Consider the following 144,179-nt stretch of genomic DNA (forward strand, 5'->3'; position numbering starts at 1 on the left):
CTTTTCTCCTATTGTTCACAGTAGTTGAGTTTGTACTGTGCAGCATAACTGGCATTGAAATTGAACTATACAGTACAGTGGGAGTTGAGTTTGAAATGTATAGTAGCTGAATTAACCGGAGAGTAGGTGAGACGAGGTAGGAAAAAATAAGTGTATATTTCCTCCTACTCCTTTTCCAACATGTAATAAATAATCTGATGCATATGAAGATTTGTTTGCTGAGTTTGATGCATGGATTTGTTGATCACTTCAGATTATTGGCAGTGGCTTATCAGTATGTCATATCCTGCTTATTTACATGTTTGAAATACATCATTATTCATTCATTCAAATATGTCACCACCAGCCTGACTCAAACTGAACTGGACTTATTGAATTGGCTCTACTTATATAGATCATAAAAGAGAATTTACAGCCGTTTGAGCATAGAAGACAAAATACTACTACTACTACTACTACTACTGCTACTACTGCTACTATACTGCTGCCGCTGCTGCTACTGCTACTGAAAAAATGGTCAATTAAAGCTAATTACAACAAATAAATAATATTGGTTAACCAGTATGACCCCTTTCATGGGCGAACCCATGGGCTAATTTATAAAATCATGTTTTCTATATCAGTATGAAAAAGAAACGGAAGGGAAGTAGATGCAGCCTGCATTCATAGTACAGTATTGTATTGTAGCCCGTGTGAGTTGTCTGAAGAGAAAGTATGTCTGCCTTCCTGTAGTATTTAATCTGATTTTCACATTTCGCAGTGAAAATGGACAGGGAGATGAGGTAAGAGAAACCAGATAGTCTGATTCAAACACATTCAGCCTTAGCACATGGGAAGATTTATGGACGAGTAGATCAGCACAGCGCATTCAGATAGCCACCCATTTTAATAGCACATATTGTTTAATGTATGTAATGTAGCTACACTTGTGTTATTCCCTGTCAACAAGTCTGATTCCTTAATGCTATCTGCAACACCACTATAGCTGTAGGTTAGTGCAGGACTGTGACTATGCCAGAGCCACAGAGATGTTTTTCTTTTGCTGTGAAATGAAACGGCTATTTTTCAAGCAAAGCATATAAGAATCTGTATTGGTAGACCGTGCAAAGTTATTCAGAGAGTTTCAGGTAGTGTGTAACACCCCCCCCCCATTCCTAAAAAAATGCATTTCATTTGTGTATGGTATCAACTATATTTCTTGGCTGACCTATATATGGACATTGGTAAACCCCACACTGAGAGACTGCAGACCAGTCTGACCCAAACTGCCCTCATTTGGTTAGCTCTTAAGTTACACAAACCGGGCAGGGTACAAAGGCGTCACTGGGCCTGCTTAAGGGCACGGCTGCCCAGAAATGACTCAAGTCGTCTGAATGGAAGAAGAAGCTGCTGGTCGCTCCAGCTCAGTCGGTTCTTGGCGCTACACGGGAACAGTTTTTTATCAACTGGATCCAAACAGGATGACGTCTAACCAGGGATGCATCCACACCTGCACTTTCCCCGGAGAGGTCTACCAGGTACAGCTCGGTTCACTCCAGGTGTAAGAGACTTTGATCAGCCTTATTCTGTCATGTGAAGGGCCAGTTGAGCCCCACTCGGATGTACCTTCAAGTTTGTGAGCAGGTCTTGTTGTAAAAATTGGTTGACCTGATTCTGTCGTTTTCGGTGGCTATTCGATTTATCAGGTGTATCGTGCTTCCAGTGGGTCCAACTAGGTCAACCTGATTCCATCACGTGCAGCATTGTTAGAGGGGCATAGTGGGGGTGATAAATATCTTTGCACATGCATACAGTATTGTTTATCTGCCTATACCATGCATATTTAAGAGTGGGATCTCTGGATGTTAATGCATGTAGAGGTTTAGCAGAATCTGATGCTGTGTTTTGTGTGTTGATTTACTGATAGGTTGTATGTTGACTGAAAGTTGCTGCACCAATGTTTCCTTTGTAAAGGATAAGAAGTATAATTTTTTTTTGGTGGGGGGGCAATGTAGATATTTAGTTAATCAAAATACCAAAAAGGCTTTTGGACCAAAAGGGTGGAAGTTAATGTAAAAGACCAGATCTATGGTTTAGTTACCATAGTGCTAAATCCTTAAGACAATGGTTTAATTGTAATAATCAACATCATTGTTTTTTCCCTTTTCTTAAAGGAGTGTTTTATGTATCAGCCAGTCTTTTGCATATCGGCAGTGTTTGATAAACACCAATTTCCTGTGTATAATCAATCACACACCACTTTTCAGATGTTTTAAGGGCTTTTTATCACCTCTCATTTGGAGGACACAGGGAGTTACAGCGCTGTGGCAGAACTAATTCGGCCTCATACATGCTGTGCTGCATGTACTCCAGTGGTGAAACGTTACAAACACACGATCCCGGTGCAACCAACCCTTATATTGGCGAAAAATTTGTTATTTGTGCAACAAGTCTCCAATTTCCCCTCCTTGTTTTCCATAGATGTCGGAAGGAAGATTGTGTCAGGTGCATCTGCTGGATGACAGGAAGTTGGAGCTGCTGGTTCAGGTATGATAGCATCTCATGCCGTAATTATCATCTGACAACAGCACCAAACCAGTCATTTACACAACGTTATATATAATGAATTGCTTGTTTTCACCAGGTTTTTTTTTTTGGGTGAGTGAATTTATAGAGAGTCACGGTGGAAGGATAATCTCTTATAATCTAATCTAAATCAGCAGGTTGTTGTGTTGAGGTCAGCGGACATTGCTTAAAGAAAAACTTAAAAAGAGGGCATCCGAGTGGCGTGGCAGTCTATTCCGTTGCCTACCAACATGGGGATCGCCGGTTCGAATCCCCGCGTTACCTCCGCCTTGTTCGGGCGTCCCTACAGACACAACTGGTCGTGTCTGCAGGTGGGAAGCCGGATGTGGGTATGTGTCCTGGTCGCTGCACTAGCGCCTCCTCTGGTCGGTCAGGGCGCCTGTTCAGAGGGAAGGGGAAACTGGGGGGAATAGCGCGATCCACCCATGCGCTACATCCCCCTGGTGAAACTCCTCACTGTCAGGTGAAAAGAAGCGGCTGGCGACTCCACATGTATCAGAGGAGGCATGTGGTAGTCTCCCCGGATCGGCAGAGGGGGCGGAGCAGCGACCGGGACGGCTCGGAAGAGTGAGGTAGTTGGCCAGATACAATTTGGGGGGAAAGGGGGAAAAATAAAAAAAAAAGTTGCTATTTTTTTAAACTCAGCCATATTTAGCTAACATCAGGAGTCAAGCCGAGCGATAATCACTCCAAGATGATAGGTAAATTCTGAACGTTTTGAGAAGTGTCTGAAAACACCTTCCGTTATGAGAAGACAAGCCCGGTACACCCAGCCAGCACAGTTATAGACGTTTTCCTCGCACTTCCGCTGTCGTCTTCCTGCACCTATTCCTTCTTTTGTGGGATTACAGAGCGAGACTTCTGCTTCGGGTTAGAAATGGATTGATATCTACATAATTCGCTGACTGATGTCACGGCTAAATCTCTTTACACTCCTCTCATATCACTCTGAGCCTGTTGGTGCCACATAAAAGTGCTGTTTTATTGGATGTTATCTGACCAAAACATTACCTAGCAGCTTGGTGTGCAGCAGGCTGTCCATCGCTCAGTTCGACTCCTAACAACAGGAAAATAGAGCTTAGGTTGAAAAATACCGGAGTTTCCCTTTAAGCATGCCGCGGGACAAGTACCAGTTCCAGGTACATCTGTAGCAGACCTCGAACTCTGACCTCCTCGTGAAGAAAGTATAAAAGGAATCTCCCTTGGGGGGGAGGCAATAAAACATCAATCAGGGAAATTGACTTGATTTGCCTCATCTATTGTAATGGTGTACAATAGGCCCGCTAATGAATAGCTGCCATTTAATCTGCATCCTCCTCCACAGCCCAAGCTGCTGTCACGTGAGCTACTGGACTTGGTGTCGTCCCATTTCAACCTCAAGGAAAAGGAATTCTTTGGACTAACGTTTATCGACGACAAGTATGTAAACAGTGGATCTGTTTTTGCAGGGTTGTTGTTTTATGTAGTGTGTATTTATGTAGTTGTGCATATGTGCAAGTGTTTATGTGCGTATCTATTTGCACGTGTGCACAAGGGGGTTATCTGACACCTCTGTGTATTTACTCTCACAGTGGTCAGTGTAAGTGGTTGCAGCTGGACCGCCGAGTTCTCGAGCACGACTTTTCCAAGAAGACTGGACCCATTGCCCTCAACTTTCTGGTCAGGTAAGGGTTTACCTCCCCATGCAATTCTCATACCCCCCCACCAGAGAGCAGTCATGTATGCAACACCGCATCGGGGCGTGAACGTCAATCTGTTTTATCTTGTCTTGTGCATCATACACAGTATGCCGAGTGTTTTAGTAAATAATGAGAGCATATTGCCACAAAATGACAAGAAATATTGTATTTTCCCCCTCTCTTTGTTAATTGTAAACCACCCTGCTTCAAGGTTTTACGTGGAAAACATCACTCAGCTGAAGGACATCATAACAGTGGAGCTGTTCTTCCTGAATGCAAAATCTGCCGTCCACAATGTAAGTGATTGGGTCTCATTACTCAGGTGTTTCAAGGGGAAGGAGGAAGAATTACTCCTTCTAATGTTTGTCTCTCGGAGGGTCAGAGAGCGTCCTGATGAGTCATTGTCTCCGGCTCCTCGAAGCAATCTCTCAATTCCCAATCCAGTCAGACAATGGCTGCAGGGTGCTCCTTTTCTGTAGACAGGCAGTTCAACACAGGCTCATTTCAAGGTTATATGTTGGCTGCTGTAGTTTAGTCACCACAGCAGATTAGTCCGTCGAACCAGAAAATCTTGCTCATTACACAGCAGCCTGGCTAATGTATTAGATCATCTGCATTCTGCGCGGAAAAAAACAATTTGTCTGCACAAGTCTGACTCATTAAGAAAGGACTGAAAGATTAATTGATGTGTTTTTAAGAATATTCATCTTGTCCTATCTTATCTAATTTTACACATATTTACCCTTAAAAAAAGGGGGGGGCATTTTTAGAAAACAAGATAGCCTCTTGTGGAGAACTGCTTTGAGTGGTTTGGTCCAATAATTGCAGGGTTAAATTTAATAAGTGGTGCTTCAGACTGGAGAGAACATTCTAAAGTCAGTTTAACTCGTCTCAATGGAAATTTCACTTTTTTATATTCACGCGATTTCATCTCGTTTTAAAAAAATCTCACACGGTGGAAATATTTTACCGCACTGGCAGATTATTCTACTTGTTTTGTGGGTTTTTTTTTAGCAGAAATTGCTAAATTTTGGCTTCAGTTTCTGATGAGTCATTTTTGCCAAGTGCTAAACTTCTGTTTAATCTCTTTTATTCCTCTCAGGGGATTATAGAGGTGGAAAGTGAAAACGTCTTCAAATTAGCTGCAAACGCTCTGCAGGTTGGTGCCTGGCACACGAGTACATTAGCTCCAGTGAAAACAGGCCTGTCGTAATCTAATAACAGGCTTTCTTTCTGTGTTGCTAGGAGGCTAAAGGAGACTACACAAGGTAAGAGCACATCATCGTCTAAGTAACAGGTATTTCGCATCCTCAGGACACGTGAATAATGAGCTCTTAGCAGAGGTCTTCAATAGTCCATTTGTGTCTCTGCCGGCCGCAGAGATCGGTAGCAGTTTTGTGCGAGGGCACCGGGGTTTCTTCTCTGACCTTCCACAGAGCGCTGAGAAGCTTGCACCAGCTAGCTAATGAACGTCAGAATGCAGACGGAGGCCCGTGTGTTCAAAGCGAGGATCTACTCTGGTGTCTGGGACTTTGTTCAACGCAGCTGTTCTCGTCGTTATTTTTGAACACAGTTATGAAGACGCTCTTTGTGCACATTGCCACCTGGCTCACACTCCAGCTGCACTCCCCGTGGGATGGTTTGAGGCTAGATTCATCACCTCTCATTTCACCAAATCCTTTCCCAGCTCATGTTTAGGCATCTCTAGAGCTGATGATTAATATTCAGAAGATACGCCATACAACTATAGACCTTGAGAGCTCAATAATTAAATCAGGAGTCACTTGTGGAAAGACTGGAGCTCCCCTGAAAACACCATCTGGGAAATGTTCGGGGATGTCTCTAAAAGATTAACTACCAAACATTTTTTGGCGCTATTTTGCCATCTGCATTTCTTTATTGTTTTTGTTTTATAGCAATACAGTATGCTGTACATGCAGTCTTCAGTTAAAAATCCATCCATCTGTTATCTGAACCACTTATCCTGTTCTCAGGGTCGTGGAGATGCTGGAGCCTATTCCAGTAGTCACTGGGCGGCAGGTGGGGAGACACCCTGGACAAGCCGCCAGGTCGTCACAGGCCCCCCCTCCTCCCCCCACACACTGTGTAATTTTAATGGGGGTGAGCCATCAGTCATTCACTATGAAGATGTGTTTCTCCTACCGTCACCATTCAAACATGGTGGAACAAACCGAGCACAAGAGAAGCATTTCCTTATTTCAACATGGCTTTGGGATTAAACCGACCCATTTCTAGTTTGCTAGGAAATGACTGCTCTCTCCTCCGTCTGGCCGTGTCATGTCGTAGATGATGTTTGTTTAGATATTTGACTCTGAGCAGCAGATCTGCTGATACGGAGCCAGTATTCCTATGCTTGCATAACAGATGTTTTATTACCAATAAATCACTGACGCAAACCCCAATGTAAAAAGTGACCCCCCCCCCAAAAGGCCATGGTATAGTTCACAAAATGAACTAAACCAATGCACAACAACAACAACAACAACAACAACAACATGTCTTGATGCATGCTCAATAATCCAGGTAAGAAAATCACAGAAAGTTGAATCAGTTCATCTGGATACAACGTTTGTTTACAGATAGTGTGATGAAACGTATCAGACAATAAACGTTGTATCCAGATGAACTGATTCAACTTTCTTTGAACAACAACAGCAGACTTTATTTATACAGCACTTTCTAAACAAGGCTACACAGTGTTTTCCAAAACACAGTATAAAAACAATAAGAATGGTAAAAATATAAATGATTGAAAATAACAGAATGGAGAAATAATACTACGGTAAAATGTGAAAATACAAATAGATAACGCAGTGGAGAATAGAATAGAGGAGAAATATAAGGAGATGACCACTAAGACGAGGCCTTGATAAAGAGGTCAGTTTTAAGGAAAGATGTGAAAGAGGACGCTGAACTTGCTCGCCTGAGTTCCTGTCCATAACTGCCTTGTTGTACTATTAAACCGGCTGTGTGGTGTGTTTTCTTTATATTTTTCTCTCCCAGTGATGAAAACACCAGAGCTGACCTAAAGAAGCTTCCAACTCTTCCCACCAAAGTGCTCAAGGAGCATCCATCACTTGCATACTGGTATGCATGTTGGAAATATCGAATATGTTACATCTTGTAAATGGCCCGTATACTCAGAATAAAATAGATGACCATCTTTAACAAGATGCCACATGCACATGCAATTAAAAAAAAACTCATGCCGAGGCCCCGTCACCAGAGCGATGGCATGCAGCTCCTTCAGAGTTAAAAAGGTGCCATCTCAAATGTCACATTACAGTGAGGACCGGGTGATTGAACACTACAGACAGCTGAAAGGCGTCTCCCGTGGACAGGCCATCGTGCAGTGAGTATTGGAAAAACAATGAGGGCACCCTCGGTATTTTGTTTACCCCGAGTTATAAGATAAGGGACACAATCTGGCCAGGACTTCATAAATCTTTCCTAACATCTCTCTCTCTCTCTCTCTCTCTCTCTCTCTCTCTCTCTCTCTCTCTCTCTCTCTCTCTCTCTCTCTCTCTCTCTCTCTCTCTCTCTCTCTCTCTCTCTCTCTCTTTCTCTGTCTGTGTATCCATCCACCTTGCTGCTCATTTTCTCGCCCACTGATAGAAATCAATAACCCCTATCATGGTACTGGCTGTCCAGTTGAGTTATTGTGATTCACCATAGTGTGCCGGCATCTTTAAGAGATCACATTCCTTTTTCAGACGGCCAAGATAAACCACATACAGATGTTGTTAAAAACAGATGGTGGATTGAATAATATTAAAGAAAAAAAAACTGTTTTCTGTTTAGGTATTTGACTTTGGTGGAAACCTTGCCCACGTATGGTGTCCATTACTATGAAGTAAAGGTAAGACTCCTGAATTAATTTTACAGGACACGGTGGCCGTTGCGCCTAAGTTTGAATCGGCCGGCCGTCAAATTTCCCTCTCGCTTCACAGGACAAACAAGGGATCCCATGGTGGCTTGGGATCAGCTACAAAGGCATTGGCCAGTACGATCTGCAGGACAAACTGAAACCAAGAAAGGTGAATATGTTAGATTGAAACACCAGGTCCCCCCCCCCCCCCTCTCTAAAACGGCCACCACTTTCTCTCTGCCTCACTTGTCTGTCGATGGAGCGTGGGCATGATTAAACAGGGTGTGAATTAGGATTGTGCTTGCTTCACACAGCGTGGTGATTCAGCATGCAATATGTTCTGATGCATTCATCAGTTATTCCAGTCCTGCATGGGTTGGGCCTGATCAGACTTGAAAAAGCCGAGGAAATATCAGTCTGTAGAAACCCTTATGTAAGTGCAATAGAAGTGATGCCAGAAAGTGAGAGAACATTTGATGCTGTAACTTGGCAGATAATGTCCCCACGTTCATCCATTAATTATGGTAAAAACGCATCTTTGATTATAGTATCTGCACAGCTGACGACTAGAAAGTTGGTCTCGCAGCAGGCATCGATCAAGATGGTATGACACATCAACCTGCTTTTCTTGTTCCATTGGCGTTGTTTCAGGGCGTGAGATGACACCAGTGGGGAAACACCCGTCAACTGTTTGTGATCTGTCAGCTCTGTTGTTAAGTTCACAATTTACAGTATATGCCTGAGTAGGTGAGCACAGAAAAGGCTGCAGGGCTGTAAGCAAACACGTGTTTAAGTTCAGAGCAGTACAGATAAGAAGAAAAAAAAGAAGAGACTTTCTTATTTCCAGTTGTGCTCTTGGTGAAGACTCAAGTTCTTGCATAACTTATTGAATCTGGCCCGCAGTGTTCGACCATGTGTTAAAAGGTTTTCTGGCGAGGAGCAGTTGTGTTGTGCAGAGGCGTGGAAGGAGTGTGAGTCTGTGATGTCAAAGGGAGAGAGGCAGGATCAGGGCGTTTCCTACTGAGAATACCTGAGCAGACGAGTTGGGAGCTGACAGGAGACCTCACAAAATATTTGTCTGTGGTAAAAACAACTGGTCAGGGAGGATTAAAAAACAGCTGCTTGAGAAACGAGGCGTGTGAACATCTTCAGCTTCTGTTGGTAAGACTTGATGCTACATTCCCCAGTGTTACCGGATTTCCACCTCCAAAAGTAAGTTTGCAAATGCCGGAGGCTGTTTTCCCCTTTTTTTTTTAAAGAGGAAAAACAGCCGAAAAATATATCTGTGATGTGTTGAGACGTTCGAACTGTCAGAGTTGGTTTTTTATAGTAACACACAGTGGCCGCGTGTCCGGTCATAGTCATGAAACGTTAAATGAATGTTGAATTTGCAATCGCATTCTTACACAAAATGTTAATTGCAGTGTCCGAATGCAATACCAAAGCATTAACATAAAATCGTGATTTTCTTTTTCTTGGTGCTTGCTGTAAACTCGTAGCTACCTTGACAAAACCACCACATGAAGGCAGGTGCTGGTGGGTCTGCATAGGGTTTCTTTCAGACCACCTCCAGACATACACTGAGTCAAGTACTAAAGCAGATTTCTCATATCTGGCTGCAGTCGGTGGGCACCTGGCGATTTTGGGAGGGCTATGATGAGCCATGCAGCGCAGCGCGTTGTGATGAGTCTTTGTGTAATGTCCCCTTGTGGCATTCCTCTCTGTTCTTCCACCTGCATTATTGCAGACTTGGCGAGACACGCGGCCCTGAAGTATAATGATGGTTCATGTTACAGTCTGGCTTTTTATAATGATTGTGGTTAAGGCACACCACGCTAAACAGCTGTGCTTTTGATTTTTTTTCCCATGATAGTTTATTTCATGCCAGCCAGGCACAATAATCAAAGCTACCAAATTACAAATTACACAGTAGTATTCATAACTGTTCAAGAGGTTTTGAAATGGCTGCATTAAAACCATAGGGAAGATTGCTGGAATTACACCAGCCCCGAAACTAAGCCATGATGGCAGAAGTCATTCTAGTTAACACATTTTATTCCCCACATTGTGCCAATTATGTGTTGTTTATTTATTTATTTGTTTGCTTTTGCTCTCAGCTATACCAGTGGAAGCAGCTTGAAAATCTCTACTTTAGGGAAAAGAAATTTGCTGTAGAGGTTAATGATCCACACAGGTGAGCAAAGTGATCCTTTGTTTGGTGCAGTTTTTATAATCCCCAATTTGTCCATTTGCTCATATTGACAAATTGATGCTTGGCTTACTTTACCTTTGACTTGAATGCTTAAATGATACCACTTTATAGTGAGGCATACTTTGTAAAGGGTTTATAGGTGAAGACTAATTACTTTATTAGTGCTAAGAATTCATTTATTGTCACAAATCAGTAATAAGATATTATAACAAATCAATAAAAGGACTTTTGGAGTTGCCCAGTTGAGAGCCCACAAGAGTCTTCGTAGACAATTCTTTCAGAAACCATGTGACTGACGAGGCCTGACGACTCGTGCTCTTTCTCAACGAGCGGTGAACAAATAACATGACTTGAAAATGTCTTGGCAAGCATATGCAAAAGCTGATTTTCATGCAGGAGCGATGGCAACTGGGGTTACCATGTTTAAATTTAGGTTTAAGATAAAGTTGTAGTTAAGTTTTGGGTTAATGGTAGTCTAGATTGAGGTTAAGGTCGTGTAGTAATTAAGTTTAGGGTTAGGGTTAGGTAATGGTTAAGTTTAGGTTAAAGATTAGGCAATGGTTAAGTTAAGGGTAAAGGTTATGTAATAGTTAAGTTCAAGTTTACGGTTACGGTTACGGTTAGCTAATGGTTACGTTGAGGTTAAAGGTTAGCTAATGGTTAAGTTTAGGGTAAAGGTTAGCTAATGGTTAAGTTTAGGGTAGAGGTTAGGTAATGGTTAAGTTTAAGGTTAAGGTTAGGTAGCGGTTATGTTTCAGGTTACAATTAAGTAGCAGTTAGTGGTTCGGCTATAGTCGTCTAATCACATGGTTTCTGAGAGAATGTATATTGAGACTTGTTTGTATTGCTAACATGTGAGTTCCAAACCTGGCAACCCAAAATGTATTCTTATTAATGCATTATAACATCTTATGACTGATTTATAACAATTCATAAAGGAGTTATTAACCATTGATAAACTAATTAATAACCAGTCGTGAACCTCTTTTTTTAAAGTATGCCCTTTTGTAGCATGCAATCCATTTAACTGAACATTCATTTTTTAACTATTCATCTCTTACCGCCATTTGGAACGGTGCATCACAATGTGACTCACCCCATGGTTTCCTTTGCTATGTGTCTGTCAAGGAGGGCGGTGACCAAGCGCACCTTTGGGCAGACAGGCCTGCTCATCCACACGTGGTACGCCAGTCATTCTCTGATCAAAATCATATGGGTCATGGCCATTAGTCAACACCAGTTCTACTTGGACAGAAAGCAAAGCAAAGTAAGCGTTTCAGTCGTATTAACTGCTATTTTCCAAACTTAACTGCAGTGTTGCACCTCCGACTCTGAGGTCTTCATCTCCATTTCCTCGTCCCCTTTAGGCCAAATTAGGCACAACAAGAAGTTTAGAGGAACTTGCCATGGATCTCACAGAGCATGCCGGGTCAAAGATAACCAGACTGGGAGACACAGGGCTGAAGAACAACCTCATAATGGCCAGCAATGGAAGCCTGGTGTCTACAGGTTGGTTAGCGTTAAGTATTGTCAAACATTTATTTTTTTCTTTTTCATTAATTTTGAAATACAAGTGTATTCAACAAGGCAATTAGAGTACAAAAATATTTTCAGAAAAATAGACATAAAATATGATCCCCTTTTTTTCTGTAACCACAATAGAACTTGTTCCCACAAAGTCTGGTCTTAAAGGTGTAACAGAATCCATTTTCCCCAATTCTCAACAAATTTGCTTTCTGAGTTCTTAAATTCTCAATATTTTCAAACATTTTTTTTTAACTTTCCCCCCTTATCCTCCCCAATTGTATCTGACCAATTACCCCACTCTTCCGAGCCGTCCCGGTCGCTGCTCCACCCCCTCTGCCGATCCGGGGAGGGCTGCAGACTACCACATGCCTTCTCCGATACATGTGGAGTCGCCAGGTGCTTCTTTTCACCTGACAGGGAGGAGTTTCGTCAGGGGGACATAGCATGTGGGAGGATCACGCTATTGCCCCCAGTTCCCCCTCCTCCCCGAACAGGCGCCCCAACCGACCAGAGGAGGCGCTAGTGCAGCGACCAGGACACATACCCACATCCGGCTTCCGACTAAACCGGGGGTAACACGGGGATTCAAACTGGAGATCCTCATGTTGGTAGACAACAGAATAGACTGCCATGCTACCTGGATGCCCCTTTTCAAACATTTTCACGAATGATGTGAACAGTTATTTGTTCTCACATGTGTTCATCACCTCAACCTCAATATGATAAAGCAATTGTGATATGACAGTGCTGTACACTGTGCTGGTTAATTTAACAGGCCACCATATCTTTTGTACAGGATCTGCAGACTCGGAAGTGAGTGAAGAACAGAAGAAAGAGAAAATTTCTGAGCTGAGGAAAAAAGAACAGGAGATCCAAGAGATTCTGGCAAAGAAAACAAAAGAGCTTAAGAAAATCTGTCTGAGGGAGGCAGTGAGTAATCACTTTTTTTTTTGGAGCACTGGTCTCTGGACAGGGCTGTCTCATCTGACGCAGGCTAACAGCATCCAGCCTTTTTCACTCGGTTAGACAAACTCTTTTTCAGACCAGTCAGTTGAATGACTGCAGTTGAACTGTCACTCCGGCTATTTGCAGTTTGGTTAACTGTCAGGGGATATGTTTTGCTTTTTTTATGTTCTCAGGAGCTTACAGGAAAGCTGCCAAAGGAGTACCCCCTGTCTGCTGGCGAAAGACCCCCTCAGGTCAGACGACGAGTTGGCACCGCTTTCAAGTTAGACGACCTTTTCCCCTACAATGAGGTCTGTATTGAACCATTGCACTTTAAAGCTGAAATCCGTGATTTCGCCAATCTGTCCCTCCCTCTCACAGGGAGAACTACAAACAAAGTGTAGCATCCATTTGTCATGTGTGTGCCATCAGCTCAGCTTTAAACAGTTCCCACCCTTGGACAAATGGCATCCTTGGACTAAAGCTAACGCAGGAAACGTCAAACTGTATGGGGACACTGTTGTATTATGATGCTGATTGTAAAATTGGTAGATTACCAGTCCAACAGGAGCATCGCCACATTGTCATCGCATTTCATTCCTGTTTGAGTAGGAACATGTTTGCCGCTGCACCAGCGTTCCTCCTACCCAGTCAAAAATTTCAACAACAGTATATATAGAGTGTCACCAACCATGGTAAAGATGCCAGTTAGTATTATGTTACCTGACCCCATACTCCAGATGGATGGTATAACTATTTAATAAGGGAGAAAAATCACGGATTTCAGCTTTAATAGAATCCAATAACCCATCTTGTTCTACTTTTTTTCCTGCATGACACAATTCCAAGTGTGCAAATGCATTATTTTTTAATTCATAACTGGATGGACTACATCAGATACATCTGAAATATCTGAAGGTTACATTAATAACATGTCACTGACGTAAAACCATCCTCCACGCAATTGTGAAACTAGTTTTAGAGGTAACGAAATCAGTCAGCAACAATAACTATTACATGTCTAAATAGTGTTTGGTTGAATGCTGTTTGCTCAGTATCGTCTTTGTGGGTGTGCTGCCTCTGTCACACACATAGGACCCCTACCTAAGAAATCTGGAGAGCAGGTTTGCACTGCAGCAGAAGATTGTAGAAGCGGCTAAAAAGTTGGCAAATGAAGCCGAACTGTGTAAAACAGTCAAGAAGAAGAGGAGAAGAAACTGTCTGGATGCCATGCACAAACTCCAGCAGATAGAGGACGAAATGAACCAGTACAGAATCAAGAAGGGGAAGAAGCCGACCCAGAGAGCCTCAGTGATCATCGCAGGTATGAAGCAAGTTGTCAGTTTGAATATTAACAAGACTGACTCTGACCTAAGGGGTCAGCCTCTTTCAGGGAAATAACACAGTCACTTGGATTTTTACTCCTTTCTCCAGATGAACTCATCCGCTCAGACTGCAGTTCCCTCTCTAGTCTACCGTTGGATGATGGTGAGTAAAACATCACACATTCTGGTGTGATGAAACAAGTGGACTGGGATAGCCTGATTATAGGGCCATACCACTGGGATATTTTTTTCATGTTTTAGCCCATTTACTACAAATCACATATACTTTACATCGCTGCCGACCATTTTCCAAAACATACGATAGTGTTTTAGATTTTTGAACAACTACCCGATTTCCCTACTTTCTTTGATATACACATTCAGGCGCTATATCACCTTAAAATTACCTGCTTCTTCAGCTAACATTTCTGTTGTCGTGGACGTTTGATTTTAGTTTGTAAAACCATTTTTTTCCAGGGACTTTTCTCTGGCTGAGACATCCTGCTGTAGCTTCTCAGTTGTAGCTTCTGTTGAGCTGCCATGAATGCACCATGCCGAACAACTTTACAGTCAGTTAACTGTATTACCCAACAACGAGAACGTAACTTCGATGAACAAGTAACAGCGACATAATGTTTGCTGTGATGGATTACTTTTCTCAAGCAAGTTACATGTCACTGCATGTTGATTTTCATACCGCACTGAAATGAATGGGAACCAGTGACTGCCTGGAAGGTTGGAAAAACACATGCAAAAATCTAAAATACTGCGTTCGGGGAGCGCTGTAGCGGTCTATTCTGTTGCCTACCAACACGGGGCTCACCGATTCAAATCCCCGTGTTATCTCTGGCTTGGTTGGGGGTCCCTACAGACACAATTGGCCGTGTCTGCGGGTGCGGAAGCCGAATGTGGGTATGTGTTCTGGTCACTGCATTAGTGCCTCCTTTGGTCGGTCGGGGTGCCTGTTTGGGGGGGGGGGACTGGGGGGAATAGCATGATCCTCCCACATGCTACATCCCCCTAGTGAAACTCCTCACTGACAGGTGAAAAGAAGCAGCTGGCAACTCCGCATGTATCGGAGGAGGCATGTGGTAGTCTGCAGCCCTCCCTGGATCAACAGAAGGGGTGGAGCAGTGACCGGAATGGCTTGTGGTCACAAGTAATGTAAAGTGTACATAATTTGTAGTGACTGGGCTAAAACATACAAAAACACCAGTATGTCCCTTTAATATCCTCCACTCAATGTGCAAGAATATTAAAACCAGTTTTTGTAAGGTTGTCTGTACTCGCTGTAGTGTCACTATCATGGGTTTCCCTTGTTTCCAGATGAATCCGACATTGCCAGCCAAAGGCCGCGGTCACGTTCGGTCCAAGGCTCCCCTCAGCTTAGCCCTCTGCGTTCACTTGCGACGGAGTATGATGTGGAGAGACAGGGATCACCGAGGGAAAACCACCATCACAAGAACCTCAGCAGGTTGGGGGCATTAGTTCACCCTTCTCATTCATTTATCTATCCTGTAACTGCTTTAAAAGCTATGAGTTCCAAGAGCAAGTTGTTTTAAAGCCATTTTGATGTTGTTTTAAGTCACACACATTTTTGCAGTGTTATGTTTGCAGTGCCATTCCTTTTCTGACCTTTCAATCAGGGTTTTGTTTTTCAAACAAGTCTTTCCACTATCACACCCTTTCAGATTAGCTTTTGAAGGCCAGGAGCCCTCCCACTACTGCCAGAGTCCCAGAGACGTCTCCTCCACCCACAGTAGCCCCTATAAAACCCTCCCCAGGCCTCTCAGAGATCCACGCAGCATGCCTCCTACCCCGGTCATGACCCGCAATGCCTACAGCAGCAGCCAGCTCAGGTGTGATCTCTTTCCCAAGCATTACTACCCACCCATGCAGATCCCTCTCATCTAACCTTACTCCAACTGCTTGCATGACCATACCTTCAGCATCCCCACCCTCAACCTAACCTCGCTCCCAAAATGGCATCTTTTTTTTTTTTAAACCAATGAGTTCAGATCAATTTCTTTCATTTTTTTAATTGAAAGCTTAAAGGAAAGTTCTGTTTTTTTAATTCGAGCCTTTTCCCCCCCCTGATGTTGGAGTCATACTGAGCAATGGGTAGCAGAATCATTTAAATTGACTCAGTATTGAGCAAGCTAGCTGCGAGCGCACCAGGTGCAATGTAATCCTTCACCAAATAACGGCTGCTAAAAGAGCCCTTTTTTGGCACTAACAGGCTCATAATGTAATGAGATTAGGGCATCAACTTTTTACGTTATCTCGATACATTTTCAAACAAGATATAGGATGAGACAATACCGTTTATACTGATATAGTTTAATGTTGCGTTAAAATACATAACCCATTTCTTAACACTAGAACAACCGGGATTTCCCTCCTATACCTAAAACGACCATGGGCGGTCAAATTGACGGCCTGTTTTTAACTCTATAGTCTGTCAAGATAAATACCCAATTGAGATATTAATGCATTACATATGTTAGTATATCTGTTAGGAAACGACTGACACCAAAATTAATATCTTAACGACTATAATACTATATTTGAACAATTTAAACTTCAGAGAGACATGGTCGAACTTGAATAGCAAAATTTAACAAGTTAAAATATTACCTGAAAAACGAAACAGAAAACACATATTGCTAATCTAACAAACGTAACAAAGCCTATAAAACGTGAAATGTAAAAAAAGAACTGACAATAAATATCGAAATAGTCCCAAAAAACGACTGGAACGACTGTGGGTGGTCATTTTGACCGCCATGGTTTTTAACCTCTATATTCTGTCAAGATAAATACCCAATTGAGATATTAATGCATTACATATGTCAGTATGTCTGTTAAGAAACTGACACCAAAATGAACATTTTCACAAGTTTTAATACTACTTTCAAACAATTTAAAATGGCCGCTGTCCAACGCCTGTAAATACTGCGACGCTTCGGCGGTAGTCATGGTGCATCTGAAACGGCATCTGTACCCAGATATGTTGGAAACAATCAAAATTCAAGTTTAGACTATTACTCTGCACTGGACAATGCTAGTGTGTTTCTAGGACAGAGGAATGAACTTTGCGCAGGAAATGATGCGACCAACACATGTCATAAAAAGTGACATGACGCGCATGATCATGCGCAAATTATGAGTGGCCATTTTGGCCACCCATAGTCATTTGAGGTAGATCTTATCACAACTTTTTTTGTGCAATTGATCTAAAACTCATTTTAAATGCAAATATATGCAATTTTAGGGGAATTCAGGGCTTGGCAGGTCTGTATCTTTTTTCCTCCTACAAAGTTATTAAACTGAATCCATGCATTCTCAGAGATAGGCCTATTTTTATTTAATATAGACTATTTATTTTAGATCAGTTTTCATTTACATGTTGATATATTGTGCAGCTGTATATTTTAAAACAGGGAAGGAAACCCGGTCTTTGCATTTTATTTTCATCTGTTTCATATTTTAATAAAAGTGCCTGTGACATCTCACATGTGGCTTTGACTTACAATTGAACATTTAGCCCACTTCGTAGACAATACTGAGATATATATCGTGTATCAACATTCAGCCTAAAAATACCGAGATGTAATTTCTGGTCCATATCGCCTAGCCCTAAATGAGGTGAGTCTAAAGAGCCAAGATATCAATCATTGAACGATATAGTAGATATCAACTTCTAACCAGTTGTTTTGCTCTGAAATCCCACAAGAAGTGAGTTCTTGGAGGAAGACAACATTGGAAGTGTGAGAGAGTTGATAAAAAGCGCAAAAACATTTACACTTTTCCTTTAACTTGACTTGTGGTGTTTCACCCTTCCCCTTCCAGGTCAGAGGGTGCTTCTTATTGCTTCAGGCATCGCAGTGGGAGTCTAGAGTCCCAGCCTCAACCAAGAAAGGACACAGACTCAGAAAAGCCCGCGTTTACCATGTCACCGGCCCACCGCAGCAACAGCACAGAAGCCCTAGAGGACTGCTCTTCCTACACCAGTCAGTCCAGTTTGGACTATTGTGGAGCAGCCAACCCCCACTACTGTACACTGGACTCCCGAACCCCAAATCTGCATCATCTACACAGGAGAGTGGAAGTGTACGGGAATACGGGAAGCATGCCCAATTTGGTCCAACACCATTCCGGTTCTAGTTATGGATACGAGTCCCCAGCACACTATGCACCCAGTGCCTACTACGTAGCCGGCTACCCCTGTCCGGATATGGAGCCTTACTCCAATGGTGCCTATGTGTATGAGAATGAAGTCGAGGGCCACTACAATGTCAACCCTTCTTATCAAATGAATGGTTACAATGGACATGACAGATATAGGCAGTACAGCAGCGACCGAGCCGATGGTCTTTCCCAGAACCCCTATGCCACAATGCGGCCGCCAAGGAGCAGGCAAGGCCCCAGGAATGAGCTGCTGGCCAAAAACATGCAGAAGGCACTGGTAGCAGAGCACTTGCGGGGCTGGTACCAACGCAGCGGTGGCCATAAGGAGGCAGGACGAGGGATGTTGGCCGGCTATGACTTCGACAGTGGCTCTCAACTCAGCCTGGGCTATCAGACCATGCCCACTCCCTTCAGTCACTCCAGTCGGGCCACATCCTACTCTTCAGGTAAGCCAAAATCAAGGAGACCTAGCAAAACAGGAAGTTTTACCCAAAAACATTGACTTTAGTCTTCTTTCTCTCAAAAACTGTGTTTCTTTAAGAGTATTTATATACTTTTTTGACAAATTGGTATAACTATTATATGTTTGTGAGATGCATGCACACCAAACATTTTCTTCAGGTGCAGAGTCAAAAAAGTCAAAATGGATCAGAGAAATAGGAGCTGTACAGTAAATCAAATGCTCTAAAACAGATTTATTTGAGCATGTTTGGGTTGACATTTTGACCAAATTTCTGTGGTTTTGATGGAGACTGTTTAGTCAACACATCAGTCAACCTGGAATAAATCTTTTTCGGGGCATTTCATTAAGTATGAGAATCCTATTATCTGATCCATAATGAAAAAACATGTGACATTTAAAAAAAAACAAAAAAGTTGTTTGTTTTCCAGTGCTCCACACCCACCTCTAATGAAACAGGCTGTTTGGGGGGGGGGTCATTTACATAGTAAGTCCATTATTGATGAGTAGCTCGAGCTGCTACTCTGATTGGCTGGCAATAACGTCAGCCCCGCCCCCTCCTTTGACAAAAACAATGGTTGTTCAGCCAGAGGCCTTGCTGTTGACATGAGCAGTTTTATGCAAAATCTGGGCCGATTGTTCCCAGTGTGACATCGCCCTATTTGAGCATATAAAAAAGATGGGGAAACAGACATTATTTGTGCTGTGAAAGCTTCAAAATGGTACTCATTGCTGACAGCAAACATCTTGTTTTCCATAATACCCCACTTTAAAATCGAATTATTTACTGTAAATTTACAATAATGTAATGCAAACATGAACTTTGGGGGTTAAGTTTTGCCAACAACATTACTGCAGTAGCTTTTAGCTATAATATTCTAATCTGACCTATGAGGTGTGATTGTTTGTTTTGCAACACTTGAAGCAAGTGTTGATGTGAAGACGAGCCTCAGAATGTTTCCAACGACAACACAAAACAATTACTACTGAGGCACACCATGCCGTGAACTTACCTTTTTTTTTCTCTTTCCATTTCGTTTGTAGTGTCCTCGGTGGCCAGTACAGGGAACTGGCGTAACCAGCTAGCCGTGGGATTGTCAGACTATGACATGCCAGATGCACCTCAGTACCCACACAATGGAGCACATGCTGCACCTTACAGCCGCAGTCCCACACACAACAGGTAAAATAAGTCGTCTGTTTCAGTACTTCACCCAGTCCTCAATGTAGAGCTTGGCAAGCAATGGCAACACAGAAAATCTCCGGCATGACCACTGAGCTATCCCTCTGAAAAAGAGAGGTCAAATTCATTCAGTCATGTCACAATTTGCAAAACATCTGCAAGTCCTGTCTTCCACTGTGACTGTCCAGCAAATTTTTAAGATGAATTCTGACACTGTCTTTCTCTTTGAATCACCACAACATGTTGCTGATTGCTAAAGACAGTGTGAATTAGTATCTCAGGTTCCCCAACAACACCTTTTTACCACTTCCCTCAGCTTTAAAGCTGCATTATGCAAGATCGACATGGTAGCGGCGCTTGTTGGCTGCGAGCGACACTCACAATGTGACAAAGGCTTGATGCCAAAATGTCTATTTGTGTGTCTACGCCCATGTGTTATCCTATTAAAAACTACCGAAGACACATTAGTGCTTGTCCTTCCTTAGCATGCTTGAGCCAGTTTTGCTTGTTAGTGACAAACCAAGCGTTTGTGAGCAATAATAGCAGGAAAACTATTTGGTATATTGAATCAACAGTGGGTGCAATTTGCTCCGCATAAACTCAAGAAAACCTAATTCATTTGGAATAATTGCATAGTGTAGCTTTAACGCTATCAACTAGTCAATCAATCAGTCAATCAAGTTGCATCCTATATAGTGCTTTTCTAGCTGCAACAGCCACTCAAAGCACTTTACAATTCCAAAGACAATGCTGGTTGCCATCATGCAGATACAGTAAATACTGTTTTTGTTTTTGCTTTTTCCCATGCACCAAAGCTGGCACACATGGGGATGCCATCCCTGTTTTCTTTTTTTATGACGGTTGCTGCAGTGATACTCAAAGCCTGTTTTGTGTCTGTCTTCCTCCTGCTGCTAAATTGCAGCCCTGCTCTCTGTCCTTTGTCTCTCCTCTCCCTATTCTAACACTTAAGCAGCAGCTGTTTTCGAATGCTTAAGTTGAACCATGAGTGATGCTATCATAATATTTGCCTGTATTTGCTAGGAGGTGATTTATATATAGGAATGTTGTTTTACGCTCGCTGTGTGGCCTGAAACTAATGTCCAGCTCATGATGAATGTAGATGTGTTGATGTCCTCCCTCTGACCCTCCACCTTCCCTCCTTCTTTCTCTTTTTATTTTTTCTTTCTCTCATTTCTTTCTTGATTTTTTCTCTCCTTTGTTTTTTTTTCTTTTGTTCATTCTTTTGTTGGGCTGCATGGTGGCCCAGTGGTTAGCACTGTTGCCTCACAGCAAGAAGGTCCTGGGTTCGAACCCCAGGCCGTCCCAGATCCTTTCTGTGTGGAGTTTGCATGTTCTCCCCATGTCTGTGTGGGTTTCCTCCCACCATCAAAAAGACATGCATGTTAGGGTTAATTCTCCTGTCTGTGCCCCTGAGCAAGGCAATGGAAAGAAGAACTGGAGTTGGTCCCCGGGCGCTGCAGCTGCCCACTGCTCAGATACAATAGGATGGGTTAAATGCAGAGAACACATTTCATTGTAACCATGCAATGACAAAATAAAGTGGCTTTCTTTCTTTTTTCCTTTTGTATTTTTCTTTCTTCCCTACTTCCTTCCTTCCTTTCTTATTTCCCCTGTTAACTTGTAATTAATCCTCATGTGTGCAGAGTTTCTCCTGAAAGCAAAGTGTCACGGTCGGACACGATGCCTAACAAATCAGAGTCAGTTGAGGCAGCCGCCCCTGTGGCCGGTAGCACTGATGAGACATCACATAACCATTCTAGCACCTAAGGGTGAGACGAAAAACAGTAGGCTGTTCTCTGTTGTGGTGAAACTCATCTTTCTTTTGGGACTGCGCCTCCATTAGTGCGTCACTTCCATACAACTCATTGTTTGCCATGACGTGCCATATGTGTTGTCAAGTCAACATGCTCTTCTTTTTCTTTTTTTTTTGGTCATTGTTCGGTTTCATGCAGCAACGGTATTAAATAATGTTGCCGCCGTGTCTATCTTTGTCAGCTGAGTCCTCATCTTGATAACATGTTTAGCATCCGAAGTACCCTGAGTAAAGATCATACATACTGTGTGTACTACAGGATTATCCATATGACAACCTGCAGTGTGTCTTTAGAGGGAAGTTTGTCTTTATCATTTCCATTTTTAGTCGCATTAATGATCAAAGAAGGTTGAATCAGTTCATCTGGATAGAAAGGTTTTTGACAGATACGTTTCATCACTCAACTAAGTGACCTCTTCAGTCTAAACTGACTGTAGGTATCCCCAACCCTTATAAATAATACAGTAATATAGTTACCTAACGACTGAAACCAACGACCAGTTTCATATGTAAATATGGGTGTGACCATTAACTAGAGTTTTGATGGCCATGTGTACTATTCACCGAGGATTGGGGAATAGTTGCAATCACAGCTTTCGTTGGTTTTGGTCGTTATACATCTGTCGCCATCTTACAATGCTGTGATTTCAGCTACTCCCCAATCCTCTGTGAATAGGACACATGGCCTTTGAAACTCTAGTTAAAGGTCACACCCATATCTGCATATGAAGCTGGTCGTTGGTTTCTGTTGTTAGGCAACTGTACTGTACTGTATTGTTTATAAGGGTGGGGATACCTGCAGTCAGTTTAGACCGAAGGGGTCACTTAGTTGAGTGATGGAACATATCTGTCAATAAACGTTGTGTCCAGATGAACTGATTCAACCATCTTTGATTTTCTTACCTGGACTACTGAGCATGCATCAAGACAGTCGCATTAATGCTTCACTAGCTGTGTATTGCATCACCGTTTTCATGCCTGAACAGAAATGCCTCTCGACTATTGTGCAAGTCTCAAACTATGTGTGTCTTGATTTCATTGTTCCACCTTTGACTTAGTTGGTTGTTTGTATTCACTTGTGCAGATTTCACCTGAGCAGAGACTACATGGGCATCCACTGAAGGAGATTCAACCTAACATGGGCACAAATGACCCGAGGACCGGCAGCACGTGAAGGGAATGGTGAAGTCGGATCATGGACTGCTGTACAATAATAATCTGTCGCCGCCGTAATGCCGCGTCTTGGGAGAGGCTCCGCCTGTTGCGAGTCAAGACAACCCTCATCTTGAATAACCTCTGAACACAATGACGACACTCTTGAATGACTTTCCCATGTGCCTTTGATTGGATGGATGAAGAATCATCCAGGCAGTGGAGAAAAAAAAAGCGACAAAAGGAAAACAACACTTTACCTAACTCAACCTGCTGTTTTGACAAGAACTGGCTATTACCTAATCTGAAATGATAGGTGATTTCACCTCTTTAAAGTGTGATTAAGAACATCGAACATAACGTCCTTCCAATCTTCACAAATGTGACGTTACAAAAAAATAATTAAGCATTCTTCACAGCAATCTGTATTGCATACGGATTTAAATTTTCACTTTTCTCAACTTTGAATTAGAATGTGTTTGTCAATATTGTTTATAAAACCATTTGTCTTTGTTAGTGCTGTAATGTGTTTTAAAAATGCATGAATATCATCTTTTCCATGAGGATTTCTGCCTTTTTTTATATATATAAACTAGAAGACCACTGCCCTTAAACCTTATTCACTTCATCATGTGTTTCTCCATGTTTTTGTACAGTCTGTGTATAGCTATACATGTATGTTGGTAGGCGTTGTCATCCATAGTAACATATTTTCCATGTGGAACAAGGATATGAATAAATACCTGAGTGATGTTGTGTAAATTCATGTTGTGTGACTTTTATTAGGGGTTTTATGCGGTTGTCATCCATCCATTCCATCCATTAGCCAAACCGCTTATCCTGCTCTCAGGGTCACGGGGATGCTGGAGCCTATCCCAGCAGTCATTGGGCGGCAGCCAGAGAGACACCCTGGACAGGACACCAGGCCATCACAGGGCCGACACACACATGGACACATTCACACCTAGGGACAATTTAGTACGGCTGAGTCACCTGACTTACATGTCTTTGGACCGTGGGAGGAAACCAGAACACCCGGAGGAAACCCATGCAGACACGGGGAGAACATGCAAATTCCACACAGAGGATGACCCGGGACGACCCCCAGGTTGGACTACCCCGGGGCTTGAACCCAGGACCTTCCTGCTGTGAGGCGACCGCGCTAACCACTGTGCCGCCACGGTTATCAATCAAAATATTTTAATTTTTTTGTCCCCCCCTTTTCTCCTTAATTGTACCCGTCCAATGACCCCACTCTTCCGAGCCATCGCGGTCGCTGCTCAACCCCATGTGCCGATCTGAAGAGGGCTGCAGACTACCACATGCTTTCTCCGATAACTGTGGAGTCGCCAGCCGCTTCTTTTCACCTGACAGTGACAAGGTTTCACCAGCGGAACGTTTCACCCTGACCGACTAGAGGAGACGCTAGTGCAGCGACCAGGACACATACCCACATCCGGCTTCCCGCCCCACCCGCAGACACGGCCAATTGTGTCTGTAGAGACACCCGACCAAGCTGGAGGTAACATGGGGATTTGAATCGGCGATCCCCGGTTTTGGTAGGCAATGGAATAGATCGCTTTGCTACCCAAACGCCCCCAATCAAAAATATTTTAGTTAAGGGAGGTGTTTTGGGGGGATACAAACCTTTTTCTGTGTAATTTGAAGTCAAGCATTTAGCTCTGATCCTTTTGGGATATTTAGTAGAGCTAAATATCAAACTTTGTTTCACATTACAATCTATATAAGGTCATACAGAAAAAATTATAATGGCTATTCCCTGTATGACAAATCCCTCTGGTTCTGTATCAGCTGTCTTTTATTGTGTTACACCACAGAGATTACGACTTCCAGGGAAACATGTGAGGTTGGACAGATGTCTATGTGCAATGCAGGCTTGACCCCTCGCCCCCAGCTTGTGGAAACAGCCCACCTGTTGCTGTCAATTTAGACTTCTTCTTTGCCTAACGCAACTGTCATCCAGAAAGATCATGACGGCTGGACCAGCTGAGAGAAGGGGCTGAAAAAAGAATACGTATGAATGTCTTGCCCCTGGCTTGTGCCTTAAATACCCTCCATGCAGTTCTGCGGGGTTTAATTTCAGTGTGTGCATGAGGCAAAAGCAAGCTAGCCGGAGTCAAAGTCAGAAGCTGTTTGCTTTGTTCTCATCTTAACCAGTTAGTCTTGTTGTTTTATAAACTATTTTGCATCACCAGAACCACAAATCACACAAACATGTCAAATAACAGAGATGCAGAAGACATCGTTGAAGAGGACATTGACGAAGATGAGCTCCTGGCCATGCTTTCGCCTGAGGAGCTTAAAGAGCTACAGAGCGAGATGGATATTATAATTGCTCCGGATGAGAGAGTCCCCGTTGGGCAGAGACAAAAGGACCAGACGGAGAAGCCTCCTACCGGCACTTTTGACCACAGATCCCTGGTTGATTATCTCTTCTGGGAGAAGGAGTCCAAACGCATGTTGGAGGAGGAGAGAGTGCCTGCTACTCTGCTGCCCAGCGAGGTAAGCCTTAGAATTTATTATATCACATGCACAGTAACAATACAGCAAGTAGTGGTTGCTATTGACAATGAAATGCTTGGATTTTGAGCTTCCTCAACACTGTAGATAAAGACATTAGTAAAAAAAACAGATATTGTATAAAATATAAAAATTAAAAAGGCATCATGGCTGAATAAACATGTTAAGGGGGTACTACCGATCCGACAGACTTTCCACTTTCAGTACATCGCGCATGCACAAAGAATAGATATGGGCCCTTTTTAGGCCCCCTATCATTTCAACTGATGTTGTTTAAATTTACAATTTCATTTAGCAGACGCTTTTATCCAAGCAACGTACATCTGAGAGATAATACAACACAAGCAAGGATCTAGTCAGTAGGCAACAACGCAAGTAAGTGTAAAAAAAAAGGTTCAAATCCGATAGGACATAGGTGTCAACAGGCAGTTGTAACCAGGTTAAAATTAATGTTTTTATTTTATTTTGTTTGAGTATGAAATATCACCAAATCCTGTCTGTGTGCTGTTATTTGTGTTTACTACATTTTATTTTATGTCATTATTTACTTTTATATATGTTTTCCAACGACCCTCATATACGTGTACTGTCGCTTTAAGAGAGAGGTCTTGTGGGTACACGGAAGAGGGAACGCGGGAGAGGCCATTTTTGTTTTGTGGGAGGAGTCTCAAGCAGCAATCGAGCCGAGCCACACGTGTTTCCTACCGTGGGACAGTTTTGCTGGTTGAGGAGAACGTAACCCTGAGTATCCCTGTAAGAAGATACTGCAATCTGTGGGATAAAATACTTGTTTATCCTTTCTTACATCGGAGTCCCGTGGACGGTTTCTACTTCTAACGCACACGAGTGGAGTCCGGGCAGTGGTTGAACTTCGACCCCCACGTCCGTAAGAAACACCGCTCCCGCTGGAGGACTGGACGGTTGTCGAAGGGTTTGAAACCAAAATAAATGGCAAGGTGGGCCAAATAGAGTCCTGTGTGTCCCCGCTCCTTCCTTGATCATGATGATGATGATGATGAGAGACTGAGGGCCCCCCACAACACCTGGGGCCCCACCCAACTAGAACACAACGCAGAGCTAATGATGAGAGTGACGGGCATGCAGCAGGCTGACCAGCATAGAACAGCATAGGACTGCCCCCGTTACACAGTGCACAAAGGCAAAGGTGCATAGAAACGATTTAAAAAAAAAAACCATCAGGTATGGAGGTTTTCAAGAAAGCTGAGTCTTTAGCTTCTTCTTAAAGATGGAGAGGGACTCAGCGGATCGAATGAAGTTTGGTAACTCGTTCCACCACCGGGGAACTACAGAAGAGAAGAGTCCGGCCAGTGACTAAGGGCCACAGTTTAAATGGCTGTTTAAATGGTGCATATTCCCAAACAAATGTGCATTTAATCAAATTACCACAAACTAACTGACATAGGGTGAACCAGGGGCCTCTGGGGGCCCCTGAGGGTCTGGAGTCTGGCGGCAGCTGCCCACTTTGTCCTGTCAGTAATCCGGCCTTGAACAGCATAAGCAAAAATAGCTATATCAAGACTTAGAAATAGTTATGACAGATTAGAAATAAGTGTGACAAAATTACAGATTAGAAATAAGAATGACAAGAAACTATTTTAACTATGAATAAAATAAATAAGTATTCCAGTGATGTAAATAGTACTGTCAGATTAGATTTGCCCCAGGTATGAGTACATTTAAATTCAGGTTAAAAACATTCATGTTCACCACTGCATTTCACTAAATAATCCCTTTATTTCTGTTTGATTATTACATTTTTATCATACTTCAGTTTCTTTTTTCACGCTTTATCTTGTCTTAATAGTGTTGTCATTATTAATCTTTTATTTTGTTCTGTATCTATTTTTATTTTGTATCTATTTTTTTATGTCACGTCTCCGCCCCTGTCATCGCCATTATCCCCTAATGTCATCCACCTGTGCCTAATTCTCTCTCCTTGTGTATTTGGTCAGTTTGCTCCCTGTTTCCAACGCCAGTTCGTCTTAGTCCGTTGTCGCAAGCGTTCCAGCCTTTTGTACTTCTTGTGATAGCCTTCTAGTGTTTGTTTTTTGGGGGACTCTGGGTCTGAAATTCCGACTTTGCCTCTGCCTTACCCCTTGATGTAGTTTGCCTCCTCTGACCGACTGCCTGTGTACTGAACTTGCCTGCCTGCCTAGTAAAGCCTCTGATTTTTGGAAACCTTAAACTGTCCCAGTCGTGCGTTTGGGACTTCAGTTCCTGCTCCTGTTGTGACGGTACGAACTGGTCACACTACAGACCCAGCCGATTCAGCCTCACTAGAAGCTGCTCTCCGCTCTCAAAGCGTGCTTCTCACTCGGCGTGAGGAACAGCTGAGCTCCATCTTTCACGACCTCCAGCAGATCAACGCCCGTCACGAGGGGCTTCAGACTTCGTTGACTAACCTAATGAGTGCACTTACCGGTCAAATGCAGTAGCTCCTGGTTCGGCTCGGCCCACCGGTCCCGATCTCGGCGACCGCTTCCCAGTCAGCTGGTAATCCCCCGTCTCCTATTCCAACGACTGTGTCCTCCCCAGCAGCTCTCCCACTATCCCGACCAGAGCATTTTTCTGGGGATAGCAATAACTGCCGAGCCTTTTTGGTCCAGCGTGGTCTATACTGAGCTGCAACCTGCGGCTTTTCCCTCTGATCGCGCCAGAGTTGCATACGTCATCTCTCCGGGCGGGCGGAGGCATGGGCTACAGCAGAGTGTGCTCGTGACTCTCCCCTATGTCACTCTCTGGACCTCTTCACCGCCACCCTGTACAACGTTTTAGACCACTCAGTTTGGGGTCCCGATGCCACCCGGGCTTTGATGGCCTTGTGCCAAAGTAAAGGCCGCGTTGCTGACTACGCCATTGAGTTTCGCACTCTGTCGGCCGACAGTGGGTGGAATGTTCCTTCCCTGCTCTACGCTTTCCACCGGGGACTAGCCAAGGCTATTAAGGACCAGCGGGTTTCCCTGGAGCGCCCCGACGATCTAGATTCCTTCATCGCCTTAGCCATCAAGATTGACAACCGCCTGAGATAAGCCGGCGCCCCCCCTTCCTCCCGCTGGGGGCCTCCTCACGAAAACGGACTACTTTCCGCCGCTCCTCTCCTCGTCGGCTCCCTTCTCCCGAGTCATTGGGCGCACTCTGGTGGGCAGAAGGAGCCCACGCAGTTGGGGCGCGCCGGATTATCCACGGAGGAACGACATCGACATCTTCAGGAGGGGCGATGCATCTATTGTGGTCGGCTCGGCCACTTCTTGAGTGCTTGTCCGTTAAAAGACAAGGCTCGCCGGTGAAGAGGGGGGGGGAGCTGGTGAGCCGAACATTATAGACCTCGCTTTGATTTTTGAGGTGATTTTCCCTGTGTTCACAAAATGACTCAGGGGCTGATGAGAGTTCCATGGACTGGAAACTTGCTAAAAGGCTTGGATCAGCGGTGGTTAAACATGTACCATGTGTATGCAGGTTTTCATTCCAACCCCTTCCTCATTGGTTGAAGGGTTTCTAATCAGTGAAATCACCTGGTGTGGAGTCCGGCTGGAATGAAAACCTGCATACACATGGCTCTCCATGGCACATGGTTAGCCACCCCTGGGGCTGTTTCCTCATTCTAAACCCCTAGAAGCCAGCGCGTTGGATGGGAGATTGTTTTATAGAGTCACCCACCGCACTGGGCCCTTCAAATTATCACAGCTAAAGGGCACACCGAACAGCTGAGTTTTTCTCTTTAGCTTTCACCCACTAATTTTGGGTGTTTCTTGGTTAATTCAGCACAACTCCCAAATCCACTGGGGAGATTATGGATTGGGGGAGAGGGGTGCCTCAAACTGTTTACCTTCTCATTGTGCCCTCGAATCTAAGCCCAAACCAATTAATTCAGCACCCCTCCGTGAGCCTCTACTACGCTCTGAGAGCACACGGGTCCTAAAGCCTTTTACTCCTGACTAGTCCTGACTACCCTGATCTATCCAGGGTTCTCTCATGTTATCATGATCTCAAGGAGGTGTTTAACAAGTCCTGCGCCACCTCACTTCCTCCTCAGAGAGTATGACTGTGTCATTGACCTGCTCCCAGGAGCTTCTCCCTCCAAGGGTCGCCTTTATTCCCTGTCGGCACTGGAACGCGAGGCAATGGACACGTATATCTCGGCCCCCCTAGAGGCGGGGATAATTCGACGCTCTTCCCCTCCAGCTGGAACAGGATTCTTTGTGGACAAGAAATTACTCTGGCCTTGATTCGACTATCGTGGACTGAATATCACTATCAAGAATAGGTTCCCCGCCTCCCTCATCACTTCTGCAAGGTGCTAAGGTCTTTACTAAGCTTGACCTTAGGAATGCCTATCATTTGGCGAGGATAAGGGAGGGGGGACGCATGAAAGACGGCATTTAATACTCCTAGTGGGCACTGAGTATTTAGTGATGCCGTTTGGACTAACTAATGCTCCCGCTGTCTTCCAGGACCTGGTTAACGATGTCTTAAGGAACACGTTTAAATGACTTTGTTCTTGTATATTTGGATGGCAAATTGATTTTCGACCCAGAGACTGGTATTCAGCATGTTCGTCGAGTGCTGCAGAGACTCTTGAACAATCGGCTCTTCATAAAGGCAGAAGTGAGAGTTCCATGTCACCTCTACCGCCTTTCTGGGGTTTGGTTTTGCAGGATCACACCCAGATGATCCCTCCAAGGTTAGTGCTGTCGCTGATTGGCCCACTTCCACCTACAGGAAACGGTTGCAACATTTCCTGGGGTTTAATTTTTATAGGATGATTTATCAGAAATTTCGGTTCCATTGCCGCCCCCTTATATGCGCTAATATCAAGTTTCGGTGGACCCCCAGGCTGGATTCTCATTTCAGAGACTAAGGACTAGCTTCACCACGGCTCCCTTCCAGACCCTCACCCTCAGTTCGTGGTAGAGATGGACGCCTCTGATGTGGGAGTGGTCTTGTCCCCAGTGGATAACAAGCTCCACCCTTGTGCCTTCATCTCCCGGAAACTGTCCCCTTCAAAGAAGAACTACGACGTGGGCAATGGGGAGTTGCTGGCAGTTAAGGTGGCCCTGGAGGAGTGGTGGCACTGGTCGGGAGGGCGCGGAGCAGCAGTTGCCTGTCATGTCATCGCCATTATCCCCTAATGTTATCCACTTGTGTCTAATTATCTTCCCCCTCGTCGTGTATTTAGTCATCGTGCTACCTGTGCCAGTTCGTCTCAGCCCGTTGTTTCAGGCGTTCCAGCCTTTTTGACTTCTTGTGATAGCCTTCTAGTGTTTTTTTTTTTTTGGGACTCTGGATCTGAAATTCCGACTTTGCTCTGCCTTACCCCTTGATGTTGTTTGCCTCCTGTGACTGCCTGTGTACTGAACTTTCCTGCCTGCCTAGTAAAGCCTCTGATTTTTGGAAACCTTAAACTGTCCAAGTCGTGCATTTGGGACTTCAGTTCCTGCTCCTGTTGTGACATCTTCTTATGCCTTTATGTAAAGCACTTTGAATTTCATTTGTGCGTGAAATGTGCTTGAAAAAGAAACCTGCCTTGCTGCCAGCAATTACAGACAGTATATCTGCTTTGAGCTGCTCCCGTTAGGGGTCGCCACAGCGGAGCATCCGTTTCCATTTCTTTCTTTCCTGTCACACCAGCCACCTGCATGTCTCCTCTCACCACATCCATAAACTTCATCTTTGGCCTCCCTCCTCCCTGGCGGCTCCATATTCAGCATGCTTCCCCCAATATACCCAGCATCTTTCCTCCACAAATGTCCAAGCCATCTCAATCTTGCCTCTCTTGCTTTGTCTCCAAACCGTCCAACCTGAGCTGTCTCTCTAATATACTCGTCCCTAATCCTGTCCTCCTCCGTCACTCCCAATGAAAATCTTAGCATCTTCAGCTCTGCCTCCTGTCTTTTCGTTAGCGCCACTGTCTCCAAACTATATAACAGCTGGTCTCACAACCATCTTCTAAACCTTCCCTTTAACTCTTGCTGGTACCCATCCATCATCTGAACCGCTTATCCTGCTCTGAGTCGCGGGGATCCTTCTGTCGCAAATCACTCCTGACACTCCACCTTGTCTGCACTCTCTTCTTTTGCACTCCCCGTTACTTGGGACAGTTGATCCCAAGTATTTAAACTCGTATGCTTTTGTCACCTCTACGCCTTGCGCCCTCACCATTTCACTGTCCTCCCTCTCATTCACGCATATGTCTTGCTTCTACTGACTTTCGTTCCTCTTCTCTCAAGTGCATACCTCCACCTCTCCAGGCTCTCCTCAACCTGCACCCTACTCTCGCTACAGATCACAATGTCATCTGCAAACATCATAGTCCACGGAGACTCCTGCCTGATCTCGGCCATCAACTTGTCCATCACCATTGCAAACAAAGGGCTCAGAGCCGATCCTTGTAATCCCACCTCCACCTTGAACCCATGTCATTCCGACCGCACAACCCACCACTGTTACACTGCCCTCATAGTACATATGCACCACTCCTACATACTTTTCTGCAACTCCCGACTTCCTCATACCCTGACCTCCTCATACAATACCACATCACCTCTCTCGGCATCCTGTCATATGCTTTCTCTAAATCCACCAAGACACAATGTAACTCCTTCTGGCCTTCTCTATACTTCTCCATCAACATTCTCAAAGCAAACATCACATCTGTAGTGCTCTTTCGTGGCATGTAACTATACTGCTGCTCGCTGATCATCACCTCTTCTCTTAACCTAGCTTCTGTTACTCTTTCCCATATCTTAATGCTGTGGCTGATCAACTTTATACCACTGTAGTTGCTACATTCATTCATTCATTCATTCATCTTCAGCCGCTTCTCCGGGGTCGGGTCACGGTGGTAGCAAGCAAGCTAAGTAGGGCACTCCAGACATCCCTCTCCCCAGCAACACCCTCCAGCTCCTCCTGGGGGATCCCAAGGCGTTCCCAGGCCAGATTGGACATTTAGTCCCTCCAGCGAGTTCTGGGTTTACCTTGGGGTCTCCTCCCAGTTGGTTGTGCCTTTAAAACTTCCAAAGGAAGGCGTCCATGAGGCATTCTAATCAGATGCCCGAACCACCTCAACTGGCTCCTTTTGATGCGAAGGAGCAGCGGCTCTACTTTGAGCTCCCTCCAGATGTCCAAGCTCCTCACCCTATCTCTAAGGCTGAGTCTAGACACCCTATGGAGGAAACTCATTTCAGCCGCTTGTATTCGCGATCTCACCCTTTCGGTCACTACCCAAAGCTCGTGACCATAGGTGAGGGTTGCTACAGACCATAGGGTGTATTTGCTACAGTTCTTCACATTGCTCTTATTCGTGAAAATCGGTACCAGCATGCGTCTTCTCCACTCCTCAGGCATCCTTACTTTCCAAGATTGTGTTAAACAATCTAGTTAAAAACTCCACTGCCATCTCTCATAAACATCTCCACGCCCCCCCCCCCACACACACAGACAGTATATACAGTATGAAAAATATGAATACTAAAATAATAAGGTGGATCCCGAATAATAAAGTGACCCAATGTGGATAAGTGTGAGAACCACAATCAGAGGTCTAGACATGTTGTCCTCTCAAACATTCAATAAACCTATTGACAATGTATCATATTCATACTTCTGAAATGTTGCATATGCGGATAAAACTTACCATTGTCTTTAAAAAAAACACCCTTAGTCATGTGTTGGTGACAACCTGATGTTAACCTTGATGTCTATCTGATATGCTGTCTCCATTAGAAAATCTTGCGAGAGGAAGCTGAAAAGAGAGAAACGGATGAAAATGCTGAAGATGTGGAATACGTGTATGAAGTGATAGAGGAAGTAATTGAGGAGGAAGCCATCGACGGTGTTGAAGGAGAGGAAATCATTGAAGAGATAATTGAGGAGATAATTGAAGAGGTTGATGAAGAGGAGGGAGAGGAAGAAAAGAGGCAAGGGGTTGGAGTGAAAGATGAAAAGGAGGTCATATTACTTGTTGATAAATGCAAGTGTGAACAACCAGAAGAAAAACCAGATTGTCCAAAAACCTGTGCAGAAAATATACCTTTTAAGACTTCCGACAACAAAATCCAGCCTCCTACTGCAGACATGACAGAGACGGAGAGAATAGAGGAGATAAAAAGCACACTACAAACTCAAGAGAAAGTGGAAACAAAGAATAAAAACTCTTCCCTTCATGAAGAAACAAAGCAATCGCCAGCAGAGCCCAAGGCAGATGAGATCAATGATAATAGGGGTCCTGAAAAGGAAGAGAGGAAAATAAACAAACTGAAAATCCCAAATCTGGCACTTGGTGGGTTGAAAATGACATCTCGGCCCTCAGGAAATGAAACAAACTTGGAGAAAACACTTGACAAAATCCGTAACAACAACCCCTCCGTCACCGAGGTCAACCTCAACAACATAGAGAACATTCCCAAAGAGATGCTCCTGGATTATGTCAATGCCCTTAAGAAGAACAAGTACGTGAAAACGTTCTGCATTGCCAACACTGGCGTTGATGAAAACATCGCCTTTAATCTAGCCAACATGTTACGAGAGAATCGCAGCATCACCACGCTGAACATCGAGTCCAATTTCATAACAGGCAAGGGCATTGTCGCCATCATACGCTGCCTCCAGTTCAATGAGACCCTCACCGAGCTGCGCTTTCACAACCAGCGGCACATGCTGGGTCACCACGCCGAGATGGAGATCTCACGCCTGCTCAAGGCCAACAACACCCTCTTGAAGATGGGCTACCATTTTGAGTTGCCAGGCCCCAGAATGGTGGTGACCAACCTTCTCACCAGAAACCTGGACCGCCAGAGACAGCTGAGGAAGGAAGAGCAGAAACAGCAACAGCTAAAGGAGCAGAGGGAAGTCATGCAGATGTATGAGAACAGTCTAAATCTCCCCCCTGGTTTGTTGGAGATGTTGGGGTATGTACCTCCATTAGAGTTAATGCAGCAGCATGGTCTCAGCCCGGCTTCAGCAGAATCGACCTTTCTACCACAAACACAACATCAGATGCCTGACGCTTCATCCCCACAGCCCCCAAAACAACACAAACACACGGTAAACAACAGCATTCCAAAGGCAGAGCCGGCCAACCTGCTAAAGGAAGTCCAGCTAAAGAGGACACCCAAGAAACGAGACCCATTCCTGGAAATGGACCCAAGGGAGGACTTGAGACCACAGAGGGCCAGCTTTCAGCTGAGGAAGACCTCTATGGTGAAGGACACGAGCAACAGCAAGATGGCAGATGAGAGAGCCAATCTGAAGGATGTGATTAAGACTTTGAAACCGGTACCTCGCAGACGAGAGCCAGCGAAAGTTGATCTCACACCCCGGGATCATCTCCTTAATGAGATCAAACACAGCAATGTGGCCTATCTCAAATCGGTAAGTATTTGAGTGTTGTTAAATTAGTAGAGATGTTGTGTTGTTGTAAAGCCCCTTGAGGCAAACTTGTAATTTGATATATTGGGCTATACAAATAAAACTGACTTGACTATAGAAACAACAGCCATGTTTTTATCTTGCACTTAAGATGCACAATTAGCCAACTGTTATACAGGAGAAGTTACAGTTGGCTATAATGGCAGAGTTGAAATCAAACAAATAGCGATTGCTAGTCTGAATGATCAAGCACGGTATATTTAAAACAGTCTATTGTGTGATTTAGGGGGTATCCTTAATTATTTTTGTTGTGTATGCTGTTGGAGAAATCCATGTTTTCTAATTAATTTTTCCTTTGCTTTTGTGCATGCCCATAGGTGCCGCTTCCCAAAATGCTGGAATCTGCAGAAACCAGTCTACTCTGAGAAATAATTCTACAAACTCATCTGTTTTTATTCAACCTATGTGTAACTTCCTGATCGGACTTGTATATTTTGCTTTAAATCCTACAACAACAAAAAAAGAGACAAAAAAGGTTGTCAGTACTTCTTACCAGGCAGAATGTGTGCTATGAAATATGTTTGGATATTGCCTTGGAAACTCAAGGATTAATTCACACAAAATAGTGTTAAATACTGTAAGATTGCATTTGTGGACTGGTTTTCTGTTTCACCTTATTTGTAATTTAATTTCACAAACTTTTATGTTCTTGAGAAGTTGAAAAAATATGTTTGTATGTTACTCAACATTTATAAAGCAGGCTTCATTTGGTAAAAATGTCAAACTTATTTCTCTACCAAGAACTTAAATTATCTACAATTTCTTTAAAAAAAATCACAATGTGAGAGGAGGTGTTACCTTGGTCAGTGTTTTTTAACATTGTTGTGGTACTCCATCCATCCACTATCCAAACCACTTATCCTGCTCTCAGGGTCTGCGGGGATGCTGGAGCATATCCCAGCAGTCATTGGGCGGCAGGTGGGGAGACACCCTGGACAGGTCACCAGGCCATCACAGCCCCCAGCCCCCCAACACTCACTCACTCACTCACTCACTCACTCACTCACTCACACTCACACACACACACACACACACACACACACACACACACACACACACACACACACACACACACACACACACACACACACACACACACACACACACACACACACACACCTGGGGACAATTTAGTACGGCTGATTCACCTGACCTACATGTCTTTGGACTGTGGGAGGAAACCGGAGCACCCGGAGGAAACCTACGCAAACACAGGGAGAACATGCAAATTCCACACGGGACGACCCGAGACGACCCCCAAGGTTGGACTACCCCGGGACTTGAACCCAGGACATTCTTGCTGTGAGGTGACCACACTAACCACCGTGCTGCCCACCGTCGTGGTACTTACCGTCAGATGTAAACAAATTCAGAAAAAAATCATCATGATCATGTTCACAGATCTTTTTTTCAGTTCTTAGGGATGTATTTCCTTAATGGTTTTCAATAAAGCTGAACAGAATTAGAAACGAGATATACTGTCTTGTAAATTCAAAGGGACACATTTTTGTAGGTCCAGTTGTACAAACTCAAGTTTTCTTTGGGTTTTAGCTCAAAAACAAAACTCTGCTTTACAGCCCAGAGATGTAGATGTACACTGGATTTTGGTTTGTTACTTAAATCACATGCCACTTGCAATTTCAACTTTTAATAGAATGAGCCACATGTCCTCTGTGTGGTTTGCATGTTCTCCCCATGTCTGCGGTGGGTTTTCTGCGGGTGCTCCGGTTTCCTCCCACCACCAAAAAGACGTGCATGTTAGGGTTAATACTCCTGTCTGTGCCCCTGACCAAGGCAATAGAAAGACGAACAGGAATTGGTCCCCGGCGCTGCACGGCGACTGCCCACTGCTCCTAGCTACACAGCTAGGATGGGTTAAATGCAGAGTGTAATTTCCCTACAGGGCATCAATAAAGTATCTCAAAATCAAAAGAACAAAAAAATCATGTTGAAGCAAGTCAGAGCAATGCACCAGTTTAATAATAATAAAAGAATACATCTGTATCTTTACCAACACTGATAACTGATTGGAAATACTTTGCCCCCATAAACCACTTTATTGTCAACTTAATATCATAACGGATAAGAGTGTTTTGCTTCCTATTCTGTGGTTATGCTCAATAATGGATAATAAAAAACAACTCACATTGAAAAAACAAACAAACAAAGAAACCCCAAAATGTATATATAGATATGTAGTATGCCATCCATTTGTGAATTTACCACACATAAATTGCAGTTAATGTGCATGTGTCAAAAGCAAGACAAAAACAATTACACTTAATACCAGGAGTAGCGATACAGAATTTACAACGTCGACATAAATTCATTCGATTTCCCTCTGGATTCCCACGAGGGAAATACTTGACTAGATCCTTAAATAAATAGAAAATGATAAACTGCCACGGTGTTAACAGATAGTTAACAGATAGTAAAAAGGGGGAACTTGCATTAATTTTTTTCGATGCATAAATTGGTCTTGGTGCAACACTTTTCCAAAGTCGCATCCCTCTTTTGCATGCTGTATCATGACAACAAACACATCAAAACTTAAATGTAACAACAAAAAAAACAACAAAACATACACAACCAAGGTACAATAATTCAAACAATAAAGCTGCACTTGCCATTCCTTTTTCGATATTGCATAGCTGTGATCAGAGCATACTCAAGCAGGAACAGTATGGACAAATCTTCTGACCACAGGAGTGCTCCATATCCAGGATCATTGGCAAACTGGTCTCAGAATTGAACTACTAAATATCTTATCCATACAGATCCTGGAGCGACTACAGGTGCTTATTGCTGTTTAATAAGCAGTTCATGGTTTGATAAGTATTGGGGCACCATCTGGATAATCTGGTCCTGTCAAATCAGAGAGAAAATAACATGAGGTAGAAAAGTGAATTAATAATCGTTTTCAGCTGCAGTATGTTTGCATCTAATCGTTTCAACATGCGCTAGCTGGATTTTTGCATTGTGACATGCAGCCTCAATTTGCTGAAACAAACACCGTTTCCCGAAGTCATCACAAAACACAAAGTGCATTCTCAGCAACCGCAGCTAAACAACGGGAATGCGTTTCAAATTTGGTTTCGCAACAAAATATTCTGAACACACAGAAAACATGGGGATGCTGCAGGTTTAACTGTGCTCCGTGCCTCCCAGTGCCCCATTAGGATGAGTCTGCAAATCTTTGTAAACCATTCTTACCTCCTTCAAGAGAAGACAAATTAATACCAAGTGTATAAAAGGGGGCTAAAAAAGAAGAAGAAAGAAGCAAACTCGGGTCTGGCTGATGATGGTGGGGAATGCAAATAGCAGTAACTATAAGCATGAATAAAGCAAAAATTAAATTAAAAAAAAAAGACAGGTGGGATGGTGCTACAAAGACCATGATCCGTATTATATGATGTTGTCGTCCCATAATAATAATAATAATAATAATAATAATGATAAGGATAATTATAATAATAATCATTACATTTATAGTGCTTTTCTAGGCACTCCATGGCACTCCCTCTCCTTTTATTCCTTAAGTTTGCCCTCAATGAAATCCTGTATCTTGTTAATCTTCTCCTCCTGTTGATCCAGGAGGTCCAAGATGACCCCCATGGGGGACCTCTTCAGCCCGACACCCTCAATCTTGTTTTCCAGTCTGTTTTTCACGTTGCGCAGCCTCAGAGAAGCATGGACAAGGATCACTAGAAGACAAAAAAAAAAAAGTTATGTCTTTTTTTTTTCAATAGACAAACATCGTTTTACAGTGAAAATATTACTATGCAGTCAGTGCCTGCCACCAAAACATAATCATAATACAGGCAAAACATATTGTAAAAATGTGAAAGTGAAATGGTACACTGCAACTCACTCAGAGTTGATGGGGTATGGGGTTGGGGGGGGGCATATAATTTTATTCCCCTGTGGGACAGATACTCAGTGCATGACATCAGGCAGCAAAAGTAGTTTTGTCCAAATCAACAGTCCTTAGCAACGCATCAACAGAGGAGGTAGTATTCTCCTGGGCAGGACACCGACTGTGCCACCATTTTATTTTTCCACCACATTGCTACAGCTGTCGCTACACTTGTGTTTTTATTCAAACCTGTCAATCATCTGACTTTGCCCAAGCACAAGGAACAGTCAGACAACAGTCTGCATTAAACCACGGTCACCGAGAATACTCGCTTCCGATTGGCTGGAAGGTGTGCGCTGAAACTGTATAATACACACGTAGTTCAACTCAAGTTTTATCACTGTTCTGAAGTGATACGCTTCTTACGTCCGCTGAGTTGCCATGTAACCATAGCAACATGCTGAATGAGCAGCAAGCCAGGGGAGCTTTAGCTTAGTGGCTAATTTTTGCTTCATAACCTTTTAATTCTGAATGCAAAACATTCAACCAAAAATAAGTGAATCCTTTTTTTTTTGTGAGTGACCATAGTATAAGCTGGATAATCCACTCAAAGGTGTGCATTAGAGAAGTGGGAACATCTACATCTAGTCCTTTAGTATCTCCTCTATGCTATTAGTAGAAGGTTTTTATATACTTAACATGAAGAATGTATTGTACTTGTCTGCAATACAGTGTCAAACTTTTCTTCAACCCACGTGAATTTAAACTGAGCAAGGAACCTCTCACAGCCTCAATGACTCCATGTTTTAACACTCATTAACCTGCTATTTCTCACTCCCTCCACCAGTCTATGATGTATGGATAAACTGATTTCTCATCCATCCATCCAGCCATTATTCAAACCACTTATCCTTACCCAGGGTCGGGGGGGGGGGGGTGCTGGAGCCTATCCCAGCAGTGATTGGGCGGCAGGCCGGGAGACACCCTGGACAGGCCGCAAGGACCATCACAGGGCTACTGATTTCTCAGCTCACAGTCAAATACAAATATTTGTAAGAGAGCACATCAATCTGGAATTGACCTCTTTTTTTTAAAAAAAAAAAGAAGCTTATAAACTGCAATTTTATGAGAGTTATGTTAAGGGTTAATAATAATTTTCATGTAGGAATGGAATTAACTTCTCAAGGAAATGATCAAATGCTGTTAAATAATCAACAGATATCTTTATTCATTTCATATTCCGAGTAGATGGGTCTCATTTCCAAAAGAGACTGTTAGGTGAAGGCATGACGAGTGTATGCACACACAAAAAAAGATGAGTAAATTTCTTTTTTAAGTGATCTCTGTACTGTATGCAGCACCCTGTTAAGGATTACATACAGCAGGACAGACCTGCATCTTTAACAGAGTTATTCAGCATGGTGCATGGCATATTTACCTGAATAAGACATTTCAACCACAAAATTCAACTGTAAGCCCAGTGACATAAATTTGAAACTTACACAGCAAAGGGAAGGTGATTCCAAAGATGAAGACCATCACTCCACCACAAAGCGACAGCAGGAAGTAACTGGTGCCCATGACCCCGATGACAAACAGAGTGGGATTTTTCTTTTTGAAGTTCTTGATCACAGCCTTGTTCTCTCCAGCCCACACCGAACCCATAAAGACCAGAGTAACCACAGCTCCCCCGAGAAACATACCGATAGGGTTCAGAAACCTGATGATGGAACATTAAAAACACGATGGACCACATTTTCATATGTTATTGAGACGTCAACATTTCATAAGTATAGCACAACCTGCTGGTTGTTACAGCCAACAACCGATACCCTGTTCAATTTTGTAAAAACCACGTGAGTTCATAGTTTCCTGCTGTTAGGCCCAGCTACATTATCTCAAATAACAACACAAATATTTTCATCTCTAGAGACATCAGGTCAAACAGGAATCAAGCCCAACAAAATCGTCATTTGACCTGCGGCTTTGGGAAACCTGCAGCACGGTGCACTTGCAACCTGGAATAAGATGCAAAACATTTTAAAATTGATCTAATTTTTATCCTTAGAGCAATTAAAATTTTTAATTTCATGTCATTTCATTTCCAACCGCTCCTGTTGTTACAGCAAACGAGTCAGCTCGTTTGCTGTAACATTTCAAATTGCTTTATCTTTTTTTTAAAGTTTTCATATGTTAGTATTTTACTAATTTGGTTTCTTATTACTTATATTTTTATCACCATTTGATCGCCGGATGATTTAGATTTTTTTAATGGATTGTCATGCTAAGATTTTGCTGCTTCAAGAATATTGTTCATGGGTTAAAATCTTTCCAAATGTCATGAGCTAATTGTTTGGCAAAAGGTAACTAATTTCGAGGGACAAAGAGTGCATTTCTTTGCTTTATGATTGATCAATGTTCAATGTGGGAGGCCACAGAACGCAGGGCAAGCCCAAGGCTAACTCTGGCGACACGTAAACACACAACTCTGAACATCAAGTGTTGGCATGTGAATGACCAGCATCTCTTTAGGTAAAGGTTTACAGACCATACAAAGGCCAACGTTTGAAAAGGAAATGTCTTTAAACTAGCTGCTCAGGGTGTTTAGCTAAGCCCCAAAAACGGGCTCAACAATGCTAGGTACCAAAAATAGCATTGTGTGGTCATGACAAATGGGTGTGGAACAGAATGCAGGCCAATTTAATTAGCCAACAGACCTAGCCACAGTTAGCACGCCTTACCAGGACTCACTTACCCCACAATGAGGAAAACCACGATAGCCACGGCGAAATAATTCGTCTGATAGTAAAGTAAATTGCTAATCACTCTGTTGTTCCATTTTGTTAAATCAGCAAAATCGGGTTTGGCAAAGCGGTCTGCCCCGGGGAAGAAATCATCCCATGGTCTGAATGGTGCAAGCTCCATCTTTGCCATCGCTGAAGTGTGGGACTGCGTGGATGTTTTGACAGATCAGCTGATCAGACGGCCTTGTACGAGAAGATGGATAAGATCTCGTAGTTTCTCGCGAGAGAGACACTTTAGCCCCTTGGACATTATACGTGCGCTGCATTTTCCCAGAAATGCGCAGCCGTTGTTGCGTTGTAGAAGCCGTGGCACGGAAACGCTATTTACGGCGCAGTAGTGACACACTTAAACCACAGAAGCGATCATCGAGGACATGGGACCGTGAAAGTATGGCGGATGCTGAGGAGCCGTAAGTGCCCACCGATGGAAAATGACCTTTTATTTTATCGTAATGCTCACACTTTAAAATAAAACTGGCGTGATTGAATCTCCTTTTACCTCCTACTTCCAGGGAGAAGAAAAGAAGGCGAATCGAGGACCTGACTGATAAGTTAGTGCCGAATACTAAATAGAGGTCTCTTGACTGGCAGCAGGTTTGCGTTGCGCTCCAAGCAGCGACTGCTGGGCCAGACAATGTGAAAATGTTTTTTTGTTTTTTTTTGTTTTGCTCCAGGAACCGACTATTAACCTTTTAATCGTCCGGATGTTTCTTTTTACATTCAAACATATAACAGGTTATGCCATTAAATAGAACGTATATAATAGAGAACGCATATAATATAGAATGTATATATTAAACAGTGGTGCAAAAATTAAACGTTATACATTGACCATGCGTCACTGCCCCTTGCATGAAATAGCGAGACGTTACAAAGGATCATTCTGCAGTTCATTTGAACAGCAGGTGAAATGCAGAATTATAATATGTATGTGGTCATGATTTAGTGGTTGGAAAGTTTATTAGTACGTATTTGATTAATCCACTCAGCTATTAACGATATTTAACAACTGGGCAAACACTGTACCTAATCGTGAACAGTAAAAAGAAATATATGCTGGCTTTGGCTGACCCAACTTTATAGTCATAAGGAGCTGCCCTTTCTTAAGATCTGTCATAAAGAGCTTAAGAAAAGGCATGGATTCTTTTCTTTTGACTGATCACCTATTAGGTGGAGTTGCAGCAATGTTTGCTTTTACTATGGCTTAGCTTTAGCAATGCTTTGCAGATTGATGGGCAACAGAGCATTGTCTGTGTTGTATGCAGAATGGCCGTAGATGGAGGACACACAGAGAGTGCTTGTGACTGGAATGGCCGGTGGAACCATGTAAAGAAGTTCTTAGAGAGACCTGGCCCATTCACTCATCCTGACTTTGAACCAAGCACTGAGGTATCAAAGAATAACTCACGTGGATTAGAAATCTAAACTATTCATATAATATACCACATTAGTCCTCTGTATTGTAGGGTTTTTTTTGTACATGTGAAGCTATACTGACATGTCCAATTGAATGCCATTGATGCCATTTATCTTTCAGTCCCTTCAGTTTTTGTTGGATACATGCAAGATTCTGGTTATAGGAGCTGGAGGACTTGGATGTGAACTGCTCAAAAACCTGGTAAGTAGTTACATCTATCAAGCAGATTTTCTAAGTCTACTTCAATGGCAAAATTCTTCTTTCATTCTTTAACACATTTATTAACACTCACAGTATCAAAGAAAGTTGAATCTGTTCATCTGGACACAACATTTATTGACAGAAACGTTTCATCAATCTAAGTGACCTCTAAAGTCTAAACTGACTGCAGGTATCCCCAACCTTATAAACAATACAGTTGCATAACGACGGAAACTAAGAATCAGTTTCCTAAGCAAATAGGTGTGACCATTAATTTACAGTTACAATAGCCATGTGTACTATTCGCAGAGGATTTGGGAATGTTTGCAATCACAGATTGTAAGATGGCCACAGATTTATGCTTGACTCCCTGTTCAAACAGCTTCCTGTGCCCATCCTCATCTTTGAAAGAGTGGCCTCTGGCCTGTAGATGGGTGTAGACTGGGAGTCCTGGCCTGATGCGTTAGCTCTTCTGTGGTGTGCCATCCTCTTGGCCAGCGTCTGTCTATTTTCCCCAGTGTACAAGTCACGGCAGTCCATGGCTTGAGGATGTGCACATCCTTGATGGGGAGGAACACTGGTTTGAATTGGAAGTCAAAGAGGCCATCTATGTGAAGAGAGAACAACCATCCCTTAACTGAGGGGGGTGGAGCTTAGAGTACATCTGTCGCCATCTTACAATGCTGTGATTGCAAACATTCCCAAATTGTCTGTGAATAGTACACGTGGCCATTGTAACTCTAGTTAATGGTCACGCCTAGTTGCATATGAAACTGATTGTTGGTTTCAGTCATTATGCAACTGTATTGTTTATAAGGGGGGGATACCTGCAGTCAGTTTAAACTAAAGAGGTCACTTGGATGAGTGATGAAACATTTCTGTCAATAACCGTTGTGGCCAGATGAACTGATGCAACTTTCTTTGATTTTCTTACCTGGATTATTAAGCATGCATAAAGGCAACTTTCACAGTAGTTATTACTTGTGTCTTAATTTTATCTGGAGACGATTATAGTTTTAATGTGGTTTTCAAATGTTTTAGGCCCTGTCTGGGTTTCGCCTCATTCATGTGGTTGACATGGACACTATTGATGTGTCTAATCTCAACAGGCAATTCCTTTTCAGGTATGTTTATCTTTTTATGTTGTCATCTTCATGGCTTCATACCAGTTTACCATAATGACAGCTATATGGGGAAAGAAAAGAAAATTACATGAACACACATTTAGTATGTTCTAATGGTAAGAATTTTTATACACATCCATTCAGGCCCAAAGATGTCGGACGACCAAAGGCAGAGGTGGCTGCCGACTTTATCAACGATCGTATCCCAGGATGTAAAGTTGTCCCGTATCCTTGGCAATAATTTTTTTTCTTTTTTTTTTTTCTTACCCTAACCCACTAAATTGCTGCAGAATATTGTTGTATGCAGTGAATAGTGCAGACTGACGGTGGACACATTTTGTAAAGTATGCAAGTCAGTGTGTTTGTTTGTTCTTAACAACATCCATAGACACTTTAACAAGATCCAAGACTTTGATGAGACTTTCTACAGACGTAAGATTTATTTTAAGATTCACGCGCAGTCTTTGCTGACCAAGAAACAACACAAAGATTGCCGTAGTTTAAAATATGTTGTTTTTCCTCCTTAGAATTCCATATCATTGTGTGTGGACTGGATTCCATTATTGCCAGACGCTGGATGAATGGAATGCTGGTAAAGATTTCCTAGAAACAAAATGCGCCTCAGTGTCTTCTCTCTGTACTGTATAAATACCAAGGTGCATGAGGATATGTTTGATTGAAATCAATTCTGTGGTTACTTATGATGGATGTGCCTGGGTCTAGCTATCCCTCCTGAGTTATGAAGATAGGGTTTTGGATCCCAGCTCCATTATCCCCCTCATAGACGGAGGGACAGAGGGCTTCAAAGGCAATGCTCGAGTCATTCTACCTGGCATGACTGCATGCATCGAATGCACACTGGAGTTGTATCCACCGCAGGTACTGCACACATTTCCTAACCTTTGTGCCAGTAATCATTCTTTCAGCCAAATGATAGACCCCCCTCCACCTTGTTTATTCTTTTAATATCAGTTTAACTTGCGTATCAATGGCATTAAGATGTTATTTTCTACTTCTTATGTTTAATCTTAGTTTCTTGCCATATTTACTACACAAGACTCCTTGGTAAAGCAGATGGTTTCTGTCCTTATTGTTAAAATGACATGCATAATATCTCTTTACATCCACAGATTAATTTCCCAATGTGCACCATTGCATCAATGCCAAGGCTACCAGAACATTGTGTGGAGTATGCCAGAATGTTACAGTGGCCCAAAGAAAAGCCTTTTGGAGGTAGGCTATTATACACAGTATTGTTACTATTTTCTACTGCAGGATGTCTGAAGCAGGGCATTTTTTCCATTGCTTTTGTTGATTATCACAATGGTTATAAATACACAAGAAGTGCATTTGTCTTAAAAGTTTGTGTCCATGCTGCTCCCAACCTCTTTACCTAGAAAATGCCTTAGATGGCGACAACCCAGAGCATATCCATTGGGTGTTCCAGAAGGCCCAGGAAAGAGCCGCTGAGTTCAATATCACAGGCGTTACCTACAGACTCACTCAAGGTGAGAAAATAGGGTCGGATTTTATCGACTGTTACAGCAGCTGAAATGTCAGTGTTAGATTTAACGAGATAGATAGAAGATGTCATGTGGAAGATCTCATTTGGGAACTTCACAATTATTTCATGGTGCTGCTGCCAGCATGGGGGTTATGAAATGGGGCATCTACAGAACAATTTAGATCACTGAAGAAAATATTTTTCTTCCCATCATAGTTATTGTTGTTTTACTGTAAAAATGTTACCTTAACTTAAATGTTTTGACATCTGAGGTATTCTCAAACATCTGCAAAGTCATGCTGCTCATTTTTGGAAATAACATTTCTTCATCATCTTTGATAACTCAAATTATCATTGGAAGTACCTGCTTGTTGATATGTGTGGTGGCAAAACACATTTTAAAATAACTAGCTTTGGGCACATGCAACAGGGCAGTACAAAATATGTACTTTTTGCAAATTTAATAGAGAGCTGTCTTAATTACAAGTACCATTCCAGTTTGCCGAAGTTGTGAATTTAAAACGTTTTTTCTTCTTGTGCCATAGGAGTTGTGAAGAGGATCATCCCTGCTGTAGCATCAACTAATGCTGTTATTTCTGGTATGAAACTCAAGTAGCAAAGTGATTAACTACTATGTCAAATGTATCATTGAAAGAGATCGATTTATAATAAAAATATTTGATGTTATGCATAAAAGACAGGTTGAAACAAAATTGGCAGCAATAAACACCATTTTGTTGGTTTTTTCTTTTTTGCATCATTTACAAAAGTTTGAAATACATCTCTTTTATTTTATTTTACTTTTGTTACCCGTAGCTGCCTGCGCCACTGAAGTTTTCAAAATTGCTTCAAGGTTTGTGGCAGATACATAGTCTCAATTCTATACAATATATTCTTAAATAGAAATGATTTCTCCCTGTGACAGCGGGTTTTTTTTGTTTTTTTTTGCAGCGCTTATATTCCTTTAAATAATTACCTGGTCTTTAATGATGTGGATGGATTGTACACTTACACCTTTGAAGCAGAGCGAAAGGTTTGTGGTTCACAGCCTTAATGATAAATGCTCTTGTCAAAAGCATGACGATATTCCTGCAGTTTTGTTGGAACTGCACTGCATATGTGGCTCACTCATAACATTATGGCTCACTCATAAATCTTTATTTTATGCTCTGCATCTTCTGTACATGACAGTTTATCTATATTTTGATTAACAGGACAACTGCCCAGCCTGTAGCCAGGTCCCACAAGACCTACAGTTCCCGCCTTCTGCCAAACTGCAGGAGGTGTTGGAGTATCTGACCGAAAACTCCTCGCTGTGAGTATCAGATCTGACTGACAGACTGACTTGTAATACCAACATGGAAAAAAATGACAATGGTTCAGTATACTTGATTTTTTTTTACAATTGAAATTTTAATGTATTTTATAGACAAATGAAATCTCCAGCTATCACCACAACTCTGGAAGGGAAAAATAAGACACTATATTTACAGGTAATTCATCTGTATTGAAAAATTATGCACGCCATGTGTCTGAATATATTTCATGACTAATTTGCTCTTTGTTTGTTTGTTTTTTTGCAGTCTGTTAAATCCATCGAAGAGAGAACAAGACCAAATCTCTGCAAAACGTTGAAAGGTACTTCGATTTTGACCCCTCAGTTGATTTCAGTCCATGAAACATGACTAAATTCTTAACCTGTTCAAATGTATGACATTGTGCTCTTGTGCTGCAGAACTTGGCTTATCAGATGGACAGGAGCTAGCCGTGGCAGACGTCACCACACCCCAGACAGTTCTCTTCAAGCTAAATTTCACCTCCTAAAACCTCATTAACATGCAGCATTAAGGCCAAGTTCACGGCAAACCACATCTTGCATCTTGGGGTCATTTTGATGTTACATTTATATATTTGACTGGATGATGTAATGTAAATTCATTCTCACTTTATCGGGAGAGACTTGCAGGATAGAAATGTTGATAATTTCAAGCTGGAATCTGTTGAACGGCTTAATTTTTTTTATTAACATTGTTTACTCCATTTGTCATTGTCTTGTGTTGATCCTCATAATATTTTTTTTTGCCGTCAGTGAAATGAATATAATGATGTACACTATGCTGTATTAAAGTTTTATGTAAAATATAATGGCCAGAGCCCAAATGGCTTTATTTGCATTAAACTTTTATCAAAATATAATTTCTATTCCGTGTAGCAATATTCTCTATGCACTGTTCTAGATAACAGATGGTTGTGGTGTGGCCCATTATATATTCCATGAAACGTGAAAAAAAAAGCACCATAAAAGTCTTCGTGTTGGTCAAAATCAAATTAAAATTGCCCATATGTGTAATAGAGAACAAGTCAGCCATGCTACATTTCAATTTATTAAGCCCAAGGAGGGGGCATCCCATTTGGATGCTGTCCATGGAGTTCAATGTACTTCTATCTCCGGTGTAAACAGGGGGAATGAAACCGACTCCAGTGTGATCAACATGCCTTTAAGCTTCTTAAATGGTAATGAAAGTGGCTGCATAGTAGTCAACAGATGGTTTCTCCCTTGATTAAGTTCCCTTTTTTAATGATGGTAACGGCTTACTGGTGTGCCAGCTCAGAGGGGTCCAATGTCTTGACAGGTCATCATCACATGTTTGACCAGTCAATCCCCCCGAAGAAGAAAACTGCTATGGGAAAATCGTTGCATCCCACATGGAGTGCGAGTATCAGTCAGTATAGGCATTGGATTTATTTATTTTTTAACTTCCTTGATCATATGCATGAGAAACTTCTGTCTTCCTGTTGACTCATTACTTCTCTGAAGACCTGAATGCTTCACATTAAACACTAATAACTGGAAAGGAGCGCAGATCTGTGTGAATTATGTCTCATGGGGGAAGACCATCCTGATGGGAGTCTTCTGATAATAAGAATAACGTGTTTTGGACATGGCGCTTTTTCCATTGGTTATTGTGATGACGTCACAAGAGAAGGTACGTGGTTAAATTAATTAAAAATAATGAGTTAAATTAATTTTTGTTCAGGTAAATGGTTCCGCGGCTAAACGTGCAGCTCATTAATATTTCATCCCATCCATGAAAATCTTGGCGGTTTATCTGCAGTTGAGCCTAATAGCATCCATATATCCACATCTACTCCCCCCCCCCCCCACCTGTTCAAATCGTCTTTTTTGAACGATTATTGTAGATGCATTCTGATGTGTTTTCTCGTCCGTGCTCTTATTTCTATTATTTCTATTATTCTGCATCATTATTGTCTATAATAATGGGTTTGCCACAGCAGATTGTCTCTGCTTGGCCCAAATCAAGCATAATAACACCAATGACTGTGTTATTTTGGCCTGGCTGACTGTGATGACTGTGATGATGATAACTAAGGATGTCTAATGGCTGATCATGAAGGAAAACGAGATGATCATTTATATTTATAGCACCATATAGTACTAGCAAACAAGGTTTACAAAGTGCTTTGCAAATCACCAACGCCACAAAGGTTAAAAAGACACAAAAGTAAACAATGAAAGATGATAAAACTTAAATTACAGACCAATGAAGGTAAATGGACAATTAACAAGAACAAATTACACTGAAAACAATACATTATTGTTTTCTGCGCATCTATCTGTGTATGTAGATCCATCTATTATGTATATCTAAAGTGTACACGGCAAAGTGTGCATGGTGTGTTGTTTTCCTATTTATCTTGCTCTTTTTTAATCTGTCCATTTACCTTTATTAATTGTTATTACCTTTTGTTTTATCTCATAGGTACACAAGTACACCCATAGTATTTCATTGCGCTGAAGTGATGTCAAATGAATAAATTTAGCAAGAGAAAACAACCGCAATGATAGGAGATAAAATCACAGTAGACGTTACAAGATGCATTTTGAAAGATTGAACTGACTTTGCACATCTAAAATCTCATCAGGCAGACCACTGCAAAGTAGAAGAGAGGCTGCAGCTTTATCTATGCAGCCTGTCTGGATATCATTTGATTTCCTCTGTTTTACTCTGCAGACACAATGAAGCGGGACTACACATGGGCATGGCTGGTACACTGGTGCCTCCTACTTTTCTGTGTCTTGAGCCTCTGCAGCCAACCGGTGTCCACTGGCAACCAAAGCTCTCAGGGGCGGACAGGTGGGTCGAAGCAATAAGCAGACCACTCACACACCATGAAGGGCTCATTATGGCCCCTGGTCACCCGAATACCCCGGCGCTCTGAGAAGATATGGCTGTACTTATATGAAAACATGGGGTACATAGAGAAAAGTGTTATGTTGACACTGAGAAACGAGGCAAAATAACGATTCAAATCACACCCCAGATGAAATTTAAAAATCAATAAGTCTTTGTGTTAAACATGGCCTCGGTGTGATAAATGGACGGATGATTAAAATCAGACCCCAGAGAAACTGCAAAAAAAGAGAAAAGAAAATGTGTTAAAATGGAAAAGTATTCCTTTTTTTCCTATCTAATAGTCAGTGCTGTTCAGTGTGATCGATGGATAACAAAATAAATTCCTCGATAAGAAGTCATAAGAAGTATTTGACTTGCCAAAAACACATAACTGGCTGAACGAGGCATGATTACATACAGATAAGGCCAGGGACATTGACATTACATACCTGCAGTACTGCATAGAAACAACAGGGGACACTTTCTGCATTAAACAGCAATTACAACAATGTGAATTGGACGAGTTCAACATTTGAATCTGGTGAGCACTCATCACAGAAAAAAAAATATTTTGAATAATTGTAGTAAATCATCATAAATTTGTCAACTCCTGTTTTGACTTGCCTGATTCTAATGGTGATATTAATACTACCACCACCACCACCACTACTAGAACTAGAACTACTAGTACCACTACTATTACCATTACTACTATTACTAAAACTAGTACAGTCACCACCATCACAACTGCTATTACTACTACCACCACCACCACCACCACCATTACTACTTCAACAACTACTAGTACCCCTACTATAACCACCACTACTACTACTACTACTACCACAACTACCACTACAACCACCACTACTACTACTACTACTACTACTAATAATAATAATAATAATAACAATGCCAGTGATCAGCATCATTTGTTAAGGCCTTAATGTGGGAATAGCAGTCACCATGTATTCCATTAATGAAGTTAGATTAGGACCAACAGCAGCAACAAACCAAGGAAAGTATTCTGTAGCCAACCGACCAAGTTACAGATATTGCAGGCAGCCAATGCAAAGCAGCCCAGATAGAGATGACGTGTTCTTGGTTCTTTACACCACAGGTTAAAGCCATATTCTGTAGGCGTGAAACTCCCTTTTCACAAAGGCAGGACCAGAGAGAATTGTGATACACCAGGCGTGATGCGAATGCATGAATGACCTGCTCAAGGTCACCAAACACACAATCTTATTTCTGAAACGCCTCTTTGAATGGAAGAGGTGTGATTGAGGAACTCGACTGCTCCTCAATGGTAAGATTGGCATCGAAATTACACCCAAGCGTCCCATCAGAGTGTTTAACATGCACTGACACAGTACCATGATTATTACTGTTAATTGAATTCAGGCAATTGTGTGGCACGTGTAATGCTAATCTAGATTTGTTATCATTTAGCTCTTGATGGTTTCACTACATCATGTGTTTGATGTCTGAGAGGTGGTCACGCAGACTGACCAGGTTGTCAGGATAACAAGGTGAGATAAGTCCAAAAATAACAGTGACTGCATAACAGTGACCAGAGGTTAGACATTTTGTGATGCAAGGGAAGCACACACACACACACACACACACACACACACACACACACACACACACACACACACACACACACACACACAGCTAGCTAGATAGATAGATAGGATCTTAATTAATTGGGAGCAGTACTTGGACAACCAATCCAGCTTTTAAATCATTTCCATGGTTTACTGAAAGAGCTGAAGCTGAGCACTGTCCTCAATTTGCCGTTGAAGGAGGTCATGATTCAGTTTGACGTCGTGCCGTCTCTGTCCTATATATTTGTTAAAAGCCATCTGGAAACTATTTTTCAAGTGTTTTTTTTCTTTTAATAATCAGAAAGGATTAAAGCTAATAGAAGGTAATAGGGGGCTGTAAATATTATCAAGCTAGCCTTTTCCACCCCCTCCCCCCACACGCACATACCTGCTAACTGCTTCTAATGCACTGCAACACTTTATTCCATGCAATGCATATTACATCTGAAATATAAAATCCCCACAGTGCATTGTATCAATGTTGTCATAACAAGTACCTCATTCATCGTGCAGTCTCTGCTTTACTGCATGGTTATGGTTTCCTTGGCATGCATAAGTGCCTTTATGCATTGTGTACAGATAGAGGACACCACTGTGCCCGCATGTCTCTGTATTGGTTTTAATGAGCTCATTTGTTGTGCAATACCTTTTTACGCTGCACTGTCTGCACTGTCACTTTTTACTTGCCTCATCCACATGCCTTTATTTATTTATCATGCATAGATAAAGCATGCTACCTCGTTATAGTTATCTTGTTTATTTATCTTGTTTTTCTATTGCTGCTGGTCTCTGAGAGTTACCAATCATAATTTTGTCGTATGCCTTCAATGAAAAATAAAGTGTCTTATCTTATCGGGCAGCATGGTGGCACAGCGGTTAGCGCAGTTGCCTCACAGCAAAAAGGTCCTGGGTTTCAGCCTTGGGGTAGTCCAACCTTGGGGGTCGTCCCGGGTCATCCTCTATGTGGAGTTTGCATGTTCTTCCCGTGTCTGTGTGGGTTTCCTTCGGGTGCTCTGGTTTCCTCCTACAGTCCAAAGACATGTAGGTCAGGGGACTCAGCCATACTAAGTTGTCCCTCGGTGTGAATGTGTGTGTGTCGGTCCTGTGATGGCCTGGCGGCCTGTCCAGGGTGTCTCCCCGCCTGCCGCCCAATGACTGCTGGGATAGGCTTCAGCATCCCCGTGAACCTGAGCGCAGGATAAGTGGTTTGGCTAATGAATGGATGGATCTTATCTTATCTTATCTTATCTTATCTTATCTTATCTTATCTTATCTTATCTTATCTTATCTTATCTTATCTTATCTTATCTTATCTTATCTTATCTTATCTTATCTTATCTTATCTTATCTTATCTTATCTTATCTTATCATTGTAATTCTTTGGATAGGGAAGGCAATTTTTTAACTTGTAAGTTTACAGGATGTACTATACTAAAATGCTAATAATAATGACGATGCTAACGTTAATAATTGTTTACAACATATAAGACATTAAATACAGACGCCATAGCCTCTTTGAGGAGACATATAGGAAGAACATTTGTTGGACTGTTGTTGAGGTGGGACTTGTTCAAAACTATCACACTCATTTTTGTGGAGGATTTTGACAAAAATCCCAGTTTGTCTCTGGAGGAGATTAGAGAAAAATACAAACAGCTTCGGCATCTTTAAGTATTTTCTAAACATTTTTCACAAAATGCCTCAGGATCACACAAGAGACGTGTAATTCCTCTACATTTTCATTTGTTCCCATTCAGCACTTACTTCACAAAGACCATGTGCACTCGTTCATCCAAGGACGCTTTTCAGCTTCAAGTTCCTGATTGTAATTTGTGTATTTGAGTTAAAATAAAAAAAAGTGCTGTCCAACATTTGATTGGCAGCTTGTTGTTTTGCAGGTGAGCCACACTGGCTGATGGAGAAGATGTATTGGGGTCGAATAAGATGTGGTATACAAAAAACAAGTTTTATACAGCTATCAGTTCGATCAATAAATTATGGATGGTCTCTAAAAGCAGCCATTTCTTTCAGATTATGACCTTTTTGAGCATAAAGGAAAGCCACTTTATTGTTGTCATTGTACAGTAGTGCAGGTTACAGTGGGCAGCTGCAGCGCCTGGGGACCAACTCCAGTTCTTCTTTCCATTGCCTTGCTCAGGGGCACAGACAGGAGTATTAACCCTAACATGCATGTCTTTTTGATGGTGGGAGGAAACCGGATCACCCGGAGGAAACCCACGCAGACACGGGGAGAACATGCAAACTCCACACAGAAAGGACCTGGGACGGCCTGGGCTTCGAACCCAAAACCTTCTTGCTGTGAGGCAACAGTGCTAACCACTGGGCCACCGTGCCACCATAATATATTGGGTGAGGTCAGATGATCCAAAAATGACCTAAAACTTTAGTGGAACGGGTGGTTTCCATTGATATCAAAGCCCTGAAGTATTACAACTCTGTCTGACTATGTCTTTGGCATAATTAATGACAGGAGTTTAAAAAATTAATTTATAGAATTACAGTTTGGCTTCGTATTCTTCAAAGCATGGCAGAGGAGTTATACATGGCCTCAGATTGGTAATCTCAGAGATTTCATCTGATGAGGTGTCACGTTAAGGGAGCGGCTGAAAATATCTGTATGAATAAATCCAGTGCATAATGGAGATCCCTGCCAGGCTGGGCCGCTGTGACGGGATAACATCCCGACATGATGTGAAGGATCCCAAGTGATGTGTTGAAATAGCCCTTTAATTTTACAGGTTGAGTGAATCATAGTCGATCAATATCACAAGTAAAGTTGAAATATTCCTGTAACATCCAGTCACCTTGCTTTCCTCTTCCCTCAAGTAACAGAGGCTACGCCGTAAATATCTCCATTCCCATACAACCTGTCATGTAAAGTCCTGTGTATGTATGATCACACTGTGAAGTGTCTCTTGTATGTGTTTGTGTCTTAAGAGGAAAATTATGTTTGCATAGCACTGTGTTTTGGATATGTATGGTAAGTACCCCTGCTATTCATCCACATGGTGGTGTTGTAGCTCCAGAAGCATCAGAACTAAATCTGTGCTTGCACCTACGTGGCTTTGCTTAACATACCCAAGTCCTGAACAAATTAAGAAGGCAATTCTATTAATTTAACTTCAACAACTCACAAAGTCACACAATAGCTGCAGTGTGACTCCATCTTCCACTTGATCCCGGTCTTAACCTACTTAAGAGCCTATCTTTTTCCTCCGTCAATAACAACCAATAAAAAAAACCCCCAAAAAAAAAAAAACAATAGAGCCATTATCCCTACTTTAAGCTTGTCTTCCTCAGGGTCGACACTGGAGAAGGACACAGGGACTTGTGAAGTGGTCGCCGCCCATCGCTGCTGCAATAAGAACAAGATCGAGGAACGCTCTCAAACGGTCAAGTGTTCCTGCTTCCCCGGGCAGGTGGCGGGGACAACCAGGGCCCTGCCCTCTTGTGTCGAAGGTAATGTTACTGAGATACTCCCCCGACCACTCGAGGTGCAGATATCTTGACTTGAATGTTTGATTTGTCCGAGTGGGAAAAATGAGAGGTCAGGCTGGTCAGGCATTTTAATGAGAATCCACGGCTACTTGATGGGGGGCGGGGGGCCCGTCAAGGGCCAGGGGTTTTTGATGTGCAGATTGCAACATGCCTCTTTTGTTGCTGATGTTGTAGTAAACAACTGTATTTAAGATCTCTTCATCTGAAGTGACCTTCCTCTGTCATGTTTTCTCTTCTTGTCTTCCCCACCCCTATTCAGCGTCCATTGTGCGTCAGAAGTGGTGGTGCAAAATGGAGCCATGTCTGGTCGGGGAGGAGTGCCGAGTCCTCCCCGACCTCACCGGCTGGTCCTGCATCTACGGGAACAAAGTCAAGACCACCAAGGTGAGAGCGGATCGAGGGCCCCGGTGGCGTTCAATGGTGCTGAATAGCCCAAAATTATATAGCAGACTGGCATCCGGGTTGCGTAGTGGTCTATTCCGTTGCCTACCAACACAGGGATTGCCGGTTCGAATCCCTGTGTTACCTCCGGCTTGGTCGGTGTGCCTACAGACACAATTGGCCGTGTCTGCGGGTGAGAAGCCGGATGTAGGTACGTGTCCTGGTCACTGTACAAGCGCCTGCTCTGGTCAGTCGTGGCGCCTGTTCGGGGGGAGGGGGAACTGGGGGGAATAGCATGATCCTCCCACGCGCTACGTCCCCCTGGCGAAACTCCTCACTGTCAGGTGAAAAGAAGTGGCCAGCGACTCCACATGTATCGGAGGAGGCATGTGGTAGTCTGCAGCCCTCCCCGGATCGGCAGAGGGGGTGGAGCAGCGACCGGGGTAGCTCTGAAGAGTGGGGTAATTGACCAGATACAATTGGGGCGAAAGAGGGGGAAAAAGATCATGTAGCAGACATCCATTTCAGACAGTTATTTAAGTTGGATGCTGAACATATACAGTAGAGCATAGGATAATATGGTGACCATATTAAACCTTTTCATGCTCTTCCTCATAAGCAATGGATGCATGACACACTAGTAAATGCTCATCGTAGAGCTTTCTTTTCTTGTGAGCCCCGCTTTGATGTCGAAAGAGTTCACAATCAGTCATAATCACCGCTCCAATTAGCAATATCAACACCATTGCTCTCCAAACAGGCACAGTGGGCTCAGCACACCCTAATTCCATAATCTGGAGAATGATGAGGCCAAGAGGACAAACATGAAATAAGCCATTTTATAAATGTAAACTATCTAATACTGCGCACTAAGACCCGTATAATTAAATTTAACAGCCAAAGCACGGACCTCGTTCTTTAGAAACGCTGAAAATACGTAGTGTCTCCCAAATTACCTTTTGTTTGCTCCAAATTAAACCAAAACCCCTTTTGGGGGAATAATTTCACAGTGAGTGAAGGAACAAGTGACAGCTGAAGGCATGCCGCTGGCAATCAAACGCTGCTGAAACTCAACAGAAGGCAACAGCATGCAGTCACGGGGCCCATTAGATCGCATAACAATAAAAAAAGAAACAACAGAGTAGAATGGAACAGAATAGAATAAAACATTTTCTGTGTAATATCATGTAACTCACAGGGCTTGGTTTTAGCTTTTGGGATCTATACTGAAACCACCAGTATGGAGTCCTCAACAGTGTGAGGTGGGGCGTCCGGGTAGTGTAGCGGTCTATTCCGTTGCCTACCAACACGGGGATCGCTGGTTCGAATCCCCGTGTTACCTTCGGCTAGGTCGGGCGTCCCTACAGATACAATTGGCCGTGTCCGTGGGTGGGAAGCCGGATGTGGGTATGTGTCCTGGTCGCTGCACTAGCGCCTCCTCTGGTCAGTTGGGGTGCCTGTTCGAGAGGGAGGGGAAACTGGGGGGAATAGCATGATCCTTCCACGTGCTACATCTCCCTGGTGAAACTCCTCACTGCCAGGTGAAAAGAAGTGGCTGGCGACTCCACATGTATATCGGAGGAGGCATGTGGAGTCATCTGCAGTCCTCCCTGGTTCGGCAGAGGGGGTGGAGCAGCGACCGGGATGGCTCGGAAGAGTGGGGTAATTGGCCGGGTACAATTGGGGAGAAAAAGTGGGGAAAAATCCCCCCCCAAAAAAGAAGTGTGATGTGGACATATTGACTTTTTGTGAGGTTTTGTTTTCTTCCATTCTCTAAACTTGCATGTTGTTTTTTTTAGGTGGCGCGGTAGCAAGGGACAATCTCAGCCTACTCCTATTCACCATGAACACGCCCTGGCCCACAGCTGTCATCTTTATTACTATTGCACTATGAGGACAGCAAACCCCCATCCCATGGTTCATTAGGAATACAAGCCCTGCAACAAGACCTTTCAGACAAGACAAATGGACAAAGGGTATCTCCTCCCTGCTCACTGAGCATAAGGAACTTGTAGGTGTCTACTGATTTGTTTTTTTCTTTTAAATTTTTTTCTTTAATTTTCACAATGTTTCAGTTATATACAGACATGTTATTGTTCATTCGTGATTGACCTTGGATGGGATGAAATGCTCAAACACCTTTGACTTTAGGCTAAGGCACAAATTGAAATATGCAGCTCCTGCAGAAGTGTTTATCAGTATGTCGTGATGGACATGCCGGGCACGTTGTACTGCATTCAATCAAAAGTTTGGATGGGCGTATGGGCAGACACTTAGACAGAGATTTTGTGGATTTTCAGGAAGTTGAATGTGAAATCAGTCACTGGCTTGTGACTTTCTCTACAGATCAGAGGAGAAGATACAACAAATACTGAGAAATGTATGATTATGTGCTGCAGCAGACAGTCAAACAACCCTGTCAGGTGGACCTTCTGAGAGACTTTTAAAGAATTTCAGATCCCTTTGGGGCTGGTCCTTAGCACAAGTGTGCATGCATAGGCACGCATGCACACACACATACACACACACACACACACCATGGCGCCCTATACAAGTGGGGACCCCTCACTGACTACATTCATCCCCTAGCCCTTAACCCTAACCTTAATTATCATAACTACATGTCTAACCTTAACCTTTACCCTAACCTTAACCTAATCCTAATTTTAACCTTAACCCTAAAACCAAGTCCTAACCCTAAAATAGACCCCTTTCCTCATGGGGACCCATAAAATGTTCCCACAAGGTAGGTGGTTTCAGGTTTTTCTATCCTAATGCGGACATTTGGTACCCATTAGGATAGAAAAACCTGGCACACACACACACATACACACACACACACACACACACACACACACACACACACACACACACACACACACACACACACACACACACACACACACACACACACACACACACAGAAACACAAACTGCTTTTCAACTTCCATATGGTTGGACAGGCCACCACCTGCAAGGCTGTGATGGCCTGCACACAAACATGGAACTCTGATGCAGAACAAGAGCTGTTTGAAATGCTAATCACGGAGAGAAAGGGGGAGAGAAAGGAGAAGAGGAGATTTTCTACTGCTGAGAGTATTTACATCATGCTTTTGTTTGTCTCTCTAAACTGAGAGCTCCTGTGAAGAGGACTCCAGTTTATAATAAGAAAGGGAACATTGGATAATATTTGCCTGGAAGCGAACAGTCACCGCTAGCAAAACAGATTGTTTACTGTTGTTACCATTTTATCAGTTGTCCTCATTATTTAAACAATATTCATTTGAGAACCACCATGATTGCTAGTCTTTTATCTCATAAGTTGAGCAAAACGCGTCCCTTTGTTAGGGTAGAAACCTTTATTGGGGAACACAAATACTCTAAATAGCAAATCTACACAATCTGACGTGCATGAAAGCCACAAAGGTAATGGTCACTAAAAGCAGCTGAATTTAAAGCGTTTTGTTCACCTTGTATTTATGGAGTTTACACATAACGAATGTCTTGGTAATGACAACTCCATTCACCGAGCAGTTCACGAACATGTCTGCATGGCCGTGTAGGTTTTTTTCTTTTTGAATCGATCTTTACTGCTCGAAATATTCACATAATGGTATTACAAGAGAAAAAGACTGTAGGAAAAACCTGAAACCTAGAGACTACTGGTCTCTCCTACCCGCAGAAAATGCAGCGAGTTTCCCCTGACAATGAGAGGGGAAACTGGTATTGGGTTTTCTTTGAACCCTCTTTATTGTACACAACAGGTTGCTCTGACATACAGAGTGATTCTAGTATGCAAGCACTTTGTGTGAGTGGCTTGCCTGGGTCCAGACCTTTTGGGTTCGCCCATTCCATCCAGTTGGCAGATTCTTCCGGTCTGGCATCATGATATGAAACAGCGATTTCTCGGTTGAAAAAGCGATTATCCAACAAGCACCGCGGGGGCACTAACTATGGGGGAGCCAGGGGAAGCTTGGCTCCCCTTAATAAGACACGAGCTCCCCTGAAAACATGATTTGTGAAAAAAAAATTAGGGGGGGGTCTATAAAATATTGACAATATGCTATGCATTTCTATTTTTCGGCATCTTCATCATCGTGGATCACGCGCAACATCAAGTTACTATTGATGCATGATTCATATATGAGGATCACTAATTGACGTTTAATAAAGATACCGGCATGCATGCAATTCTTGCCATCACCATCGAAGCGTGGCGGCGCAATCAGAAAAAAAAAAAAACTTTCTGGAACCCCCCCCCCCTTAATCCCACTCAGTCTGCGCGCCGAATCGCCATTGTTCATTTCTATTTTGTAGTCTGCATACAGATAGTTATGTCCATAAGAAAACAATGGAGCTTAGTCGAAAAATTTGGATTTACTAAAAAAATCTTAGCCAATCGAAGAGCAACCAGAGCAAGAGGCGTCTTCTACAACCGACGCTGATGCTACACCTGCTGGGACTGCTGTCAGCACAAACCCGCCAACGCCCGGTCTGACAACGTAGGAAAAGCCGACAGAAGAAGCTGGAGATGGGGGGGGGATAACAGCTCGAAAGAGGAAGAGGCCGATGATGATGCTAACCCCACCTACCCCTCTCTCCCGCCTAACTGGACCAGCCAGCGGTGGAGGGAAAGGAAGACTTGTAACACATGGCTGTTCGTTAAGGGTGGAAGCTTGGGATGCACAGTATGCAGAGACGCAAAAAACCTTCTGCTTTCTGAAACGGTGATTTCCTTTTTTTTTGTTTTATGTAACCAGGTTAAAATTAATGTTTTTATTTTATTTTGTTTGAGTATGAAATATCACCAAATCCTGTCTGTGTGCTGTTATTTGTGTTTACTACATTTTATTTTATGTCATTATTTACTTTTATGTATGTTTTCCAACGACCGTCATATACGTGTACTGTCGCTTTAAGAGAGAGGTCTTGTGGGTACACGGAAGACGGAACGCGGGAGAGGCCATTTTTGTTTTGTGGGAGGAGTCTCAAGCAGCAATCGAGCCGAGCCACACGTGTTTCTTACCGTGGGACAGTTTTGCTGGTTGAGGAGAACGTAACCTTGAGTATCCCTGTAAGAAGATACTGCAAGCTGTGGGATAAAATACTTGTTTATCCTTTCTTACATCGGAGTCCCGTGGACGGTTTCTACTTCTAACGCACACGAGTGGAGTCCGGGCAGTGGTTGAACTTCGACCCCCACGTCCGTAAGAAACACCGCTCCCGCTGGAGGACTGGACGGTTGTCGAAGGGTTTGAAACCAAAATAAATGGCAAGGTGGGCCAAATAGAGTCCTGTGTGTCCCCGCTCCTTCCTTGATCATGATGATGATGATGATGATGAGAGACTGAGGGCCCCCCACAACACCTGGGGCCCCACCCAACTAGAACACAACGCAGAGCTAATGATGAGAGTGACGGGCATGCAGCAGGCTGACCAGCACAGAACAGCATAGGACTGCCCCCGTTACATTGGTGCCGTGACCCTCCTGGATTCTGAGAGTGACATCAGTTGCTCGCCGCGGGAGGCTGCTGTCGTCATCAAGCCCCAGACGTCCTCGGGTATTTCTACAGACTGTACACTCATGTTACAGTGGACTGGAGTTGAGCTGTGTGGACACTGGACAGTCATAGCTGTGGTTACCATGGACTGGGCTTGTGAACAGGACATTTGTATATACTGAAGGAAGAAAAACACACGAAAAAAAAAAAGGAAAAAAAGGTTAATGTTGATGTGATTGAAGGACTCGTGTGAATAATCTATTGATCTAAACTACTGGATATGTGCATATGTGATTAATCTATTGGTGAATTTGTTGATTGTGTGTGATTGTTTCAATCTCTTAGTGATTTCTAGATTCAATTATTTAAATGAATTGAGCTTTTCACTTTTTTATTTTATTTTATCTGAGTGTTAGAGGTAGGAACATGGCAGAGGGTGGTTCGTACGTAGGTGGGGGTAACATTGCTGATCAGGATCTTTTGGATCGCCAGTGTGCTATGGAGAGGGGGTACCAGTTAGATGTGGGTGGGGGTTTACGGCTAGGTGTAGGTAGGAGTTTCGGGCAGCTCTTAGAGGGCGGGGAACCAGACACCAGAGCACCAGGACCTAGAGACCCGACCACATTTGGCACTCCTCAGTTCACCTCCACACGCTACGTAGAACGGGCCAGGCCAGGTATCAGCGAAGGGGCTGTGCTGGGTAACAGCGAGCAGCCAGTGGGTGAGTTAGCCATGCTCATTACTCGGTTAGCAGAGAAGATAGGAGAGTCAATCACTGCTAAGCTGCAGGAAACACAAATGCTTAGAAACACACACACAGACAGTGCTAGGTCTGCTGAACAGTGTTCGGAGACAGTGCCTAGTGTTAGAGTAGTAATGCAGACAGACGCTAGGGAGCCTCCTATTTTCAGGGGCGACAGCTCTGATAAGTTTACAGTTCATGAGTGGGAGAGCCTTATGACTTTGTATTTGAGGAAGCGAGCCATTCCAGTTAGTGAGCAGTCACATGAGATTCTAGCTAAGCTTATGGGGAAAGCAAGGGACGTGGTGAGGATAAAGCTGCGCAACACATCTGTCGACCACATAGCGAACCCCCACATTATTTTTGATGTACTGAAGCAACACTTTAGTGACTTCACATACTCGAGCATGCCCCTGGCGGACTTTTACAGTACGCTGCCCAAGCCAGGTGAGGACGCTATGGAGTATTGGATTAGGCTTAATAAAACAGTGGAGGTGGCTGACGAATGCTTGAAGTGGCAGGGCCGTAGTATTGAAGAGCCAAGCCACGAGGTAAGCATGATGTTTATCAAACACTGTCCAGATCAGTCTCTTGCCAATGTTTTTAAGTTCAAGTCCGCAGGGAAATGGTCTGCTAGCGAGATCCAGGAGAGGCTTGATGAGCACATGCTGGAGAGGAAGTCCCGTGTTGCTGCAGGTGGACAACGTGAAGCAGGCGCGGTAGAGCGTAGGTTCCATTCACAGGTTCATGTCCCTGTAGTCGACATGGCTCCCGACTTGAACACGACCGTGCCGGTGGTGCTATCTCCCGTCCCGGCTCATGCGTCATCTCCTATACCATTTTTTGCAAGGTCTCCTACACCGTCTCCTGCACCTGTCTCTGGCGGTGATGATTATATGAGGAGTTTGGTGAGCTTGCTAGACCGTTTGGTCAAAATGCAGACTCAGGTTCCAGTTAGCGCTGCAGTCCGGACACCGACGCAGACTCAACCGCCAGCTAGCGCCGCAGGGCAGGTGTCAGACGCACCGCAGAGGTTGTGCAGGGTTTGTAAGTCTCCGGATCACTCCACATTTTCCCACTGCAGCCGGGAGAACCGATGTATAAACTGTTTGTCTCCTGGTCATTGGAAGAGGGACTGTCCTCACCCTCAGCCGCCCAACCAGCTCCGTTCTCAGCCTGGTGGAAGAGCTGGTCGTCAGTCTCGTCCGTTAAACTACTAAACCCACACCTAGAGAGGGATGGTGTGGGTAATGTAGATGTATCCCTCACTGATGTCTCCGACCTGGCTCACTTGTATGAAGACAAGTGTGCCAAAGCACCTCAGGGTTCGCGTATGGTCATTCAGGCGACACAGAGGATTCAGGCTTTCAGTGACTTGTTCTATGCTCCTGTTCTTGTCAACCAGAGTGTGCAGCTTAATGGCATGTTGGATACTGGCTCTATGTCATGCAGTATCAGTGAAAATGCAATAGAGAAGCTCCGCTCTGGGGGTGTTTTACCTGAGAAGCAGCAGCCTGAAGAGAACATTGTCTTGATCGGCTGCGGTGGTCTGGAGACTAGGCATGATGGTTTTTATGACCTCAACATGCAGCTTTATGGTGTTTCCTTTGTCATACCCACTCTGGTCGTGCCCGGTCAGCATGATGATCTGATAGTCGGCACAAACGTCATTAAACATGTGGCCCATGTACTCAAGAGTGTTACTGAGTACTGGGACATCGCGTCCAGACAGGAACATCCGTCTAGTCCTGACGTTGAACAGTTCTTGTCCATGTTCACGAATGTAGAGCGCTGGAGGGGTGGTGCAGTTCCTGAGAAGATAGGTACTGTTAAGCTCACCCAGGCCGTGACACTCTTACCGAGGCACGAGCACTTAGTCTGGGGCAGACTTCCTGCTAAGGTGCCTATGTCAGCTGGAAGCACTGTTGTTGTGGAGCCGACAGACTCCAAGGCCATGCCACGCAGTGTCCTCGTAGGTCGACTTGTCACACCGCTCTGGGGTGATAGGTGGGTACCCATGACTGTTGTCAATCCATCTGACAAAGCCATCACACTGAAAGGGAACTGCAAGTTGGCTGATGTGTTTCCATGCTTGGCGATTGAGGACTTTAATGTTTTCCAGGGACTGCAATCAGTTGCAGGGAGGCATGAGTCCAACGCCACAGATAGTGCCTGTCCCCCTGTCCAGCCGGCTAGGAGTTTGTCAGAGCTCGGACTCAGTGACATTGACCTCAGCTCCTGTCAGGTTAGTGAGGCATGCAAGTCCCAGCTCACTCAGCTGCTCACCGAGTACCATGACATCTTCTCCAGAGACTCTCTGGACTGTGGCGAGGTCACAGGATACACACATCGCATCCATCTGGTGGATGAGCGCCCCTTTCGCTTGCCCTACAGGAGGGTTCCCCCAGCCCACTATCAGAAGTTGAGACAGGTTCTCACTGATATGGAGGAGAAAGGGATTATCCGGAAGTCCTCGAGCGCATACGCTTCACCGCTGGTTATGGTATGGAAGAAGGATGGCGGGCTTCAGATCTGCACTGATTTCAGATGGCTGAATGCTCGGACCTTGAAAGACGCTCATCCCTTGCCACACCAGTCGGACTGTCTTGCCGCGCTGGGTGGTAACTGCCTCTTTAGTACGATGGACCTCACCTCTGGCTTCTTCAACATCCCAATGCATGAAGATGACAAGAAGTACACTGCTTTCACGACTCCCCTTGGGTTGCATGAATACAATCGCATGCCACAGGGCCTTTGTAATAGCCCTGCAGCCTTCATGAGAATGATGATTGGGATCTTTGGGGATCTGAACTTCACGAAGCTTTTGTGCTATCTTGATGATCTTCTTGTCTTCGCGCCGTCAGAGGTTGAGGCTCTGTCGAGGCTCCGCACTGTGTTTCAGAGGTTGAGGGAGAACAACTTGAAACTGGCTCCGAAGAAGTGTCATCTGCTGCAGAAGCGGGTGCGGTTTTTGGGCCACGTGGTTGATGGCGGAGGTGTGTCTGTCGATCCCTCCAAAGTAGAGGTCATCTCCAACATGACAGTGCAGGATCTCATGGAAGGTGATGGGTGCACGCCTTCTGTTCGTAGGATCAAATCTTTCCTTGGTATGGTATTTTACTACCAGCATTTCCTCCCGAACTGCTCCTCCGTGGCTAAGCCCCTGTTCGCCCTTACAGCTGGACAAAAGAGGAGGGGGAGGTCGGCTAAGGATAAGAAGCCCCATGGCAGCTTCCGTAAGCTTACCTCCGCAGACTGGACGGTGGAATGTGGGGAAGCATTTGATCTGTTGAAGACGATGTTACTGGAGTGTGTGGTGCTTGCCCATCCAGACTTTGAGGTGCCTTTCATTTTGTCGGTCGATGCGTCTTTGGACGGACTCGGCGCGGTGCTGTCTCAAGTGCCCCGAGGAGAGTCCAAGGCCAGACCTGTTGGTTTTGCAAGCAAGTCCCTCAGTGCCTCACAGCGGAAGTATCCAGCTCATAGACTGGAGTTCATGGCGCTGAAGTGGAGTGTTTGTGAAAAGTTCAGCCACTGGCTGAAGGGTCAAAGCTTCACCGTTTGGACAGATAATAATCCGCTGACTTATCTCCTAACGAAGCCGAAGCTTGACGCGTGTGAGATCCGCTGGGTGTCTAAGTTGGCGTCTTACACTTTCGATCTCAAACACCTGCCAGGGAAGAAAAACGTGGTGGCGGATGCCTTGAGTCGCGACCCCCAGTCAGAGGCTACTTAGGGAGCCCTACCCGGCCCTTGTTCAGGAAGCCGACGGAGTTGAGGGGGACTCTGTGCAGGATGTTTTCAGACTCAGTTGCCAGTCCCAAACAGTGAGTAGTGCGCGATCTGGGTTTGCTTGTGATGCAGCTGAGGTCAGGGCTTTTTGTCAAGCCAAATGTGACTGGCCTGATGCATCAGTATTCACAGCACTCAGTTTGGTCCAGCACGTTCAGCATCTGTCGGGTGGTCAGGATACACTGCCAATGTTATCCACCGAGGAGCTCAGGTTGAGTCAGGAGCAGGACCCCTGCATCTCCAAGGTGTTGCCCTTTGTCGCTGTTCGGAAGCGGCCATCGAGACGTGAGAGGCATGGTGCTGACCAGAAGGTCCTCAGGCTGTTGAAACAGTGGGAGAAGTTGGAAGTCAATGATGGTGTCTTGTACAGGGTGACAAAGGACCCAGTGTCCAAGCAGAGGAGGTCTCAGTATGTTTTACCTCTGAGTCTGAAAGACAAGGCACTGTCTGGCATCCACGATCACGCTGGTCATCAGGGCCAGGACCGTACTCTCTCTCTTGCAAGGCAGCGTTTTTATTGGCCTGACATGGAGAGGGATATCAGAGCATATGTCAGATGCTGTCGGAGATGTGTGTTTGGGAAGACCCCAGAGCCAGCTGCTTGCGCGCCCCTGGAGAGCATTAAAACTTCCGCACCGATGCAGCTTGTGTGTATGGATTTCTGGTCCGCTGAGGACAGTAAGCAGCGGTCAGTCGATGTCTTAGTGGTTACTGACCACTTCACTAAGCTTGCTCACGCGTTCCCCTGCACCAATCAGACAGCGAAGCAGGTCGCCAAGAAACTCTGGGATCATGTATTCTGTGTTTACGGGTTTCCAGAGAGAATACATTCTGACCAGGGCACAAACTTTGAGAGTAACCTGATTGCAGAGCTTCTCAAGTTGGCGGGTGTAGCGAAGTCCCACACGACGGCTTACCATCCTATGGGTAATGGCGGGACAGAGCGTTTTAATCGCACGATGGGGAATATGCTCCGTTCCCTTCCGCTTCAGCAGAAGCAACAGTGGCCTCAGCAGATCCATTCTCTCACGCTCGCGTACAATGCCACTGTTCACGAGACCACGGGTTACGCGCCTTTCTTCCTGATGTATGGGCGTGTCCCAAGACTGCCGGTGGATGTTATGTTCAGGCAGGTTTTGCATGACCCTCACGTTGTTGATTATGACTCTTATGCTCAGTCTCTGCTTTCCTGTCTAAGGAGTGCAATGGAGATCGCTCAGAAGCACTCCACGGCTGAGCAGCAGCATCAGGCGCGACAGTACAACAGACATGCCAAGGGCACTGTCCTGTCTGTCGGGGATCGTGTTTTGGTTGCGAACCAGAGTGAGCGAGGGAAGAGAAAGTTGGCTGACAAATGGGAGAACGGAGTGTACACGGTTGTCGGTGTCAACCCCAATATCCACGTCTACAAGATTCAGGATGCAGAGGGGCACACCAGGGTGGTGCACAGGAACCGTTTGTTGGAGGTCAACTTCTTGCCCCTTCCTGAGTTAGATCAGGGTGAGGAGTCCAGTACAACCAGTCAGTTGTCTGACTGCGCAGAGTCCGATGAGGAGGACAGTGCAGATGTCCTGACGGTCTCAGGGGATGCAGTGGGGCTAGCAGTCTCATTACTTGGAGACTCACCTAGATCTGAGTGGGCAGAAGCGGAAGAGTTCATTCCGTCTAGTCTGGTAGTCAGTCCTGTGGGGGCCACTGCTCAGTCTCCACCCAACACACACGCACCACACAACACACATGCACCACACGTAGAGGCATCACACTCACTCGATGTAGGTGTTATATCTCACACTGATTCGCACACAGAAGCACCACACTCACTCGATACAGATGTTGCAGCTCGCACTGTCTCACGCACACAAGTAGAGAGCGATGGTCGGGTTAGGACACGCACAGGGAGGGTGGTGAGGTCAGTGAACAGGTTAATAGAATCTATGGCTCAGATGCCATTTCTACGGAGTGTGAGGGTTTGAACTTTGATGGAGGTTGGAGTCATTCAAACTAGTTTAATGTGAGTTATTAGGTGTCTATCAGACAGGGTTGTTTTGGGCCAAGTGCATGGTGTGGCGTATCAGGCGTCACATTGATCTAGGGGAATACTGAGACTTGATCAACCTCATTATTTTCTGAACCTCGTAACCGAGGTAGCTCCTAAGTTGACTGGAGGACTAGGTCCTTCTTTTCACTTGTGCCAGTAGTCAGTGATGGGCTTTTCCTTTCCTCTTTCTCTTTTTATCCTGCTGTCAGGATGTTGGTGAATTTCAGGAGGGGTGAATGTAACCAGGTTAAAATTAATGTTTTTATTTTATTTTGTTTGAGTATGAAATATCACCAAATCCTGTCTGTGTGCTGTTATTTGTGTTTACTACATTTTATTTTATGTCATTATTTACTTTTATGTATGTTTTCCGACGACCGTCATATACGTGTACTGTCGCTTTAAGAGAGAGGTCTTGTGGGTACACGGAAGAGGGAACGCGGGAGAGGCCATTTTTGTTTTGTGGGAGGAGTCTCAAGCAGCAATCGAGCCGAGACACACGTGTTTCTTACCGTGGGACAGTTTTGCTGGTTGAGGAGAACGTAACCTTGAGTATCCCTGTAAGAAGATACTGCAAGCTGTGGGATAAAATACTTGTTTATCCTTTCTTACATCGGAGTCCCGTGGACGTTTTCTACTTCTAACGCACACGAGTGGAGTCCGGGCAGTGGTTGAACTTCGACCCCCACGTCCGTAAGAAACACCGCTCCCGCTGGAGGACTGGACGGTTGTCGAAGGGTTTGAAACCAAAATAAATGGCAAGGTGGGCCAAATAGAGTCCTGTGTGTCCCCGCTCCTTCCTTGATCATGATGATGATGATGATGATGAGAGACTGAGGGCCCCCCACAACACCTGGGGCCCCACCCAACTAGAACACAACGCAGAGCTAATGATGAGAGTGACGGGCATGCAGCAGGCTGACCAGCACAGAACAGCATAGGACTGCCCCCGTTACATTTACATGAGCGCATTCCTAACAAGATGGTGCCCCCGTCGCAACATACAACGCGGGTGACGTACCTCCACATTCCCTTTAAATCAGATGTGCTGACAGAAAGCAACTAGGCCTGCATGCTTGCAGCTATAAATGTTTCTTTGCAACAAGAGTCACAACTGAGCCCTTTCTTTGAGGCACGCTCGAGCGCCTCACCCCCGGTAAAAAAAAAAAGTGAGCTCCCCCGAAAGCACACTGATTAGCTAACCAGCGCCGCGGGCGGGACGAACGCCATTGTCAAGCTGTTGGCAAGCGTGTCGCTCCGCTCTTAAAATCCCGCCAAAACCAGTATGTTGGCATGGCTACGCATAAGTACGGGACCCGAGAGATGATATGGATGTAGTTTTTTTGTTGTTGTTTTTTTAGCATAAAGCGCGCCTGCGTTTTATAACTGCACGCGCACTTTATTAAAGCACACGCCCCCACTGCGATCAAGTGTAACGGTACTTGGAGCAGCAAAAAAGGACGAGAGCCGCAATTCAACAAGCCTTTCACTTTCATATTCACCCTTTGCACGTGACGTCACGTCCCACTCGCGGGGACTATGAACGCCATGACGGACGGCAGAAGACGATTCTGAACGCTGTACAACTCAGGTAGAGGCGGTGGTAGACCCAGAGACACCACCTTTGGTTGGAACTGGTGACTGTACTGCGGTAATATGCGTAGGAGACCACTCTTCTCCGAAGGGTTTGGGGTTGCATTGTCCAGATCCTTGTAGAATTTTTCTATGGCTGCTGTTGACACACCTGCTTTTTCCCCAGAGGGACCTGAACCTGAACTGACCCGTTTGTACTGTACACCGCAGTGCTTCTTAGCAGGATTTGAGAAATCAATCGATTTCGCCTCCTCGAACAGAGCTTTGCCTGGTTTCAAGGGAGGCTGTCCCCACTGTCGGGGCCCATCAGTGCAGCTTCTGTCTTCCAGGTGTTTCACGGCGGAGTCTAGTGCATACAGCAGAGCCGTGATTTGGGAGCAGACCTCTCCAAGGCCTGCTTTACATGTGCAGTGGCCGCACACAACGGTTCCATCCTTCTTCACAGACACCCATGGTTTCAGCTGGGTCGCAGACAGAGCCTGACTATGATGGACCTGAAATTACAGATAGTGCAGGCGGGTCATTCCATGGAAAGTGTTAAGATTGGACTTTGGAAGTTTGAGGTTTTTGATAACCAACTATTATATATATAATTATATATTTTAACCAAAAATTATGCATTTTTAATTTAATTAACACATTTCATATAAAGAAGGAAGTATTTTTGCTCATAAGAACAATAGAAGTCTGAGATTTATATGACATTTTTTAAGTGTTACCTTACATGAATGTGAGAAATGGTCAGAGTGGACACGAGAAAATGATTGTAATTTAACAAAAAAAGCTAAAAATATACAAATTGTATATTTATTATTTAATTGTATTTTGCTTCATGTTAACCAGTACACTTGAATCAGTGGCTTCAGACACTGAAAACATTACTGACAGTGTTATTATGTCTCCTTGTCCCCTTTGAATGTTGTGGACTCAAACTTAACACTTTCTATGGAATGACCCAAATGCTAGCTAGATGGCAAGACTGTGTAACCTACTATGAAATGGCAAGAAAAGTATGAGCTGCTTTTGGTTACAGTCGATTTGAGTTTTGATGGCATCCTAGGGGAAACAGGTTAAAAACATACACAGCTGGCTAGCTATGTCTTCCCTTTGCCACTATGAGGTACATCCCCCTGCTGTGAGCATAGCACCGCGATTCTGTAACCCAACCAGCTACAAAGAACTGGTAAGCATCCAGACTTTTGTATGCTTCTAGGTCAGCACCTGTGTATGGGGACACTCCGTTGGTAACATAGTGGTACAGATCGTGTGGATTGAACTCGGGCAGACTGGATGATTTTGCTAGATCCGTGAACACATCGGTAGGAAGAAGGTACGGATCGGTAGCTAACCCTGCTATCGCTAGCTTCGCCACATATCGCTCTTCGTGCCGTCCTACAAGGTGACTCACTTCACGGGACAACTCCACAACATTACTCTGACTATTGGTAGCCATCACTTAAATTTAAACTATAATAGCTACTCATCCGTCGCAATATTTTGTTTGTTTTTGTTGTTCGCTTTTGAATTTCCTGGTCTATCACTTGCTGCTATCCGTCATGGCGCAGTCTCCCTCGTCACGTGATAATTGTGATGCGTCTGCAAAGGGTGAATAGCAAAATTAAAATTACAGTATAATACACGTCATAAGTATGGTTGAATATATGACGTAAGTCTTAATTCGATAAAACAGTTTATTTATACTGAGAAGCGTCACGGATTTGTGCTCAAAATGTTCCTACGGGCGAAAATCTGATATCAACTTTGGAGGGGACAATTACATCAAATTTCTCAAGCGCAGTTCCTGAGGGGGACACCAAAAGTAGTGCTGTACATCAGGGGCGAAATATTGGGGGGGATATATCATATTTTTCCCAGGATGGGGGGAGGGTCGTGTGTCCCCCATCCCCCACCGGGCTTTCCGCCTATGCATATAAATATGTAAATAGTTTCACTGTACATTACAGTGCAGGACAAAGGACATTGTACCACATCGACAATTTCAAATTGGAGTTATTTTACTGTACAGTTTTGGGAAAATTAAAGGGAAAGTCAGCTGAAATAACATTATAAGACAAAAACGTTCCTCGTGATTCAACTGACATAAGAGGTTTGCTAAAATGTTTAATGGAATCTAGGGGCCATCCTGAACAGGATCCCATTGAAAATTTCAGCAAATCTCTTAAGATAAGTCTTTTTATGAGAGTTGAAATATGAGGAAATTGTGATTCTTATGTTATTTCAGCTGACATTCCCTTTAATTTTCCCAAAACTGTACAGTAAAATAACCCCAACTCCAAATGTTCAGTGTAGTATACTGTCCTTTGAAGTGACTTTCCCTGTACAGTTATGAACAGTGAAACTACTTACAAATTTGTATGGTCATAGTTAGGAACATTTTGAGCACAAATCCATTACGCTTCTCAGCCTTTATAGAAACTGTTTATCAAATTAGGACTTACGTCATATATTCAACAAAACTTGTGATGTATAGTGTCATTCTAATTTTGCTATAAAAACTGTGAGAAAAGATTGCTAAATTGCGGCTCTCGTCCTTTTTGGCCGCTCTAAGCACTGGTACACTTGACCGCGGTGGGGGCGTGCGCTTTAATAAAGTGCACGCTTTATTAAGAAATGACGTCTATGTCACCTCCCGGGCTCTGTACATAAGCGTTGAATTATGAAGACATTAGATTCAGACGGATACGTTGGTCTCTGGTGATTGGTTAGGGAAAATCGAATCCCCCTCCCCCCACTGAGACCGGTTAGTGCGGAGGCAATGTCAGGCCCAATCTCAGGCTCCACACTCAGACTCTCAGATTTGGAGGCGTGTTCCCGCTAAATCCGTGAGGGTTTAGGGCTGTCCCACTGTCAAATCGTCAAGCGCACGACGGCTCTCTGGTAGACATTTTGAGCCCTTAATGTACACTTTCTGTAAACCCGCATTTCTGCAGATTTTGCCTGAGGGAATTACCCACAATTCATAGCGTTGTGACGTTAAACACGGGGTTACCAGGGGAAGCGTTAAAAAAAAGAAAAGGAAACCAAACAAGCATGGAAGGACACATGGATGTTCAGCCTGGTATACTGGGTGCGCTGGTATGCATATATTTACAAAGAAACACTACATTAACAAGGATTTAAGATGGCACATATTGTAACGTGCATGGATAAGTAGACATGTTGGTCCTTGACTAACGGGTCGGACCCTTTAGTCGACTGGTTAACGTTGTCGCTTGCGGTGCAGTAGATAGGGGTTCGCGTCCCGGCTGTGGCGGTTCTCGGGCTGCCCCTCGAATTCGCTACAATATGAAACAAGAGAAGTGTAAGCGTATGCTATATTACGCACCAAGTTTATTTATCAACTATTTCTTTTTTCCCCTTTAATGATGCTGTTTTGACAAAAACGAGTAAGTTGATTGTTTGACAGTTACCTCTCTTCCACTCTAAGGCAAAAGCCTGGAAGACGTTCAAATCAGGCAGTCGATCCCTTAACTCAAGCGCCTTGGCTGTAAAGAAAGTGAAAAATGTGAAAGTCCTAAAACCCACAATAGTATGAAACATGGTTTGGCGTCGTCAAGGTAACGTGATATGTTACAAAGTGCAGTCCCTTTCCTATTTATACCAATTCGAGCCCTTGCAGCCTCTCACTCAAGCCGGGTGATGTCAATTAAGTCCGTGAGGGTTCAGGGCTAAGGCCTTAGGGGGGGCATTGGGATTGGACCTCGGATTGAAGATGGAAATGGAATGTAAAGAGTTGACAATTTTGTCTGCTTTCCTTTCACTATTCTATCAAAGGCTGCTTCAGTGTTAGAGGACTGAGAGGAAAACAAACCTGACAAGTGTAACGGGGGCAGTCCTATGCTGTTCTATGCTGGTCAGCCTGCTGCATGCCCGTCACTCTCATCAGTAGCTCTGCGTTGTGTTCTAGTTGTGTGGGGCCCCAGGTGTTGTGGGGGGCCCTCAGTCTCTCATCATCATCATCATGATCAAGGAAGGAGCGGGGACACACAGGACTCTATTTGGCCCACCTTGCCATTTATTTTGGATTCAAACCCTTCGACAACCGTCCAGTCCTCCAGCGGGAGCGGTGTTTCTTACGGACGTGGGGGTCGAAGTTCAACCACTGCCCGGACTCCACTCGTGTGCGTTGGAAGGAGAAACCGTCCACGGGACTCCGATGTAAGAAAGGATAAACAAGTATTTTATCCCACAGCTTGCAGTATCTTCTTACAGGGATACTCAAGGTTACGTTCTCCTCAACCAGCAAAACTGTCCCACGGTAAGAAACACGTGTGGCTCGGCTCGATTGCTGCTTGAGACTCCTCCCACAAAACAAAAATGGCCTCTCCCGCGTTCCGTCTTCCGTGTACCCATAAGACCTCTCTCTTAAAGCGACAGTACACGTATATGACGGTCGTTGTAAAACACATAAAAGTAAATAATGACATAAAATAAAATGTAGTAAACACAAATAACAGCACACAGACAGGATTTGGTGATATTTCATACTCAAACAAAATAAAATAAAAACATTAATTTTAACCTGGTTACATTCACCCCCCCTGAAATTCACCAACATCCTGACAGCAGGATAAAAAGAGAAAGAGGAAAGGAAAAGCCCATCACTGACTACTGGCACAAGTGAAAAGAAGGACCTAGTCCTCCAGTCAACTTAGGAGCTACCTCGGTTACGAGGTCCAGAAAATAATGAGGTTGATCAAGTCTCAGAATTCCCTTAGATCAATGTGACGCCTGATACGCCACACCATGCACTTGGCCCAAAACAACCCTGTCTGATAGACACCTAATAACTCACATTAAACTAGTTTGAATGACTCCAACCTCCATCAAAGTTCAAACCCTCACACTCCGTAGAAATGGCATCTGAGCCATAGATTCTATTAACCTGTTCACTGACCTCACCACCCTCCCTGTGCGTGTCCTAACCCGACCATCGCTCTCTACTTGTGTGCGTGAGACAGTGCGAGCTGCAACATCTGTATCGAGTGAGTGTGGTGCTTCTGTGTGCGAATCAGTGTGAGATATAACACCAACATCGAGTGAGTGTGATGCCTCTATGTGTGGTGCATGTGTGTTGTGTGGTGCGTGTGTGTTGGGTGGAGACTGAGCAGTGGCCCCCACAGGACTGACTACCAGACTAGACGGAATGAACTCTTCCGCTTCTGCCCACTCAGATCTAGGCGAGTCTCCAAGTGATGAGACTGCTAGCCCCACTGCATCCCCTGAGACCGTCAGGCCATCTGCACTGTCCTCCTCATCGGACTCTGCGCAGTCAAGCAACTGACTGGTTGTACTGGACTCCTCACCCTGATCTAACTCAGGAAGGGGCAAGAAGTTGACCTCCAACAAACGGTTCCTGTGCACCACTCTGGTGTGCCCCTCTGCATCCTGAATCTTGTAGACGTGGATATTAGGGTTGACACCGACAACCGTGTACACTCCGTTCTCCCATTTGTCAGCCAACTTTCTCTTCCCTCGCTCACTCTGGTTCGCAACCAAAACACGATCCCCGACAGACAGGACAGTGCCCTTGGCATGTCTGTTGTACTGTCGCGCCTGATGCTGCTGCTCAGCCGTGGAGTGCTTCTGAGCGATCTCCATTGCACTCCTTAGACAGGAAAGCAGAGACTGAGCATAAGAGTCATAGTCAACAACGTGAGGATCATGCAAAACCTGCCTGAACATAACATCCACCGGCAGTCTTGGGACACGCCCATACATCAGGAAGAAAGGTGCATAACCCGTGGTCTCGTGAACAGTGGCATTGTACGCGAGCGTGAGAGAATGGATCTGCTGAGGCCACTGTTGCTTCTGCTGAAGCGGAAGGAAACGGAGCATATTCCCCATCGTGCGATTAAAACGCTCTGTCCCGCCATTACCCATAGGATGGTAGGCCGTCGTGTGGGACTTCGCTACACCCGCCAACTTGAGAAGCTCTGCAATCAGGTTGCTCTCAAAGTTTGTGCCCTGGTCAGAATGTATTCTCTCCGGAAACCTGTAAACACAGAATACATGATCCCAGAGTTTCTTGGCGACCTGCTTCGCTGTCTGATTGGTGCAGGGGAACGCGTGAGCAAGCTTAGTGAAGTGGTCAGTAACCACTAAGACATCGACTGACCGCTGCTTACTGTCCTCAGCGGACCAGAAATCCATACACACAAGCTGCATCGGTGCGGAAGTTTTAATGCTCTCCAGGGGCGCGCAAGCAGCTGGCTCTGGGGTCTTCCCAAACACACATCTCCGACAGCATCTGACATATGCTCTGATATCCCTCTCCATGTCAGGCCAATAAAAACGCTGCCTTGCAAGAGAGAGAGTACGGTCCTGGCCCTGATGACCAGCGTGATCGTGGATGCCAGACAGTGCCTTGTCTTTCAGACTCAGAGGTAAAACATACTGAGACCTCCTCTGCTTGGACACTGGGTCCTTTGTCACCCTGTACAAGACACCATCATTGACTTCCAACTTCTCCCACTGTTTCAACAGCCTGAGGACCTTCTGGTCAGCACCATGCCTCTCACGCCTCGATGGCCGCTTCCGAACAGCGACAAAGGGCAACACCTTGGAGATGCAGGGGTCCTGCTCCTGACTCAACCTGAGCTCATCGGTGGATAACATTGGCAGTGTATCCTGACCACCCGACAGATGCTGAACGTGCTGGACCAAACTGAGTGCTGTGAATACTGATGCATCAGGCCAGTCACATTTGGCTTGACAAAAAGCCCTGACCTCAGCTGCATCACAAGCAAACCCAGATCGCGCACTACTCAGTGTTTGGGACTGGCAACTGAGCCTGAAAACATCCTGCACAGAGTCCCCCTCAACCCCGTCAGCTTCCTGAACAAGGGCCGGGTAGGGCTCCCTAAGTAGCCTCTGACTGACTGGCTTGGAAAAAGGGTCGCGACTCAATGCATCCGCCACCACGTTTTTCTTCCCTGGCAGGTGTTTGAGATCGAAGGTGTAAGACGCCAACTTAGACACCCAGCGGATCTCACACGCGTCAAGCTTCGGCTTCGTTAGGAGATAAGTCAGCGGATTATTATCTGTCCAAACGGTGAAGCTTTGACCCTTCAGCCAGTGGCTGAACTTTTCACAAACACTCCACTTCAGCGCCATGAACTCCAGTCTATGAGCTGGATACTTCCGCTGTGAGGCACTGAGGGACTTGCTTGCAAAACCAACAGGTCTGGCCTTGGACTCTCCTCGGGGCACTTGAGACAGCACCGCGCCGAGTCCGTCCAAAGACGCATCGACCGACAAAATGAAAGGCACCTCAAAGTCTGGATGGGCAAGCACCACACACTCCAGTAACATCGTCTTCAACAGATCAAATGCTTCCCCACATTCCACCGTCCAGTCTGCGGAGGTAAGCTTACGGAAGCTGCCATGGGGCTTCTTATCCTTAGCCGACCTCCCCCTCCTCTTTTGTCCAGCTGTAAGGGCGAACAGGGGCTTAGCCACGGAGGAGCAGTTCGGGAGGAAATGCTGGTAGTAAAATACCATACCAAGGAAAGATTTGATCCTACGAACAGAAGGCGTGCACCCATCACCTTCCATGAGATCCTGCACTGTCATGTTGGAGATGACCTCTACTTTGGAGGGATCGACAGACACACCTCCGCCATCAACCACGTGGCCCAAAAACCGCACCCGCTTCTGCAGCAGATGACACTTCTTCGGAGCCAGTTTCAAGTTGTTCTCCCTCAACCTCTGAAACACAGTGCGGAGCCTCGACAGAGCCTCAACCTCTGACGGCGCGAAGACAAGAAGATCATCAAGATAGCACAAAAGCTTCGTGAAGTTCAGATCCCCAAAGATCCCAATCATCATTCTCATGAAGGCTGCAGGGCTATTACAAAGGCCCTGTGGCATGCGATTGTATTCATGCAACCCAAGGGGAGTCGTGAAAGCAGTGTACTTCTTGTCATCTTCATGCATTGGGATGTTGAAGAAGCCAGAGGTGAGGTCCATCGTACTAAAGAGGCAGTTACCACCCAGCGCGGCAAGACAGTCCGACTGGTGTGGCAAGGGATGAGCGTCTTTCAAGGTCCGAGCATTCAGCCATCTGAAATCAGTGCAGATCCGAAGCCCGCCATCCTTCTTCCATACCATAACCAGCGGTGAAGCGTATGCGCTCGAGGACTTCCGGATAATCCCTTTCTCCTCCATATCAGTGAGAACCTGTCTCAACTTCTGATAGTGGGCTGGGGGAACCCTCCTGTAGGGCAAGCGAAAGGGGCGCTCATCCACTAGATGGATGCGATGTGTGTATCCTGTGACCTCGCCACAGTCCAGAGAGTCCCTGGAGAAGATGTCATGGTACTCGGTGAGCAGCTGAGTGAGCTGGGACTTGCATGCCTCACTAACCTGACAGGAGCTGAGGTCAATGTCACTGAGTCCGAGCTCTGACAAACTCCTAGCCGGCTGGACAGGGGGACAGGCACTATCTGTGGCGTTGGACTCATGCCTCCCTGCAACTGATTGCAGTCCCTGGAAAACATTAAAGTCCTCAATCGCCAAGCATGGAAACACATCAGCCAACTTGCAGTTCCTTTTCAGTGTGATGGCTTTGTCAGATGGATTGACAACAGTCATGGGTACCCACCTATCACCCCAGAGCGGTGTGACAAGTCGACCTACGAGGACACTGCGTGGCATGGCCTTGGAGTCTGTCGGCTCCACAACAACAGTGCTTCCAGCTGACATAGGCACCTTAGCAGGAAGTCTGCCCCAGACTAAGTGCTCGTGCCTCGGTAAGACTGTCACGGCCTGGGTGAGCTTAACAGTACCTATCTTCTCAGGAACTGCACCTCCCCTCCAGCGCTCTACATTCGTGAACATGGACAAGAACTGTTCAACGTCAGGACTAGACGGATGTTCCTGTCTGGACGCGATGTCCCAGTACTCAGTACCACTCTTGAGTACATGGGCCACATGTTTAATGACGTTTGTGCCGACTATCAGACCATCATGCTGACCGGGCACGACCAGAGTGGGTATGACAAAGGAAACACCATAAAGCTGCATGTTGAGGTCATAAAAACCATCAGGCCTAGTCTCCAGACCACCGCAGCCAATCAAGACAATGTTCTCTTCAGGCTGCTGCTTCTCAGGTAAAACACCCCCAGAGCGGAGCTTCTCTACTGCATTTTCACTGATACTGCATGACATAGAGCCAGTATCCAACATGCCATTAAGCTGCACACTCTGGTTGACAAGAACAGGAGCATAGAACAAGTCACTGAAAGCCTGAATCCTCTGTGTCGCCTGAATGACCATACGCGAACCCTGAGGTGCTTTGGCACACTTGTCTTCATACAAGTGAGCCAGGTCGGAGACATCAGTGAGGGATACATCTACTTTACCCACACCATCCCTCTCTAGGTGTGGGTTTAGTAGTTTAACGGACGAGACTGACGACCAGCTCTTCCACCAGGCTGAGAACGGAGCTGGTTGGGCGGCTGAGGGTGAGGACAGTCCCTCTTCCAATGACCAGGAGACAAACAGTTTATACATCGGTTCTCCCGGCTGCAGTGGGAAAATGTGGAGTGATCCGGAGACGTACAAATCCTGCACAACCTCTGTGGTGCGTCTGGCACCCGCCCTACGGCGTTAGCTGGCGGTTGAGTCAGCGTCGGTGTCCGGACTGCAGCGCTAACTGGAACCTGAGTCTGCATTGTGACCAAACGGTCTAGCAAGCTCACCAAACTCCTCATATAGTCATCACCGCCAGAGACAGGTGCGGAAGACGGTGCGGGAGACGGTGTAGGAGACCTTGCAAAAAATGGTATAGGAGATGACGCATGAGTCGGGACGGGAGATGGCACCACCGGCACGGTCGTGTTCAAGTCGGGAGCCATGTCGACTACAGGGACATGAACCTGTGAATGGAACCTACGCTCTACCGCGCCTGCTTCACGTTGTCCACCTGCAGCAACATGGGACTTCCTCTCCAGCATGTGCTCATCAAGCCTCTCCTGGATCTCGCTAGCAGACCATTTCCCTGCGGACTTGAACTTAAAAACATTGGCAAGAGACTGATCTGGACAGTGTTTGATAAACATCATGCTTACCTCGTGGCTTGGCTCTTCAATACTACGGCCCTGCCACTTCAAGCATTCGTCAGCCACCTCCACTGTCTTATTAAGCCTAATCCAATACTCCATAGCGTCCTCACCTGGCTTGGGCAGCGTACTGTAAAAGTCCGCCAGGGGCATGCTCGAGTATGTGAAGTCACTAAAGTGTTGCTTCAGTACATCAAAAATAATGTGGGGGTTCGCTATGTGGTCGACAGATGTGTTGCGCAGCTTTATCCTCACCACGTCCCTTGCTTTCCCCATAAGCTTAGCTAGAATCTCATGTGACTGCTCACTAACTGGAATGGCTCGCTTCCTCAAATACAAAGTCATAAGGCTCTCCCACTCATGAACTGTAAACTTATCAGAGCTATCGCCCCTGAAAATAGGAGGCTCCCTAGCGTCTGTTTGCATTACTACTCTAACACTAGGAGCTGTCTCCAAACGCTGTTCAGCAGACCTAGCACTGTCTGTGTGTGTGTTTCTAAGCACTTGTGTTTCCTGCAGCTTAGCAGTGATTGACTCTCCTATCTTCTCTGCTAACCGAGTAATGAGCATGGCTAACTCACCCACTGGCTGCTCGCTGTTACCTAGCACAGCCCCTTCGCTGATACCTGGCCTGGCCCGTTCTACGTAGCGTGTGGAGGTGAACTGAGGAGTGCCAAATGTGGTCGGGTCTCTAGGTCCTGGTGCTCTGGTGTCTGGTTCCCCGCCCTCTAAGAGCTGCCCGAAACTCCTACCTACACCTAGCCGTAAACCCCCACCCACATCTAACTGGTACCCCCTCTCCATAGCACACTGGCGATCCAAAAGATCCTGATCAGCAATGTTACCCCCACCTACGTACGAACCACCCTCTGCCATGTTCCTACCTCTAACACTCAGATAAAATAAAAAATAAAATAAAAAAGTGAAAAGCTCAATTCATTTAAATAATTGAATCTAGAAATCACTAAGAGATTGAAACAATCACACACAATCAACAAATTCACCAATAGATTATTCACATATGCACATATCCAGTAGTTTAGATCAATAGAGTCCTTCAATCACATCAACATTAACCTTTTTTTCCTTTTTTTTTCGTGTGTTTTTCTTCCTTCAGTATATACAAATGTCCTGTTCACAAGCCCAGTCCATGGTAACCACAGCTATGACTGTCCAGTGTCCACACAGCTCAACTCCAGTCCACTGTAACATGAGTGTACAGTCTGTAGAAATACCTGAGGACGTCTGGGGCTTGATGACGACAGCAGCCTCCCGCGGCGAGCAACTGATGTCACTCTCAGGATCCAGGAGGGTCACGGCACCAATGTAACGGGGGCAGTCCTATGCTGCTCTGTGCTGGTCAGCCTGCTGCATGCCCGTCACTCTCATCAGTAGCTCTGCGTTGTGTTCTAGTTGTGTGGGGCCCCAGGTGTTGTGGGGGGCCCTCAGTCTCTCATCATCATCATCATGATCAAGGAAGGAGCGGGGACACACAGGACTCTATTTGGCCCACCTTGCCATTTATTTTGGATTCAAACCCTTCGACAACCGTCCAGTCCTCCAGCGGGAGCGGTGTTTCTTACGGACGTGGGGGTCGAAGTTCAACCACTGCCCGGACTCCACTCGTGTGCGTTGGAAGGAGAAACCGTCCACGGGACTCCGATGTAAGAAAGGATAAACAAGTATTTTATCCCACAGCTTGCAGTATCTTCTTACAGGGATACTCAAGGTTACGTTCTCCTCAACCAGCAAAACTGTCCCACGGTAAGAAACACGTGTGGCTCGGCTCGATTGCTGCTTGAGACTCCTCCCACAAAACAAAAATGGCCTCTCCCGCGTTCCGTCTTCCGTGTACCCATAAGACCTCTCTCTTAAAGCGACAGTACACGTATATGACGGTCGTTGTAAAACACATAAAAGTAAATAATGACATAAAATAAAATGTAGTAAACACAAATAACAGCACACAGACAGGATTTGGTGATATTTCATACTCAAACAAAATAAAATAAAAACATTAATTTTAACCTGGTTACACAAGCTAGGTCACATCTGGATGGAGGATGTCTGGTTAAAGATACCTTTACGAATGAATTTATAGTGAACTTAATGAGCTCAACAACAATTTGAAATATATCTGTAAGATTGGCCAGAGTGACAGCATTCATTTGATATAAGCTTGGGCCCAAATTCACCCGATGTAAATATTTTATTTTTATTCGAAACTCCTTTTTTTGTTGTGTTTTTTTTTTTTTTAAATTTATTTCTGATTTTTCCCTTTTTTCTCCCAATTTAGTGACCAATTGATCCCTATTTTAATTCAAACACCCACCCTCGTATTGCATGCGTTCGCCAACTGCATCTCTCCGGCCGGCAGTCTCGAAGGAAAGCGCCTCCCCACTTTCGTGACAAGGCGAATCCAAGCCGAACCACTGTTTTTCCGACACACACAGAGACGCATTCACATGACGAACACAAGCCGACTCCTCCCCCCTCCCGAAGACAGCGTTGCCAATGATTGCTGCTTCATCGAGTCCGGCCATAGTCGGATCTGACGAGACCGGGGCGCGAACCCCAGTCCCCAGTGGGCAACTGCATCGACACCAAGCCGATGCTTAGACCGCTACGCCACCGCGGACCCTTTTTGTTGTGTTTTTTTGAGTTTTTGTTTTGTTTTTTTGAGTTGCACTCAAATCGACTCTTGATAAACTGTAGTTTCCATTTACTGCAGCCCGTTTTCAACTGAAACTTCTGTCACAACAGGCACAAACAATAAAGCTGGTGTTTACTATCCCCGGAAAGAAACTATCAAATCTTTGAACCATTTTAACCATTCGAGGCAAGCAGATAGTCAGTTACAGGTTTTTCTGAGTGCACGTTTGAGGCACATTTTCTTTTCTAAAAAAAAAAAAAGTCTAAAAAATGTACATGAAATTAGGTCGAACACATCATTAAAAGCTGTTTTTCCGCCTAGCTAGTCGTTGTTGTGTAAATGCAGTTTTAGCCCTTTTTATATGCATATTTATTGGACCAGTAGGATTTTTTCCCCCCTCTTTATATTTATGTGTTCACAAAGCTGAGATGTGTTTTAACATCCCAGTGTGTTATGGCTCTTCCTTAGAACTGGATGGAGGTAGACGAGAAAACTTTTGCGATATCACTACAGGAACTTAAGAGGCTCCTTCCTCCCACTGAGGTTTTATGCTTTTTGTTGGAGCTGCAAAATGTGAATCTATTGGGGATTGGCAGCGCTTTAAGTAAGCCGGCGTTTGCCTTCTAGTCTGTACCAGCATGCATACACTGTTTTGTTCACTTTTTTTTTTCTAAAGCATTTCAAGTTTTGTTTTTTTTAAAGGATTTCAGGGGTCCCGAGTTTTCTGAGACTTAATGTGCTGCTTTCCTCTTTTATTTATTTCGTTACTTTTTTTGGGGGGGGGGGGTCCGGGGAGATTAGAGTTTCTTGGTGTTAACCTGGCGAAATCAAAGTTAGATGAATTAGACCAATGTGAAATAACACTGGATAAAACCCTCTAATGCCACAGTGATGCTCACATCCATGATTACAGTCCTCACAATATTCGCCCACGTCCCTGAGTCTGCCAACCAGGGCTCATTCTACCTTCACGCATTCATTTTAAATGGCGTGACGTCATTGATCAAGAGCTTTTCAGGTGGATACACGAAGGGTGAAGGTTTTCCGGCAGCCGGTACTGCCAGTAATCAACCACCCTGCACCTTACATGCAGACTTCAGAAGATTAAAATGTGGTTTGTACACAGGTAGCAATACTGTAGTTGGGTTCAAGCCATCTTGTATGTCTTTATCAGCAAATAAGTAAATCGTCAATATCCATCTGGGAGCCGATGTGGAGTTGCCGAAAGGAGACGTATTGGACCTGGCTTCTAGTTGGAGTTAAAAGGAGAGCCGTTGCCTTTTGTACTGCAGATGCAAATGACACGAGATGTCAGCATACTCAATACAAAATTGAATAAAGGCATCGAAAAACATTCTCTGTATCAGAAGCGGAGTCACACAGAAAATGACCCAATTCCAAGATATTTATCAAAAGATGGGAACAAGTCTAAGTAACCCTGTGCTCTGATAAATAGGAAAACACCCCACATCCCTGGCAGCCTGTTTGGTATTGATTGTGGGGTTGCAGACGGTGGGGCAAACCCCACTCTCGTGTCTTTGACTAAGGGGGACAACAGTGTATGCTTACAAATAGAAAACAAACTATGCCGGGCATATGAAGAAAAGCACAATATAAATAAAATGATATTTCCCTTTAACAACCCCCCCATCTAGAAATGACACTTAAAATGAAAAAATGCAGACATGATGAACATCTCTCTCTCGCTCTCTCTGCTTTGTGTGTGTGTGTGTGTGAGTGTGTGTGTTTGTATGGAAAGAATAAATTAGTCTGTTTTTACTGCAGGCAACTACATTGGCTACTCGAAGCATTAGACTGAACACAATTTGGTTATGGCTCAAAGGTTTGATCTTTTTGCTTTGTCATTTGTCATGCATGATATCTGGAGCTGAGATTACATTTAACATTAAAACAGAGAGCTGAACAATTGCACTTCATTACACGAACAAACATTAATTAACTGAACAATACTAATGTTATATGCTGTGCATGTGGATGCTCATATTGTATTTTCCTGCCCTGTAGCTGTGTGTATGACTAATGAAACAACACTGTTATGCCCTCTTACTAAGAGTCAGAGTTACATCGACAATGCAATGCACTGATTACAACATGGATAAAAAATTCCTTCAAACATGTTCATCTTATCTAATGTTTTCTTTTTGTTTCTTCATTCAGTCTTTTTTTTTCCCCTCCAAAAGCAAGCTGCATTAATCCACATGATCCCTTTCCGCCCATGCTTGTCTCCCAAAGAGGAATGCAAATGTCACTATAATGAGATTGTTTCACTTAGATACTGGTGATGATATAATTTAAAACACATCCGTGTGTTAAATGTGTTTGTGTTTGTCACTGCATCTCTAACTGTGCATGTACCAAAAATGTATATTCACACAATTGTACATTATAGCACATATCTTGAAATCGTTTTTCCTTTTTTTTTTGCCCCCCCCCCCCCCCCAGTTGTACTTGGCCAATTACTCCACTCTTCCGAGCCATCCTGGTCGCTGCTCCACCCCCTTTGCCGATCCGGGGAGGGCTGCAGACTACCACATGCCTCCTCAAATACAAGTGGAGTCACCAGCCGCTTCCTCCTTTTGCAGCCATTACTTCAACCAAACGTCTTCTGTAACCACTAACCAGTCTCTCACATCTGCTTATGGGGCTTTTTGCCCACTCCTCCTTGCAGAACTCAGCCAGTTGAGAGAGGTTGGAGGGACATCTGGTATGTACCAACTTCTTCAGGTCTCGCCACAACATTTCAATTGGATTAAGGTCCGGACTTTGACTGGGCCTATCCAGAGTACGAATCCTCTTTCTCTGAAGCCATTCCTTTGTAGTTTTGCTGGAATGCTTTGGGTCATTGTCTTGTTGCATAATCCATTTTCGTCCCAGCTTCAACTCCCTGACTGATGGCAGGAGATTCTGGTCAAGAATTTGTGGATATGCCGGAGAATTCATGGTTCCTTGGATAATATGGAGTTGTCCAGGTCCAGAAGCAGAAAAGCAGCCCCAGACCTTCACATTTGCACCACCATGCTTCACTGTTGGGAGGAGGTTCTTTTCTTCATATGCAGTGTTGGCTTTTCTCCAAACATGTTGGTTTTGATTGTGACCAAATAATTCTATTTTGAACTCGTCTGTCCAGAGAATGGACTTCCTGAAGGCCTCTGGTTTGTCCAAGTGCTCTCTGGCAAAGTTGAAATGGGTAGCTTTGTTCTTTTTTGAGAGCAGAGGCTTCCTTCTAGCAACCCTCCCATGAATGTTATGGCTATTCAATTTTCGTCTGATTGTAGACGCATGCACATTTGTCCCAGATGCTACCAGAGAGGTCTGCAACTCTCTAGAGGTGATGTGTGGGTTGGCCTTTACCTGATTTATTATTTTTCTGGTGCTTCTGGGTGATAGTTTTGATGGGCGTCCACTTCTAGGCAGAGCTGCTGTCATGTTGAAGGCCCTCCATTTGTAAATTATTTGTCTTACAGTGGATGGATGGAGCTGGAATCTTTTGGAGATGGTCTTATATCCCTCCCCAGACTGATGGGCTGTCACTACCCTCTTCTTCATGTCCTCGGATATCTCCTTTGCTGTCGGCATTGTTGATTTGTATGGGACCACAGTGGTTTGGTTGGTTTCCTCTCTCTTTTAATTAGTGCAGGCCAAACCCTTTCCCAAAGATGTCTCATTTCATTGGTCTGCTTAAATGATTAATTAAGCACCCAAATGTGTTTCACCGAGTTTGTTACCTGCTTGACTTAACCAATGCAGCTGGGGGTTCACTTACTTTTGCACATACACTAATTCCATGTTTCATGTAGTTTTTGGGCTACTAAAACAAGTCCCACTAAACAAGTACATGCAACTGATAAACATATATCTGACATTTCATACATAAAAATTGGTGATGATAGAATAAGAAAATCATGGTAAAACAACAGAAAAATCTAAACTGCTCAAGGGGTTCACATACTTTCAAGCAGCACTGTATATTTTATCATTGGGTAACAAAGAGTATCATTTATTTTGAATTTTTCAACATTCAGTCAAGTATTCAGAGTACCAAAAATTATGTATTTTGCATCACTCATTATCAGTAGTCAGAGTACCAGAAATTATGTCTTTTCCACCATTCAATACCAGTATGCACCAAAAATTACAGTGCCTTTCAAAAGTATTTATGCAGTGGTATGCAAGTCTTAAAAATGCTAATGACAGCCTCAGAAAGGCTCAAAACCCTTTCTGAATAGTGTCAAAATGTTGTCTAAATTCTTTAATCTAATAAATTCATGGTCCTGTAAGTCGGGGGTCACAGATCAAGTGCACTAATAGAAATCAGGATGACGACTGAAGCACTCCATATAATAGGGTAAGCTATGAGCCTTGTTATGTCATGTGACCAACTTAATGAGATACCTGACCGAAAGTCGCCTCACTTTTGACTACTGTTAAATAAGAATTTAACATGACCATTGTGTCGGTCACCTTATTAATTGGTCACATGGCAAAATGAGGCGCACAGCTTACCCTGTTTTGTGGGTGTAATGCTCCATGAATGGATCACTGTTAATTTCTATTACTGGACTTTGACCCCAACTTAGAGGAAACAAGAATTTATTAGATTAAAAATGTAGACAACATATTGAAGCTATTGAGAAAGGGGTTTGGCCTTTTAAGGCCACACCACTGCGTAAATAATTTCAAGAGGCACTTTATGTATTTTACATCATTCAGTACCAGTACTTAGGGTTCCAGAAATTATGGATTTTCCATCATTTCAGTCTCAGTTTCAGAGAACCAGAATTTTTTTTTTATCATTGCCTACCAGTAGTCAGAGTATGTGGTTTAACTCCAGATCAGGAGCAGAGGCTATGGTAATAATGTGTTTCCCTTTTTCAGTTCATGATGAAGGTGATGAGATCAGGAAGAAACCCACCAGCTGTCATAGCACAGTCGCAGGCACTGAGCAGGGGCCTCTGCTGCATACATGTAAATTTCAACCCAAAGAATTTACTCCAGAGGCTTTAGTTTTTATCCACTACACCACTGGTGTGGTGGGTAAATTGGTGATCAGTACCAGTATTACATATTTTGCAACGTTCAGTAGGCTACTAGTGAATGATAATGAGCAATAATATCAGGGACACTTGAGAAATATTAGGCCTCCCTGTTTCGAGTTTTAGCCAGCGCAGCGTCAGTTCCATATCGGGGCTCTTGTCTAGTTTATCTGAACACTACCCACACACTGCCTCAGCTCAGGCTCAGGCCTGTCACTCAATCCATCCCATATGACAATCTGACACTGTTAACATTTGCCTGATTTTTGTCAACGGTTATACACGGCTTGGACGTGCTATACAACTGATTTCCACACATCAATACCTTACAGACTCTTGGATTGCTCTAGGGAAGTTAGTTTATTGAAAAATCGTAAACACTGAAATGAACTCACCGAGCACAAGTAGGAATAAGCTGAGGGGGGCCAGCCCTGCCTGCGAATCCGCATGGTCCAAACTGCCCTCCTTTGTGCATTTGTGGAAATTGATGCATCATACGGCCTTGTCCCGGTCGAACGGAACAGCCCCAAGCCGCACGCACAACACACCATTTCCCCTTCAACTGCTACAAATCAGCGATAAAACGCAGGAAAAATCATTGAAACGCCATGATGACAAAGCCAGACGTTGGTAGGCAACATGGCGCCCGTCGAGCATGTGCAGGCTCTCAGCCAATCACAGCGCGTGTTGCAAAGATCAAAGGATGGCCAGACTCTATACACGGCCCCCTCCCCCCTGAACATGTTCCCCGACCGACCAGAGGAGGCCTTAATGCACCGACCTGGACACATACCCACATCCGGCTTCCCACCCGCAGACACAGCCAATTGTGTATGTAGGGATTCCTGACAAAGCCGGAGGTAACACGGGGATTCGAACCGTCGATCCCCGTGTTGCTAGGCAACGGACCGCCACGCCACTCAGATGCCTGGAAAAAAAAATCACATTTTCATGTGTTTTTTCATTCTTTTTAAAATTACTGCAGAAACCTACACTTATCTTTTCTGGATGTTTCACTTGTGGAGATGAAAAAAAAAGTGGGGGGAAAAAAAGGTATTCTTAAGGCAAGTGTAAAGCAATGCATCTCTTGAATGGGTGACCCTGTCTCTAACATGTGACTGAATATTTGTACATACACTGAGAAAATGCTGGTAAAGCGCCAAGGCCACCTTGTCAACCATCAGATTAGGACAGCCTAATTTCCCAAACTATTTTTTAAAGGATCTTGTATGGGTGATTGTGATTTACTGTCAGACTCCATTAAAGTCAAGCAGTCTCGTGAGGCCAGAAGTGTTGAGGTGGAAATAACCCACAGCCAGGGAGAGGAGTTGGACAAGACTCAGCTGCTGCTCATTTTCCGTCCTTCACTTCAAGAGATGACACTCATATTCTGTCATCATCTGCCTTTTCCCCCCTAGAAAAGGGGGGGGGGACAAGGACACATGCTGTCATGTAGCTGTTGTGTGACTTTGTTGTGAACGGAACGATAGAGGATCATTGTTTTAAGTTTGTAACTGGAAGCAGGTCTAGTATTGACTGCACATTTGCATCCATCCATCCATTATCTGGACCGTTTTTCCTGCTCTCAGGGTCGCGGGGATGCTGGAGCCTATTCCAGCAGTCATTGGGCAGCAGGCGGGGAGACACCCTGGACGGGCCATCAGACCATCACAGGGCAGCCCCCCCACACCCCTAGGGACAATTTAGTATAGCCAATTCACCTGACCCACATGTCTGTGGACTGTGGGAGGAAACCCATGCAGACACGGGGAGAACATGCAAACTCCACACAGAGGACGACCCGGGACGACCCACCAAGGTTGGACTACCCCGGGGCTCGAACCCAGGACCTTCTTGCTGTGAGGCGACTGTGCTAACCACTGCGCCACCGTGCACACTTGCACTCATTACATATTATTTACATCATATCCTGATTGGACGATTAAAGTGGTTTTCCTTCATTTCTTCAGTTTTAGTTGATTCGGTATCATCTGACGGTCACAATAGTTTTCATACTGCAAATCCCAGGGCTTCCGTTCACAAGGTCACAATTTGCAATGGTCGCAGATTTTGGTGTAACACCTGCAAGGTAATCAAGCTGCAGTGTGCGTATTTAAGAGAAAGAAGACTGACCGACAATGTCATCTGTAAATTTTAAAATAATAACTCAAATACCATGAAGCAGTGTTTTGGAATCTTTAGTGAAACGTGAATAACAACAACAGTATATCTGCTGGTGTATCCGCTAGCCATGGCATACTAACACAGCTCCCTTACTCTCCTACTTCCGGGCTTAACACTTAACTTAGAGCGCCCCCTAGAACGCCCCCTTGTGACCAGAATAAACATCAAAAACCAACACCAGAAACATTACTAAACATGTTACATTACAACCCTCATGGACATTACAACCCTCCTTTCCTTCTTTTTTTTAACAATAACTATTAACCAGTCCAACTCAAACTTTCTCTTGCATTATACCTTTTAGTCAGTTCACTTTAAAGTCAGTGAGGTATGACGGGGATCGACTGTTTATCCTGACTGGGTATCTTTGAGCAGGTGACTGTGGCCTAGGGGCGTTAGGGGCTAAGGGCTCTGGGATTATTTCAGGGTGGATTTCGGTCCAGTCCATGCCTTTCAAACCAAATTGTTGAGAGTGGCGATTTTCAGCCACCGGGAGGATCTAGAAGTGGGACGAGTTTCTGGTGATGACATGGTCATTGTGTTTGGCTGTCACCATGGAGCCTTTGATGGCGATGACCCTGTATGGGCGGGGATTGTAAGCAGGGCATAGTTTCCCTTCCTTCTTTTGACGACACAGGACCCTGTCGCGTACTTTCACAGCCAAAGGAGCAGCATGATGCATCCTGTCAGCATTGTTTCATCCTGTTCTTTGCCACTGCATCTGCTTGTCGTAGCTTTGCATCAGCCTGAGACTGGAAGGGAAGAGGAGATTCAGGCAGCTTGACTCTGAGGGATCTACCGAACAGCACATCTGCAGGCGCCATAACAGTTGAGCAGTGAGGCGTGGCACGGTAGTTGCGGAGGAATGCGTACAGAGTCTGTTTGCGTGGGCGACCTTCAACGTGGGCAGCACGTATGGTCTTTTCAAGGGTACGCATGAAGTGGTCAGCCTCAGCACTGGCTTGAGCCCACATCGGAGTTATCTTCCTTTGCCTGAAACCCAAGTATGTAGCGAAGTCTGCATATTCCGAACTTTGGAAGGGTGGGCCATTGTCAGTTTTTACCTCCAGCGGAATTCCCAGTGTAGAGAATATTTTGTCGAGTTTAGGGATCGTGGCTCTGGCTGACGTGGACTGCAGAATCTCCACCTCTGGATGTATTCATCTGACCACCAAAAGGTAATCACAAGAAGGGAATGGACCACAGAAGTCCACACCTTCCCCATGGTGACGATGGTAGCTCAGACATGCGGAGAGTTTCTTGCATGTGATTAGGCATAACAGCCTGGCATGGGATGCAGCCAGCTATCATGGTTTTGATTAGTCCCAACTGACTGACAGTGTCATAAACCAGTAGACTGCCGTTACTTCCTTGTAGCACATGGAATGTTGCATTTGTGAAGCGCAATTTGGATTCGACCCGTGAAGTGAATTTTCCTAGGGCAGGCAGTGGTGTGCGTGAACCATAAGGAAATATGGGAACCGTGCATTTGGTGAGTGAGGGCTTCTGTCTCAGTCTCTGGTAAGTTGTTTCACCGATGACATTCACAGTTGCCCCTGTATCAAGCATCACTTTAATATTGCAGTCCCTAAGCTTTATCGATGCATGTGGGAGATTTGCTTTTGATTGGGAGACTGTGTACAGATACTCCTCAGAATATTCTGTGCCTGCGTTGCTTGTTTCTTGAGATGTGATGCCACTGTTTCCACTGGGGTGTACGTAATGCACTTCATGTCTACCTCTGATGCCCCCTTGTGGCCGCTTAGAGTGACAGCATCTTGCGAAATGTCCTTGTTTTCCACACGCGCTGCGTGTTTTCCCCGCATTTCTTCACGGTGGGGAAAGATACCAGAGCAGTGTTAGCATCTTTTCTTTACAGCTCCCCTCCCCACATCTACTGCCAGAACATCTTCCCTTAGATTACTTTGAGCTGCACGTTGTTGTGTTTGTTCCATTCTCGATGCTTGGATCTCCGCAAGTGCCATGGTTCTACCGAGTGAGAGGAGCTCGGTCAACGTCATCTCTGATTTCTGTAGCGCGTGACGCCGCAGTTTATGACATGTGCACGTTTGAATGATCATAGTTTTGATCTCTTTCAACATCAGGAAAGTCGCAAGTTGCTGCTAGTTGCCGCAGCCTGGTGTGATAGGAGTCGAGTGTTTCCCCTGCTAGTTGCTTGGCTTGTCTGAATTTGTAGGTCTCGTAGACTACGTCGTTGATTTTAGGGGAGAAGTACTCACTCAGTCTGTCTTTTGCTCGTTTGTAGTCCTTTGCTTCCCCGGTGTCAGTGAGGGTATCAAACATGTCCTGTACGCCTTCCCCTGCGTAATATAGAAGCATCGCACGCTTTCTTGTGTCATCCTTTACATCCAGAGCAACTACGAAGTTTTCAAAGCGTTGTAGCCACTTCTTCCAACGGACAGCTGAGTTCTGTTCGTCACTTACATCAAAGGCAGGGAACGACGGCAATGCAGCAGCCACGTTAGTGGGGAAAAAATTGAATCCTCGTCGCCAGTGTAAAGTTTTAAAATAATAACTTAAATATCATGAAGCTGCGTTTTGGAATCTTTAGTGAAATGTGAATAACTACAACGGTATATCTGCTGGTGTATCCGCGAGCCATGGCATACTAACACACCTTTACTCTCCTACTTCCGGGCTTAACACTTAACTTAGAGCGCCCCCTTGTGACCAGAATAAACATCAAAAACCAACACCAGAAACATTACTAAACATGTTACATTGCAACCCTCATGGACATTATATCATCCAACAAAATAATGTTGAGCATCATATGAAGCCATATCAAGTGTTTGATTAAATATTCGATATGGCTTGAATATTCTAATTATAAACCTGGATAATGTTTAGCTTTGTATTTTGGCGCCCATCGCTTGCTCTCTCGCATGCGACATGCAAGTTCCTTTTCCTTCAATATCGCCACAGTCTCTTAAAATGGTGCTTGCGTTTCCTGTGCGAGCACCGTTATACTTGAATATTTGGCGGGAATGGTGACCCCGCCGCCACTGATGAAAAATAGCATATAGAGGAGCAGTTACAGAACACCGACACATTGAATGGCTTGTTGCTATGAAAATGCCTGCAGACAAAGGTACCAAATTTGGCATTTTTGATATAAAAAATTACGGATTACCCCTTTAACATTGACATTGCGTTTGAACTGGTTCAACAGAGCTAAAATTAGCTCATCCAAACCATGTTACTAGCTAATCGACACCCCCCCCCCCAAAAAAACGCAAGCTAACACACCAGAAACACTTAGAAATTGTGTTTCTGTGAAATCCTACCTTGAATGAAGCCCCATGGACAATACCAAGTGATAGTATATGAGGGAGAGGCAACGAGATAAAAGTGGTGGGGGTGCAGAAAAATATTTTGCCAGTTTTCTTACCAATGAGAAAAGCTCATAATCTTAGCATTTTAAAGCAGCATATATCCTTAGATGCACTCATACACATTTCACACCACCTTCCCCTGCCGAATCCACCCAGATGGTACAGCTCAACATGAGATTAAAGTCATTTGCATACCAAATCCAATTTATTTGTAAGCAGGTTTTTTAAATACATCATCGTTGTCCAACAAGAATCAGAAATCTCTTAAAGATAATGATGGATGCAAAAAAACAAAACAAAACAAAACAAAACAAAACCTGGATAAAATCGAAACTGTTCCGAAGACAATGATGACAGCAATGATGATGGCATTTGGAGAATTGGTGCATAAACTTGGACAAAACGTGAGGTCATATTTATCTTTTAACATGCGAATTTGGACTTGGTGTGCAAAGGCCTTAACTGCCCATTTGTAAGTGAGTGAGTGAGTGAGAAGCCTGGATCCTGGCGAGCTTCACATTCCTAAAATCTGATTTGGAAATGAATAATTATTTGTGTAAATACTACATTATCACCAAATGCCACAGCTTTCAAGTATATTATTCATTAATTTAAGATATTTTATATCTTGAGATGGAGGTCCACAAAGTCCCTACCAAATGTAATGCTCCATTTATCAGCTTGTTAAGATGTTAGAAACAAACAGCCTTGGTATTTGCTTTCCATGCTAGGGCAAGCCAAAAACTAATCTCTCTAGACAACAGTTATTCAGTCGACGTTTGTCCTCTGAAAATTAAGGGAAGAATCAGATTCTGGGTGTTTTCTTTTGGCTTCGGCTGACGCATCCGAGCGTCACCTAATTACTTACAGCGAGCCGTGGTCTTTCACCGGGTCAATGAGCGAGCTGGAAACATATGGCTATCACACACATGCCATGTTCATTTTCATACAATCATATCAGGTTCACAGCAGAGTAAGCCTGATTGGACAAACACACCTGGAATTTAATCTTTTGCTGTATCTTCTCTTTAGGATGCACCGTAATTACATTATGAATCCATTTACGGCCTTCTGGTTTAATTCACACTCTCAAACCTGCTCATGTGAAAGAGTATGAAGTATCCTCATGAACTCACAGACATCGGTTGTATGCCACGATAATTTTTTCTTGCATAAATTGATACAAGCGGGTGCAGCAGACGCCGTGGTGATGTCATTGCATGAAACTGTCATTGTTTTGCTTTGTGTGATCCAAATGGCATGAAAGGCCTGGTGTTCTCAGCATGAATCATTTAGATGAAAGCCGAGGGAGGAGGGGTAGAGGAGCGCCAAGGCACCTGATGTCAAGTTTAATTAGAATCCAGTTTGGGCTGTGCTACCTTGACTTTAAGATCCCAGTATCCCGCAGGGGCACTGGAGACAGTTCTTGGTCTGAGGACGTGATTTGACTTTGTAACATTGACCGTTGTCTGATACAGTTACAGGGAGTGGTGGCGGTGGATTAAACTCACTTTTACCTTGGTGTATGTTTAATTAAGATACCCGCGCATGTTAGAGTTGGTTGTGTACCGCTCCTAACCTGTATAGTTGCAGTGGTTTTTGTCCACAGGCATCGCGTAAGCCGTTCTACACACTGGTACCGATGCACTGTTCTTCTCATGGGATCGATGTCATGTCCAACAACCGCTATTGTTCAGTTCTTAGCTGCTTTTGACCTGCAGTAAAACACCTTGAAATTGATAGCTAATGGAGCAAAGAACTCCTGAACGTGGCAAGTAAGGAGCATGACTAGACTGTCAGTGTTTTGAATGAAACATGTCTTTACAATAAACCCGTGGGAGCCTGAGCTCCCATGACGTCCTCGGTGCGTCATAAAGAAAGTCAGGCCACATCAACATCACTTGTGTCTCATTTCTCACTGTTCTGCAGCCCAACGTGAGACATCACAGCCTGCAGGAGCAGCCCTGAGAGCCACTCTGAAGACTGACAGAATAAGAGATAGGCTTCTCCAGCTGCCGCCATCTTGCACACATTGTTGGCATTTAGTAATCCCATGTTGAACAGGAAATATTATTTCAAATACATGCTTCATAGCAATGGCCCAGAGCAGAGAAACCAAGGCTTATACGCTGCATGTATTTTCATATCAATTAGTGGTCTCTTTTTTTTCCCTTTCCCTCAGCCTGCTACTTCTGTGTCAGGCATAATGGATGTTTTGCTGTTATTAGCAATCTTTGTTCATACTGTATGAGCCACCTGAATACAGGTGGAGAATAATGATTACATTGTAAGTGAAAAAACAGTGGACTCAACATTGAGTGTCTTTACTTTAATCCCAGCTTTAGCGATCGTCTGTTGTTTGCCCCAAAATGCCGAGTCTGCGTTTGCAACTGATAAGCAGTTATCTGTAATGCAAAGCCAATTTTAAAATATGTCTTTGAAAATCATAATCTATTTAGTGTCTATTTTCTATTTTGAGATGAATATATGAGTCATAGAAGACAATCATGGGGCAGAGGTGACTCAGTCAAGCAAAATGCTGTTGGGCCATGGGGCTGTTATTGACTGTGATCAAACCAGCGGTAGACCATTAAACTGCACTGGGATTTATGGTTTTTGTTATAAGGTACTGGTAAGGGAAACCGGGAGGCCAGTGGAAAATACACATTTAATTTCAGGATTAATGACCATGATGAGATTCAAGCACAAATCCATGGACGGCGTTTTATGTACAATGCTGTTCGAACGATTTGACACAAATAAGGCATTTCAAGGAATAGAAAAGAAAAAAAACAACCTACTGGTCATCACATTTTTGGCAAATCAACTGTTTTTCCGGTTAGCCGACATGTTTCCAAGTGAAATCAGTAAAGCCATTTAAGAGGTGTGCAAATGGATACAGATACCATACAAACACATGGAAAATTTTATAGCATCATGTCACATAAAATGACTCACTCAAACGGTCAGAAAGCATCCTTATGGAGTAGATCTACCGCACAGATAACTACTGTACACCGTCATGTCACACTTGGGCTGTGTGTTGAACATCATGGACAAGAGAAGGGAAGATCAACGCTGCATTCAGGGAATTCAAATGATTCATATTTCAGCATCATCATCATCATAGACGAAGTTCTTGTATACACTGAAGGACAAACAAATTATGTACAATATTTGTCTTCATACAGTATTTGAAGAAACCTGAGGGCTGTCAACTACTGTACTCGCTCAACCAAGTCCTTTAATGCATCCCTCTCCGGTCCTTTGCGTCGAATGAGACATCTGTCAGAGACAGGATGTCAGCTGTGCTGCAGATGTTAATCCAAATTCATATTCCTCCTTAAAAGTTAAGAGAAAAAACACATGAATGTATTCATCACAAGGTTATGATGATTTCCCCCGCAGGCAGCTTGCAGCTTCATCATTATCAGTGGCCTTGAGCAGGATGTGCCGTATGTATTCTGCATCTTTTGACACGTTTAATCTGGGGAGTATTTGCACTTTTAAAGCCAGCAAAAGTTGAGCATCTTTGTTGTTATTGGTCCTGGGACTGTGCTGAAATGACAAATAAAACAACTTTTTTTTTTAGATGGAAAGGAAGCTTCACTTTGATAGAACAAACAGGGGTCATTAGATCTTAAACACAATTTTACGCATTTACAAGCTCGTCAGACGTGAAAATACAGTCACATAGACCCCGTTCACACTAATGCCAAGTATGGTTGTCGCTCCGCATTTTAGGGCTTAATCCGTCCAAATTCACACTCGGTTCCAACTGGTGGTGACTAGTTCTGCTGGAAACAGGAAGTGACAACCAAAGCTGACTCCAGTTCCCATGCAAATGAGTTTGACCGTTGACAACTGAAAGTCGTTACATGGTAATTCAGTGCACAACACCCCCAGAATGTGTCATTCCCAATCAGATGAATGACAGGGGCGGGCAGATCCAATGCATTCTCATTTCATGGTGTTTTATATTGACGCTATTGACAAAGCGTTGATATATGATGTGTAAAGTACCCTTTGGTATCTGTATATAAAGACGCGGTGGGCGTTTCATAGACTCTGATGTGAAACGTCCACCCTTCTTTATCCACATTAAGGACATACTGGTTAGGTGGTGGTTTAGTTTATGGTTAAGGATTGGTTGCAGGTAGGGTTAGGGTTAGTTAGTGGTTAACCTGTCTCATACAGATGCCGAAGGGTACCTTCCATGTCACATACTGACACTTCGTCAACAGTGTCGATATATGACACCGTGGGATGAGAATGGCCTCTGCAAATCATGCTTCAACTTGGACAGATGCTGAGCCAAAATTCCCCCCCCTTTTTTTTCCTCCCCAGTTGTGCCCCACTCCTCTGAGCCATCCCGGTTGCTGTCCCACCCCCTCTGCCGATCCGGGGAGCGCTGCAGACTACCACATGCCTCCTCCAATACATGTGGAGTCGCCAGCCGCTTCTTTTCACCTGACAGTGAGGAGTTGCGCCAGGGGGACGTAGTGCGTGAGAGGATCATGCTATTACCCCCAGTTCCCCCGACCGACCAGAGAAGGCGCTAGTGCAGTGACCAGGACACACAAACATTCGACTTCCCACCCGCAGACAAGGCCAACTGCGTCTTTAGGGGTGCCTGACCACGCCGGAGGTAACACGGGGATTCGAACCGGTGATCCCCGTGTTGGTAGGCAATGGAATAGACCGCTACACCACTCAGATGCCCACCAGACAAAATTATTTTTTAAGTTTGCGGACGGATTTTTTTTTTTGTCAGCGAAGGGGGCATGTGTTTTCACGTCTTTTTTGGCATCTCAGCAAAAATGAACAAAACTTGGAAGAGCCAAGTCCATATTTGTCGACACTGGAGATCACGTTTATGCCAGCGCGACACTTGTGAAATGAGAGATTTACGTTCATTCAGCACAAATGTTGCGCTGTGTAAGTTTGTAATAGCTCATTCATACATGTAAGTAAGTTTGTTGTTACTCATTCATATATACATACTATATATATATACTACATATATACTATGTAGTATATATATATATATATATATATACATACACACACATACATACATATACATACATACATACATACTATAGATACTACATATATAGTATGTAGTGTGTGTGTGTGTATGTATATATGTGTGTGTATATATATATATGTATGTATATGTATGTATGTATGTATGTATGTATGTATGTATGTATGTATGTATATATATGTGTGTGTGTGTGTGTGTATGTATGTATGTGTATGTATGTATGTGTGCGTGTATGTGTGTGGACACAGAACATGAGAGACTCCGGTCGATATCCTCAGTTGTCGAGCCCAAAGATGTGAATGTGAATGGGGCCTGTAGTGTCAGTATCCAAGCGTAATGACTCAGGAGGTACCTGTGAGTAAACCCTTGCACCAGAGCCGTTCCCTCGGCTCCCTGCCCCCAAAGTGCTAATATGTCGATGTCGTGTACGGCTGGGTGTTCTACATGGAGAGAGGAGGAGGAGAAAATTGCGGGGGTCAGAACATGTTTGTTGTGGATGACTCAATTTACTGTGACATTCAATCCAAATAAATGTGTTATTTCGGCGGTGCAACAAGGGAGACCCTTGCAGACAGCCGTGCTGAAAACTGCAATGAGGCCCCGTTTCCTCCAGGTCAAGAGAGGTTATCTTACCCTCGTGGTTTTGATCTTGTTCCCGGCGTAACACATCCAGCCTGAGTTGTCGGGGAGTGTCTTGCATTCCTCCCCCTCCAGGCATGGCTCCATCTCACACCACCACTTGCCGATTACTATGGATGCTACGGGCAAAAAAAAAAAAAAGACAAGAGGAAAAAGACAAGAGAAATAAAACGGCGACCCTTTCTCCTGCCACGGAAAGCTTAATCATCAACCCCCATACAGCTTATAGGAATGGATATCCGGTTGGTGTGGGATGTTTTTTCTTAATTACTAGAAGGTTCCACATTTCAACAATAGCACAGCAGGCTTGAGTGTGTGTGGTTTGCATGGTTCAGTGGACCGGTGGAAGACAACAATTTACTGAAGCACAATGTGTTCGCTGAAACTACGGTTTGCAATATACGTGCCTACATAGAAGGACTGACATTCTGACATCCCAGCGAGTTGAGGGGGTTGATGAATGTGGCTGTGACTTGACTTTTTATGTGAGTACTGTTTCTGCCATCAGGAGAGAAAATTGCCTTAAATACAGGGTAAGTAGACAGTAAAAGGGTTGTAATGCATGACAGAGGGAAAGAATCTGTCAGCGCCGACATGAAGAGACCTCCATTTTCCTCGCCCACCCCCATCGACTGTGGCAATATTGGCAATAGAGTTTAATGAAGAAAGCCACGCAGGTGAGGACGATAGTGTTCAAGTGGTCTCGTGCAAGAGACCCAAACCCTTCAGAATCATCAGAGTCAGAATCGTGTTTATTGGCCATGTAGGTTTGCACATACCTGGAATTTGACTCCCTTGTAGGATATTCTTGTTTTAAAAATGTATCGGCTGAAGCATTATGGGATGTTCCCTTATTCATGTATCGGTGTCGACGCCATACAAATGCAGTTGTTATGCATTCTGATGACAGAAATGGGTAGTATAATGGGGCAAATGGTACCGTTTCGCTTCACCTGGGCTCCCCCAGCTGTCGTCATATACTCACCATCCACACATGAAGGTCTGTTCCGGGTCGTGCCGGCGACCTTGCCCGGCAGACAGGAACACTTGACAGTCTGCGACCGCTCCTCTATGCGGTTCTTGTTGCAGCACCTGTGTGCAGCGATCACTTCACACGTGCCTCCCTCTGACGAGAGAAAGAAGAAGAAGAAGAAGAAGAAGAAAAAAGAGGTTACATCAACATCGCGGGTTTGGTGAAAGACAGCAATGCTTTGCTTCTTCACCAACCTCCTGAATTTCCGAGATTTTCTGTAGTTAATTGGAAATTGGGCTGAGCAGCAGCTCGATGTTATCGTTAACCGTCTTTCAGTGTTGGGATGAGACACGGTCATGGTCATAACATGACACACAATTGTACCGTCTAAATTAATGATAATGAGAATCTATTTATGTATTAACTCGAATGTATTGGCTATATTATGTTATTATTATCATTTGACTTATTTTATTTATTATTATTTTATCATTATTATTTAAAAAATATATGTATACACTTTCCCTAAAGAAAGAGTGTTTCTTTTAACAAAGTTATATATATATATATATATATATATATATATATATATATATATATATATATATATCTCAATACAGATACAGGATATTTTTTAATACATTGCATCAACAATACATTGTGTGTGTGTATATATATATATATATATATATTTATTTTATTTATTTTAAAGCATTTATTTACTTGCCCTGTGATGGGCTGACGGCCTGTCGAGGGTGTGTCCCCCCCGCCTGCCGCCCAGTGACTGCTGGGATAGGCTCCAGCATCCCGTCACCATGATTGGGATAAGTGGCTTGGATAATGGAATGGAATTCTTCTTCTTCTTATTGTTATCATTATTATTATTATTATTACATCGTTTGGGGTATTATTTGAAAACTAGTTTTGGTTTGGTATCATACTTTACATTGCCAAACAGTTCAGTGGGATGAATCTCAGTTGGATTTATTCAACATGGTATTTTTTCCACATGTAAGCAGACATGTTGAACTGTATAAATATTATATAAAATTCTGTTACTATCATGATATCAGTATTTTTTATATCACACTGCACTAACTGGGACACATCCTCAGATCCAAATTTAGACTGATGGTTGAAATATTTAGGAAACGCTATTATCTGAAAAAATAACTACCCCCTCCAGCAAGATGTATCTGAACTTAGAGTGTCAACATTAATGAAGTCTGTAGAGAACAGCTCTGAAAAAAATGTCACACAAGTTTACCATAAATAGGAGAAACGTGTCCTGAGTTTCATACACTTTCACTAAGTGTAGCCCTCCGGGGCTGCTGAATGTAAAGCGTGATGAAGAGACGGGGGAGGGCAAGCAGAAAAAGACAGATTTATTCGCCGGATTACGCGCCTGCTTGAGAGCTATCGTGGACATGAACGCTGACTTCACCATGCAATCTTCACCAAATTACTGACCGTACCCTGCAGGGTGAGAGGACTGAGATGGACCTGGCAGACCCTTGAACCAGATCAAAACCCAGCCTTGGCTATCTGGTTCTCCCACGCGCTGCGCTCGGACTCTCGACTACACAGCAGAGGACCATCTGACAATTACACCCGTCTGCATCAGACAAGGTCGAGGAGGTGCTTCACAAAGTTGGGCCGCACAGCAAAGAGCGCTAGAAAATGTCAATTGAAAGTCCAGAGTAACTATTAAAGGGATCCGGGTAATTGTGTTGTTTGGTGGTGCGCGCCATGGCTTAGCAAAATATGTTGCAGCTATTTATGCATTTGTTTGTTTGCAGTATTTGAACCTTGTGCACTCTGAAAGCCACTTCGCACACGTGCACGGCTGACTCTTTTGTCAGCATGAATAACATGTGAACACACAGTTAAACCTGCCGCAGCAACCCCAAAAAGCCTCGTTAATTATCATATAACTAATCATAAACAGTACAATATCAATAAGATAGTCAAGCTGAATAAGTGGTATTCTCTAGAAAATTGTAACTAGCACTGAATCAAGTCATCGCAACTATGCTCTCACAAGTTTATATTTGTGTGGGAAATCTCTGGATGCTTTTGCATGACAACAAAGGTTAATAATGTGTTAAATAAGCGTAATTATGTGTAATTGCTCAAATACAGAAACTGGTTCCTCTTGCACAAAAACCCATACCCTTATGTCACCCCCCCCCCCAAAACACACACTCTCTCACACACGCTTCCCATAAGCGTAATCCCTATTCACCTGTTTCCACATGCACGTTTCAATAGTCAAAACTCTTTCTTCAAAACCTTACACAAAAGTGGCCAAGTAACTCACTGTACTATATGTTCATTCAGCAAACACATGCTCTCAAAATAATTAACTCAAATCATCACAACCTAAACTCAAAGGGCACACCTTTCTCCTGGTGCAAACACTAAGCCTCAGGATTGTTAACACGCCAGTCAGACCAGCGTGGTCAGCAGGGCCCAGTAGCATGTCCACATGCTTTGGAACAATGGATCCTAACATTACCGTGGTTGCAAGACAACAGAGGATGAGGACGAGGATGGGGACAGAAGCAAAGACAAGTAAGGTCAGATGAAGTCCATGCCACCCTAGTTCATCATGTGCTCATACATGGGAGGTCAGCTAGTTGAGCCCAGCCTAAGCCGTCACGTGGTTGCATCCATTGTCTGTACTTCCAGAAGGGGAAACAGGCGCCTGCTGTGCAAAGCAGACACGTATGCATCATACTTATTCCAACTAGTCCCGAAGCTTTGAGAGAGAAAAAACATGCAAATTATCCATCAAAACATGCGGTTTGATTGGAAATGGTGTGCTGTAACTTTTCTTAGCGATTCGAGTAACTATGGTGACAAACAAAAAAGCAAACATTTTCCCCATAGAAAAACAATGGGAATTCGTCGTGAAAATGATCAAACCCACCCCTCTTTGAAACCACATTACTTCATCGTAGATTAACATAGAAATAATGGTTGAAACTTTAAAGGGGGGGGGGGTCCACAGGACTTCAAACTTTTTTTTATATAAATTGATATTTTGATATTTTGTATGGTTTTTGCAAAATCGCAGTTTAAGTTTTATGCTTTTTTGGAGCGTTTCAGAGGTTATAATGGGTGTGTATTGGGTGGAATGCGTCACATGACCCTCACTCCGTCATCCCTGAACATTCCCCCCCCCAAAAACTCTTAACCTTTTAATCCCTACAATTTCCAATTTGTCCTCTGTCTCCCAGTGTGACTGTCATTGTGACATGACTTACAAACCGGGTTTTGAATAAACTGCCTCCAAGCACAGAGTGCTGAACAAAACTGCTATAGACTGCCATGTTAAACTGAGCTTGGAAGTTCTCGTCAGAAACAGAGATGGCAGTTTTCCAACTGCGACAGCTCCTATAGTGTAGCAGTAGGTACACATATAATACACTGTCTTCAGGGAAGCCTTGTGATGCTCATTATGAAAACTTTTTGTCGGTACGACTTGTACTTTTGGAGCTATGAGGGCACCAAGCATTAAGCACACTCAAACTTTCTCGAGAAATTTTCTAGTTTGCCTTGTGTCACTATGATACTTGTAATTTTGTAGTGCATATAGACTGAATCTCCATTTTGTTCTGTGTAGTTTTTACGACAGTAATGGTTGACCATAGGTCAGTAATGGTCAAATTTCATTTTTGCAGAACTGAGAGGTGGCCATCTATTGGAGGTCGGCAGAAAATTCGCACAGCTGAGCAGATGATGGTGATCGCTAATTATGCCATCTGTTTGAGGGAAATTCAAACCCAAATAGCTGAAGACCAGGTAGTCTTCCAAGCACTTGACAGCACCAGCCTTTCCACCATTGACAGGATTGTCCAGAAGAATCCCATAAGGACAAAAGCAGCTGTACCATGTGCTTTTTGAAAGGAATTCAAACACAGTTCATGAGAAATTATTCCAATATGTGCAGGTCATTGCTAACCTTTTTTTTTTTTTTTTACAGTATGTAGAGTATGGCCCAACTCTCACAGGTGACAGGCATGGGTGCAAGTTCACTAACACTTGGATGGCCTCCAGTGCTTTACCTGTGCCCCCGTCCATAGAGTTAGTGGTTGTGTCAGGAAGGGCATCCGATGTAAAATTTTTCTAAATCAGTATGCAGATTGACAAGACCATACCAGATGGGTGGAGGCTCACTATGGGATCACTCAAGGCCCGGGTTAACAACAACTGCCATTGGTGCTATGCCCTCACAGGATACTGATGGAAACTATAAAAGCCACTGTGGCGACCCCTAAGAAACAGGGAACAAGCTGAGAGAAGAAGAAGAGTATGGCCCATCTCTCCAGCATACCAATACAGTACTGTAATGTGTTACAGTAACTGCAGTACACAATCTTTCATTTCAGTACAGTAGAACACTACAGTACTGTATCTATAGTACGGCAAAATGTGTGTTTTTTTTTTAACTTCTGTAGAGAATCTTTGAGCTGGAAGCCATGAATGACCCATATGAGTGCACCTTCATCGACATGCAGGGTTCAACCTAACAAAAACGCGCAAAAGGGGGCACAACATCATCAGTCACCATGCCATCATACAAGTTCCTGACCAGAGAATAGGCAATGTCACCCTATGTGCAGCCATCAGCAACTTTGGCGTCCTCCAACCCCATGTCAAAGTGGGTCCATACAACACGGTACAATGCCTTCAATTTCTAGATCAGCTGCACAATAACATTCTTCAACAGGTAGAGGAGCCAGGGCAACCAGAGCAAGACCAATATGTTGTCATTTGGGATACCGTGAGTTTCCAGAGAGTTGCTCTGGTTCGTGCCTCGTTCAATCACCACCCCAGATTCACTGTTCTTTCTGTTTTTTTTTTTTGCAAGCACATGGCACACAAGGGTATTTTCCTCACACTGCCTGGAAAGAGCAAACATAATGAATGACGTTGATGAGATATTACGGCCTGACCCAGGGCTGAGACAAGATGATGAGAACACTGATGCTGATGCCGATGCCGAGTAACCTGTACATTTGCCCTATTTGGAAATTAAGCTTTTGGAAATTGGGTATTTTACTTTGCAGGGAGTCTTCCTTACATGTTTTGCCGGTGTGACATTTCACATGTAAGGTTTTTGACCAAAGCAGCATATGCAGTAGTATTCCCTTATCGGTTAGTTTAAGAGGTATTTATTACAGTGCTGTTTTGAATTTCTCTCACCAGGGTGTTCCTGAAAGGGTTATCTGGATAGTCGGAGCTCTGATTTTACAAAGTTGCAAAATCATTTCTCTGAAAACCTATTCGAAACATTATGGTAGCGGTTTTGAATGAATCCCTTCAGTGTGTAACAAACAGTCATGTAGTTTGTGTTTTTGACAGCTTGTGTGTGTTGTCTGAGGGCAAAGTTTGAATTGGGACCCAGCAGTTAGATGTTTGTACCGTTGGGTGTGAGTTTTTAAAATTGTGTGTGAAGATTTGAGAAAATGGTGAGTTGTTCCAGGAATTGTGTCTAAGCAATTGAGAAAAACTGCAATTGTCCATGACCACTTACTCCAAGTCAGTGTCATGCCAGCAGGCACTTCCTGGGTGGGAGGCAGGAAAATACGTTGGACAGATCTCCAGTCCATCACACAAAATCATTCACTCTCCCATTCACACATGTGGACAATTAGAGCCTCTAACTCAACTCAACTCACATGCATGTCTTTTGACCAAGGAGCAAACCTGGAAAACTCAGTCTAACATAGAGAGAACATGCAATAAGACTATTAAAACAAAACAAAACAAGGACATATAGTCCTTGTGTCCTGTAGATGTGAGCACGACTGTTGTGTAACTTTGTGGTGAACAGAACGATACAGGATCATTGTCTTGAATTTGTAATTGGAAGTAGGCCTTGTACCGACTGCACATTTTCAATTGAGTAACTAACGGCACATATTATTTATATCTTATCCAAAAAGTAGAAGCTGTTGCATTGCTTCAACAGAGGTAAAGGTAGCTGAATCATATTCTCTCTCTCTCTCTCTCTCTCTCTCTCTATATATATATATATATATAACTTTTTTTTTTAAGCTGAATAACAACCCAGAAAAGCAAACTGACTCATCAAAAACAGTTAAAAAAATTTGATGTTAAAGGTGATGGAGAATATCTTACTTGCATCTCTGTCAATGGCATTTCTGTCAAATCCTACCTCGACTGAAACCACATGGACCATACCTAGAGGCTAAGAGAGGATAAATGTGGCGGTGGAGAAAAATTATATTTTACCAGTGTTCTTACCAATAAGGAATATAATATAGTATATATATAAAAAACAACAAACAAATCTTTTAACATGTTACAACAGCATATATTTTTTCACACAAACATTTTTGAGGGGTCTTAAACCTCAAAAATCCCATTCCAAAAATGTTCTGGTGAGACCTGAAATAATCTTCCTAATAACTAACAAACTAAATATCACACACATTCACTGAATGGAGATTATGAAAATAAAATGCAAAACATATTCAAATGATTTCCTGATTAAAATCTGGATGTATATATATATTTATATATATATGTGTGTGTGGGTGGGCCCTGTGACAGCCTGGCGGCCTGCCAGGGTGTCTGCTCACCTGCCACCCAATGACTGCTGGGATAGGCTCCAGCATCCCCATAACCCTGAGAGCAGGATAAGCGGTTTGGATAATGGATGGATTTCTTGCTAGAAATGCTATCAAAACGCATATTAATGCTGAAACTATCTTAAAATATTGCATTTTCCACAGAATAAAAGGAATGTCAGTCATTTTTTCTTTTCTTTTTGCAGACAGAAACTTGACAGTCACAAGATGTGGATGCAGGCTGTTAGGGTTTGCACCCGACCCCAAGAGCACAAACACAGAAGGCACAATATAGCGGGACCAACAGGCTAATTTATTGAAGAGAAAACTCAGGAAGTCCACTCTCACCAGGAAACGCGAAGTCCACCTTTAAGCCGGGAACCGTGGAGTCGCCCTTTAATCCGGGAACAGTGGAGTCGGCCCTTAATCCAGGCAGGAGGGGGGGGGGGGTAAACAGGAGGATACCAAAGGAGAACGGAAAATCACAGCAACGCTGGAGTGAAGAAATCCTCTTCGTAAACGGAAAGCAGCGCACAGGGGAAGGGGAGCAACGAGGAAGGTCCAACAGAGAAATCTCCAGGGAAGATCCAGGTAAGTAAACAAACTTCGATGAGCAGGACAAGCAAAAGTACTCTCCCAGGGAACGGCACGAACTGGCAACAAGCTGAGAGTGACACAGCCAGATATAGGGAGGTGATTGCCAACAGGTGAGTGGAGGGGTAACGAGGAAACAGGCATCAGGTGGAGTTGGCAGAGCTCCGGGTACGCTTACACTGCAGAGCGGGTGTGGAGCGAGGAGACGTTGAGCCTTGGCCAAGGTTACACTGCAGAGCGGGTGTGGAGCGGCGAGACGTAACAGTACCCCCCCCCCCTCTACGGGAGCCACCTGGCGACTGACCTGGCGCCCCCGGGTGGGCACGGTAGAAGTCGGCGAGGAGAGAGGGATCCATAATGAGCTTCCGCGAAATCCAACTGCGCTCCTCAGGTCCATAACCTGCCCAGTCCGCGAGATACTGGAACCCGCGGCCGCAGCGCCGGACTTTAAGCAGCCGGCGGACCTTCCATTGAGGATGACCATCTACAAATTCCGGAGGCGGAGGCTCAGGAACCGGGGGCATAAGAGGACTGCTGGAGACGGGCTTAACTCGAGAGACGTGGAAGACAGGATGAATGTGCATGGAGGAAGGCAGCTTCAGCCGAACAGCTGCCGGGCTCAGGACTTTCTGGACTTCAAAAGGACCAATGAAGCGGGGCGAGAGTTTCTTGTCGGTTGTCTGGAGGGGAACGTCCTTCGTGGACAGCCAGACCCTCTGTCCCTTCTTGTACTCCGGCGCAGGGGTACGTCGCCGGTCAGCCCCTCGGCGAGCGCGCTCCCCAGCCTTGAGCAGTGCTGTCCGGATGGTCCTCCAGACACGCTGACAGCGTCGCAAGTGGAGCTGTACGGAGGGAACGGCCACTTCATCCTGCTGTGGGTCGAACAGGGGAGGTTGATACCCCAGGGATGCCTCGAATGGAGAAAGTCCAGATGCAGAGCTGACCAGGGAATTGGTGGCGTACTCTACCCACGGTAGGTAGTCACTACAGGTGGAGGGCTTGCTGTTACATACACAACGCAACGCTGTCTCCATGCTCTGGTTTGCCCTCTCGGTCTGACCATTTGTTTGGGGGTGGTAGCCCGAAGACAGACTTACTGTGGCTCCGATGCCTTTACAAAATGCACGCCACACTTGTGAGGTGAACTGAGGACCTCTATCGGAGACTACATCTGATGGCAGGCCATGAAGCCGGAAGACATGTTGCATCAAGAGGTCCGCGGTCTCAGCAGCCGAAGGAAGTTTGGGAAGGGCTATCAGATGGACGCCCTTGCTGAAACGGTCTATGACGGTGAGAACCAGTGTTTCCCCGAGAAGGTGGTAGTCCGGAAACGAAATCCAAAGCCACGTGAGACCAGGGGCGGCTAGGAATAGGGAGTGGCTGCAACAGACCAGATGGCGCCTGGTGAGAGGCCTTGCTGCGGGCGCAAACAGTGCAGGCCGCTACAAAGCTCTGGACATCCTCCCGCATAGTTGGCCACCAGAAGCGCCGAGCGATGAACGACTGGGTACGACTAACTCCTGGGTGACAGGAGAAACGACTGCTATGACCCCACTGAAGAACTCGAGACCGAACAGCATCTGGGACGAAGAGGCGACGGGGTGGCACGTTACTCGGAGCGGGTTGAGCACGTTGGGCAGTGCGAACAGCCGACTCAAGACCAAAAGTGACCACACCGACCACTCTAGCCGCAGGGAGGATGGGTTCAGGCTCTTCAAACGCGCCTTCCTTCGGGTGTAGCCGAGACAGGATGTCAGCCTTTACGTTGCGTGTCCCAGGACGGTAAGTCAGAACATAGTTGAAACGACTAAGGAAGCCAGCCCACCGAGCCTGACGACTGTTGAGACGTTTGGCTGCCCTCAGGTGAGTCAAGTTCTTGTGGTCCGTCCAGATGAGAAACGGGTGCTCAGCGCCCTCGAGCCAGTGGCGCCATTCCTCCAGAGCAGCCACTACAGCCAGTAACTCCCGGTTTCCAACGTCATAATTCTGCTCGGCCGGCAGAAAAAGGCGCAAGGATGGAGTTTCTGGTCCTCAGCCGACCGCTGGGAGAGCACCCCCCCTACGCCTGAATCCGAGGCATCAACCTCTACCACGAATTGTCTCTTGGGGTCAGGATGGAGCAGCACTGGGGCCGAGGTGAACCTTGTCTTGAGGACTTGGAAAGCAGAGCTGGCAGCAGGAGACCAGATGAAGGGTTTGGCTGGGGAGGTCAACGCAGTAAGCGGTTCTGCCAGCTGGCTGTAGTTGCGAATTAATCTCCGGTAGAAATTTGCGAACCCTAGAAAACTCTGCAGCTCCTTACGGTTGGTAGGTTTCGGCTAGTCCACCACTGTCTGGACCTTGCGGGGATCTGCTCTGGTCCGTCCCTTCTCTACGATGAATCCCAAGTAATCCACAGAGGGGGAGTGAAACAGGCACTTCTCCGCCTTGACGTAGAGTTGGTTCTGGAGGAGGCGCTCCAGTACCCTGCGAACATGCTGGACGTGTTCCTCAAGAGACTGGGAGAAAATGAGGATGTCGTCCAGGTAAACGACGACAAACACATCCAACATGTCACGGAGTACGTCGTTCATAAACGCCTGAAACACTGCTGGTGCGTTTGTGAGTCCGAACGGCATCACCAAGTACTCATAGTGGCCTCGGGGTGTTTTGAAGGCGGTCTTCCACTCATCGCCTTCCCTGATTCGCACGAGGTGGTAAGCGCTCCTCAGGTCTAGCTTGGTGAAGATGGTCGCCTGTGAGAGAGGCTCAAAAGTCGAACTCATAAGTGGAAGCGGGTACTTGTTCTTAATGGTGATTGCGTTCAGTTGCCGGTAGTCAATACAAGGTCGAAGTCCCCCGTCCTTCTTCTTCACAAAAAAGAACCCTGCAGCAACAGAGGAAGACGAGGGCTTGATGAGACCTGCAGCAAGGGACTCGGTGATGTACTCATCCATGGCCGCCTTCTCAGGGAGTGACAAGTTGTAGAGGCGGCTACTGGGAAGAGTAGCCCCAGGACGGAGATCAATGGCGCAATCATACGGGCGGTGAGGCGGGAGTGACTTAGCACGGGTCTTGCTAAATACCTCACCAAGGTCATGATACACAGGGGGCACGGAGGAGAGATCAGGAGGCAGGGGAGTAGGCGAGCTCAAAGGCGTAGCACTAGGAGCTGCACGAAGGCATTGGGCATGGCAAGTAGAGCCCCATCCAAGGACTGTGCCTGTGGACCAAGAGATGTGGGGTTCATGGTGTCTGAGCCAGGGGCGTCCCAAGATAACTGGATTAAGCGGGGAACGTATGATGTAAAATTGCATTGTCTCTGTGTGGTTACCTGCAACGGTGAGAGTAACGGGGACGGTCCGCTGTGTGATACAGGCTAATCTCCGGTCATCCAAGGCAAACGCATCAATGGGGGTCCCAAGAGACTCAAGGGGAATGTCTGCCTGCGAGGCAAAGTCAAGGTCCATAAAACTATCATCTGCTCCGGAATCAATCAGGGCTCCAAGGGAAAGTCTCTGGCCCGCCCAGACTAAAGCAATAGGAACAAGATGGCCGCGAGATTCGGACCCACGGGAGAAGGAAAGGCGGCTTACTAGGATCTCCCTTGGTCCTGGTAAGCCTAATCTTTTGGCCGTGAGGGACAGTCGCGGAGTCGGTGCCCCTTAAGACCACAGTACAGGCAAAGACCTGCCTTGAATCGGCTCTCCCGTTCAGCAGGAGTAAGTCTAGCACGTCCTACCTCCATCCACTCTTCTACATCCCCAGGTGGCGTTGTCGCGAAAGAGTCAGAGGAGGGATTGGCCGGGGAAACGGGAACAGCGGTTCGGTCTGACGCAGAGGTAGTTCTGGGATTGAAGGAAGTTCCACGCAAGGCCTTCTCACGCTTTCTCTCCCGGATACGTCCATCAATGCGGATAGCGAGAGCAATGAGGTCATCCAGAGATGAGGGTTCTTCTCGGGTAGCAAGTTGATCCTTCACCGCCTCGCTCAATCCTCTACGAAAAGTGGCACGAAGGGCCTGGTCATTCCATCCGCTCTCAGCGGCAGCCAGGCGGAAGTCGACGGAGTAATCTGTGACGCTGGCGCCGCCCTGCTGGATGTTATTCAGTCGTGAGTCAGAATCCCGACCGCTTACCGGATGGTGGAAAACCTTACGTAGCTCTGCGACAAAGTCTCTATAAGAGTTACAGTAGCTGGCCCCCATGGACCAAGAAGACGTAGCCCACTGCGCTGCTCGACCACTGAGCAGGTTGGTCACGTAAGCGATCTTAACAGCATCACTGGAGAACACGGTGGGCTGGTGTGTGAAAACAAGCTCACACTGCATAATGAAGGTAGAGCAAGTTTCAAAGTTACCGTCAAATGGGCGTGGACTGGTAATGATGGTTCCACGGGGTAAATAAACAGGAACCGGAGGATCTACTGGAGCGGCGGCCACAGGGGGCGCACTTGCTGGCGGTACAGGCTGGTTCAGCTGCTGGTTGGCAAGAGCTGCTGAAATGGTCTGCAGTTGTTGCATGATCTCTGCCTGCTGACTCGCCATCGCCGCCTGCTGGACAGCTAAAGCTTCCACAGAAGCTTGCAGGAGTTGAACTTGAGACTGGAGACCCTGCACAGCAACCGAAGCCTCTTGTAATTGCTGGGAATGGGCGTTGGTAATCTGAATTTGTTTTACTAGGGCTGCTTGCACCGGATTGGCTGTGGGTGTGCCGTCTGTGCTGGCTGGGGTCGTCATGGCCAGTTCGTACTGTTAGGGTTTGCACCCGACCCCAAGAGCACAAACACAGAAGGCACAATATAGCGGGACCAACAGGCTAATTTATTGAAGAGAAAACTCAGGAAGTCCACTCTCACCAGGAAACGCGAAGTCCACCTTTAAGCCGGGAACCGTGGAGTCGCCCTTTAATCCGGGAACAGTGGAGTCGGCCCTTAATCCAGGCAGGAGGGGGGGGGGGGGTAAACAGGAGGATACCAAAGGAGAACGGAAAATCACAGCAACGCTGGAGTGAAGAAATCCTCTTCGTAAACGGAAAGCAGCGCACAGGGGAAGGGGAGCAACGAGGAAGGTCCAACAGAGAAATCTCCAGGGAAGATCCAGGTAAGTAAACAAACTTCGATGAGCAGGACAAGCACAAGTACTCTCCCAGGGAACGGCACGAACTGGCAACAAGCTGAGAGTGACACAGCCAGATATAGGGAGGTGATTGCCAACAGGTGAGTGGAGGGGTAACGAGGAAACAGGCATCAGGTGGAGTTGGCAGAGCTCCGGGTACGCTTACACTGCAGAGCGGGTGTGGAGCGGGGAGACGTTGAGCCTTGGCCAAGGTTACACTGCAGAGCGGGTGTGGAGCGGCGAGACGTAACACAGGCTCCACCAACATTGGCTATAAAGAAGAAGAAAGCCACTTTATTTTGTCATTGTAGGTTACAATGTAATTGTATGGCTACAATGAATGTGTTCTCTGCATTTAACCCATCCTGTTGTATAGGAGCAGTGGGCAGCTGCAGCACCCAGGGACCAACTCCAGTTCTTCTTTCCATTGCCTTGCTCAGGGGCAAAGACAGGAGTATTGACCCTAACATGCATGTCTTTTTGATGGTGGGAGGAAACCGGAGCACCCGGAGGAAACTCACACAGACACAGGGAGAACATACACACTCCACACTGAAAGGACCTGGGACGGCCTGGGGTTCGAACCCAGGACCTTCTTGCTGTGAGGCAACAGTGCTAACCACTGAGCCACCATGCCGCCTCGTAAGTAGAAATGTTGATGTGAAACGTATTTTTGGTTCAGAAACATTGAGATTTTAATGTATCTGTGGTTCGCAAAAATGAAAAATGCCAACATTTTATTCTGGTGACTGGGGTGCCCCCCCTTCTAAAGTCGAGGAAAATGTCTCAATTGAAATGCATTGGTTTAAATGTCATTCAGCCCAGCACGAAAAAAGTCTGAGAAATACCCCCATTTAAAATACATGGCTTTACATTTCATCCCGTGTAGCATGAAAAAAGTTGAACAATCGTGCTCTGGGACACGATTCAATAGATTAGTTTTCATGACTTTGAGCACGAAAGATCATGATACTGGGTTGGATTAGAGCTGTGCCCAGAATTGTTCTCTCATTCAATCTTTTACTGCTCCATAGAGCACTTCATATGGCGTAATAAATGGAGATTTCAGACACTACTGAATCATCCTTTTGCGTATTCTTTTCATCCCGTCACACAATATTTGACAGTGAAAAGTGTGCATGAGCAAAGCGGAGAAGAGGCGAAGCATTGCATTGTGGTATTTTTAGCATAAAGTAGTGTACATCCATCAGAGACTGCATTTTCGATTGCATTGTTGGAAGTTTTAAGGGGACTAAATAATAAATGAATATTAGTTAGAATTCAGAAACAAACAAAATAGAGGAAGGTAAATATAGTGCACTATCTAGGGAGCGATTCTGGACACAGCTTAAATGTCAGTGTCAGCGAGTGAGTTAGAAGTCAGGTTTATGATCTAATAAAAACTGACAAACAAACCCTGTCTTCTGTCACAAATCCTCATGTCAAAAGCTTGTAGCTTGAATATTTTCTACAACTCCCCCCAAAAAAGAAAAAAAACTGCATTATGGAGGAATCTTCTAAAGTGAGATGAAATTCTAGATTTGCAAATATCAGAAGCTGGCATTTTTGAGTCAAATGCAATCCAAGCACAGCATTAAAGGAGCTTACAGTGAGTTCAGGGTGGAGAAGAGAGAGAGAGAGAGAGAGAGAGAGAGAGAGAGAGAGAGAGAGAGAGAGAGAGAGAGAGAGAGAGAGAGAGGAGAGAGAGAGAGAGAGAGAGAGAGGGAGGGAGGGAGTGAGGGAGTTCTGTGTCAGTTTCAAGATATAATTGAACTGTCATGGGCGCTCCTGCGGGGATTAACCAACATAGCCCCTCTTGACCTCTCTAGATATGGTTTTTACAATTGCTTAATCATGATTTTGAAAAGAAGGCTTATTTTATTAAAACACTACGCACAATTCACACAATGTCTTTATGCATGCTCAATAATCCAGGTAAGAAAAGAAAGGTGAATCAGTTCATCTGGACACGTTTATTGACAGAGACGTTTCATCCCTCATCTAAGTGACCTCTTCAGTCACAGCCACACATAAAAGTAGCAGAACACCTCGGATCTTTTGGAAAATGAAACACTTCATTCAAAACTATACAAGAGCCCCAACCAATCAGGTACGGTCTTGTCAATCTGCACACTGATTTGGCAAGATTTTACGTCGGATGCTCTTCCTGACAACTACTAACCCTATGGATGAGAGCACAGGTAAAGAGCTGGATGCCATCCTTATATTCATGGACTTGCACCCATGCCTATCATCAGATTCAAAACTATACAATAATTTATAAAAACCCAATTTTGTCACCACATGACACATACATGGTTCATATGATCTGATTCTGCTTGAACCAGTTACATGCTGCCTTGCTCAATCAAACACTTTTCTTTTCTTTTTTTACCCCCCTCCCCCTTTTCTCCCCAATTGTCTCTGGCTAATTACACCACTCTTCTGAGCCGTCCCGGTCGCTGCTCCACCCCCTCTGCTGATCCGGGGAGGGCTGCAGACTACCACATGCCTCCTCCGATACATGTGGAGTCGCCAGGTGCTTCTTTTCACCTGACAGGGAGGAGTTTCGCCAGGGGGACATAGCATATGGGAGGATCATGCTATTCCCCCCAGTTTCCCCTTCCCTCTGAACAGGCGCCCTGACCGACCAGAGGAGGCGCTAGTGCAGCGACCAGGACACATACCCACATCCGGCTTCCCACCTGCAGATACGGCCAATTGTGTCTGTAGGGATGCCTGACCAAGCCGGAGGTAACACGGGGATTCGAACCGACGGTCCCTGTGTTGGTAGGCAATGGAATAGACCACCACACCACTCGGATACCTGACTATAACATTTTTCTAATAATATAGTCTGGGTTTGATTTTTTTCAGAGATATTGTTAAGAGTTCCCAGAAGGGATTACTGAAATATATGTGGAACGTAAAAACAAGAAAGCAAACAGAAAAGTAATGTGCACACAACACTGTCTCTGTCATTAATTTATGCACACAAATACAATAATAGTACATGGTGTTAGAAGTGAAACTATCACTTCAAAGATCGATGGAAGCTTATTGCTGTAAATATCGATGAAATTCCAATTTTTTGTTTTTCTGAGCTGGAAGAGGTTTTGGAATGGCAGTGTGGATTTACCACATGGTGGCTAGCCCATGTGAACATCTATGAGGACCAGTGTGTGAGTAGCCTACTAGTGAAAACAGTTCCTCGTCAGTAGCAGAAATGAGCAAAATTCACCACCGGATGAGTTGGATTTGTCCTGCACTAGCAGTTGGCCAAAATGGATCAGACGTTTTGAACACTTTATAATTGCATCTGGTCTCAAAAACAATCCTGAAGCATTATCAAATTAACACTTTATGGACACCTTAGGAGACAAAACCAATAGCATACTTAGTGTTCTACCACTTACTGCAGAAGACAAAGGTGAATACAGTAAAGTTAAGCAGGTTTTTGAGAAACATTGTGTTGCTAAACACAATGCTGACTTTGAAAGGGCTAAATTTAACATGAGAAACCAAGAAAAGGGAGAGAGTATGGAGTCTTCCATCACTGCAGTTCATACTTTAGCGGAGTATCGCTAGTTTGGTGATCTTTGTGATGAACTAATTACAGTTAGAATTGCTGTGGGAATCCTGGACAGGAAACTTTCACAATGGCTCCAACTTGATCCTGACCGCATCCTAGCCAAGGCTATACAAAGTGCATGACAGAATGAAACACTTAGAAAACAAGACTGAACTGCATGGTGGAAATTGAAAAACATGCTGATAATGTTGATAACATCAGATCAAAACACAAACAGGGAAAAGAAATGCAAAAAAAAAGAGGTGACAACACAGCTAATTCAAAATAGTGTGGCAGATGCGGAGGAGGAAAGTGACATCCATGGTAAGAATGTCCTGCCAGAGGTGCAGAATGTTGACACTGCCACAAAAAAAGGGTCACTTTGCAACATCTTGCCGCAGTGCATCGGCCATTCATAATGTAACCGAGAAAGAGTCTAGTCAGTCTGATGATGATGGAATGTTTCTTGGATAACTGAAAACAGAGCTGAATACTAAATGGGTTGAGAAAATTCATTTCAATGGGGAAAAGGTTGTGATCAAGTTTGGCACAGGGGCTGCAGTTATAGTCGTTCCTGTTGAGATGTTCAACCCTGTGCGTGATGGGCAGTGTAAGAAGCTAGACAAAGTCCTCTATGGGCCAGGGAGCATGTGCTACAAGTTCTTGGCTGTATCCAGAGCATGATGAAGACAAAAGGCCAAAACACCATACAGAATGTGAACCTTGTTAAAGGCCTCTCAAAACCTCTGCTGGGCCCTGCAGCGATAGAGGCTCTACATCTGATTCACAGGATCAAGAAAGTGAAAGAGGTCAATAATGATTTCATCACTTCATATCCAAAAGTGTTCACAGGACTGGGTTTATTGAAAGAGCTCTACACTATTGAGCTGGAGAATGATGCCAAACCATATGCCCTATCCACACCTCATCACATTTCAATACCTTTGCGGAGCAAGGTCAAAGATGAATTGGAGTGAATGGAAGTCAAGTCAAGTCAATTTTATTTGTATAGCCCAATATCACAAATTACAACTTTGCCTCAAGGGGCTTTACAGCAACACAACATCCTGTCCTTAGACCCTCGCATCGGATAAGGAACAACGCCCTAAAAAAAACCTTTAACAGGGAGAAAAAATAGGAAGAAACCTCAGTGAGAGCAACAGAGGAGGGATCTCTCTCCCAAGACAGACAACGTGCAATGTATGTTGTGTTTACATGGAGAGCATCTCCAAAGTCACCAGACCGACCGAATGGTGCGTGGGCATGGTTTTGGTGCCTAAGCCAAATGGAAAAATCCACATATGTGTGGACCTGACACACCTAAACAAGTGGGTGAAAAGGGAGCAACTCATACGGCCATCTGTTGACCAAACTCTAGGTCTGCTCTCAGAGGCAAAGGTATTCTCTAAACTAGATGCAAAGTGCTGGTTCTGGCAAATTCCCCTGATGGGTGAGTCATCCTTGCTAACCACGTGCATTACACCCTATGGATGATATTGTTTTAACAGACTCCCATTCGGCATCTTGTCAGCACCTGTATACTTTCAGTGGAGAATGTCTCAAATGCTGGAGAGCTTTGAGGGAGTGCTCGGTCATGCAGATGACATCCTAGTCTTTGGCGCGGACAGAGTACGGCATGACAAGCGCCTGCATCGAGTCCTGCAAAAGTTACAAGAAGAAAGTCTCACTCTAAATGACAAGAGTGGATTTGTAAAGGATAAGCCTTCTGTTTGTGGGAAATAAAGTGGCAGCCATTGGCATTGAACCAGACCCAGATAAGGTTAAGGCCATAATGAAAACGCTGGGACCAGAAAATTTCTCAGATGTGCGCAGGGTGCTTGGGATGGCCAGTTACTTAGCAAAGTTCATTCCCCATCTTGCTTCTATCACTACACCTTTGAAAGAGCTCCTCTGTGAGAAAAATTACTGGACCTGGGGACCCCCACAAGTACAAGCTTTTCAGTGTCTTAAAGAGGGAGTGAGCTCTCACCAAGTTTTGGCTCATTACTCCCCCACAGCTGACACAAGACTAGCTGCATTTTCATACAACCTTGGGGCTGTTCTCATGCAAAAATAAGTAGACAATACATGGAACCTATTACATATATCTCCCGCAGCCTTACTGAAATGGAGAAATGTTATCCACAGATACAAAAAGAAGAATTAGCTGCTATGTGGGCATCTCTCCTCTAACCTGCTTGGTCAGAAGTTTACACTCAGAACAGACCACAAGCCTCTTCTTCCACTGTTGGGCTCCTGGGGGCTCGATGAACTGCCAGCATGGATAATGAGATTCTGACTACGTCTGCTGAGGTTCACATACACGTACACATACACATTGAGTATGTACTGGGAAAGTCATTGATTGCTGCAGACACCCTGTCACATGCACCAATCAAAGATCTGCCCACTGGGAAAAAAAATTCATCTAGAAAGAGACATTGCAGTCTTTGCAGATACCATACAGGCTACATTACCGGCCTCAAAAACATACCTCCAGCAAGTCTGCGATGAACAGCATGCAGAAGAGACATGCCAGTGTGTTATCAAATACTGCCTTAATGGCCAGCCTGAGAAATGTGAGGTTAAACCATATGTGAAACCCTTCTGGCAAGAAAAAGCAGGACCTTCACCTTGTGGGCCACCTTCTGCTGAAAGGCCAACGACTCGTCATACCACTGTTTGCACGGGAAAGTCTTACAACAGATTCATCAAGGACACCACAGTGTCAAGTCAAGTCAATTTTATTTGTATAGCCCTTTATCACAAATTACAAATTGACCTCAGTGGGCTTTACAGCAATAAAACATCGTGTCCTTAGACCCTCGCATTGGGTAAGGAACAACTCCCTAAAAAAACCCTGCAACAGGGAGGAGGATGCCAAGCAGTGTCCAGATGCCACCAGAACAGCCTAAGACCCGAGCCACATGACCAGCATCACCATGTAGACCTGACAGGAGGACAGACTACACATGCACACAAGAGATACATCACATCACATTCACATACGCAGGAGAAGAGACAAGAAAAAACATTAGTCACACATCGGAGTGAGAGAAGGATATAACATTGAAACAGGATAGCAAAATTATATGGATTTATATATAAAAAGAAAATGTGATGAGGGGGATGCCAAGCAGTTTCCAGGTGGTGACCACCATCACCATGGAGACCTAAGAGGACAGACTACACATGCACACAGGGGAGACTTGCATCACACCAATCACATACACAGAAGAAGAGAAAGGAGAAGACATCATTCAGAGAGAGAGAAAAGACACGTGAGAGAAGAGAACAGTTTGCAAATCAGTAATCTATATGCTATAATCTCATTGGCAGAACAGTGCTTAGTAAATTCATTGAGACAGAAACTGACCCGCCATGCAGTACAGATTGTGAAGCACTCAACTGAAAGGCAACTACTTGTAGGCTAAGGCAAAAAGATGAGTTTTAAGTTTGGATTTAAAGGACCAGACAGACTGATTGTCTGACGGCAGCAGGCAGGTTATTCCACGAGAACGGGGCCTGATGGGAAAAGGCCCTGCCACCAGCTGACTTCTTTTTTTAAATTTGGGTACACACAGGAGCCCTGTATTTTGACAGCCGAGAGCTCGAGATGGAATGCACGGTTAAAGGAGATCTCACAGGTATGATGTGGCAAGCCCATTTAGGATTTCATGAGTCGGCAGGAGTACCTTGAAGTCTGATCTTCATTCCTCGCTTTATGGATAGGAAGCCAATGAAGGGAGGCAAGAATTGGTGAAATATGGTCAAATTTTCTAGTTATAGTTAGGATTCTAGCTGCAACATTTTGAACCATCTGAAGACTTTTAGAACTAGAATGTGGCAGACCTGAAAACCGAACATTTCAGTAATCAAGTCTGGATGAAACAAATGCATGTATATTAGAGTCTCTGCATCAGCCATGGAGAAAAAAGACAGACTTTTACCTATCTTATGTAAGCAAAAAAAAAAGAGAAGCTAGTCTTAGTGGTTTCTTCAATGTGCTTATCAAGGAAAGGCTGGGATCGAACGTAGGACCAGAATTTCAGTTGTATCTGAATTTAAAGGCAAAGTGACATCCAATTTTTCACAGCAGCCAAGCAGGCCTCTAAATTTGCCATTTGAGTATCATCATCAGCCCTTATAGGCAAATACAGCGGAGTATAATCCACATAGTAATGGATATTTATTCCATAACTGCGTATAGGTTGGCCAAGAGGTGAATTATAAAGAACCGAGACCTGAGGTACACCATATTTAACATCAGAGAATTTCGATTTAATATTATTATAGCAGACACAATGCGTTCTTCCAAATAAGTAGGACTTAAGCCAAGACAGAACTAAACCAGAGACACCAAAATTACAATTTATTCTGTCTAATACTATACAGCAATCAATGGTGTCAAAGGCTGCACTGAGGTCCAGTAGTAGAAGCACAGAAGTGGAATCAGAGTCCATAATTTTCTTCTGTATAGGTCGAAAATTGTTGATACATAACTCTCTCTAGTACTTTAGAAAGGATGGAAGATTAGAGACTGGTCGATAGTCATTAAGAGACCCTGGGTTAGGGTTTTTTTTTTAAGTAGAGCTTCGACCACAGCGGTCTTAAAACTGCTTGGAACAGTGGCAGTAGTAAATGATAAATTAATAATGTCGAGCACTGTAGGCCCCAGGAAAGGCCAGAGGTCTTCAAAATGTTTTGCTGGTAAGGGGTCAAGTAGGCAAGTAGTTGATTTAGAAGCTGACACGAGCTTAGTCAAAGTATCGAGAGATAGTCTCAAAAGCTCTAATAACAGGGACTATCATTGTATAGATATGAATTTGGTAAGACACAGTCTGCAGAAGTAGCTGGAGTTGAAGAACTAATTTTGTTTATGATCTCATCAACCTTCTTGCAGAAAAAGTCTAAAAACTCATGGGCCGTGAATGGTGAGCAGTTAATAGATGGCTGCTTTTTAGTAAATTCAGATACAGTGTCAAAGAGAAATCTGAGGTTATGCTTATTAATATTAAGTGAGAGCGATATGCTGCTTTCGCAGCAGATAAAGCAAGCTTGTATTTCAATAAACACTCATGCCAAGAAAGGTAAAAAACTTCCAATTTTGATTTTTGCCATTTACATTCCAGTCTCCTGCAGGCCCACTTAAGAGCACATGTCTCGTTGTTAAACCAGGGTTTAGGCCTCTTTAGCTGCCTAGCTCTGGTAGTGAGAGGTGCAACTGAATCAAGGAGATGAGCGAGGGCCACATTTAAGTCACTAGTGAAATTTTCAAAAGAGTCAGTTTCTACAGTGAAAGGAGCCAAGACTTCAGGCAGCTGCTGGCCAAATGCAGCTACAGTGGATGGACCAATGTAGCGAGTGGCAATTACATCTGTGCCGACATTAACAGGACAAGCCAATAATGCTTCAAATTTGATGAGAAAATGATCTGACACAGCAGATGTGGTTGGCAAGACATTCAGATCAGAAACGAACTGGGCGAACCAGAAACGAATTGGGCAGAATGGTGGCACGGTGGTTAGCGCTGTCACCTCACAGCAAGAAGGTCCTGGGTTCGAACCCCAGGGTTGTCTAAACTTGGAGGTCATCCCGGGTCATCCTATGTATGGAGTTTGCATGTTCTCCCTGTGTCTGCGGTGGGTTTTCTCCAGGTGCTCCGGTTTCCCCCACCATCAAAAAGGACATGGTTATTAGGGTTAATACTTCTCTGTCTGTGCCCTTGACCGAGGCATAGCAAGACGAACTGGAGTTGGTCCCTGGGTGCTGCACGGCGGCTGCCCACTGCTCCTAGCTACACAGCTAGGATAGGTTAAATGCAGAGCGTAATTTCCCTATGAGGATCTATAAAGTATCTAAAAAAAACCAAAAACCCCGCTATCCCTTTAGATAAAACCAAATCAATGGTGTTACCACTGCAATGAGTTGACTCTTGAATAAACTGAGTGAACCCAAAAGCATCAACAAGGCCAGAAAGGCTTATTCACATGAATATTGCAATCACCAAGAATTAGAATCTCATCAGAATGAGTAACAAGACCTGACACAAATTCTCCAAATTCTTCAAGAAATAGTGAGTAAGGGCCAGGAGGTTGATAGAGTATCACAATTTGGACTGAACAGAGTCTATTCGTGGCTGAGGGCGATGGACTTTAGAATAAGAGCCTCAAAAGATTGGAATTTAGATTAAAGTTTAGAAGTTAAATTGAAAATAGATATATATTAAGGCAACACCCCACCTTGTTTATTTGCCTGAGCGACATGGGCCATGGGCATAAGTATAATCAGGTGGGGAAGCTTAATTTACGGGAAGGAAAACATTTGGTTTCAGCGATGTTTCACATAACCCAATCATATCAAACGATGTTCAAGAATCAGATCATTTAAGGCTTTGGTAGACAGTGATCTGATATTTATGAAGCCAAATTTAAGCATCTTGTTAAGTGATCAGTAGTAGGCAGAACTTTAGAGGTACCAATAGGTGAAATATTAATTGGAATTAGACACCTCGTATTATTAGTTGACAATTTTGAAGACCTACGCTTTGGATGATAGGTGGTCACACTTTTGATAACATTAGATGTTTGGTTCTGTAGTTTATTAGGTACTTTGTTGCACATTTCACCACCACCAGTGGTAGGAATGATTAGATTATTGTGATTCACACATTTGGGAGAAGAGCGCTTGGGGGCAATATAACAGGATAGGGAGATGGTCTCAATGCTATAGACCAAACTGTCAGTCTGATAATCTATACTATGAGAAATTCTCTGACTAAACATATTAAGTAAACTAGTTGACTCCACATCTGAACTATGTTTGAACCTAGCGGGCTCTCTAATCACCTACAACCTGCTGAATGAGAAGTTCGTAGTGTCACACTACATTTAGACAGCTAACCAATATTGCTTGACAAAACAGCAGCGCTGTCCCCAGTAAGGTGAATGCCATCCACTTTCAGCAGGTAAGGGTGGCCCCAGAAAGAAGGCCAGTTATCAACAAAGCCGAATCCTTGCTCATTACAGTAATGAGCCAGCCAGCAGTTCATTGAGGTGAACCTACTCTACATCTCATCATTACCCCTCATGGGTAAGGGACCAGAGACAATCAATCGATGCCAACACATCTTTCTGGCCAACGCAATCGTCCTGACTAGGCTGGCTTTTGTGATCCCTGATTGCTTCATCCTAGCATTATTGGTGCCGACATGAATAACAATGTTGTTAGAAGTAAATTTGCCCTTGAGGCAAATTTGTGATATTGTGCTTTACAAATAAAATTGACGACTTATTAAAAGTAGTGGTGCTGTGTGCATGGATTCCGTTTCTCCCTCCGTTATGCCAGCACCCTATCACTAGGGTGCGTTGCTTTACTCTGTCAACAAGAGCGGGAGGGGCATGCTGACTGATAGAACTATCAACAGGCCTGGTGAGGGGCAAAAACCGGTTTGCAGTTGGGAGGGGTGACTGCAAACCACTCCACACGACCGGTGGCTTGGTCTTGCGAGCCTTCCCACGCCGGTAAACAGACACAAACTCCGCCGCGTCTGTCGACGAGGCTTGGCTACTGCTAACAATAGCAGGTCTGCTGTTAGGCCGGGGGCTAAGGCTATCTGGAGTGCCCGTCACGTTTAACGTAATCCTAGCCGAAAGAAGCTGCTCTAACTCACGGACACATCTCTCTAGTAGAGACAACTTATCTGTAACCACGGAACAGTCACCACACACCATCATTGTAACAAAGCTGCTTTTGCTGCAAATGCAATAGAGCTAACTGCTAAGCTACCGTAGCGAATTCGGGGGACAACGCAATCACAGGAACTGCCGCGGCCGGGAAGCGAACCCGTATCGCCCGCACCGCAGGAGACATCGCTAACCGCTCGACTAAAGGGTCAGACCCGCCAGCCAACGGCCAGCGTGTCTTCTTATCCATGCACGTTACACTACGCTAAGCTTGAGGCTAGTAAACAAACTAGGAACGAAAAGTTGCCCACTAAACGCAAGAGTAGCTTCAGAAAGAAAACTAGAGAATCTAGCGTTAAGCGAACTAAGCACAGAAAATGGCGAAATCAGTATGGCAAATGAACAGGTTAGGGCAGAATATAGAGAAGAGACGGTAAGAAAATAAACAATAGTGTCACAAAATTTAGAGCACGCACCCAGTAAACCGTTTGGTGGCCATGGCTGTCTAACCAATTAAGACAGCTAGTGAGTGCCTGTGAAGCATGCCAAATCAACCGACGATCTCGCTGTGAGCCCCTTCTCTCCTCAGCCACTCCAGACAGTAAGTAAAGTTTATTTATATAACACCTTTCACAGACACAAGTCACAAAGTGCTTCACAGTCAAATAAATAAAACAATGATAAACAACAGATAAAAGTGCTTCATAGTCAATAAATAAAACAAAGATAAGCAACAGATAAAACTGTTTCACAGTCAAATAAAATAAAGATGAACAACATATAAAACACATCAGAGGAAATGGGGATAAACACAAGTTAAAACATAAAATACCACATGCTACCTAAGTGCCTGTCTGAACAGTTGGGTTTTTAGCTGCTTTTTAAAAGAGTCCACAGAGTCCAAAGACCTCAGGCTTATTGGAAGACAATGCCAAAGCTTAAGTGCTGTCAACTGGAAAGCACGATCCCCTCGAGTCTTAAAACATATCCGAGGGACACTTAGAAGACCCTGGTTAGAGGACCTAAGAGTTCAGCTGGTGGTGTGGGGGTGCAGAATATCCATGATATAATGGGGAGTTTGGCCATGTAGGGCTCTATAAACGAGCACGAAGAATTTAAAACAAATTCTAGATTAACGTGAAGCCAGTGCAGAGAGGTTAAAATAGGTATAATGTGTGACCATCTGTTGGATCATGTTAAAAGCCTACCAACAGCATTTTGGATGGTTTTTGTAAATGGTCCAAGGAAAATTTATTAAGCCAGGTAAAAAGAGAATTACAACAGTCTGAACATGATGAGATAAAAGCATATGCATTAGCATCTCCATTTCAGCCCTTGACACAACAGACCCGAGTTTGGCTTTGTTTCTTAAGTGAAAGAAACATGATCAAGTCAGCATCCTAATATGAACATCAAAACTAATTGATTGGTCAAAAATCACACCAAAATTATGCAGAATAGACCGAGAATATGAGGATAAGGCACCAAGGTTCTGCTTGATCAATTGAATGAAGTATATCAGGAGCAATAATCAACACTTCAGTTTTATCTGCATTTAACTTCAGAAAATTATTTGCATTTAAACAGTTGTTCAGTATAGAAAGTCTTTCAAGCACATCAGGTTTGAAGGAAAAATATAACTGGATGTCATCAAATGATGACATTCAGCTATATCCAGCATACAAATGATAGGAGATGTTGCTGAAACTGCTGTCCTAGATGAAGCATGTACAGGGAGAATAAAATAGGCCCCAAGACGGATCCCTGGAGGATGCCAAATGACAAAGCAGAGACTGAAAGAGTCTTATCTGTGAGGTAGGAAGGGAACCATTCCAATACAGCCCCAGAAATGCCCACCAGGTGTGTTAGTCTATGGATTAATATGTGGTGGTCAGCAGTATCGAATGCTACGCTAAGGTCCAATAAAACCAAACTGAACACTCCCCAGCATCTTCAGCCTTTAAAATATAATTTGACACCTTAAGGAGGGCCATTTCAGTGGAGTGTAGTTTATGAAAACCAGATTGAAATTTGTCAAACACCCTGTGCAAATCCAGTGCTTGAACAAATTGCTTTCAACAACTTTTTCTAAAATTTTAGGAAAAAAAGGAAGTTTAGAAATAGGCCTATAATTCTCTGTTGTTCAATAAAAGTTGAACAGTAGCCTGCTTAAAATAGCTGAGGACACACCCTGATAAAAGAGAGCAATTCAAAATATTAATTTAACAGGGACAAATGAAATTAAAAACCTTAATGAACAGAGAGGTTGGTAGAACATCTAATCAGCTTGAAAAGGGTTTAATTTTTCCTAACGAGGCTGTAATACCATCATACCATCTATAGAAACAGGAAAAAAGATGGACCCAAAATGGATGGGTTAGAGAAACCACTAGTGAGTGGAATGGACTGAACGAGGGTAAGATGTTTGCATTAACATTTACAACCTTATCTATAAAATATTTAAGAAAGATATTGCAGTCCCTGTCAGAGAAAATCGGCAACTGTGGAGTGCCCGGAGAGACAATATAGTTTGTTGTATCAAACACGACTTTGGGATTTCTCTTACTGGAAGATTTTAGATGAGAGAAATATGAAGATCTCTCAGCTTTCACCATGTCCTTGAAGATACCCATAAGTTCTTTGAGGTTCAACTTGTTTACTTCGAGATTTGTGGTTTTCTACAACCACTCAGCATCCAACATTTGCACCTAAAACAGTAGTTAATAAATTCGAAGGACTCATTTATCCATGGGGTTGAATTTACGGAGGGGATCTTTCTGGGTTTGAGAGGAGCCACTTCATCCAGCACCGAGGAGCAGTGATTGTTAAAAGATTGAACTAAAGTGTCCACATTGCCATCCATTGAAAAAATATTGCCGTCAAACATCACAGAGAAATTAACAGCCACAACCTCATTAATGAAATGGGTGTGTCTCATTTGCAAGGAAGGCTGAGACCCCAATTTAAAACATATATCAAGTAAAATGCATTTATGATCACTGACAAGTAAAGTCTTAGAGCCAACAAGTTCAATGTCCATTCCATGTGCAAGAACAAGGTCGGAAGTGTGCCCTCTCATGTGGGAAGAGCCAGCAACGTGTTGCATAAAATCGAAGGACTCAATGAGATTAGCAAAATCAGAGGCAATATTGCATGTAGTATCATCAATATGAAGATTAAAATCCTCAACCATTAAGACTGTCCAGCTTTATAATAGATGATAGGAAGAGCTGAGTGGGCCTGGTCATCGGTAAATTAAAATACAATAATAGGGTTCAGCCAACTGACTCTAAACATTTGCAATTCAAAATAACAGTAACAGCGCTTACCATCTGGCATGTGGACTTGTTCCTAAAAACTACAGCAAGTCCACCACCATGACCCGTCAGCTGAGGTGTGCTGATAAAAGAGCAGTTTGCAGGACAAAGTTCAATTAGGTGGGAATAATCTATATTCTGCTGCCAAGTTTCAGTCAGGGGCATTAAGTCCATATTTTCCCTGCAAAAAAAAAAATCATTACGGATAAACAGGCTCAGACTGGCAACTCTGGCAAATGCCAGATGGGCTGGCCCACTAGTGAGCTGCAAAGCCAGCAATGTGGGAAAGGAATTGTAGGGGGGAAAAAATAGACCTGCTGGCCACAGCCCACTTGATGCAGGAACAGCCCATCTGATTGGGATTTACATGGTCCCAATTGTCAATAGGCTACCTATACTGCAAGGCAGGTGCACAAAGTGCCACCCTCACCTTCCCCCCACCCATTCAAGTGGATGCGTCCATCCATGTAATGTCAGAGGTCAAGCGGGAAATAATCAAATCAAGAGAGAATGCGTACAAACTAAAAGTTAAAAGTAAAAATCAAAAATAAAGCTAGCCTGAAATAGAAAAAGGTCCCAAAAGTGAAAAGGTACAGCGGAAAAGGTCAAAGAAAAAGAAAAAAAAACTTGAGGCTGATGAAATAATCAGCAGAATGGCAGAGAAGAGCACACGGATGAGAAGTCTTCTCGCTGACTAGTGTAGGAGATGCTATTTTATTCGATGCTATTCTATTCTATTCTATTCTATTCTATTCTATTCGCTGCTTAAGGCCACTGTGGTATGTTGTTTTGTTCTGTTTTGTTTTTTTTAAATGATATTAAGGCGAGAGTGTTGTAATGGCTCAGCTGATTAGTCACTCTGGGTCTGCTTCAATAAGGTGCAGGCATGTTGCTTGTCATAGCCTGTCAATAGCAGTGAATAAACCCATTTAAATTGTGTCAGTAGAATAAAATCCTTACTGTTGAGCCTGATGTGTGAATTGCATCAGATCAGCTACTAACACAATGTCAGATGATTGACTATAAATAGAATATTGTTAATTAATGTCCAATTTCAGACTCATTTCCAGATCATCATTAGGCTAAGCCTAATTTAAGGAAAGCGTTTGTCCAGTATGAAAATTCAGTTTGGCTATTTTGTTTCGTGATGAGAGCATTGCATTTTGTCATAGACTACATTCATGTCATATGATTATGTCATATTTGGTTTATTTAAGTTATGGATTGTAGCGTAATTGCACTGAAAGCTGGGTTGTCCATTGTCAAAGGAATAAAATCCCAAGTGTGCCTCTTGGGACTTCTAGGCTGTTTCTTGGCTATTTATTTATTACATTATTTTATGAAACCCTGTAAGTACACCTGTTGTTAGGGTGCCAACTTGATATCTACTGCTTAGCCTATATGTTATAAATAGCCTGATATTGCTTTAAGCAACTCATAAGTGCTTATGTTGGGGAAAAGGAGGCCGGTCCAGATGAAAATTGCCAGGGGCGAATTTTGTTCCCAGTCCAACCCTGAGAATAAATTACTTGTTTGCAATAGACCGAGCATTGATCAGAGCCACCTTGACTGGCAAAAGCAGAACAGACAGAGAAGCGAGGGAGCCGGCAGAGGTTCCCAATGCACACACCATGGGACTTACGTGGACGGGATGCCCTGTCTCTAATGGTCTGTATGGCGAATTTGCCCAGTGAGAGGGATAAAGATAGATGAGGCCAGTGAGGGGAGCTAGCAGGAGGGATAGTAGTAGGCACTTCTAACCTCAAAGGGGAGTTAGTGTGGTTAGTAGGGGAGGGAGAGGTTTGCTGGTGGAGACCGGAAGTGATCAGGAGTGGATGAGGACATGCGGTAAAAGATAATCAGGGTGAGGTGCGAATTACAGATGGTGTAAAATAAATTTTCAGTTAAAACGCATGTGTATTGTCCATTGGGGTGGATGCCATCATGACAAAAGAAGGCTGGGCATTTCAAGAAGAGGTTGAAATGGTCAATAAAAGCTATGCTGCGGGCTGTACATGTTAACTGCGGCCAGGTGTGGAGGCTAAGAGTTTGGCTAAAACAACCCACGCCACGGTTGAGTGAAAGGATGGGACCAGAGATAAAGCGATAAAGACGGGCCATGGCAAAGAGTTGGGACTGACTTCTTTGACTGGGTACAGAAAACTTACTTTCTGATTGTGGACTATTCCCATTGCATAGAGGTGGCTCAGAGACTGTGATTGCAGCACTTGAAGCAAGTCTTGGCTAGACATGGAGCTCCAGACATGGTGCGCCAGACACTGTAGTGTCAGACAACGGTCTTCAATTGCTATTAAGCACTTTGCCACTACCTATCAGTTTGAACATGTGACAAGTAGCCCTCGTTTCCCACAGGCCAATGGTGAAGCTGAGCAGGCTGTTGGCACAGTCAAAAGCCTGTGGCGAAAAGGAGGGGATCCAAGTGAAGCATTACTGGTGTACCAAGCTGCTCTATTGGAACTTGGACACTCACCTGCTCAGTTACTGATTGGAAGACAGTAGTGTACAAGCGTTCCACAACTACCAGCCACACTGCGTCCTAAGTGGCCAAACCTGGAAAGATTCAGGGATGCACAAGGCCAGATGTTTGCATCAAGCAAGGCACTAGAATTGCCACCATCACACTCGCCCACCACCAGAACTACCACCAGGAAAGAAGGTTTGATTCACTATGGAACACATAGCAGGCTCAGTCGTCAATGGAGCAGGACCACCCAGATCGCATCTTGTGGATACAGACAAGGCGTTGCCTTGGCAAAACAGAATCCTTCTGCTGCCATTGAATCAACCTCCTGACAAAGAACCCGAGGGTCCATATGTTCCTGATCCCCCACCTGCAACATCGCAAACTCTGACCACCACCAGATCAGGGCGTGTCTCACGTCCATCCATCCATTATCCAAACCACTTATCCTGCTCTCAGGGTCATGGGGACAACCACAGAAGTTAGATCTCTGAATGGAAGAGGCTGAAACAGTTAGTGGTACAGTAGAGCTTAGTTTACAAGTTCATGAGTTAATCTTGTAAAAAATGGAGATAGTTTCACGTGTCTCCAGAACCAAGTTTAAAGGGTTAAAGAATGGACCCAATTCAGATGGAATTGTTGGGTGGGTTTTGCATCTAAAAAGGTGGAGGTGTCCCTGAAGGGATTAATAAAATGTATACGGAACGTAAGACAAGGAAGTAAACAAGGAAGTAAACAGAAAAGTAAGATGCACACAATGCCTCCCCTCCGTCGCTGTCATTCATACAATAATAATAATAATACAATAATAGTACATAAAGCACATGAATATATTCACCAAACACAACACACAAGACCAGTACTGCACAGTGATAAAAATAGGGGGTGGAGCAGCGACCAGGATGGCTCATAAGAGTGGGGTAATTGGCCAGATACAAATGAGGAGAAAGGGGGGGGGGGTTATTGCTCGCCACATTGTAAAATTAGTCAATAAATTGGTGCATTTCCAAATGTTGCATTTTTGACCTGAAAATCAGAACAGAATATATTCTGAATATAGTACATAAACATAGCTAAAACATTTGTGAAGACAAAAAAAAGTATGAATTTAAAAAAAACTAAGCATAATTTCTTCATTTCTTGCCTAGCTGGATCTGGCCAGGGGTGAGAGTAAACAAAAATACTACTCAAGTAAAAGTTTAGTTACATTATAATAAAGTACTCATAAAAATAACTACTTGAGTAAGGGTAAAAAAGTATATCATAAAGAAACTCAATTAGTGAGCAACTTCATTAGATGTAATTTATTACATCAATGTGAAAATGTAAAACAGTTAATAAATGAGTCCTTCAAAAAGAAAGAAAGAAAGAGTAGTCGACCAGGTCCTCATTAACAATGTAAGACATGCAGTAATTGTCTCAGTAACTTTGCATTTAATTTTTAATAGGATATGTGCATGTAACATCAGTGGGCCAATTATATTTCTTTTTGAGAGTATAAATATTCAGACTTAGTTCGTTGCTCATTGGGGTCCCAATAATAGTGTGTCAGGTGAGGCACCATTTTCTAACTCGCCCCTGTCTGTTCAAGGTGGAAATGTTTCATCGTTATTCTGCCTCACCGTTCTGTAACGTTATAAAAGGTATTAACACAGAATGGGGGGCATAGTTGTTCTGCCGTTACACCGTATTTGGTGACCCATCAGATTCCGAATATCCCTACCCGATCCCTAATATAGATGCACCGATCCAGATTCAGTTCCGATCCGATTCCAACAACTGAATTTGGATATCTAGCAATCTCGATACCAGAGCTCTTCTTTCTTGAATATTATTATTATTATTATCATTATTATAGTTGTTGTTATTGTTGTGGTTGTTAGTATTATGTGTAAGGTTACATGAGGTCACACACAAAGCCACATAAACCACACAAACCACACAACATTTCTTATTAAATGTTATTAAATTAAATTAAATGTTATTAAATTATTAAATGTGCATAAACCACACAGCATTTCTTATTAAAAGAGCAAAAAAACATACAAAAATGTATTAAATTTATTCCAAAGCAATTTATTTGAACTATAGTTTAAGTAGGCTTCACATACAAACAGGTGTATGTGTGCAAATTGCTATGGCAACTCCTTTAATGTGCTAATTGACAGAGTCAAACTGCTTTTATTCCTCTCCAAATTACCCAAAATAATTCTTTTCTTTTCTTTTTTTTTTACCAAAAGACCGATCCTGTAGTCATTTCACATTAAAATGCCAAAATATTTATATATTTTTGTTGATGAAATACATAAAACTACAGTGACTAAGTGGTGATCTGTGAAACCAAGTGGGAATCCTGGCTAACCTGGTGTTAAGGTGTCTGGTGATGCTTGGCAGCACTGATCCTGTTCCCTTAAACCTTTACCCATGTGTACCGTCTGGTGTTACAATTTTTACTCTCCGAGCATCAGATTGTGACGATAACCTGGATAAAGTGATGGAAAATTGCAAATATGGTTCTTCACTTGCCCTCTCCTGTCACTTGTCGTCAGGCGGGTCTGCAGCCGCCTCCTCCCTGTCACTCTGCACCTCCTCCATGGCTTGAATGAGGGGTGTCTTGACATAGGGCTGGAGATTGTAAACTTTTCACCACCATCCCGAAAAAACCCTCCTCAATGGGGTTAAGGAAGAGAGAGTATGGTGGGAGGTATTGGAGTGAAAATTGTGGATGATGATGAAACCAGTTTTGGACCAGTGCAGACCGGTGGAAAGATGCATCGTCCCAGATGACAATGTAACTCATCTGCTCTGCATCTATTTGGTCTTCTGCTGTGACGGTGTGTGTAGTCTTTAAAAATGAATGTGGGCTGTGTTGTAAAGACCTAAGTTGGCATGGAAGTGGAAGACCCCATTCTGTGTGATTGCAGCGCACATTTCCCCCCCTTTTTCTCCCCAATTGTGATCGGCCAATTACTCCACTCTTCCGAGCCATCCCAGTCACTGCTCCATCCCCTGTGCTGATCCGGAGAAGGCTGCATACTACAACATGTCTCCTCCGATACATGTGGAGTCGCCAGCCGCTTCTTTTCACCTGACAGTGAGGACCAGGGGGATGTAGCGTGTGGAGGATCACGCTATTCCCCTCAGTTCAACCCCCCCCCCAACAGGCACCCCAACCGACCAGAGGAGACGCTAGTGCAGCAACCAGGACACATACCCACATCCAGCTTCCCACCCGCAGACATAGCCAATTGTGTCTGTAGGGACACAACACTGGGATTCGAACCGGCGATCCCCGTGTTGGTAGGCAATGGAATAGACCACCACGCCACCCGGACGCCCCTGCAGTGCACATTTTGATGTTACCACCAAATTGGCCCAGGACATACGTACAAAAGAGCTCTGTGGCCAGTGATGGTTCTCCCGCTTCTTCTTACTTTTGTCAGGTTAAACACAGCCTCATCTATGAAGACAAATTCATGCAGAATTGCATCAGCATCCATTTGCAAAACTCTGGGAAAAAAAAAGAAAGACAACATTGTGCAGTTCAATATAGGCTTTCTATACATTTACATGTAAAAAGGTTCTGTGTGCGGTGCACAATACTGAAGTGTACATTACTTACCTCCAGCTATTCATACGCCGCATGTCTTTCACACTCTCAGGGTTTCTTTCAAATGGCACTCGGTAGAGTTGTTTCATCGGTGTGTGATGATTTTTATAAGGATTCGCCCTGGTGTTGTATTGAAAACTGTGTGGTCATCGAGGACGTTTGTTTGGATCTCTCTGAGGTATGTCGCATTACATAAAAGTACACTACCGGGCTTGCTCTCTGACACTGTCCTCTCTCCTCGGTACCTCGTTTCATCAGAGAGAGCATGCAAAAAAACAAATGATCATAGACAGGGATTTACCTATGCAAAGCAGCTTTCTTTCTAACGCTACCTCTAGGGACCTCCACGTTTATATGTAATTCAGAATTTGCAAGGTGCTGGGTATAATTACACTCACATTCAGGGTGGGGTTCATTTTGAACTGGTTATCCGCCTGCTTCTGCAGAGATCATTTAGCCTGAGTAAACAAGGCCCGGCTATCAGGAGACGGCACCGCTGCCAAGTCGCAGGCAGCTCTGGGTGCAGTTTGTCAGTGTAGGTATTTTTCTAAGCAATTATAGCGGGGCCGTAATTGCCTCGGTTTAATTTTAAAGGGAAGGGAGGATAAATGAAACCTTGGATTTTCCCCTGTTTCTCACCAAACGATTTAAGTTTCTTGGGGTTATCGCAGCTCCTGGCTGTGTGTTTCGGAAAAAACATCAACAACAACCGTCGGTTCAACAGAAAATATCCAGATCCCGTAGCCAGTCTGGGAGAATGTCGTCTAATGTCTAATGCACTCGACAAAAGGGCATGTCTTCACAACGCTAATCATGATGTACCAGTGGAAGCAGTGGGGCATCATTTGAAAACAACAGCCCACAGGGGTTTGTTCCTCTTAAAATGCATCTCCTTAATTGCATAAGACAGCCCCAGATTTCCTCTTTGATCTATTAAAAACACTCTACTCAACAGAATTAACTCTCCCTGCTTGTTGCTCGCAAACAGAACAACGAACTGGGCTAGTCTATATTTGGAAATCATCACCTCCGAAGAATACATTAAAATCGAATCAACATGCAGATCAGCTCGGCATCTGCGGCTGGCTGGTGTAGCGGGTACCTTTAAACAATAAAGTAACGCAACACTGATAAGCGCTCCTCGACTTCCGCCGTGGTCTCCGCCCGTGAGTGCAACATGCCGTATGCTCCACGACCCCATCGCTGCATCATAAATATTTCAGTGGGAGATGGAGAATAACATGGCTTGAGATGAATACTCTCATCAGGTAAGGGCTGGAGCCATGCGAGGGTATAATTGTTTTCTCTATTTCCATTTCCCTCCGTTATCAATGACTGTGAACAAAGTCAGTCTCTCAATGACAAACAACTTCAGACAGCGTTTGTGTGCAGGTGGTTGTGTGTGTGGTTGTTTGTGGTTTTGTGTGTGTGTGTGTGTGTGTGTGTGTGTGTATGTGTGTGTGTGCACGTATGCATGTGGTTGTTTGTGTTTGAGCATGGTTGTGTGTGTGTGTGCATGCATGCGTGTGTGTGGTTGTTTGTGTTTGAGCATGGTTGTGTGTGTGTGTGTGTGTGTGTGTGTGTGTGTGTGTGTGTGTGTGTGCCCACATATGCATGTGGTTGTGTTTAGTGTGGTTGTGTGTGTGTGCATGTGGTTGTTTGTGTTTGAGTATGGTTGTGTGTGTGTGTGTGCGTGTGCGTGTGTTTGAGCATGGTTGTATACGTGCGTGTGGTTGTGAGTGTGTGTCTGAAAAATAACAGAGGGAGGTATAGACAGAAAAAGCACAAAGATCAAGTTAAAATTGTGCATTTGGTGAAGTACGTGTACTACTTGCCTACATGTGTGTGTGTGTGGCTGGGTCTGTGTGTACATATTTGTGTGTGTCCACTGCCTCTCCGGGGTCATTTTGATTGACAAGGAACAAGGGTCACATGAAGATTGTCATTCCAGGGGGTCAGAGGTGAGACAGGAAAAAACAAGACTGCCCTGTTTTTGTTGCCATGCTTGGTGCACCTGCCTCTTCATTACTCTGAGCCGCAGGAGCTCCGGGGAGAAGAGGTGTTCACCTGGAACCTGCCCCCAACAGGTCGCTGTCCAATTTTACCTCTGACAGAGCTGACGAAACCCATTAAAAACTTTGCCTATTTCGCTGTGGACTTGAGTGTTTCGAGATGCTGCTTTCAAACCCGGTGTGTATGCCGTCGAGTAAACCAGTGTTAAAGACGTACACGCGCGAAGTCGACAGCTCTCCGCAAAAAAATAAATAAATGCAATTTTGCTCACAAATGGAATTCGTTTTGTGGCTAACCGCTTGGAGTTTGCTCAGAGCCCTTAATTGTTGTACCATTGTCTGTACAAATCACAGCACCAATAACAAATAACCACCTGGCATCACCGGTTTATCAGCCAGTCTCCGGGGAGTGAATACAGATGAGCGGGCCCTCCCCGGCACAATGACTCACACGCAAATACAACAAAGCTGCGTCTAATTCTGATGAGTTACGGACAGCAAGTCTGGGGGAACGCGAGCGCTGTCAAATCATGCATGACAGAGATGAGACACACAACACAGTTGCCAATGGTGTGAGTTTTGAGGTGCCGCCTGATTAACCAATGTGAACATAGTTCATACGCAACTCATAAACAGCTCCTCATGCGTGCCAAGGCAGCAATCAGAGGGAAAGGGTTTGTCATCCTATCGCAATAGAAATCTCACTACAGCACACGTATGTGTAGCGCCTCTAGTCTAGCCAGTAATAGTAGTAGCCTAAATAGAGACTCCAACATCTGCCTAGGTTCGGGGAGCGGTATGCCTTGAATGACTCACGAGGGGGAGTTGATATGAAATTGGAACAGTTGACAATTGTATTGCCCTCTTAGCAAGAAACCTGAGCAATTAACGATTCACAAAACATAGGTAGCGCTGCAGTTTGTATAAGATAAACAAAATAAAAAAGAGCTCTTTGATATGAAAAATAAAATGAGAATAAGCCCCCCCCCCCCCTCCGAGTGGATGCTCCTGCAGGTGAGTTGGAGTTCCAAGAGTTCGGTTCAGTGTTCTCGTGTGTGTGACATGTGTGTTGACTACTGCTACCCAAGTAGAGCTAATAGTGTGTACATGGTCTTACCTGGTGTCTGAGTGAATGAAGGAGCTAGTCAGACATCTTTTTTTTGGGGGGGGGGTTCCCTTCTTGGGGGTTGGGGTTCCCCTTCCCCCCTTTTCTCGCCAATTGTACCCAGTTACCCCACTCTTCTGAGCCGTTCCGGTCACTGCTCCACCCACTCTGTCGATCCGAGGAGGGCCGCAGACTACCACATGCCTCCTCCGATACATGTGGAGTCGCCAGCCTCTTCTTTTTTTTTAACTTTTTTTTTGGATCAAGACTACAGATATACAAACACATCAAACAAAGCCAGTATACTCTAAAACAACAGAGTAGGCTAAGAACAGTACATCAAACATGTCAAAAGACAATGAGAACAAAACAAGGAAACAGAAAAGAAAAATTAAAAAGAGATAAAATAAAATAGGAAAATGCAATATTCCAGGGGTTAAATTACATTAAATTGTTCAAATACAAAGAATAATTTTTGGGGCATTTCTGTTTTTCATACATTTTAGAGATTTGGACAAAGTTACTAATTCAGTTTTAAAGGCAGTTAAACAGGGATGCGTTTTGCAATATTAACATTTGTGTATGAAATATTTTGCCAAAATAATCACATTATTCAACAAGAATTCTATATTTCTATCCTCCATAAACATTCCAAATTTGACACTCACTAGTAGAAATGGCGGTAGAGCACTAATGCTCGACTTCATCCATACATACAAATTATACCAAAACTTATAGTAAGTCATGTTACAGTGGAAAAATAAATTATCCGTTGATTCTATGTCTGTCTTAAAGAATTGGCAGAAATTACAGTCTATATTAAATTTTAAACTTGTAAATTCACTGGAGGGATAAATATAATTAATTATCTTGAAGTGAACCTCTTTGGCTTTGGGGGGGGGTATGGAATGAAATGTATCTTTTTCTAATTTTATGGGCATTCAAATTTGAGTACATGTCTAAAATATCGCCAGCCGCTTCTTTTCACCTGACAGTAAGCAATTTCGCTAGGAGGACGTAGCGCGTGGGAGGATCACGCTATTCTCACCCAGTTCCTCCTCCCCCCTGAACGGGCGCCCCGACCGACCAGAGGAGGCACTAGTGCAGCGACCAGGAGGACAAATACCCACATCCGACTTCCCACCCGCAGACATGGCCAATTGTGTCTGTAGGGACGCCCGACCAAGCCGGAGGTAACACGGGGATTCGATCCGCCAATCCCCATGTTGGTAGGCAACGGAATGGACCGCTACGCTACCCGGACGCCCCCAGTCAGACATCTTCTGTGGACAGATCCTACGGTAGGCCACACCGCTTCCACGACCATCCACAGTCTCACTAGGCTGGGCTTGTGATCACTGATCCAGATTTTGTCCGGTAGTTCAAAAACCAATCCGGAGTTCAAATATTAATAACTCGACAGAAGTTGTATTCCTCGCGTTCACAGTTGGGAATTAGAGAGGTGTTGCGTCGTTCACAGCACGTTTCAGAAAGGAATCTCAAATAGGAAGTGAAAGACGGACGTAGTACCCTCTACCACTTTAGATGCGCGGGCAGTGTATTGCGCCCCCCTTGGGAGCAAGATGCAACTACATCTCTATATGACTTAAATGGCTTTAGTAACAACCTTATTTTCCATATGGGTTACATATGCAGTGACTTGCTTGTCCTTTGTAGTGAGCAACAGAATGTGAGGTGGTCTGAGGAGTTACTGGAAGCAAGTGTACAGTTACGGTGGCAGCACTGCTCTTCTGCCATCTGTTCTGGCCATTTGCAATGCCAGTATGCACTGTTGATGTGGACGTGTGCATGCAAACAATCCTAATGTACATGAAGCTACTTTCTGTGGAGTCTGAGTACAGTCTGCTGTTTGGATATAGCTTACTTGGCTTTGTGAGGAGGATATGTCAGTTTTTCCTCTAAATCTTGGCGTATGCTGTAGGTTGACACTGCATATTACTGAATGGATAACATTGAAAGTAGTCCCTCTTGCACTCCACATATTATCTAAATGTAAAGCCTAGGGGACTCAATTTAGCGAGTAACCTGGCTCTCTCCCGGGCCTTTGGATGCACATGATTGGCAGCCGGTGGCACTGTGTGTACAACAACACCCCCCCCCCACCGAATGCATTGTCACACACACACCCTCACACACGCCAAACACAACCTGAGGTGCCATGTAACTTTACACTAAGCCTAGTAAACAGTGACATTTGAATATGTCCCTATTAGCCTAGAGTCAGTATAACAAGTAGTTGGTTATGTGCCCACCCCCCCCCACCTAAAAAGGTCCCTCTCCAGCTCTGGTGCCACAGCAACTCATTTAGGAGAAACAGCAGGTTGTGATCTCCGCGAGTTGCGGAGAAACCACGGCGGCCCGTGTTCCACGGCAGCACGCCTGTCACCCTGAAATGGGGAAAACACATCCAAGGTGACCCATAATAGGCACCACTCTCTCTCTTCCAACCCTCTGCAGGCATGCAAGCCAGCAGGCAGCAGCCCCTTCTGTAGTTGATGGGTAATGGGACAGCCAGATTAGAGAATGTCAAATTAATGCAAATGGAAGACAGTGAGAGGCACAAAATATGTGACTACACGGTGTCAAACTGAGTGACTCGCTGCCCCCCCCCCTTTTGTGAAAACATTTGAAGTCCCTGTAGGAGAGTTGTCATTCCAACCCTAAATGCTGGGGGGAGAAAGTGAGAAGGAAGGAGGAGAAATGTTGCCTGATAAACCTCATGCTTTTCATAGCAAATTTGTTTCTGAGCAGAAAATATATTTTAAAAAAAAATGCAGAGGACGCATTCCAAGTAAAATTTGTAATTTGTCAGGACAGGGTGAATGTGCTGGTGCGAATAGCATGAAAATCTTTAAAGAAATCCAACAAATTAACATGCATGAGAATTAACTGTTTCGATGTTGCTTTAAGTAGAGAAGGTACCAACATCTTGTACGTTTATGCTTAAACTCCATTCACACTTCAAACCCATGTGTATTCTGTAATTGTGGCTGTTTTGTGTATCGTGTATGTGGTTATATCAGTGTGTGTGTGTGTGTGTGTGTGTGTGTGTGGGCACCCTCATATTTTTATCTACCTTATCTTTGCCAGGGAAAGAATCTCTATCATTTTACAATTGGCACAATGTGTAATCCTCTGAAAAAAAAATCAATTACTGCTCTGAAAAAAAAAAAGGCTGGCTGTGATAAATAAAAGCACAGAATTTCGACAAATGTTGCTGGCAGCTTTGGTGGTGTGTGCAACACAACGGGGCCATGAGATTGGTCCTGTGCAATGGACCAGGAAAGATGGGTGATACTTTATTGAAATGCAAAATGACTACTCAGAGAACTGAGCTGGTGTTGTTTTAAGATGCATGAAAACTGCATGGGGGAGAGGAAGCAGAGAGGGAAGGGGAATGGCTTTTTCATTTGCATGTTGAGCCTCAAAGCCTGTCTTCTCAGTTGTCACACACTGCATCGGTCTAGGACACTGCAAGACTGGTACTGATCAAGGGCATGAAATGATATTCTGAATCTCGAGGACTAGGGGACCTCGCATGACAAAACTCCCGTGGTTGTTTTGTTGGTATGGCGGAGATACGTTGCCTGGCTGAGCAGGACAACAAAGCACTGTACAAAAGCAATCGTACAGCTGCGTCTGTGCTTATAAAATGAAGAAGAATTACACATTCAGTCGACACTGTCTTCATGCAGCGTGTATTTCCTTGCGAGTTTTAGGGGAAACAGGCGAACAGAAAAATTATAATGTCAAATTACGTCTCCTTTTCTTTCTCGTGCGTTGCCATTTACTCTAAATGTCAAGCTTTGCCTGTTCTCCTATGTAGCTCTTTCCTTAACTGACAAATGTCCAGAATTGGCCTTTTGTATTTGTAGATTTTTCTCTCTGACGAGCGTTATATTCTGCGTTGGTGTGGAGAAAGCAAATGTAATCGTGCCAAGTCGACGAGCCGTCACAGCCTGCTCAGTTGTGACATGACGGTGGGGCCTCTTGGTGTTGAGCCAGATGATCTATGCAGTGTACTAATGCACCTGCAACATGTCGCCTGAGTAATAATGCATAATACAATGCCGAAACGGCCTTCCGTTCCACCTGACACATGTTCCCGTTGGTCAGGAGCAGGGATTATGTAAGGCTGACAATGCAAGGAATTGGAGTTGAAGGGTGTGCTTCCTTTAATAATTCACTATGCTGCAATGATAATGTACTGTATGCCCTGTATGCGCAATGCTGTCACAGCCCCGGCCGTGTCTCCATTTGTTTCCATGTGTTTCCCTTTACCCCTGTGTCTCCTGTTTTGCCCCTGTGTGTGTGTGTGTGTGTGTGTGTGTGTGTGTGTGTGTGTGTGTGTGTGTGTGTGTGTGTGTGTGTTTGTATGTGTGTGGTGTGAGCGTAACTTCCTTCCCTGGACCTCTCCAGCACCCTCCTGATTGCGGCTCATTCACCTCACCTGCCCAGCCTGCACACCCACCTTCCATCATCTCATCAACTCGACAGCATATCTACGCTGGGGTCTCCATCCACTCATCGCCACATGGTTTTTTCTGTTACAGTCGCGCTCTTGGTTGTTCTGCAACATCTCATTCAGAGCTATTCCCTGTGTTGTTTGCTTTACCTGTATTTAGCGCGCTTCCTTGTGCTTCCAGGATCACAACTCTCTGGTCCCCCTGCCTGCCTGCCTGCCTACATGCTTGCTAAACCGCCGAGCTTATCCTCTGCCAGCCTCGCTCCCTCCCTCATCCGCCTGTCCCGCTCAGCTCATCTCTGTTAACCACCATCCTGCTCAGCTCAACTTTGCCATCCATCATTCAGCTCAGTCCAGCTCTGCCATCCGCCATCGCCCCTTTCTGCCTTGCCTGCCACCCTCATTCCCATGGTCTGTCTCTGCGTTTGGGTCTGCCTCTACTGATCATAACGTAGCACACGATTAACAATTCAGTCACATTAGTCCAGAGTTCCACCATACTGTATATTAACATTTACAGAGCCTGGATTTCGAATTGACTCGAATTAGATGAAATCTGTCTGCTCTGCCGATGGCTTATTCCGTCTTGTACTAATCACAGCTGTCTTGTTTAAAAAGTAGGACGCATGCACCGACACGGCATCAGATCATAACGTCAACCTTTAGGCCAGCGTGACATGCATCATCTTTTAATGTAATCTAATTATGTGTGAGGCACAAACTAAAATTACTCAGTCTTCCTGTCACGTGACACCCGTGTTATTCACACTCGTTAAAATACATTCTCTTTTGGATCGCGCTCATTTGGACGCACGTCCCTCCTATTCAGGATCTGTAACGGGCTCACTAGTTTAAGTGTGTAAGACATATGGCACACCAAGGGGATACTAGATGCAAAAAAAAAAAAAATCCCTGAAATCTGCAATAGAGCCCAATAAACACGTTATTAATTACCTTGTTTATGTCTCATTCTACCCTCCCCCTTGGAACCAATTACGAAGTTGTGATGCCTCTTATCAATTTAATGAGGTCTAAGTAACGATAATGAATTTCATAATCCTGCCAACCATTTGGAATTGGCTTGCTGAACCACAAAGGCAGTGCTATATGCTTTCAAATTTAACTCCCACCTCGCATGAGGACATACTCCTCTCATTCAGGAGAACAAAGCCTTTTCTGGCATAAATCCAGAGGGTTAACTAGTACCAATACAATTTAGTTTCCCACATTAATAAAGCTGGGATGTCAGACGCCATTCGTGGTGGGTTGGTCATATGTAATATCAGAGGCAACTGACAATTTTGACAAATTTTGTGTGAAAGAACTTTCTGATAATGTTGACAAAAAATTAACAAAGCCCCCCGTATGGGGCACCCGGGTGCGTACCAACACAGGGATCGCCAGTTCGAATCCCCGTATTACCTCTGGCTTGGTCGGGCATCCCTACAGACACAATTGTCCGTGTCTGCGGGTGGGAAGCTGGATGTGGGTATGTGTCCTGGTCGCTGCACTAGTGCCTCCTCTGGTCGGTCGGGGGGGGCACCTGTTCAGGGGGGAAGGGGAACTGGGGGATAGTGTGATCCTCCCATGCACTACGTCCCCCTGGCAAAACTCCTCACTGTCAGGTGAAAAGAAGCAGCTGGCGACTCCACACGTATCGAAGGAGGCATGTGGTAGTCTGCAGCCCTCCCCAGATCGGCAAAGGGGTTGGAGCAGTGACCGGGACACCTCGGAAAATAGGGTAATTGGCCAACCACAATTGGAGACATAAAGGGGGGGGGTGGAAAAAAAATCCGGCTCAGGACCTTGTATAAGATTTATGGAAATCTCCCACCATGGCTAAACAAAAGTACCAACAGTCCCAGGTGAGGCACGCATAGGGTCACGACGTTCTCACGCAGGATGCTCGTAAAGCGCGAGTGAGACAATCACAAGATACTCAGAAGGTGATGTGAAACATTCGGTGACTTGGTCTCATAGTGTACCATGCAGTGGTACATTTGATTGTCACTGTAAAATCAGGAAACATTTCAGTGAAAATATCTGGGAACTCGGACTTGACTCAGATATGGGAACTTCTACCCAGAGTGGTCATGTGGGAATGAACTTGACACAGAATTTTTCTGTGTGAGACCCATATATTAGCCTTGAAAGCCATGTGTGGATGTATGTAGGAAAACAACGGAAACGACTATCTTACTCAGATAATTAAACCCAGCAATGTTGACAGTTTCCTGTGGGGGAAAAGGCTTTATAGTGAATGAGTACACCGATGGAGCATGGCTGCTTATTTATTTATGTATGTAGTTTGTTTTTCCCCCCTTTGGTTTAGTTTTGTAGAGGATCAATTCAGACTTCCCAAATGAATTCCTAACATGAAGCTAGCTAGATGCCTTGTGCCTTTATCGTTTCGACTGCAGGCTAGCTAGCAAGCCATGTGGTAGCTCTTTACTTTGGAAAGGGACAACATTTTTGAGAAAGGGAGAAACATTAGCTGACTTGTCTGCAGTGGATGTGAGGAGGAACTCATCAGAGAGTATTGGACAAGCTGCCTTTTTACTTTCAGTTGTACAGTACATAAATGATCTGGCTATAAGCTATTATTAGATAGTATCTATGTCATAGGAACTAATTATGTTTAATCAAAGGAGAACAGTGGTCAGTTGACGGAAATATACATAATCCTCAGAGTAATTTTCTTCAAAACGCACAGGCTTGTGCATCCATTTCACTAAAGCAATTGCTTCCTAAGTGACTGTGGCGTGAGCCTTCTTTGATATCCTATCAATTGTGGGTTGATGACTACAGTTTCTGGGCAAGAAAAGCAGAGCCTTGATTGTTTCTATCTGTGTAATTAATTCACATAACAGAACATTGTCACTGAGTGGGGGACAAAATGTCTGTTGTATCGTCGTTCAATATGTAGCACTTGGCCTTCCAAGACAGCGAAGGTTGAGAATAAAAGCAGCCACTGTATGTACATATACTATGCCATACACATGCCCACAATCGTGTTGCTCCAAGTACACTCACTTTGTCTTGCCGAGACACACAACTCAGAATGATGAAAGTTTAATACTAATTGCAGCGAAAATCATCATTAGAAATTAATTAAAATGAATGATTAATGTCATCCATAACCTATTTAAGACTTATTCAATTTCAAACCTAAATGCTACAGCTTGTTCATGAAGATGATTCAGTTGACACAGTAATTTACCAGGGAGTCACCTAATTGTCCCTCTTTGCTGAATATTTCTCCACCATTCCATCAAGGAGAGATTCATCTGTGTTATTGCAGAGCCTTCACCACAAAAATAATTTCTAATTATAACAAAATCGAAACTTTAACTAAGAGTTGAGGATCCTGAGTCAACAAGATGATCTCCAGTTGTCATTACGACAACATATGCACAAATTGTCAATGATTGATGTATGAAAAAAAATGGCTGAAACCATGCACTTATATTCTGAGCGTGGTTTGTGTTGTTGGTGTCCCCTGTGCGAAAAACATTCATTCCTTCTGCGTGAACATGCCAATGATTTCTTGGAGAAGCACTTGGCCAAGGGGCGTGCGCAATGCGTTGTCACAAAGCACTAACATGCTTATGAATGCATGGCCACTCTGAGGAACATCTAAGGTGGAGAACCACTGGCACAGTCATGAGAAGGAGAAAGCCGGCTAATTAATCAAGCTTTGGGCAACAGAAATTCATTTTGCACATAGGCGTTGTGACCACAAACCACATCCCCTCCACATAACTGGTTGAATGGCTTCAATTAAACACACTGTTTAAACAAATATCCACAAGCTTAGTGGAGCCCTCAAGTATGAATAATTCATACACTGGAAGGAAGGAAATAAATGGAAAACACTACGAAAACTGTAAAAACCTATTTGTAGCTGGAAGCATACAGTAATAATTAGGGCAGTGTTTTTCCATAGCTTCATTTATTTTAAGAAAATAATTATTTCTTTTACTCTTGTGGATATCCCAAGGAATACATACACACACACATAACAAACTACTGGCAAAAAAATTCGAAACATTCACCGGCTTATCGTTCCCCAAGAGAGATTCAGATAGGCGTGTAAATCCACTCAGGGTGGTAGATATGGGGAAGTTTTATGTGCTTTTTAAGACTATTCACAACAGTGCAAGGCCCTTGATGGATCCCTGTGGGGAAACGGGCACAAAGGAGGTCCGGCGAAGTTCAAATGTGGCATGACCTGAATCTAAAGCAACATGCCACTTTCCACCGGCGAAGCAGGGATGAGACTTGTAAGAGCATGGTTGAGAGGAGGACAGGGGGAGGCAGGGGGGAGTGGATGGAGATGTATGTCAAAATAATGTGCCTCCCGGATGTATTATATAAGGCTATTAAACTGTCTGTCTA

At 44.3% G+C, this 144,179-nt stretch overlaps 6 protein-coding genes across 6 annotated transcripts in view; 4 read left to right on the forward strand and 2 right to left on the reverse strand.

Annotated features, from left to right (window-relative positions):
• Window positions 1-2,460: 2,460 nt before the first annotated feature.
• On the forward strand, window positions 2,461-23,363 carry frmd4bb (FERM domain containing 4Bb). The gene is made up of 22 exons (XM_056273899.1): window positions 2,461-2,526; window positions 3,890-3,984; window positions 4,137-4,229; window positions 4,456-4,540; window positions 5,347-5,403; window positions 5,490-5,512; window positions 7,269-7,352; window positions 7,552-7,617; window positions 8,067-8,124; window positions 8,216-8,302; window positions 10,251-10,327; window positions 11,474-11,612; window positions 11,713-11,854; window positions 12,669-12,802; window positions 13,012-13,128; window positions 13,913-14,141; window positions 14,252-14,305; window positions 15,469-15,616; window positions 15,834-16,001; window positions 17,995-18,779; window positions 19,838-19,976; window positions 22,895-23,363. The coding sequence occupies exons 1-22, from the start codon at window positions 2,461-2,463 to the stop codon at window positions 22,929-22,931; spliced, it is 2,883 nt and encodes a 960-aa protein (XP_056129874.1). The 3' UTR covers window positions 22,932-23,363.
• Window positions 23,364-25,111: 1,748 nt separating this feature from the next.
• On the forward strand, window positions 25,112-35,695 carry lmod3 (leiomodin 3 (fetal)). The gene is made up of 4 exons (XM_056273900.1): window positions 25,112-25,485; window positions 33,247-33,471; window positions 33,562-34,893; window positions 35,268-35,695. The coding sequence occupies exons 1-4, from the start codon at window positions 25,198-25,200 to the stop codon at window positions 35,313-35,315; spliced, it is 1,893 nt and encodes a 630-aa protein (XP_056129875.1). The 5' UTR covers window positions 25,112-25,197; the 3' UTR covers window positions 35,316-35,695.
• Window positions 35,696-36,893: 1,198 nt separating this feature from the next.
• On the reverse strand, window positions 36,894-41,748 carry LOC130107446 (PRA1 family protein 3-like). Its single transcript, XM_056274061.1, has 4 exons — window positions 41,562-41,748; window positions 40,309-40,526; window positions 38,435-38,654; window positions 36,894-37,815 (listed from the first exon to the last, which is right to left on the reverse strand). Exons 1-3 carry the CDS (start codon window positions 41,738-41,740, stop codon window positions 38,479-38,481), a joined length of 573 nt encoding a protein of 190 aa, XP_056130036.1. The 5' UTR covers window positions 41,741-41,748; the 3' UTR covers window positions 36,894-37,815; window positions 38,435-38,478.
• A 148-nt stretch (window positions 41,749-41,896) lies between these two features.
• On the forward strand, window positions 41,897-48,706 carry uba3 (ubiquitin-like modifier activating enzyme 3). The gene is made up of 18 exons (XM_056302090.1): window positions 41,897-42,020; window positions 42,123-42,161; window positions 42,876-42,999; window positions 43,148-43,228; window positions 44,270-44,352; window positions 44,497-44,577; window positions 44,741-44,784; window positions 44,880-44,944; window positions 45,076-45,231; window positions 45,483-45,585; window positions 45,750-45,860; window positions 46,402-46,455; window positions 46,673-46,709; window positions 46,808-46,889; window positions 47,071-47,171; window positions 47,286-47,349; window positions 47,440-47,494; window positions 47,592-48,706. The coding sequence occupies exons 1-18, from the start codon at window positions 42,001-42,003 to the stop codon at window positions 47,678-47,680; spliced, it is 1,389 nt and encodes a 462-aa protein (XP_056158065.1). The 5' UTR covers window positions 41,897-42,000; the 3' UTR covers window positions 47,681-48,706.
• A 1,189-nt stretch (window positions 48,707-49,895) lies between these two features.
• LOC130129102 (chemokine-like protein TAFA-4) lies at window positions 49,896-57,373 on the forward strand. Its single transcript, XM_056298905.1, has 4 exons — window positions 49,896-50,013; window positions 54,984-55,142; window positions 55,441-55,601; window positions 57,362-57,373. Exons 1-4 carry the CDS (start codon window positions 49,896-49,898, stop codon window positions 57,371-57,373), a joined length of 450 nt encoding a protein of 149 aa, XP_056154880.1.
• A 38,641-nt stretch (window positions 57,374-96,014) lies between these two features.
• The window catches only part of tafa1a (TAFA chemokine like family member 1a), a 54,045-nt gene continuing 5,880 nt past the window's right edge, over window positions 96,015-144,179 (reverse strand). The window contains 5 exon segments of the mRNA XM_056274549.1: window positions 96,015-96,118; window positions 97,963-98,050; window positions 98,244-98,368; window positions 99,235-99,375; window positions 104,632-104,664. Coding sequence (XP_056130524.1) covers window positions 98,018-98,050; window positions 98,244-98,368; window positions 99,235-99,375; window positions 104,632-104,664 — 332 coding nt within the window. The 3' untranslated portion in view covers window positions 96,015-96,118; window positions 97,963-98,017.

This window comes from Lampris incognitus, chromosome 2 (genome assembly GCF_029633865.1).
Source record: "Lampris incognitus isolate fLamInc1 chromosome 2, fLamInc1.hap2, whole genome shotgun sequence".
NCBI lineage: Eukaryota > Metazoa > Chordata > Actinopteri > Lampriformes > Lampridae > Lampris > Lampris incognitus.

What these genes read in the sequence shown, in the direction of transcription:
- lmod3 (XM_056273900.1), top strand. Translation starts at nt 25,198, where the DNA reads ATGTCAAATAACAGAGATGCAGAAGACATCGTTGAAGAGGACATTGAC. An exon ending in GAGTGAAAGATGAAAAGGAG is followed by an intron (nt 33,472 to 33,561) that starts GTCATATTACTT and finishes ATACCTTTTAAG; the next exon opens with ACTTCCGACAACAAAATCCA. An exon ending in ATGTGGCCTATCTCAAATCG is followed by an intron (nt 34,894 to 35,267) that starts GTAAGTATTTGA and finishes GCATGCCCATAG; the next exon opens with GTGCCGCTTCCCAAAATGCT.
- uba3 (XM_056302090.1), top strand. Translation starts at nt 42,001, where the DNA reads ATGGCGGATGCTGAGGAGCC. An exon ending in CCTTTGAAGCAGAGCGAAAG is followed by an intron (nt 46,890 to 47,070) that starts GTTTGTGGTTCA and finishes TTTGATTAACAG; the next exon opens with GACAACTGCCCAGCCTGTAG. An exon ending in TCTCTGCAAAACGTTGAAAG is followed by an intron (nt 47,495 to 47,591) that starts GTACTTCGATTT and finishes CTTGTGCTGCAG; the next exon opens with AACTTGGCTTATCAGATGGA.
- LOC130107446 (XM_056274061.1), bottom strand. Translation starts at nt 41,740, where the DNA reads ATGGCAAAGATGGAGCTTGCACCATTCAGACCATGGGATGATTTCTTC. An exon ending in GTGGTTTTCCTCATTGTGGG is followed by an intron (nt 40,527 to 41,561) that starts GTAAGTGAGTCC and finishes TTCCATCATCAG; the next exon opens with GTTTCTGAACCCTATCGGTA. An exon ending in AATCACCTTCCCTTTGCTGT is followed by an intron (nt 38,655 to 40,308) that starts GTAAGTTTCAAA and finishes TTTGTCTTCTAG; the next exon opens with TGATCCTTGTCCATGCTTCT.
- frmd4bb (XM_056273899.1), top strand. Translation starts at nt 2,461, where the DNA reads ATGTCGGAAGGAAGATTGTGTCAGGTGCATCTGCTGGATGACAGGAAG. An exon ending in CAAAATCTGCCGTCCACAAT is followed by an intron (nt 4,541 to 5,346) that starts GTAAGTGATTGG and finishes TATTCCTCTCAG; the next exon opens with GGGATTATAGAGGTGGAAAG. An exon ending in AAATCTGTCTGAGGGAGGCA is followed by an intron (nt 12,803 to 13,011) that starts GTGAGTAATCAC and finishes TTATGTTCTCAG; the next exon opens with GAGCTTACAGGAAAGCTGCC.
- LOC130129102 (XM_056298905.1), top strand. Translation starts at nt 49,896, where the DNA reads ATGAAGCGGGACTACACATGGGCATGGCTGGTACACTGGTGCCTCCTA. An exon ending in AAGCTCTCAGGGGCGGACAG is followed by an intron (nt 50,014 to 54,983) that starts GTGGGTCGAAGC and finishes TGTCTTCCTCAG; the next exon opens with GGTCGACACTGGAGAAGGAC. An exon ending in CCTGCCCTCTTGTGTCGAAG is followed by an intron (nt 55,143 to 55,440) that starts GTAATGTTACTG and finishes ACCCCTATTCAG; the next exon opens with CGTCCATTGTGCGTCAGAAG.